At 53.6% G+C, this 141162-nt stretch overlaps 1 protein-coding gene and 1 long non-coding RNA gene across 5 annotated transcripts; one reads left to right on the forward strand and one right to left on the reverse strand.

The window, feature by feature from the left end:
• FOXP4 (forkhead box P4) lies at positions 6727-58030 on the reverse strand. Of its 4 annotated transcripts, none has more exons than XM_018039055.1 (17): positions 57909-58030; positions 40527-40761; positions 27750-27845; positions 21100-21222; positions 20500-20586; positions 18784-18931; positions 18432-18642; positions 18096-18200; positions 17288-17375; positions 16130-16213; positions 15827-15998; positions 15660-15736; positions 14801-14902; positions 11056-11177; positions 9593-9659; positions 9048-9217; positions 6727-8614 (listed from the first exon to the last, which is right to left on the reverse strand). In XM_018039055.1, exons 2-17 carry the CDS (start codon positions 40743-40745, stop codon positions 8467-8469), a joined length of 2019 nt encoding a protein of 672 aa, XP_017894544.1. In that variant the 5' UTR covers positions 40746-40761; positions 57909-58030; the 3' UTR covers positions 6727-8466. The 4 variants fall into 4 exon arrangements, with proteins under 4 accessions (XP_017894544.1, XP_017894542.1, XP_017894543.1 ...); XM_018039053.1 differs by having other exon boundaries at positions 15827-16031; XM_018039054.1 differs by having other exon boundaries at positions 18432-18645.
• Positions 58548-82340, forward strand: LOC106503470. The gene is made up of 2 exons (XR_001297159.1): positions 58548-58694; positions 82010-82340. It is a non-coding gene; the product is annotated as an uncharacterized LOC106503470 (long non-coding RNA).

Raw genomic sequence — 141162 nt, forward strand, 5'->3', positions numbered from 1 at the left:
GAGGCGCCTAGTTTGATGGACAAGGGCGGGTCCTCATGGGAGTATCACGCTGAATCTTGCTGCCCTCTCCTACCCCCACTTAAACATGTATCAAAACCCGCAACATCAATACAGTCAAAAATACGGATAGTAAAACCTTTTCTTGACATTCCAAGGGTATTCCCTTCCCCTCCCGCTCTGGGGTCCTTACTTGCTCTCTCACTTTGCTGCTAAACTAGTGAGAGAGACTTTACACCCCTGCCTCCCTTTCTGCTCCATACACGGACTCCTTAACACGACTCCCTTCTCTCAGAGCAGATGCCATCCTAGGGTGCCAGGGGCTTCCTGCTGCCAAGTCCATAGTGGCGATGGTAGTGGTTGAGGAGGGGTGGTTCTTCCAGGCTTTGTCCTCCCTGAGCGCCTCAGCCCTGCCCTGCAGAACCCCTGCCTTGGCCTCAGGCTGCCCTCTCACCTGGCTCTCCTCCCTGATTGCCTTCTCCATCTCTGCCTTCCTTCACAGCCATGTTTCTTGGCCCACAACCAGATGTGGGCCCAGATATATCAGCATTTCAGCAAGGTTCATCTCTCCAGCCCCTCTGGGCAGGGCCAGCTTTCTTGTCCTGGCCCTCCCTGCAGGCCCAGCTGAATAACAGACCTCTTCCTTGGCTCTGTCTTGAGCCCAGAGGGGCTGAAGGAGTGAGATTTCTTCCTTTGGCCCAGGACCCAAACCTTGGAATCTTTCTTCTTTTGTTTTTAAATGAAATATTCCAGCCACACAAAGGTATCGGGAATAATGGGATGAACCCGTGTTCCTAGCAGATGGCTCAAGAATAAACATTATTGATATACTTGAAGCCCCTTGAGTACCCCTTCTCGTGGCATCTTCCCTTCCCCAGAGAGGCAACCGCCAAACTGAATTTGTTATTTATCACTCCTACAAATTCTTTAAATGTTCATGACATGTATATGTGGCTTACACACGCATGGCTTCAAAGCACTGTGTAACCAGCAGCACTCTGTGTATCTTTCTTCCGTTTTTCCCCCTCAGATGTACCCTGCTTATGACAAGTTACACTGTGGACTCCTTTTCCCCACAGTCTAATATTCCACTGTGACAATGTGCCACACTTGACCTCCTCACTCTCTCATAAATAGGCATTTCAGATACACCAGCTGAGGTCGTTTTGGACCTTTCTTCTCTTGTGCAGCTACCTGGTCCCAGCTTCTATTCTGTTCAAAAAGCTTCCTGATATCATTTCCCAAAGCAATCTCCCTTTTTAGGACTCCATTACCTGTCACCCAAATAGCCCCACTAGCCACCTAACTGGCCCCCACAGCCCCAGCTTAGCCCACTCACCCCACAGCTACTTTTTCCCCACAGCTGATATCGGTTGGGTAGCCTCTGCTCTAAACCCTCTCCTGGGCGCTGCCCCCCGCCCCCAGCTGGGACCCCCCAGCTGGCCCTTGAACTCTCCACAGCCTGACTCCCTCATTTCCCATATCACCTCCCACCACTGCAGCCAGAGCTTTAAATGTTCTAAACTGCCCCGATCCTGCCTTCTCTCTGCTATTGCTCCACTTACCAAGCTCTCCTGCTGAGTCTTAGCTTCCCCTTGAGGCTCCTCCAGTACCACATCTTCTCTGAGAAGCCTGCTCTGAACACCTCTGGAGGCCACAGCCCAGGGTGATGGAACCAGATTTAGCCCCTGCCAAGCTCACTTGAGGCTACAGTCCATGGGGTCGCAGAGAGTTGGACATGACTTGGTGACTGAACAATGATCACAATAAAGCTCACCTGAAGAATCAGACTGTTCCCCTCTGACGCAAACTCAGTGACATGGGTCACAACTCTGAATCTCATCAGCAGTACCAGCAGCATTGCTGCTGATGGGGTACCAGTCAGTATGGGCCCCATGTGCTGGCTTCACGAGTTCATTTAATTCTCCCCAGCTCATTTAATTCTCCCCTCGATCTGAGGAGTCAGGGATTCTTTTTTCTCTGTAAAGATTTGGAGGCGGGGATGTGGACCATTTCTTAAGTTTTCATTGAATGTGTTACAACATTGCTTCTGTTTTTGTTTTTTTGGCCATGAGGCATGTGGGATTTTAGCTCCCTGACTAGGGATCGAACCCATACCCCTGGGTTAGAAGGTGAAGTCTTAATCACTGGACCACCAGGAAATCCCAGAGTCAGGAATTCTTATCATCACTTCATAGATAAGGAATTTGTATAGACAAGGAAAAAATATATATATACAGATAAGGAGACTGCTCCGAAAGTCCCTTGCCCGAGGCCCAGCCTGTGCCAGAAGATGTAAATATCGTTCAGCAATGACAGTGGTGGGCCAGGCTTCTGTCAGCCCAGTCTTCCTCACATCTGCCTCTCCACACAGACCTTTGTTTTCTGCCACATGAACCTTCCTGAAGCTCCATCTAGGCCCCTCTACAAGTCTAGAATGTTTTTTTCTCTCCCTGTTCCCTACCTGTCAGTTTCCCCTTCCCAGCTGTGGCCTCTCTTCCAGGCAGTCCTTCAGGAGCACAGGGGGCCCCTGAGCCCCATGGTAATTGGCAGCCAAGATTACATTTTAGTAACAGCTATTATGGTCTGTGGACCTAATGTGCACCTAATATGCATGACACATTTTTATATGTGTCTCATTAATCTTTTCAACAAGCCAGTCATGATCACCCTATCCCAATTTACAGATGAGGAAACCAAAGCCCAGAGAGGTCAGGAAGACCAAGACCACAGAGCTAGCAAGTAGCAGAGGCAGGATTTGAACCCCTGCAGAGCCTGAGTTTTCTCCCCTGCAGTCCTTGGCCCTGATTGCCATCAGTTTCCCAGCCAGAGAACCAGCTGAGAGCTGAGTCTGGGGCTTCTCTGCTGTCCACCCACTCGTTACTGTGCTTGGCTGCTCTTGACCCCAGGCAGCGGCCGATGGAGACAGTCGGAGTTCCAGTCTGAGAGCAGGAGGGGCCCTGACCCTTAGCGGGGGTGAAAGGTTTCTACACAGGACCAGAACTCCAGCATGCCCACTCCACCCCGTACCACTCCTGTTAATTCAACCCATCTTTCAAAGGTCACCAATGCCCCCTTCCTAGCCCCTCTTGGGTAGGACAGAGGGCCTTTCAGCCTTGGCTGCCACCATGACCACTTTCTTGGGAGGGGTTGTTTTTCTAAACTTTTGAACCTGAGGTGGAGACAGACTGCAGGTGTGCAGGCGACCTGGGCCTGTGTGATGGGATGTCACAGTCACTACCGTGTGGTTTGTGTCCTTGCCCGGGGTGGCCACAGGATAATTGCAGGCTTTCAACATGGAAGGGACCTCTTGGTGTAAATGTAGCTGATGAGCATCACGTGTGTGCCCATGTGTCTGTGCATGTGCTCAGGCGTGTGCCTGTGTGTGGCCCTTGTGAATCCTCTCCACCGCTCTCCTCTGCCCAGCGGCCTCTCTGCCCTCCCAGCTCAGATTCTATTCCAGCAGAAGCCCTCCCCCCCAACTACCTCCTCCTCCCTGTGTGATTATTTTTATAGGGCATTTCAGCCTTCTTTCTCAGGCTCTCTTTGTCCCTCAGTGACATTTCAAGCCTCAACTTACCTGATTCTGCCTAGAGCACTCTGAAGCCAGGGCCTGATTCCTAGCTCTGAGGTACTCTGTACCTCAGTTTCCCCTTTTGGAGTCTCCAAGGAGAAGGGGGGGACAACCTGCTCTCTTCTCTTCCCCCAGATTCAACCAGATTCCTCATTCTTTTAATGCTTCACCTGTTAGTCTCTGATTCCCCGAGTCTCAGTTTCCTCATCTGTGAAATGGGGATAATAATAGTATCTAACTCAGAGTTAGGTGGCATCACTTAATGGACATGAGTTTGAGCAACGTCTGGAGATGGTGGAGGATAGGGAAGCCTGGCGTGCTGCAGTCCATGGGGTCTCAAAGAATCAGACACGATTTAGCGACTGAACAACAACAAACAGAGTTGCGAAGATTAGACAAAATAAAAGGCTTCCATAATAGGATGTGGTATGTGATAAGAGCTCGTTAAATGTTAGTAATTCCTGTTACCATTAAAAATCTTTACTGACCCCTTTACCGTGCCCAGTGTACTAGGCTCCAGAGGCGTCTTCTCTCCAGATTGCTCTCATCTCTCTTACTTCTTCCGTTTCTGTTCAAGGTGCTTCATAGGTCAAAGTTGGATGGGTCTAGAACCCCCCACACAGCAGGAGAAACACTTTTCTGCCCTGGGCTATAGACCGCTCTCTGGGACACGGGGTCACAGGGCTGTAGTTCTCACAGGAGGTTGAGCATTCCCTCCCACACTCCACCTCCCGTCCTTCCCTGGAGGGCAAGTTTGCCCGAAGAGGAGCAGCAGCTCAGCTTTGTCTAAAGCGCCCTCTGCTGGCCACTGGCAAGGCCTTGGTCGAGGGTGGCGAGTAGAGGGAAAGGCGCCTCCTGAGAGTGAGGGGAAGGGACTCTGCCCAGCGCGGAGTCCACAGGCACCGGTGTGCGGGCTCAGTCGTGTCCCACCCTGTGACCGCACAGACTGCCGCCCACCAGACTCCTCTGTGGAATTGTCCAGGCAAGAACACTGGAGCGGGTTGCCATTTCCTATTCCAGGGGATCTTCCCAACCCAGGGACCAAACCGGTGTCTCCTGCATCGGCAGGCGGATTCTTTACCCCTGCGCCACCTCGGAAGCCACTGTTACCTTCTCACCCTCAAAATGTCTGATTTGGAGTATCCCTCTTTTTTTTTTTTTTTGGTTGCCAGCCTGAGAACAGCTTCCAAAGACAGCTTAACCCAGTAAATGCAGAAATATTCAGACCTGGACAAGAAGCCAGCCAGAGCTAACCACCTGCTCCCGATAACAGTAGGAAGGAGAGAAGCTAGACAGCATGCAGAACTTCCTGACAGCAAAACAAGACTGGGGCTGAGGTGGTTCTTATTTAGGAGGTAATGAAATCCCATGGACAGAGGAACGAGCCTGGTGGGCTACAGTCCATGGGGTGGCGAAAAGTTGGACACAACAGCATCTGAACACCAAATAAATGATGGGGGGGGGGTGCTGTCCCACGTGGGATCTGTCAGAACAGTAAGGACATTAATGCCTGAGTTAGACTCAGGAGATGGAGGTGAATGGCAGCCTCCTGTTCCCGACATTTTAAGACCTTCTCTGCCAACACCTGGGAGAGGTCTCACCCCACATCCAAATGTACTGACCAGACATTTGCCATATCCCCGGGGGAAGGAATAAAAAACACTAGTTTGAAGCAGGAGAAACTGAAATTGGACCACTGAAAGGGCTGTCCTGACACTGAGGCTAGGTGTCGTCTTGTCCCTTTAGTCTCCCATCTGGGAAGAATGCTCCTAGGGCCAGGCAACAAACCTTCTCCTGTGGGTGGAGTTGGGAGCTCGCAGGTAGCAGCTAACACCTCTGGATTCTCTGGAAGGCTAATGGGTTCCACGGGAAAGCAGGGGGAAAGGGAAGCAGCCACAGTGAAATTGCGGGTAACTGCTTTGCTACACTGTCAAGAATGCCTGTTGTCCACACAGACTACATGCAGCTAGTCCTACCCTAGTTCATGCAGCTAGTGCAGAACCCTGGCAACCTCCATGGAGGGTGATGGGGGCAGATTACGATTTGAGCAGTGCTATTTCATAGTGCCTGGTGGGCAGAGCTCCCCTGGCCTGCCTGTCCTGAGATGCCCTCCCTAGGCAGGGACAGGGGATTCACCCCGAGCTCTGCACCAGAATCCAGAGGATTAGGGCACGGGAAGGAGGTGGGGTAGACGGGGCTGGACAGGTGGGGGAGGACACAGATGATGGTTGAAAAGAATAGGAAAGGCCTGAGATGGGAAGTCAGTGGAGACTCAGCCTCCAGATCCTGCTGGCTCTACCCACACCCCCCACCCCTCCACTTGCCTCAAGCTTGGCTTTTGGAAAGTTCCAGCATTTTGATGCTTTGTGGGGTTACTGATGCCGGTCCGCTTTCTCAACACCTTCCCTCCCGTGGCCACACTTCCCCTAAGCGCACACACTCCTTCCCGAGCCCTGCTGTGAAGAAGTGCCCATGGTACTGGAAGGGAGCTGGAGTCTGAAGGGGGCGCTCCCCTACTGTGGATGGGTAGTGGGTAGGGAGCCAGGATTTGGTGTGGTCCAGTGTGGTGGTGCTCCCTACCCTGCTCTGCCCTTAACAGCCTGAACCTCTTCCTTACCTCCCCCACCTGTCCGGGGTCCCCTCTCCATGGGCTGCAATAACCCTTTTTCTGACCCAAGTCTACACTTACAAGCGCTTACACTGCACAGTGGAGGCCAAGCATCTCAATGCCACTCCCTCCCCTACGCACACCTATCCAGGTAGCCTCCACCCATGGGTGATGGGCCCAGACTGCTTCCCGGCCACGTGCTTCTGCAGCAAGAACCCTCTGGATCCCAGGAGGGAATGTACTGCCCAGTGAAAACGTCCAGGCAGGAAAACTTGGATTTCAAACCCATGAAGGAGCCAGGCCCAGGAGTTGTGACTTTGGGAGAAAACAGAATGATGGAGACCTGGTTTGAGAGAAAACTCCCTGGATGATGAGTGGAAAAGGGAGCCAGGTGGAGTGGAGAGGAGCTGGAACAAAGCTGTGAATGATCATGGAGGCGGAGACGCTGGTGCTGCGGCTTGGTCCACTGCCGCACTTGCAGCAAGCACCCCTCCAGGAGACCCCGCTGCCCAGAGCGTCCTCCCCTCCCTTGCTGACACACGCAGGGCCCGGTGAAGAGAGGACGTTTAATATTTCTGTGCTGGTCAAACAGAACACAGGTGGGGAGTACATAGGGGAGGGGGCAGAGGGCCCCCTGCCTCTTGGGAGGGGTGGTTTGTAAAGGGGTGTATGTGGGGGTTTCTTGGGAAATAGTCCAAGGAGTCTTCTCAGCAAAGGGGCCTGGCCTGGGGTGTTGTGTAAGCATCAAACACACCCAGTCCTTGGCCTTAAGTTGGGGTCCCCCATAGGGGGTCTGTGGAGAGAGTCTCACTTTTTTTCCAGCTCCTTCGCTGGAATCCACACTCCCAGTGTGATGGGGAACTTGGTCCTGGAGAGGGGGGGTCTGGAGAGCCCCCAGGAAGCAGCCCAGGGTTGGGAGGAGGGCTCCCCGTGCCCATGGCCCAAGGGCATGAGAACCCTGCAGGGGGAGCTGAGGGCAGCAGTCTCCTCCCCTCTGCCTGTGCTCCTTCCCCCAGGCTGGGCCAGAGCAGAGGGGAGGTGAGCAGGGCCCCCAGCTTCTACTGAGTCCCAGGGTCCTCGGGGTTGGGGTGGAGAGAGGGGGTCTTGGCCACCAACAGACACTGTAAACTTTGGTTTAAAACAATAACTTAAGTCGGGGAGGGCTTCCAGCCTGGGGCTGGGGTGGGCAAGAGGAGCAGGGGATGTGGGAGGCGACAAAGGAAAAAGCCAGCGAAAAGTTTTGGTTTTTGCTTCCGGCATAAGGAAGGTCTTTGGTCATCCGAGTAACTGAGGGTGCAGGGTTGGGGTGGGTGAGGGGAGACTGCAACGGGGGACCTGAAGGCTGGGGTGGCAGTGACCGGCTGGGTCACAGCAGCCACCATATTCATCCCGCCCGCTTTCAGCCTGGCCTTTCCCCGGACAGAGGCAGACGCTTTCCTGCAGCCCCAGCACCACCTCGGCCCCACTCCAGCCTCAAGGGTAGCTCGGCTCCACCTCCATGAGTCCACCGGGCACAGGCCTCTTCCTGTGCTTCCTGGCGTGGGGGGCAGCGGCCAGTAAACAGGGGTGGAGGCCTGCTTCAGCCTGGAGCCAGATGCCCTGCTTCCACGGACCCTGCCCTCAATCCGGGTTCTCTCCCCACAACCCCGGGACTTGTCCCCCCACCCCCCAACCCGCACTAGCTGTGGCTTCTGAACAGGCAGAGCTGAGGGGGCTGGTTTCTCCTGGGGCTGCTCTGAGATTTAGCTGCCCTGACCCAGGCCAGGGCAGGGGAAGGAGTCAGGGTGGAGCTATTTCTTCACAGTACGGACAAGATGGTGGAAAGGAGCACAGATGGAGGAGGTGGGGGCCTCTGGCCAGACCACATGGCCAGAGCCAGGGGTGCGGTGCCCTGGGTTTGAGAGGGTGGCTTAGCCCCGCCTGCGGGTCTCCAAGGCGCTGAGGGGCCCTGTAGGGGCGAGCTGGTGGGGGAGGAGGGCCCTGTTGCTGCTGGTGGTTGGGGATAAGGGGCATGGAATTCAGATGTTGGGGGCAGGGGGGTCTGAGGAGGGGTCTGGGCCCTCCGTGTCCTCTGCCGGTCCCAGACCAGGGATTCTGTGTCCCCTCGGGGTGGGGGGCGGACCGTCCCTGCCCCCGAGTGTCGTAGGTCAGTCAGGTCACCTTGGGAGTTGCTGGCCCAGCCCCACCATCTGAGTCCTGGAAGTGCCTTGAGGTTGGGCGGGGCGGGGTATGGGGGTAAGTGGGGCCTGCTCCCGAGGGCGGGGTCTCACCCCTGCCCCCGAGGCCCTTAGGACAGCTCTTCTCCCGGCAGCTCCTCCTCCAGCTCCCTGTCTTCTGGAGGGCCCGCGGTGCTGGGGTTGGGGGGCCCCAGGGGGGGCCCGGGCCGCCTGTCCTCCTCGGCCTCAGCTGGCTCCTCTTTCACCTGTACCTGGTGGCTGTAATGGGAGGGGTGATGTGGACACCCAGGAGGCCTCCCCCTGCCCGCTCCCACCCCAAACGCATCCAGAATCTGGGAGCACGGGGGGTGTCTCCCCAGGAGTCCCTCATTTCTGAGGGACTGAGGGCTGACATCAGTCTGGTCTTCCCCGGGGCTCTCTTCAAAGGAAAGGAGGTGTCGGGATGGGCAGAGATGGTCCTTGGTTGAGAAGGAAAGAGGAAGGGAGATGAGAAAGGGTGGAGGAGGGAAGGAAATAAAAATAAAGGATGGAGGTGGGGAGCCATGAGGAGAGCGTGGGGCCACTGGTCCTGGGAAGAGAGCTGGACCGGAGGCGACAAGATGGGGACCCCAGCTGCAGGGGGACAAGATCCCACCTTCCCAAGGTTTGCGGGGGGTACTGGGGTGGGCTGGGGTCCGCGCCACAGCCTCACCTGTACTGGGGTGGGGAGAGGCGAGGCGGGCTGCTGCTGCCATTGCTGGGCAGCGGCTCCACGGGGGCACCCGCGTCATCGTGGCCGAGGGGCAGGAGGCTGCTGGCGGAGCCAGGGTTCAGCATGCCGGGGCTGTTGAGGAGGGGGAAGCTGCTCTCGGCCAGGGCAGCCTGGAGGGTACAGAAGTGGAGGCCCGTCAGTGGGCTCCACCTGGTCGGGTGATGTCCCTTCCCCAGCCCTCAGGAGCCTCCTGTGCTGCGTGTCTGCGCCCTGGCAGATCTCTGGTGCTCCTGCCTCTGACCCTGACCTGCCTCTCAGCTTTGCTGAGAACCTGGGCTTGACTTATTCCCCTCCAGGGAGACAGAGGACCCCTCCCACACACGAACAAGCCAGGGCAGGGGACTCCATTGCCTATCTATGCCAACCTCCCTGCCCTGTGCGCCATGTCTCTGCCGGAGAGGGTGGGGGAGGCTCTCTTCTGAGGCCAGCGAGCTGGAGGGAAGGTGACGGGGATGGAAGGCGCTGGTCAGGGACCAGTCCACTACCTGGTAGCTGGCATTAAGTGCTCCGTAACTGAGGCCCGAGATCATGTTCTTTACCAAGGTGGGGCTCCTGGAGGAGAGAGAAGGCATGTCTGCTTCATTCATTGGCTTACTCCTCACTCAGGCCTTGACCCTAACTGAGGGCCTGCTTTGTGCCAGGGGAGGTCCCGTTCACTATCCTGGAGGTCATAGTCGGCCGTGCCCATCTTGTTCAGCCCTCCTGCTGACCTGAAACAGCAGGAACCAAGAGCCGCCTTCACAGGAGAGCTGCCCGGGCTCCTAGGGACCCTGGAACACGCCCAGAGTCTCCGAGCTGATGAGTGGGACAGAGATTCCTCCCTGTGTCTTTCTCCACACCAGGCAGCCGAGGAGCTTTTCTCTTCAGTTTAGATTTCCCGCTGTCCGACAAGGTCTGAGTGATAGCCTCCAGAGTCCCCTTTCTGTAAAATCCACTTTCCTGCCATCCTGAATTTTGGGACACCTAGAATGCCATGTGCTCAGCCTGTCCCCACATGCTCTACACCACAGGCTTTTCTATACAAAAAAGTGCTCCAGGATTTGGGTCAGGAAAAGCAACGGCTTAAGGCCATCCTTCCACAGTGACTACCCCCAGTTTAGAGTGTCTCAGAGAGGTTAAGAAACTGGCCCAGTGTCACAGAGCTGAGGAGAAATAGAGGTATAATTAGAGCCTAGATCTTCTTATTACAGGGTGAAAACAGGACATGAAGATTTCAAGTGTTGGGACTGCCATGTGAGGGCACTCAGAAGGGGTGTGGTTCCTTTTTGAGTCCCAACCCTGCCCAAGCCCCCACTGCCGCCTGAAGGTAAGAAGGCTCTTGTCTGGGAGAAGGAATCTTTGAGGGGTACAGGCACCCACAGATATAATCTAACTTGCTTCACACCTCTCCCTGCCTCCTCATAGGCCTCTGGCCCAAGAAGCACAGGCAGGCCCACATGAGATGTCTGGGGTGGAAGGTGGCGGAGCTGGAAGGCAAGCTGAAAGAGGAGGCTCTGACCCTCTCCCAGGTCCCTCAGTCTCCACTCAGAGCACTACGTAGGAGAGATCAGAGACCCAGCTCTGTTAGGGATCTGCTGGGCGACTGCCTCCCAGCCCCTTGCCCTCTCTGGGCCTCCTCTCCCTGTGAAAAATGAAGAAGTGGGGCCCAGGGATCTCACAGGTTTGGCTCAGCCTGTGACAAGACGGGGGAGAGTGGCTCTGGGGATGGCAGCCCCTTCGTCAATGGCCACGCTGGCTGCCACCTGCCCACGCCCTGATGCCCGGTTCCTCTCAGCTCCTCCCTCAGTCAGAAGCAGAAGACTGAAATGTCCCCTCCCTCACCAGTCACTTCCAGACTCTGGGCCCTCCTGGGCCCCTGTGGCCTCCTTTCTCCCCGCCCTCCCCCACCGTGGGAAGGCTCTGGTGCACGGAGGCGCCCTGGGGAGGTATGGGGGGGTCGGCCACGCACCCCGTCATCTTTGGCGGTCTTCGCTTCTGGTACTCCCGCTCGTCCACAGTCCACACGGCACCCTTGACGTTCTCCACACGCACGAAGCACTTGTGCAGGCTGAGGTTGTGTCGCACCGCATTCTGGGGGTACGGGGACAGGAAGCAGATGCTCAGAGGGGGCCCCTCCCCCATGCAGGGGAGCACAGGCAGGAGAGTTCTCAGGTCCCACCTGGTCCCACCTTCCCCGGCCCAGTGACAAGCGGCAGCGGGTGGGCAGGAGATGACGCGGCTGGAGCGGAGGGAAGGCCCCTCTGCGCCCTTGGAGCCGAGGGTCCCGGGGACCCCTCGCCACCGCCAGCCCGCTGTATCGTCTGCTCCCCGCCACATTTTAGAAAACTCTGTCCACCGGGTGACTGGCACCTCGTTAGCAATAGCCCATTTTCCCACCATCATCAGGCAAACACATGCAGTCGTTGGGGCTTCTGAAGAGCACGAGACCCCATTCAGGCCCTGGCCCCTCAGTGAGCCTGGGACGCCATAGCTCAGGCACACACAGTCTCCATTAAGCCTCAAAAGTCTTGGGAATAACTCAGGAAGCCTTGCTACAACTTCCTCTATCCCCTTGGAGCATGGGAGCCTTGACTCTGGGTTGTGGCTTAGACTGTTACTGTTTAGCCGCTCAGTCGTGTGACCCCATGGACTGTTGCCTGCCAGGCTCCTCTGTTCATGGGATTTTCCAGTCAAGAATACTGGAGTGGGTTGCCATTTCCCTTTCCAGTGGATCTTCCCCACCCAGAGATCGAACATGCGTTCTCCTGCATTGGCAGGTGGATTCTTTACCACTGGGGCACCAGGGAAGCTCTCTGGCTCAGAAAACATAGCTTATTGAGAGCACGAAGTATACAGTAGGGGCCTACTGCATGCTTGTTAACATAAGGAAGCTGGGAGAAAGGAGTGTGTGAGTTTAGTGGCTGTACAGCAGGAAGAGGAGGGAAAAGAAGAAAAGTCACCTTGGCAGTCCCACCTCCTCCCAGAAGGATAACTTCAGGAATTGAGGTCATCTGGTTTGTAGGACACTTGGGTGGGGGCAGGGTGCTTGGCCCATATCGCCCCCTGGGAGCCTGGGCTAGGGCCCTAGTCCATCCCCCACCACCCCCCACGTTCCTCACTCCTGTCCCCCCCCTCCTCTTTCAGCTTCACACCCCCAGCTGTCCCTGCCCCTGTTACCTGTCCCCTCCAGCCTCCCCCCACCTCATCTCCATCCTTGTCTCCTCTTTACATTTCTAAACGGGGAGGAAAGCAGGCTGGGCGGGCAGCCCGTGCCCCTGGAGATCCCCTCTCCCTCTCTCCCTTCCAACTCTTGCCACTTGCAACTGGCCCGATTTCATTACCAATTTTAATTTGCCTCTAATTAAATCCTGTGTATTTTTCCAACTCGCTTGCTAATCCACGAGGGAGGCGGGCGGCTGGAGTGGAATCTCTTGGAGCGATAATTACAAAGGGCCTAATCACGCCGGGGCTCCTGCCTCGGAATAAATTTGCCCGCATTACGGGGCTCCGATCCTCCGCTTTGCAAATGAGAATGACCCCAATTTCCGAGGATGGCCTCACCGGGGCTTTTTTCCCTCATTTCGAAGCCTGATTCGTGATGAGAGACTAATTCGTTACGCTGAAACATTAACGGCAATTTAAGGGGTCTGGCGGGGGCTGCGTAAACAAAAGGACGGGCCCACAACACGGGCCCTGGGAGGGGACAGACACAGGGGGAGGGCCGGCAAGGACCGTCAGCTTGGCAGATGGCCGCTCTGTCCCTGGCTGAACGGCAGCTGGCCTGGCCCACGCTGGCTCCCAACCCTTCTGCCCTGGTCTGAAGCGGACAGCATCCCAGGCTGAAGGGCCCGAGGAAGGAAAGGAGGAGGGAGGAGAGGAAGCTGAAATAGTTGAGAAGAAGAGGGACCTCAGGAGCAGACAAACGGACGGAAAGGAAACAGATGAGCCGGGTGTGTACCCAAGGTGCATTTCCCAAGTGACATGAGTGGCAGCTTGATGGCAAAAATCCTGAAAGTCAGAGTGGACCACAAACTGAGATGGTTTCTGCTGTGCCACAGGGAGGGCACAGGTGGTGCGCCTACACGTGGCAGAAGCACCAGCAGAGCACAGCTCAATGGGACGGTCACTCACTGAGTGAGCTTCTTGCTGGGACCTAAATGAGGCGAGGGGAGGTGGGGGTAAAGACCTCCACGGAAGGAGACACACTGCTGAGACGACCAAGGCTGGGCCACCAGTCCAAGGTGGTTGGTATGAAGGCCCAGGGGGTTGAGCTACAGGAGGGGTGGCTTCCTGACGGTCACCGAAAGGTTTAAGGAGTCACCTAAACCAGCTCCTCCTGACCTCAAGAGGGATTGTAGAGGTGATAAGAGAGGACAGCAAAGGAGGATAGGTGGGTGAGAGGCACTTGGCCCCCGAGGAGGCGGCTGTCTGTAGCAGTGAGGCTCCACACTGATTCCCCGAAAGGCAGAGGATTAATATAGTAAAGCAAATGTTACATAACAGCTGTAATGATCCCGACATTTGTATAGGACTCTGTCCTTTATGAAACCTGGTATCCAAACCGGCTTGCAGGTTGGAGACTGAACCAGGTGGCCCCCAGAAGGCCCTGCTGGCTCAGAGAGAGGGTAGGACTGTGGTTGGCAGGAAATGACATCACTCACAGCCAATCAGAGCAGCTGCCCCAGCCTCGCTGCATCTTTGGCAAGCATTGGGAATTGGGCATGGGGATACAGAAGGTCAGGAAGCAGTCTCTCCTGCTGAACTTAGCACTTTCAAGGAAGAGAAGGCTGAGCTCTGTACAGACCCTACCTGTCCTGATCACTGGTGGGGAGGGGGGTCCCTGTGACACTTGTGGAAACCTGGTGGGCCAGGGGAGGTAGGCTGCTTAACTGCAGCTTCTGCTCTGGCCAGCAGAGGGACTCAAGAGCCAGGGATCTGATTCAGGTCCTGCGACACCGGGCCCTGGTAGCCATCCTTTCCCACAGGGCGCGGACACTTCCTTCTTTCCCCTCAGCCGCTCCCACCATGCTGCACAGAATGTAATACTTTCACCCATCAGACAGACAGACAGACGGCACACCCCCCCATGCTGGCTCTAGAAAAATAAACAGCTTAGTGTCCCAGCTCACATCTCTGCACCCCATTTTTCTAGCGTCCCTCCCTTGCCTCTTTCTGGTCCCCCAGGAAAACTCTACAGCTGAAGGTGTTCAAATGACTAATTGGATGAAGACAATTATCTTCCTGCCACTGATGGGCGGAGCTGGGGAGAGTATGAGTGTCTGCGTTTGTGCCCCACAGTACAGTCCAGGATTTCGGTCTACACACACGTCCAGGCCTGCAATCACCCATCCTGCCACCACCACCAGCCCCCCCCAATCCATTCTAGGCTTGAGAGTGTGCACTCTGGCAAGGAGTCTGGACCTTCAAGGACTCCTGTGAATGGGACCCAGGCCTCCCTACCAGGTTTGGGCACTACTGACTCCTGGAGGCCCTACTTCAGGGGGCTGGGGTCTTTGGGGCCAAGGGGGGCCCCTCTAGAGAAGTGGAGGTAGGGGTGGAGGGGCCCAGGGCCCAGGGCCCAGCCTGAGGCCTGCTGAGTCATTTGTATAGAACTGCCTCTCCAACCAGTCTGTTAGCCAGCTTTGGTTTCAAAGGGATGTGGAGATGTCCAAGGTTGCCCAGGGCCCTGGTGAGGAGGAAGGGGCATGCCTTACCTTCCAGGTGGCCGTGTTCCTGCGGAAATAGGCGAACATCCTGGTGAACCAGTTATAGATCTCATTCAGGGTCAGCTGCCTGTCGGGGGTTTCCAGGATGGCCTGTGGACAAGGAAGAAGTACAGGGACCCTCAGTCTGGGCCTCCAAGGGTCACAGGCCTGTGTGCTCTCCCTAGCTCTCCTCTAGGGCCCTTAACTCGTCTGAGGACAGGAGAGACCCACGGAGGAAGCGCGTGGACAAGCCTGGGGGTGCTCTCTGGTCCTCTGAGAGGGGCAGGCTGGTTGCAGCCCAACCAGAGGCTAAAGGGAACACAAGTCTCAAGGGCCATGCACTTGTTGGAGGAGCGTGTGAATTTCTGCTGGAGGGAACATGGCTCAAACAGCCCCTGCCCTCAACTGGGAAGGAAAGCAGCATTCTTGAGAGAAAGTAGAGCAGGCCATTTGGAATTTATCCTGGTTTTGGCAAAGGGCACCCCAAGCATGAGATGGAGTGTGTGTGTGTGTGCGTGAGAGAGACAGAGAAAAGGAGACAGCTACGAGTGATGCTAAATCTACTAAAAAGTAGTCTCACGGGGTAACCTGTATGTGGAAAAGAGAGAATGGACGACACGGTGGGTATGAGCAGCAAAAAACAGCGAGTGTGCTCTCAGAGACAGGTCCACCTGACCAGCAGGCTGGGATCAGCCGAGGTCCCATGGGAGAGGCCATTGGCTGAGGAGGAAACTCGGGTGCGAGCGGGACAGGACTCCCATGATGCTCTCTGCTCCCAGGATCCCCTGGGGGCCCGGACGCTGAGGGAGGTGCGCAGCCAGTGTGCCGCCCCCAACCCACTCCCTCTGCCTCCCCACGGCTGGCTCACCTGGCGGATCAGGGAGGCGTAGGTGAAGGGCGGCCGGACGTCGGCGTTCTTGTAGAACTCATGGTTCTGGGCCAGCTCTGGGGGCAGACAGGCAGGGCATGAGGAGGTAACCGGAAGCGGGGGCTCCGGCTGCGGCGGAAGACGCCCCTCCCCGCGGCGGCCCTTACCTGAGGAGATGGGGGAGCAGAACTTGTCGTTGCTTCTCCGCCGGGCGGGCCCCCCGCTGTGCAGGGAGGCAGCGCCCAGGCCGGGGGGCCTCAGCGGGGTGACGGGGGCGGCGGCCGAGGTCGGGGGGTGCGCGAGGCCGTCTGGGAACGAGTCGGCTGCGGAGACCGTCACCTTGGAGAATGAGGAGCCGGGGACTGGGTTCAGCTGTGAGCAACAGGGCAGGGTGCTGAGCCGGGGGGGCCCCCAGTGAGGGGCGGGGGGCGCGCGGTTCTGAGAGCCGCAGGGAGGGGAGAGTCACTCACTGGCTGGCTGAAGGGCTTGGGCTCCGAGGGCCGCATGTGCAGATGGGTCATCATGGCCTGCAGCCGCTCGCTCTCCTTGGCGAGCTGTGGAGAGGCGGGCGGTGAGCAGGGGCCTGTGCTCGGGGCAGCTGGGCCCTCTTCCCCTTCCACATCCCAAACCTCCATCCCCAGCACCTCTCATCCCTGCCCCCTGGTGTCGCCCTCCGTCTCCTGCTCCGTGAAACCCTCTGCACTTATCCGGACTGTGTCCCCGGCCTGGAGCCCAGCACAGCCGCTGCCCGTCAGTGCCCACTTCTCCCCAACAGCACACGCCTTTTCTCCCCATCAAGGGCAGAGGCTGTGGCTGAAGTTCAGTGGCACTTGTGTGAGGGTGCCCTCACACACTGAATGGGGATACAGGAATGGACGGATGATTCATTCACCCCTATTCATAAATTCAACGGATCTTTCACAACCACCCTCTCACGCCAAGGTGCTCTGCTGGGTACTGGAAGGCAGTGGGTAAACATTGGTTGGCTGCCTCAGGGACTGTCCCGAGTAGCCTCCAAAGTATTCCAGGCTGTAGAGCGTGGACTCTGGAGCCAGACTGCTCTGGTTCTAATCCCAGCTCTGCTACCGACTGGCTGAGTGACCAGAGGCAAGCTACTGCACCTCTGTGTGCCTCTGTTTATGGCTGTAAAGTGGGCATAACATCTTCCCAGGTGGCGCACTGGTAAAGAATCTGCCTGCCAACGCAAAAAACACAAAGGGACACAGGTTCGATCCCTGAGTCAAGAAGATGCCCTGGCGTAGGAAATGGCTACCCACTCCAATTCTTGCCTGGAAAATTCCATGGGCTAGGACTCTGGTGGCAGAGAGTTGGTCATGACTGCACACACACAAAGCAGGCATAATAATAGGACCCACCATATAAGATCATTCAGAGAATCCCTTGAGTCACCTAGGTGTTTAGCATAGCACAAACAGGTACTCAATATGTTAGCTATTCCTGTTTATTTTTGTTGTTTTTATCAGTATGCATCTCTTTGGGACCTCCTAGCAGAGTGGCCCCCAACCCTGGCTCCCCCCTCAGAATCCAACTGTGTTCACAGACCTTGAGAACCTAAGATGGCCCTTCCAGGAGCCCCCCGCGCCCTGCCCCACAGCTTGGGGCCACACCTGGATCTCCAGCTGCTGCACCACCTGCATCTGCACACGGCACTGGGCCGTGCTCCGGTCGTCCAGGGCATGCTCCGTGTTGAGGTGTCTTCCGGTGGGGAGGAGGGGGCAGACGAGAGAAAGTTGGCCCTGGTCGTCTTGCTGTCACCACCCTCCCCTCCCCTCCTCTAATCCCGCCCACGGCCTGGAGAGCAGACAGACCATGACATACAAAGAAGGGAACCAGACAAAAAAAAAAAAAAAAAAACAGGGCCACGGAGGAAGCCCGCCTTCTCGTCAGCCTTCTTTGATGTCTTTGCTAAAATCCCAGCTACAGAGAGATCTAATTGCAAATGAACTAATTAAGTAAACCTCTGACGAAGCGTGAAAACAATTTGTTTGACCCTGATGCTGCAAGGGTCTGGGAGACAGCGGAGTTAATCAGTCAGTGACAGAGCCTGGCACGGCTGTGGCAGCTGGCCGCCTGCTGCCAGCCGCCTGTCCGCCAGGCCCAGAGGCCGTCTCTAGGCCGTCACTCGGGGATGGGCCTGGGGGAAGCTGGGGAGGGCGGTGGGAGAAGGTCTCTCCTCCTCACACCCCCACCCTGCTGGGCTTCAGCTGCCTGGCGACTGGGGACAGGGGACAGGGGACAGGGCGGGGAGGCTGCTGGACCAGGAACACAGATTGGGCAGGGGGGCGGGTAGGTGCGATGAGGGAGTTGATGGTGCAGAGAAGGAACGAGGCCCCGCCCCCTGGGGTGAGGACACAGGACACTTGGGCAAGTTGGGTGGCAGGCTGGGGGACAAAGGAGAGGGGTGGTGACACCTACTTGATAAACTGGCCCAGGTCTTCACACAGGGTCTCACAGCCTGGCCACTTGCACTCTCCATGTCCGTACAGGGGGTGGGAGCCAGGCGTCTCCTCGTGGGAGGAGCTGCAAGGACGGGGGAGACGGGGGTCAGGGACCCTGAACACACCAGCAGCCTGGGTCCTGCGCAGCCCCAGCTTCCCTACGGATGAGGTTTCAGTCCCTAATACAGGTTCCCCAGAGGCCGAGCACAGTTTTGTGTGCCCCGGGAGAAGCTCCCAACTATGGCAGCCCTCGGGGTCAAGGCCAGTCCCCCAAGCAGGTGTGCAGTGCTTCCTCCCGGCCTGAGCCCCATACCTGTCTCTCCGAGGTGTGAGCACAGTGGGCTGTCCGTTGGGCAGGGTGTGGTGGGAGAGGGGAGGTGAGACTTTGGGGGGGGCGGCGAACGAGGTAGCGGTAGTGGCCGTGCCGGTGAGGTCCAGCCCCTCCTGCTTGACGCTGTCCTCGGCGGGCTGCCCGGGGGCACCCTCGCCCTTCCACAGCTGGGGCAGGTCCGTGGGGCACACAGCTGCTGCGGGGCAGAGAGGGGAGGCTGGTGGGGCCCCAGGAACACAGGAGGCCCCCTGCTGCAGCTGGCTCCTGGGAGCCCTTGGGGGCAAGCGAGGGCGGTGGGGCTGGGGCTGGGGCTGGGTGGGGGCTGGGTACTCACCTTGCGGGAGGGTCTGCAGGGGCCCCGAGGCTTGGCTGGGCTGCAGGCTGACCAGCCCCTGTCTCTGCAGGTTGAGCAGGTGCTGCTGCTGCAACTGTTGCATCTGCAGGAGCTGCTGCTGGAAGGCCAGCTGCTTGTTCCCCAGGGCCTGGTGGGGGGCCCGCGGGGGCGGGCAGAGAGGGGTCCCCTCAGCCTCGGGCGTGCCGTCTGGCCCCCATCCCGCAGCCACCCCCTCCCAGGGCCTGTCGGCCCCCGGAGCTGTCGTGGTGGCGTCCGCCGCTGCAGCCTCCCTGCTCCCAGCCCAGCTTCCATAGGGCTGCATGCCGCCTCGCGGTAAACACGCCTGCACGCACGCACGCAGGCGCGCAAACACACACACACAGCCAGACCCAGACACGCAGCACGACGCCCTCCCTGCTCCCGCCTCCCTCCTTCCATGGCTTCAGCTCCCGCACCACAGCTGTGCTCGCCTTGGGGGGGCGGGGGGCTCTCATCACAATGATGGATGAGCCTGTCAGACTCGGGGGGCCACTCCTGCTTGGCGGGCACCCTTCCCACATGCCCGGGGTGCCCCCCTTCTGCTCTGAGGAGGGGGCCTTCTCCCCTCCAGCTCCTCTCCTCTCTTGCTTCTTAGATACAGAGAATCCAGGAGTCTGATGGGACTTTAACAGATCAGCATCGACAGGTCACCAGACAGGGGAACAGACACATCACTGCTGCCCAGGTGCCCGCCAGCCGCCCGCACTTGCTTGTTCTGCTCTTGCTGGCTCTCTCTTCCCTGCCCTGGCCCCTGATCTCCCTACCAGCCCCCCCGCCCCCCCATTCAGTACTTCACGCAAGCACTAGCGAGTCAGTCTGTCAGTAAGTCTCTTCTAAAGGCCCAGAAGCCAAGCAAGTCCTGGGTGCTTAGGAGGCAGGGATGGCTGGGCCCACCCGCCCTGGAGGTGGGAGGATGAGGGGGGGTTGCTTCTCAGTAAACCCACTCTAGAGACAATGCACAGAGTGTAACAAATACAACACCTCTGATGGGGAGGCTGAGGCTGAGGCTGGGAGGGAATGACTGGGTGACAGCAAGGCAGCTCCTGGGAAGAGGCAACTCAGAACATGGCTGTGTGTGGGTGGCAGGAATGGGGCGTGGGGTAGGGGCAGGGGGTTGGGGGTGGTACAGGGCCTGGTGTGGAACCTTAGGAGGCACTGTGGCACAGAGAGGGAGAGTGATGTGGGCTGAGGGGTCCCCTGGAGAGGCAGCACAGGATGCTACAGGATGTGACAGGAGTTGGAATAGAGCTAAAGAGACTGAAAGATTCTCAGGACCAGGCCTGGAGGGCTGAGGTGCTGGGTCACTGAGATGAGGAGGCAGGAAGAGGGCCGGACCACGAGGCAGCCTGTCCTGAACGAGGACACTCACACATCGACACGTGCGTGCTCAGATACCCAGGGCTCAGCGCATCTGCTCTCCTCATCCCACAACACGAAGCAAGGAGAAGAGGACTGAACTGGGTTGAGGGGAGATGGAGGAATGTGCCTCCACCCCCCTCCCCCGCCCCCGGCCGCAACCCCCTCCCCAGCCTCTCCTGATTTTTCTACTGTTCCCACAAAGCAATTCTCTCCCAACCACTCTGGGATGCCCAGCCTCTGGCCAGGACGGGGTTGAAGTGGCGGGGGAAGGGCAGGCGTCCTTTGAAGGGCATGTCCTGCCCTGCCCAAGCCCCTCACCTCTTTGGGTTGCTGTTTCCCGGCCTGCTGTTGGGTGAGGAGTTGGAGGTGGAGCTGCTCTTGCTGCTTCTTGTAATATTCCTGCAGCTGGGGATGGATAGCAGGGCAGGAGGGGGTTAGCGCTGGCCGGACTCCTGACCCCAAGGCAGCACCAGCCCTCTCAGGACTGGGCTGCTGAAAGACAGATGGCCCAGCAGGGAGGGCTGCCCTGCCCTCCCCGGTCTGCAGTCTGCATGGAGAGAGCTTCCCTGAGTAGAGCCAGGACTGAGAGGGGCAAGGGGAGCCTCCCCCACACTCCATGCCCTCCCTCTCCCTTAGGTCAGGAAAAGGTGGGGGATGTTCTCTGTCCCTCCCTTCGGGTTTGGAGATACAGGTGGGGCCAGCAGGCTGTGAGGGTGTAGGGGGTAGGGGGTCTGCTGTGGGAGAGGCCTGACCTCTGACCTCTCCCCAGCTGTCCTGGAGGAAGGCAGGTCAGTCTGGCCTGAGCAGTCTCTCTGGTTTCCGACACTGCTGTGGCCCTTGGTGATGTTGCTAGTAAACAGGGTGGGAGTGGGGAGGCCAGAACACCCTGCCCTTCCCTCAGCCTGGGGGCAGACTCACCTGCTGGATCATGAGTGCTTGCTGCTGCTGGAGCAAGGCCTGCAGCTGGGGGGGTGACAGGATCTGCTGCATCTGCTGGGGGGTGAGCATCTGGGACGACATCATGGCCACTGACACGGGCACCTGCGGGATGGGCCGAGTCAGACCCTCACCTCCACCCCCGCCCCACGGAGGCCCCCACCCAGGGCCCCGCCCCTAGCAGGGCAGAGTGACTGCAGAGTGAGCAGCCTTGGGTTCACATTCTGGCTTTGCCACCTGCTAGCCGTGTCTCCAGACAAGTGACTCACCTCCTTCATTCTTGGTTTTCTTTCTTCTTAGAAAACAAACATTTTTTGGCCATAGAACCTGTGGGATCTTAGTTCCCCAAGCGAGGATAGAACCTGTGCCCCCTGCGTGGAACTGCGGAGTCTTAATCACTGAACCACCAGTGAAGTCCCTATTCTTGGTTTTCTTGTCTCTGAAATAGCGACAGTCTCGGAAGTAGCGACAGTGGCTGCCTCTTAAGGTTATCACAGGGGCTAAGGACCTAATACTTAGAACAAAGCCTGCAGATGTGCTGTGCTTAGTCGCTCAGTTGTGTCCAACTCTTTGCAACCTCATGGACTGTAGCCCGCCAGGGTCCTCTGTCCATGGGGATTCTCCAGGCAATAATACTGGAGTGGGTTGCCATGCCCCTCCTCCAGGGGATCTTTCCAACCCAAGGATTGAACCCAGGTCTCCCGCATTGCAGCTGAATTCTTTACCATCTGAACCACCACAGGGAAGCTCTTATATGCAGTTCCTGGTGTGAGAAGATTAGAACCTAGTGACACTGGTCAGTAGAACCCATGCTTTGCGGGATTTCCCCCACGACCACCAAGTGATGGGGAGGGGCAGTATGTAGCCACTGTCAACTCCTACTCAGTGTGTTCTGACAACAGGACCCACAAGGTGGGCCTGGCTAGGAGGGCAGCCTGCAGCCACAGGAAGGTTTCAAAATGCCCACATGGCACTAGGATCTGGACTTTGGCCCAGCTCACATCCATGTCATGTACTCCAGCCCATCTGCCTAGACGGCCTGGAGCTGATGCCCAGGGAGCACGGTAGTGCCATCCTGGGTGAGTGGATGGAAATCCAGAGGTCCAAGTGGGGTGGAAATACCAGGCAGGGGCACAGGGAGGCAGGCCACTGCTCCTTGCTGGGCACTGAACTTGCCATGTGACCTCTTGGCAAGTCACTGGCCATCTCCAGAATCTCCCATAAAACAGGGATCGGACTGCGAGAGATGCCTCCATCCTGCTGGAACATGCATGGTTTTCAAACAGGGCAGCTTTCTGTCCCCCGCCCTGGGTGAGGCCTCTCTAGGAGGCCCAGAGAATCCAGCTCCAGGCAGAAGATTCAGGGAAAAGCAGTACCATTATTCTTTCCCCCAGTTCCCACCTCCCCTGAAATCCCCAAGCTGGGCATTCGTATCCAGGGTAGTCCAAGTGGCAACACTGTCTTGTTGCCCTGCTTTAGCAGGAGAGGTGTCCTGACCAGCCCATCGGCCACCCCCATCAGTCTTCAAGGCCTACGTGGTCAAGACTCTGATCTCCTGCCTCTCTCCCCGGCCCCAGCACGGCCCCAGCACGGCCCCAGCACGGCCCCAGCACAGCCCCAGCACAGCCCCAGCACAGCCCCAGCAGAGGTGGCACACCACAGGCACTCAGTGTAAGTTTATGCTTCCCTGAGCTGAGTTACCATCCCCTGCAGATCAACTTTGGGGCAGGGAGGGAGGGGAGCTGGCGGCCCAGTCCAGGAGGAGCGTCCTGCAGAGACTTGTCCTGGTCAGGACAGGACAGGTTATGTCCCCAGAGGACTCCTGGGCCCTTTTACCTTTCCGCAGCCTCATGAGTACGGCAGAAGAGGAGGAGGGGGTTCCACTCAGGATCCCTGGCCGGGGCCGGGCTCAGCCTGAAGCCACCAGTGAGGTTATCCCCAGGCAGACGGGGGACATGCAGGGGACTGAGGGACAGCAACAAGTCACCACTCCCACCCCATAGGCAGTGGCGGAGCCACAGCTCTGGGCTCCCCTCCTCTACCTAAGCCATCTCTGTGCAAACATCCCTGGAAGGGGCACCTTGCTTTTTAGCCATGGTCACACCGGGTGAATGAGGGTGCCCCAAGTGCAGGGTTGGAATTCATGCCCAGGTCTGTGCGCTCCATAGTTCCCACTGTGCCCAGGTCCTGCACTGCCTGCCCCATCTGAGCAGCTCTTGAGAAGGGCTGGGAGAATGAGCAGAAATGGAACCATCCAGAGAGCTGAAGGGGTCAAAAAGGTTGGAGATTCCAACGCCCAACCTCCCTCTTTATAGCTGTCACTGGAGAAGACAGGGAAACGTCAGGCTGCAGGGCTGTTCTGGTCCCCATCCCTGGAGGGGCCTGCGGTGGGGGGCAGACCACGGCACAGACCCACCCAGCCTTGCAGAGCCAGCCTGTATATCCTTTGCTGGGTGACCCCAAAAAGGTAGTGATGAGCTCAGAGTCATGGATTTCTGAGTCAGGTGACCCAGGTTCTTGTCCCTGACACTGACTGTCCTTTGAAATCCCTTAAGCTTCCTTTTCTGCATCTGCTAACTGGGGTCGGGCAGGCCTGCCTGCCCTGCTTCACAGGACTACTCAAGAGGAAGTTGTTGGCAACTGATAATGTACCAGGCTAAGCCCTGTATGTGCATCATCTCCCTGAATTTTCATAGCCACCCTGGGAAGAGGGCACCATCACGGTCATCATTTTATAGATGAGAAAACTGAGGCCTAGAGGGACAATGGGAAAAGGGGTAAGTGGAAGTTATTTGTGTGTCATGAAACTCTACACAAACATAAAGACAATTACTTTTGAAAACCCTCTGGCTTTTCCATTTTCCCTCTGTCCCCCCCACTCCTCCACGAGTGCACCCCAGCACTTGGGCCCCAGGAGCATTACACGGTAAGGGTCACTTGAGACCAGAGTTCTGGCCCTCCCATGCTCGTGGTTGTGGGGACTGACCTAGAGCAGATGGCCAGGGCTCCGGCCAGGAACACTGAGCCCAGACACCCGGGAGGTCTTTCCAGGCACCAGGACTGTGAGTCACTGCAAGTGGCCTGCAGGAAAGGATGCGGCATTTCCTTCCTTGGGGCTTTCCTACTTGGAGGCAGGGGAATGGAAGAGATGACCTTGGAAGGCCTCCCCAGCCTCTGCTGTTCCTGCCAACTGGCCGAGCAGCTGGCTGGAGAGGTGGCTGCAGCAATCTGGACGGATTACCTTGTGTGTACTCATCTCTAAGGTGGCCCAGCAGGGTCAAGAAAGGTCAGTGAGGTGGCTGCTGCTTGCCGATCTCCTAGACTGCCTGAACCCATCCCTTCCCTTCGCGCCCCTTGGGGGTTCTGAGAACTGAACTGGAGCTCCCCTGGTGTCCCCAGTGACCCCCCTCACCAGGCTGGGATGTGTCAGGATGGGCATCGTCAGCGAGTCAGCTCGGCAAGGCCAGTGAGTCACCATCTGGAGGGCGGCCAGGGCAGCTAAATGCTTACAAAAGCCCTGGCAGTGTGAGCCCCGGGCAAAATGCCGCCAGCTGCCTCCAGCCCCGCCCTCAGCGACCCTGCTTAGGCTCGGGGCCCTCCAACCACCATGCATGTGGTATGCTGGGCTGGGAGGGGCAGAGATGGCACCTGACACAGAAGAGGCTCATTTGGAGGCTGAAATGGATACAATTTGGTGCCAGAATCAAGGACCCAAACTCAACCTCTTTTAAATGGGTGAGTGGGGAGACTAGGCCAAGGTTGCAAATAACCCTTGAGAATAACCAGAGAGTAGTTCTCAGTCCTGGCTGGAGCTGCAGCAAGAAAGATCGTGGTGAGACACCAAGAAGAACTTCAAGGAATGGCAAGGGGGCTGAGAAGATGAGACAGTGGCTGGCTTAGCTAAGGGGCTGCCCCAACCACCCTTCTGAAGAAACTCCTAGCTACCTGTACTGCCTTCTGTGAGTGACTCTCCCTGCTTTGGGCCCAGACCCAAACCAGGCAATCTCTAGGCTGGAGCTGGAGACCTAACCTGGCATTAGAAACTCTTGTGAAGCTGGCTCTGAGAGAGGGGTGGTGAACACAGCTTGGGGGTGAGCCGGCAGGTGATCCTGCCTTGAGTTGGGGACTACTGGGAAAGCGGCTGCCACTGAGCTGCTTGACTCACCTTATTCAAACTCCAGATTGACATAATGTACTCTCCCGGGTCCTCCCACCAGCCGTGAGATCACAGAAAAGCTGTTTCCAAGCCCTGGACCTCACTTGGGGTCAGAAGCCCCACTTCCTTGAAAACTGAACCTGAGCATGAGGAGGAGAGGCGAGGAGGGTGTCCAGGTTTGGAGGAGGAGGATCATTGGCTGGGACCCCAGGCTCCTGGAGAAGTTCAGACATGGCCCTAAGAACCCCCATCTCCAGCAGCCCAGAGAACCATCAGGCCATGCCTCTGTACCGGGGACTCTGGTTCACTACTGTAGCACGTGACAACATCACAATGCAGGCAGGAAAGTGTGTGTTCTGGAGCTAGTTGTTTGGCTTCAAATCCTGGCTTGGCCCCTTGTTAGCTGTGTGTCTTTGACCATGTTTCTTAACCTCTCTGGGCCTGAGTGGCTTCATCTGCAAAACGGAGCTAATAACAGCATCTGTCTCCTAGGATGGTAAAGATAAAATAGGATGATATTTGTAAACTACCTGTGTCTGCCCCATGGTAAGCACCGTGTAAATGTCATCAGTTTAGGAAGTACTGAGTAAGTGTTTGTTGAGTGACCTCTCTCACTGTTGGCGGTGGGGGTGGTTTCCTAAGGAGGATTCCACAGCATCCCTTCTTTTCTCGGTCCTTCCAACTACCATCCAGCTCCTTCCTCTTACTGGGTCAACAGACCCTCTCTGGATTGGGGAACATTCCAACCATTCCCCAGCTGACTCCTCCCTGATTTTAGAAGGTGGTATTGGCTGGACCAGGGGCTTCCCAGGTGGCACAGCGTAAAGACTCCACTTGCAAATGCAGGAGCCACGGGGGACCTGGGTTCAGATCTATAAATTGGGAAGATCCCCTGGAGGAGGAAACGGCAACCCACTCCAGAATTCTTGCTTGAAAAATCCCTTGGACAGAGGAGCCTGGCGGGCTACAGTCCATGGGGTAGCAAAGAGTCGGACATGACTGAGCATGCAAGCTATTCTAAAAGCAGTAGGCTGGGCCTAGGGGAGAAAACTCAGAACAGACTCAGTACAGTAGCCTGAGGGCTACTTCAGACCCAAGGAATATTATGGGGGTGGGAGGGGGGGTGGAGAATGAAAGTGTTAGTCACTTAGTTGTGTCCAACTCTTTGCAATCCCACGGATTAGAGCCCATGAGGCTTCTCTGTCCGTGGGATTCTCCAGGCAAGAATACTGGAGTGGGTAGCCATTTCCTTCTCCAGGGGATCTTCTTGACCCAGGGATTGAACCCAGGTCTCTTGCATTGCAGGCAGATGGCGGGGGGATGGTGGGGGCGGGGGGGGGGGGGTGCATTCCCTAGTTTAAACAGACCCAGTTTTGACACTACAGGAGACAGGAGACCCTTATACTTCATTCCCATCAGCTCTCCGGATTCTGTCCTCCCCTCCCCCGCCCAGGCCACTACCCCTCTGTGCCCGGCTCCTCCCCCTGAGAGATGTCTCTTTGGATTGGAGGCTTTTAGAAGAGGGCCACTGTCTGGCACCTTTAACTTCTTGACTGCACTTACATAAAACACAGATCTGCGTTCAGAGCCCCAGGACAAAACCTAGGCCTGGGTCCTTGTCCAGGCACCCAGTACCCCATCCCTGCCCTGCCCTTCTTATCCCCCCTTCCTTCCCTCAGCACCCCACCCCCTAAGGCTCCAGCTTTGCTCACCCTTCCTCCCTTAGATAAACTTCCTTTCAAAGCCCCGCTTAATCCTCTCCCCAATTCGGAGTGCCCTCCCCTCCCAGCAAAGAGGGGTGGGGAGAGCGAGGAAGCTTGGTGGCTGGGCCCGGTGATGGGGAGGGGGGTGGGCTGCCCACGGAGCTGTGACCCACCCCGACTCAGACTGCAATTCTCCCAAGTTCTTTGTGACACAAAAGGTAAACAGAAGGCCTGGCTTACCCCCGCCCCCACCCCATCTCCCCTCCCCCAGCCGGCCAGATGGGCCAGCACACTGGGGGGAAGGGAGAGGGGGAAAAAAGGGCAGATTGTGCAAAGGAAAACAAAAGAGACAGAGAGACATCAAGAGACAGGAAACGTGGGGAGACAGAGGGTTGGTGGGTGAGAGACGAGGTAGGGGGAGGGCTGGGCGTGGTGGCCTCAGCGAGTGAGAGAGCTGGGGAGAGGAGGGACAGGCTGAGTGACCCAGAAGTGCTGGGGAGAGACCAGAGGGGGTGGGCAGAGAGGTGCAGAAGAGGAGGGCTGAATCAGACTCTGAGCCGACTGGCTTGGAGGGGGGGGCGGGGGGAAGTCAGGTGCAGATGGGAGGGCAGCGTTTCTCCACCCACCCGGCAGTGACTGTGGCTCCCACTGGGAAGTTGCCCACTCTCTGGCACTGGGGATGGGCCAGAGCACTTCTCCAGCGGGTCCTCCCCTCCCTCGGTGTCCGGTTTACCCCGACCAGCCCCGCCCAGTCCGGTCGGTGTCCTCCTCACCTGCACAGCAGAGGCCGACTGTTTGCTGTCGTTGTTCCCTGGGGAGCTGAGGCCCGAGGCCTGCTGCAGCAGGAACTGCCGGGCCACCTGGAGAGCCTGCAAGACAGGGGTGCATCAGTTTTCCAGCAGCTCTAGGGGACATTCGGAGAGAATGAAGGGGAGGAGATCAGGTTCACGTGGAAGGTCGTGGGAATGAAAGTGAAGAAGGAATTCATAGGGCCTGACTCCATCTTAGGCCTGTTCATGCTGATCATGCTCGGCCACCTTTCCAATGGACTCTGAACTCTTTGTTTAGTGCCTATGAAAACAACAACAGAAGGATAAGACCCCCTCCAGACAGGGGAACCTTGAAGAGCGTATCTAGGTTACTCATCGCCTAAGAGAAACCATACACTAGATCACCCCTTCCTCCAGACAGGCCATAAATTTTTCTGTATCTATCGGAGTGTAACCTCGGGTTTATTGATTATTGGCTAATTGTTTGTTTGAGCACATGAGCACATAGCATGTGAATGATGGGGTTTTGGGGATTGTATTTTCCTTGGTTTATGTAAGTCTCAAGGAATTTGGAGTGGTGGGTTCAGACACATACACATGGGGTATGAAAGATGTTCACAAATGCTGGTCGGGGTCCTTGGCTAAGAGGAGACTCTGCCTTGGGCCTGCCGGTGTAATAAACTGCACTCCACTATCTGCACTGTCCTGAGTGAGTTTATTTCCCAGAACACGTGCCTACAACAAGAGGGTCACGGGGTCCACCTGGGCTTGTGGAGAAAGCTAGGAGTCACTGAGAGAAGCTACCAGGCTTTGGGGATCAGAGCCTGTAGGGACTCACTCTAGAACTGTTGGGACTCAATGAGGGCAGTGGTACAGAATCCGCCTGCCAATGCAGGGAACGTGGATTCAATCCCTGGGTCGTGAAGACCCCCTGGAGTAGGAAATGGTAACCCACTCCAGTATTTTCCAGTATTGCCGGAAAATTCCATGGACAGAAGGGCCTGGAGGGCAGTCCATGGGGTCCCAAAGAGTTGGACATGACCGAGCACATAACACACGTGTCAATGGGGGAGCAAACGGAAGGGTGGGTGGTCAAACAATGATCCAGGAGAAAGTATTAACATTAACAGAGATTATTTGTCGAGCATCTACTACAAACATGTCAGGCACTTTACAGGGACAATCTCATCTGATCCTCTCCTGGGAAGGTGTGAGGTAGGGATTATCAGACCCATTTTACAGATAAGAAAACTGAGTCTCCAGGAAGTTAAGTAATATGCCCAAGATCACATAACTCAGAAGCATCAGAGCTAGGATTTGAGGCCAAGAAGCCTGGCTCCCAAGCCATCTGTCTTACTAGGTGGTCAGTCTGAGGGCTCATGGGAATATCATCCACTTGAAGTCAGAGCACACAGTTGGGTGGATGAGGATCTGAGCACTGCATGGCTTTACAAGTCCAGGGCGGTCTGGGCCCAGGACATCCTGGCACTTGGGGAATTGAACTAAATCCTGAAGGGAGTGTGAACTATCAGTGAGGCCAAGGTGGCTCAGACTGGACTCTGAGGTGGTGGGATCATGGGATCATGGGAATGGGAAGCGCACAGTTTGCAGGAGGAGCATCTCTGGCCAGTCAGTGGGTAAGGGAGGTGGGCAGATGGGCAGTGAGTGGGAGGTTGAGCAGGAGAGGTCTGGTAGGAAGGGAGGGCTCAGGAAGTTCTCTGTAGGGTCTGCCAAGCCCTCCATCCCTGCCCCTCACCCACACCCCCTCCCACTCCAGGTCAGTAGTGGGTACAGAGGCTGGGGGTACAGGACTAGTTTTGAATCCACATTCCAGAAGCAAAAAGCCTGTCTGTCCCCAGGTTCCTTGAAGACCTCCTCGGGGCCTGGAGTGGTCGTGTCCAGGCCATGGACAGCAGGCTCTGGCATCAGGCAGACCTGAGTGTGAAGTCCAGCTGTGCCACCGCCCCCACCACCCCCGTGGGGTGATCATGGGCAAGTTATCCCCTGTCCTTGCATCAAGACCTCCTGCTCTGCAAACCTGGGCCACCACCCAGCTCCGAAACATGTGGGGGATGGGGGTATTAAAGGACCAGTGCTTGGCACACAGCTGGCATTCTCAGGATCTGCTCCTTTCCCTTCTGAATCTCTCCACCTTCCTCTTTGTCACCTCCTCTAGCCTCTCCCCAGCACACCTACTAAATGAATCCACCTGTGGCCCCCTCGCACATATGCCCACACAAACCCTTGTCTACCCTCATGTGGACTTCCACTCCCATGCCCACTGCAAGCTGAGCCCCACCAAGGCGGCTCTGAAAGAGAGGGTACGGATGCATGCATACCTCCCCCGGCCCCCACTGCAAACACTCAGGGAGCCCACTGTGTACCAAGCATAAAGGCACACCCCCTTCGCAGCCCTTTCATTGAACAGCTGAGCCTCCCGGAGGCTTAAATCTATTTCACCTTAGGACAGCATCTAAACACACCCTGGTGTTTATGGGAACGTGTCCCTGGGAAGAACTGGGATCCAGATTAGCATGGCCCTCAGCAGCGCTTCAGATCCTAGACCTCCCCCATGCCCTTCTTTCTGTAGACCTCAGCCTGGAGAAGTGGCCCAGGGGTGCTTTTCTTCAAGACACACATCAGAAAGTAGAAATCTGACCTGAGTCAAGGGCTCCGAGAGGCTGTGGGAGGAGGTGTGGGGTGGGGAGAGGAAAGGAGGTGGCCGAGTTGCCATCAGGAAGGGTCTCTGCTTCTATGTGCCTCATTTCTAGGGACCACCCCCCAGGTCTAGTGAGACAAGCTAGACAGATGCTCTATGTCCTCCAAAGGTAGATATGGGGTAGAAAGGTCAGGGTCAGGAGCTGGCAGCCCAGGTGACCCAGAGAGGACGCTGGTCAGGGTAGGGGGAGGATGCACCCCACATCTCTAGTAAGAACAGAGGAGCCACATGGGAAGGATTTCCAGGGGAAGTTGTGGGGGGCACGCTGATCAGTCTCCTGGCGGGGGGGAGTGGCCTGGGGGGGTTGAATTCACTCCCCACTCTCCTACTTTGTAGGCCCCTGGAGCATGAAATTACAAGACTTACAGGGGAAAAAAATGACAGGGCCTTACAATCTCATTCCTGTGAGAACTCCCTGAGGCAGGCCCTCATCACCGCACCCCCCCCCCCACCCCGCCCCATCTCCACTTCCCCTACTCCTACCACTCTGAGCTTTCCTCCCGTTAGGCCAGGTGAGATTCTAGGCCTGGCCAGCGCGTCACCTCCTCTGACCTCCCAGCCTTCCCCACACTCCTTCTTCTGGTTTCCAGTGTGCCCCGGACTGTGCTAGGTGCTGGGGAAACAAGAGAAACAGAACATGGACTATCCCAGAGCGGCAATGGGCGCCAGAGCCCAGGGGTGGTGGCAGCGCTGACTGGAGTCTGGAAGGGCAGGCTCACCAGGACTCAGCAGGAGGGTGAAGGGAGAAGGGAGAAAGCATAGCGACCCCCACCCAACGGGCAACAGAAATGGACAGCAAGTCTGGGGACCTTGAAACCACTTCCAGGGACAGAAAATCAAGCTGTGTTGGGGGTAAGCAGACAGAGAGGCTGGAGAGCCTTCGGGGTTTGTTCCTCCAGGCACTTCATTCATTCCTCCTTTACTCACTCGTTCACTTTCACGGCCCCTTGCCTCGTTACTGGCTTGGAGAAGATTGAGGGGTGACAGAGGAGATGGGGGAGGCCACAGTGGCCAGCACATGCTCATTTCATGGACTTTGTTTACAGCCCAGCCCCAACACCCGACACAGTGAGGGACCTGGTTCCACCTATAGCTGCCCAGGAGTGGGTGATGATGGGTGGACAGGGGTTTGAGGCCCAAGCTCCCCTCCCCAGATGTCCTGGGTCACTTATGCTTAGTGCACTGTGATACTGCTTCATCCTCACCCCCATCTGGACCCCTAGCCAGGGGTGGTGCTCCAGGAGGAGAAGGGCAGGCCAGGAGAGGCCCTTTGGCCCAGGAAGTCCTCCCCCACGGTGGTCATCCACGGGATCAGGTAGTTCTGAGACTTCCTAAAGCCCTGTCCGATTCACAGTCACCACCCTGGCACTACAGGCGTAAGTCTACCCTGCCTGCCTCAGCTAGGGCCTGATACATCACTGCAGACTGCCCACCTCTGAGACACGTGGGAAATGACACCCGCCCCCCCAACCTTGACAAATGCAGCCCCACCTTCTCCGCTGATGACGACCAGGTCCTGGCCTCCTTGAAAACAGAGACATTGTTAAATGGATCTGTGGGTTCCTGCCCCGGTCACCAGCACCTGGCAGACACCCTTGTGAAAGGCACTTGAGTCTAGGCTGAAGGCAGGCCCAGAATGACACAGAGCTCAGGAGCCAGCATGTGAACAGGGCCTGGCAGTTTTCAAAGCACTTCTACATTTGGGTGAAGCTTCCCAACCTTGAGCTAGACAGGGCAGGTGTCACTGGCTTCATTTGACAGACAAGGAAATTGAGGCCCAGGGTCCCATAGCTAGGAAGTGGAGTTCAGACACCTCCAACTGCCCAGCCGCCCTCAACCCCATGGAGAGATCATTGTGATCTCATGCACAATCCGGTGAGGCCTACAAATGTGCCTTCCCCGAAGTCTTGGGAGCTTGCAGCTGTCTAGATGTGAAGGGGAGGTACAGCTGGATGAAAGGGGGGAAAGACCAAAAAAACAATCTCCCCAGGAGGAAAGTGGGCTCAGTTTCCCCTCCCTGCAGGCCAGAGATACCCAGATACAGCTTTTGGTGGAAAGAGGCATTTAGGATCCCATCAGGGTCGGAAATTCCCTGGAGGTCCAATGGTTAAGACTCTGTTTCCACTGCCGGGGAGCAAGGGTTTGATTCTGGGGCTGGGAACTAAGATCTCACAAGCCACATGGTATAGCCAAAAAAAAAAAAAAAAATCCCACCAGGGAGAAGGCATGGAGGGCTCAGGGAGCAATAGGAAATTGGGAACCATTTGGCCTTTTCAAGCTTATTTTCCGTCTCCCTCCACCCCTCAGACTGAAAACCAAATGCTCAGCTCTATGGTTTGGGAAGTGAGGTCTAGTTTTCCTCTCAAGGAGGCAGCACTGGTCCTTTCAGTGCCTGCACCCTGGTCAAAGGGATCTGGATCTAAATCCTGGCTCTACCATCTACTGAATGACCTTGGCTAAGTCCTGCTCTGAGCCTCAGTTTCTTCCTCTGTAAAATGGGAATAACCCTGTAGTCAGCTCAGAGGTTTGTTGTGAAGAATACATGAGACAGTGTGCATGGAGTACTCTGCACAGTGCGACCCCAGCAGGTCCTGGATGGACGTTAACTCCTGTGATGGTGATTATTAATCTTTTACCTTCCCAGGCAGCTCCTGATCATTTGCCCACTGCCACCAGAAGGACTTGTGAACCAACTCCTCTTCCATCTACACCCACCCCCACTCCCCCCTCAAGCCTAAGAACTCAGTCTCGCTAATGAAGCCGAACTCTCCTCCCCCCACTGCCCATTCAGAAGTCATTAGCAGGATCTCCACAATTAGGAACAAATGGTTTATAACGGATGGCACCCAGGGAGGGCCATGAGGATGGAGGGGAATGAAGCTAGTGCTTGGAGGGCAACTGGGAGCTGCTACGAAAAGAAAAACAAGTCCTGGGGCAGAAGGGTCTCTCATCTACGGGATGAGACCACACCCTCATTTCTGTCTGGGAGAATTCAGGGAAGGACCAGTGACCTCTGTGCAGAGGTCAGGTGCAGGGAAGTTTACCAGTTCTTTCTCCAAGCTAGAGGATTCCAGGTCTGCGTTGGGGTCCCAGCCTTGCTGTGTGCGTGTGCGTGTGCGTGTCCATGTGTGTGTGAGGACGTGGTGCTCAGGAAGACAAGCTTGAAGGACTGAACTTTGAGAACAGAGCAGAATCACACAGATCACAGAACTGGTGAGCTGGAGGGTTAGAGGGTTATCTAGTCTGGTGTTTTCCAAAGTGCTGGCCTGGCCATGATCTAATGGTGGGTCATAGAATATCAATTGAGAAGGTCAAAAACAAGGAAAAAATACACACACACACACACACACGAAAATATCAGAGTTAATACATAAGCATAAGCATTGTTTCATGAAACTGCGCTGCTGCTCCAAACAAAAGGTATTTCTTACAACAGATTCCAGCAAAAATATCTGCAAAACACTGATGTAGTTCACTTTATCGATAAGGAAATGGAAATTCAGAGACAGGCAGTGAAGTGCCCAGAGTCACACAGCAGCTGAAGCAGAACCTGAATCCCCTGGGCCTGACATGGGCTCTGAACAGGGGAAGTGCGGCCAGGAGGTGGGCAGGGAGGATGGAGGACCCCCGGGAATTAAAACTCTGGTTTAATTCCAATGGTGGTGAAGGGCAGCCAAAATAAACAAAACTGAAACTTTTGTTTGCATCTAGCTAATTTTGGCAAAATTGGGATCTCAACTGTCTGGATAGTTTCAACTGAGAGCTGGCTAGATTTAGAGGAAGGGGCCCTAGCAGGGTGTTTAGGGGGCCAGCCCACCCCAAACCTGAAAAGCCCTCCCAGAAAGGCCTATCACCTGATCACCTGTCCCCCTGGAACATGACTTTTGATTCCTTTATCCATAACCCAGGGGGTATTTATGAAGTCCCGCAGGGCACCCACACTGTCCTAGACACTGGGGACACGGTGTGTTTGCTTTAACTGGGCTCACATCCTAATAGAATGAGACAGACGCTGTAACACAATGAAGCGAGCTGTGAGATGGTGGCCATGTTGTGCAGGACGGTGGGATGGTTACTTAGGTTGTACGGCCAGGGAGGACCCCTCCGAGGACACACTGAGGATGAGGGGGCTACTCTTTCAGGGGACGGATATACGACTGGAAGGAGCTGGTACAAGAGTCCAGAAGCAGGTGTAAGGCTGGAGCGTTATGAACCAAAAAGGCCAGTGTGGCCAAGCTTCCAAGGAAGTCTCAGGAATGAGTGGCAGCCAGATCACAGGGATGCTGGTTTTTTATTGCATTCTATATTCGAGGAAAAATTGCTGGAGAATTTTAAGCAAGAACGGCTGTCATCTTTGAGAGCAGATACCTAACCCACTGCTAGTAAACAGTAGGTACCTAATAAGTACTTGTTGACTGGTACAGGAAACCTCTGTCTACTCCTTGAAATACAAGTCCTCTGGGACCAGAGTGTGGAGGGAAAGGGGACAGGGAGAAGGGTCAGCAGTCAGGGGTCCCAACCACCAAGGGTGCTGACCTGGGGAGATCCAGGCTCTCCACCAGCCAGGCTTTATCCTCCAGCAAAGAGACATAAAAATGAAATTACGCTGAGAAGGAGGGGCATGGAGGATGGGGGAGAGGAGACCATAAAACCCCCGAAGTGATTCTACACCTTTTTCCCTTGGAAAAAAAAAAAAAAAAAGCTTTTTGGGTAAGGCTGTAAATTTTTTTTACACCAACCTCGTAAAAATGACATCGGCACATTCTCAAATTAGAACCATTAAAATGAAAACCAGCAACGCAGATACAGGCAGGCCCATGTGGGTGGGAGACACACAGCCCAGTTTCAGGACCCCTTCCCCAACAAGTGTGTTGAGAATGCGACCCCTCCAAGGAAGATGATTAACAAAAGAACCCACCACGGCCCAGAAGGGCAAGGTCCTCCCTAGAGGCTGGCCCTCCCCTCCATTCTTGCCCCAGAGGCATGGGTGCAGCCTCTCGGGGCCAAAACCAGCTCCCCAGGAAGGTCCAACAGTGGCGTCCGGAAGGAACTGAAGCACTGTGGGCTGAGGGTTGCAGGGTGGTGGCGCTTCCCCTCCTAGACATGTCCCAGTAACTGGAGTTCTCTGGAAGTGGGTCTGCTCCCAGGTCTGGGTGCAGGGCCACTGTGAACCCAGCCACTGCCCTCATGCTAGCCACCCTGCAGGGGCCCTAAGAGTGAGGTTTGGAGTGGGGGCTGTGCGGGGCATACGGTTCCCTCCCCACCGACTCCCACTGGGGCTCCCTCAGGAGAACACCTAGCTGACCCACTGAGAGGGGGTCCTGGGATGTGCCCACCTGGCTTCAGTCCTTCACCCTTAGAAGAGGAAACACTCACCTTCTTCCCCCTCAATCCTCCCCAAACTCCTTATCAGTAAGGACAAGAACTCTGGTATAAAAGGGAGATGAAAGAGGCGGGGGTGGGAGGGTGGGAGGAGGGGGGTCTCAGAATTCCACAGCAGAAGGGAAGCCTGAGGGTACAGTGGGCAGTCTCCTTCCTAGTCCCAAGGAAGCAGGGGCCTGGGGACACCCCTCCTCTACCTTTCTCTCCCCGCTTAGGGAAACTTCCTTTCCTGTCGGACCAGGAGGCAGACATGCAAAACAGGGGGGCCTTTGGCTTAGTTACCCAGGAGGGGTATGAGAAGGGGAGTTTGGCCCTCTCAGGACCCTGCCCGTCACCTTACTACCTGGCCCCACCTCCCACTTGGCCCCTGTTCCCAGGCAGGAGGGACGCAGGGAGTTTCTAACACTCCCTGCAGCTGTCCGCAAGTCTGGGACCTCCCTCGCATGAACTTTCTAAGTCTCCCCTCTGAGGAGTGTGGGCCCTGACTCTCCCTTCGGGGGCCCCCAGCACCTCCTGGGAAAGGACTCATTCTACAGAAAGAGAAGGGGAGTCTGGAGGGTGTGGGACCAGAGATGAAAGAACGGGATCTGGGGCGGGAGTGAAGACTTGAAGAAATGGGCCCCAGACCTGCAGACGAAAGGCAACTGCTGACTGCACGCGTGAGGTGTCTGTGCTAATTCACCTCCGAAGACTCCCCCTTTTCCACCCCATCCCCCCAGGAGAGCCAGATGGGAGAGGGAAAGGAAAATCTCTTCCATTCTTCCTTCCCCCAGCTCCCTGACACTGCCCAGCCCCGTCTCTATGGAGGGGGCTGAGGTAAAAGCCCATTAATGTGCAGAGCCCCCCAACCATTCTGAATCTCCTCACAGGATGTGAACAGGGTGGGATTTGGCCTGGTTGCCACAGCAACTGCAGTGGGAGTTCCCAGACGCTAGGCAACCCTCCCGTGACCCTTGCTGACCTGTCACCCCCGCAACCAGAGGACAATAGGAGTGGCGGCTCTGGAGGCCCCGACTCCTTTCAGCCCAGCCGCTCTGCCCGCTGCCCACCCCCCCCACCCCGCCGCCTGCCTGGCCCAGTCCCCCTGGCCCCAAGTCCAGCGAGCATCCCGCCTGGCCCCCGAAACCTCCACAGGCCCTCCACCTCACTTCCCCAGAGCTGCCACACACTTCTCCCAGCCCTGGCTGTGCCCTCATCGGAGAGCCCAAAGGATATTTGTGGAGACCCCGGGGAAAGCCCTATGCAATGGGAACGTGTTCATACAGGTGAAGTCAGATTAGCAGAAAATGCAAGGGCAACCTTCAAAGAAAAAATGCCACCCTAGAGGGGAAATATGGGCCAAGGAAGACTTTGGCTTGATGAGCGAAGGCAGGGGTTGCTGGGCAGCTGGCACGCCTGTTGGGTTCAAGGCATCTCTAACAGGATCACTAACCCCAGCGGGCCAGCAGGGTGCTGGGTGCAAAACAAGCTTCCATGCATGTTTGCTGAGTGAATGCGCGCTCCAAGGCTCACAGTCCTCCCCTGCCTCCTCCTCAGGGGAGACTCGCCAGGAGACTGGAGACCAGGTGAAAGCCCCAAGGACAGAGTGGAGGCAGTGTGGCTCTGCCACTCACCAAAAAGGGGCTGGGAGGAGGGAGCAGGAAGCTGGGGCCTTGGCTGCTGGACCGAGGCAGGGCAGCCAGACCAGACGGGGACCCTCTCTCCAGTCAGACAGGGCTGGGCAGCCCAGCCCTGCCCCCCTACCCCCACCCCCTGGCCGCCTCTGTTTAAACAAGCTCTCGGCCTGCTGTTGCATGGAAACCGGGGCCTCTTGTTCCAGAGTGACGTGGCTGCCCTCTTCAGCACTGTTTGTTTCAGCCTAAAGTCCTGTCACCAGCCTGACTTCTGACTCGCCCTGTTTATCTCTCTCTCTCCTTTGTCAACTCATTACTCCCAAAGGCCAAGACTGCATTTCCAGGGCTTGTTTATCCAGAGCAGAGGGGCAGGGACCAACCGACAGATGGACAGACGGACAGAGGAAGAGGCGCCACGGGGGCACAAGGAGGAGGGACCAGGGCGCCACCCACAGACCCACTCACAACCTCTGGAGTGGCCACTTAGAGCCGGCGGCCAGCGCTGCTTTTTGTTGGTTTGTTTTAAGAGCGCTTTTAGCCTGAGAGTGGAGAGCTCTCATTCACTCACCAACAGTGGTTTATTTAGCACCTAGTAGGCACCAGGCCTCGCTGCCTCAGGGACTGCGAAGTGTGGTAGGAGCTGAGCCCTGCACGAGGAAACACTAGGAGCCAGGAGAACCGAGAACTACCATCCCTGGCACCTGGACAAGTCACTGCTGCCTCTGGCTGCCCCCTTATCTGTGATGTGGGAATAAGAACAACACAAACTTCCCCGAGAAGGTAAGGGGATTAAAGAACCAAAGCATCAAACAGAGGCATGGTTTTTGTTTGTCCTCCAAGGACTTCCTGATTGAGGTTGAGAGGGAGCAGGCACTTGCTGGGCCCAGCCCTCTTCCTCCATTCACTCTCCCAACAAAGAGTCAGAGACATTTGTTGGGGGGGAGGGGGTATCCAGAAATCGTTACCCTGAAGCCCCACCCCCAAAAGCGTCACTAATATATCGGGGGCAGAAGGATGGCCCACAGACTGTTTCCTTTTAATTGACAATTTTGTAATTTTAATTTTGCAGGGTTCTTTTCATAGTTTGGAGCCAAGAAAACCTTTTTTAAGTCTCAAATATTTTCCTTGGCCCTAGGCACTACGCCCGTAGTGAGTGCAAATGGATAAACCAGCCCTCCCTCTGCCTGCCTCCAAATCTCCACCCCAGTTTATTTGTGAAACAGATATAGGATTTTCCAGGACTTTGGGATATTCACCAAAACAAACAGGGATAACTGGAACGTGGAATATAGATGGTAAAACACCGGCCTGAATGCAACAGAAACACAGAAACCTGATCAGTACAGACAGTCCCGTCTCTCCCCACCCCACACCACTCCCCGCGTATCCTGCTGCTCACTGGCGCTCAGTATTCTCTTTAAATAATTTCTTAAAAGAAACTTTCCCCCTAGCCTTCCCTCCACTTTCACAAATTTTCATAGCTCTGTCTGCCTAGAGGTGCGATAGGAGAAGTCTTCACCCACACAAAATGGGTGGCCTTGGAAATCTCTGGCCTGGTGTGTTTTGTTATTGTTTTGATTAAGGGTAGGGTTCTGCCCTTTGACCTTCTGTCCCCCATAGATGGTACAGACTCTGTGGGTCTCTTCCCCAGGGAACCTGCTTAGGCAAGCTTGGGAGATACCAGCGAACTCCCAAGAACCATCTCCCTGGAGAAAGGAGACAGGCCTTTTCTGTTCAAGTTCCCACTGTTTGCAAGAGGAAGGGATTTTTAAAGTCCTCAATTCTGTTCACACCCGTATGGATCAGTCACTGGGGGGAAGGATTTCACACCCAAATTGCATCTGATCCTAACAGTCCCTGTGCTTCAGGTGCCAAGAGGCCAAGGCTCAGGGAAACCCAGGACTGGCCCAGATGGACTGCCGGGAAGGAGAGGTGGAGACGGAACCTGGGTTTGTTCATTCCCTGAGTCAGTCCTGGCTAACCAGCTCTAGAGTCGGCCTTCTGACAGTGCTGCTTCCAATCTGACCTCTGGCTTCAAGTGTGGAGGGAAAGGGCCCCTTAGGGGCTATGAAGTGGGAGAAGGAGCCTCAGGGCAAACCTGGGGGAGAGCAAGAGAGTGATAGGGGCACACACCTGTGCACACAGGGCAGGGAGGGGCACAGGCAGGGAGGCACGTGCAGGACCGGCCCCCAGGGGTAGCACCACCAGCAGTGACTTGAGAACCAAAGTCAAATAAGAGAAGGCGCATCCCAAGGCCAGCCCTCGCTGGGCCGGTTCTCCTGAACTTGTCAAGCATGATTTTCCCTTTTTCCCGGGTGGGGCTGGGAACTGGGGCCCCTGCTCTGTCATAACCCAACCAGGCTCCCCACCCTAAGGCCTCCTTCCTGATCCTCAGAGAGGCTGGTCTTGGACTCCTGAACTCTGCAGTTTAGGGTGGGAATGATGAAGGGGGAAGAGGGAGGAGGATACAGACAGAGGTTTCCAGTCTGGGCACTAAACATGGAGGCCTGCCTCTGCCTGCAGCTCGGAACTCCTCCCAGGTGTGCTGACCCCCGGTGCCTGTGAGTTGACTCACAGCTTGGATCAGGGGCCCCAGGCAGAGGTGCAGGTGGGGAATGCATTACAATACAAACAAAGTAAAGCTCCCAACGTGTGCAGAGCCCCCCAGGCCGAAGAGGAGACACCCAGAGTGGGGTCTCCCTCCCCCAACCCTGTTTGTTAACTTAGCCACAGTGCAGGAGTAGAGCCCAGGTGCCTGCCTGCCTGCCCAAGATGCACCCACCTCGAGCCTGCTGCCCAGCCATCTGTCTGCCCTCGTGGGCATTTCTGAGCCTAAGCCCGGAGATCTCAGGGCCCCCAGCCACCCCACCCTTTCTGGAAGGGCTGCTCTCCCCTGGCCTTAGTGATCACTAGAGGGAGGGGGGGTTGTCTCTGCTGGTTGGACCTTCTCAAGAAGGTTAAGGTAAGACAGCTAGGCTGGGAGGGGAGGCCCCGGGGGGAGCCAGGATGTAGGAGCAGGGGTCCAGTATCCCTCCCAGGTGGCTGGGGAGGCGTGCCGGCTCCTACCTGTTGCTGCTGGAAGTGCAGGAGCTCCGCGGGGCTCATCTCGCCGTTGCTGTCCGCGCCCACGGCCGAGTCCCTGCATGCACCGCCTGCGGCAGGGCCCGCAGCCCCGCCGCCGCTACTGCCGCCACCGCCGCCATCGGCCTGCCCAGAGAGGCTGCCCACGCCGTTCTGACCAGAGGGAGCTGACCTGATTGTCTCCGAGGCGGATTCCACCATCATGTCGCTCTAGCGGGACCTGGAGAGGGAGGAGAGACGTGGGGGAGGGGCTGAGGCACGAAGGCCTGCCAGGCAGGGCCAGCAAGGGATGCCCCCCCAATACCCCCGTCCCCAGACAACACAACCCCACCGAGCCCTGGGGCGGCTTCTCCCTCTCAACTTCCTGGAGGCCGACCCTGGGACCCCTGTTGGGGTGCAGACCCTCCTAATGTCACCCTCCCCCCAGGCCCAGGCAAGGGCAGCTCCAGACTGTAGCTGAGGTGCCCCCATTGCCCCATATTTCCTCGAGGGGGCGATGCCCCACCCTCAAACCAGTTCAGGCCTCTCCCTCCAGGCTAGTGTGTAAGGCAGAGCCAGGACGGGCAGGGGTCTGCAAGGACTGAAAAGCAGCTGAGGTATTCACTGGGAGCCACCATATTGCCTCCCCTCAACACTTGTGATGGCCGTTGTGTTTATTTCCCCCCAGACCCGGAGCTCCCCAAGGACAGGGCCTCCTTTCCCCGCTGCAGCACAGGCAGCCGCCGTCTGCCCAGCACCCACTACTGGATGCCAGTCCCTCAGCTGGGCCTGGAGCTGTGCTCCGGGAGAGGGGGCAGCCAGTGGTCCGACATCCCTGACCTTCCATTCTAAGGCCCTCAGCCCAGCGCCTGGCCCAAAGCTGATTCTCAGTGTTTACTGTCTCCGCAGGCACCCAGACCCCTTCTCACAAGAATTGTGGGAGACCGTTCCTTTCGTCCTGATTTTACAGATGGGAAACCGAGGGTCCAGAGGGTCAGGAGATTTACCCAAGGCTGAGCCAAGGCCTGAATCCAGTGTCTTCTTCCCCCACGTTCCCAAACTGCCTCTCAAGCAATGGCAAAAACATGCTCAGGACAAGAGGGTATGACAGGGATGGTCAAGGCCAGCGAGGAGGGGGCCTGCGGTTCCTTCTGCATCTCATGGACGGTGCACTAGCTCAGATACCTGTTACACAGACCGAAGCAGATGGGGGGCTTCAGTGGGCAGAGCTGTTCTCAAAGGCTAGGGTCTCCAGCTATCGCCAAAGCCACAGTCCCTTGAGAGGAACACTGATTTCAGCCAACAAGACACAGTTGGTATCCACTACTGATCTCTGACAGGAGTCTTAACCTCCCTAAATCTCTCTCAGTTTCTTTGTCTGTAGAAGGAATTTCTCCCAGCCTCAGAGTCCCGTGAGAAGTAAATAAAACAGCACACACAAATCACCCGCAGAGTTAAGGGCCAACAGATGATCGGTCCCTTCTTCACCTGCCCTCTCTCTGTTTGTAAGGGTGGAGGCCCTGGGCTCGGAGAAGTCGAAGACTTGGCCGAGATCACACAGCGATCAAGGGGTGGAAGCCAGTCGGTGATCTTTCCTCCCCTTCTGGATTCCCTTTTGGCCTTTGCAGACCCCACAGACACATGGAGTCCCTGACCCAATAAACGGGTGCGAGTGGGCCTTAATAGACCAACGGCTGGAAGAGACTCATTGCCTTACTTTCTTCTCCAAGGAGGCAGCTCCCAAATTCTCTTTCACCCTGGAAGAATTCTCTCCCGTCACCCTACTGAGCCCCTTGCTGTTTTTGTCCCCAGTGTTGGCAGAATGGGAAGGACAGTGAGGGCGTGGGGGGAGCTGGGGGTACAGAGCACTGCTGAGGGCCCATGGGGAGGCCACAAGTCCATGTGTGCCACGTCACACTTGCTCTTGTGATGACCTGTGCGGCCTCCTGGGTGACCCCGTGCTGCTGGAGTGTCCCTTTTTCTCTGCGTGTTCCCAAGGACTTTTTACAACCACCCCTCTCCCCCTAGCCGTGGCTCCCAATCCTGGGTTCCGAGAGGAGCTGGGCCGGGGGCAAGGGCAAGGTTGGGGGTGATGGTTTGGAAGAGATTGAGCACTCGGTCTCAGGCCTTAATGGCTGTGTCAGCCCGGGGGCCGGCGGCTGCCAAATGATGGATGGTATGGACACCATCCTCACCCACCAGAGCACAGGGCTCCAGTCCCCCCCAGCAGCCTACAGAGCACCTTCCTGCACTCAGGCCTGGGCTCCCCGCTACCCGAGGGGGAGGGGAAGACAGCAGGGCCCCTCTGCTCTCCCTCGGCCTGACCCTGGCCCTGATTCCAAGTCTAGCTGCCCTGAGATCTGAGAACTCCTGGGCCCCTGGGGACAAAGACCAGAGCTTCAGGGCTGTGTGTGTGTGTGTGTGTGTGTGTGTGCACAGGAGAAAGGAGAGGGAATCCAGCAGTTTCATCCTTGGGGTAAGAGAGAGTGCCGCCCTTCCCACACACACCATAAAGTTGACCAGACAGCAAGTTTGGAGAAAAGGAGAAAAAAGGAAGGAGGATGCAAACAGAAGTGTCCTTTTCTTTTCTTTTTTATTGGGGGGGGGGGGCAGGATATAGAGCGACACCCAGTGAACAACATAATTGCTGCAATGTGGCGTGTAATAATAGCTATTCAAGCGCCGATCATTCATATTAAACAGGGTGAAGCAAGCCCTCTCATTTGCATGCTTGAGATTATATGCATTTGAAAAGTCATTTCCGCAGGGTGTATGAATGGCATTAATTCCCACGTGGCGCTCTGCTCTGCCCCCTCCCCGGGGCCTTCAACTCCTTCGAGGGTCCTGCCCGCCCACCAGCAGGCACCCAAACCTGCAGGTGGGTGCTCCCAGGAAATCTCCACACCTTCACCTCTGCCCTGAGACACCTGCCCTCCCGAGGGGAAGCACATGGGCAGAGGGCAGCCTCATGCCTGTCTCTCCGCTGGGTGATGTAACAACACTGGGGTGTTCCCTGCACTGTGGGTGAGCAGGTTCTGGGTGCCTGGGGCCCAGCCAGGTAGGGGTGGGGTGGCTGGGGTGGGGTGCTGGAGGCAGGCCTTGATATCAGTGCCTGGTTCCCATAAGGACAGGGGAGAAAGCCAGTGTCCGTGGGAACCTGAACTCTGGCTGGGGGAGACAGGGGCCTGAGTGTCAAGGCGCCTGAGCTCAGCCACAAGCAGCTGTGAATCCTTTCCCTTCCTCCTCTGGGCCTCCATTTTCCTGTCTCTGCGTGGTGAGGTGGTCCTGAAGGTCTCTTAGGCCTTGGAAGCTTCAGGAGTATAACTCCTCAGTCAGTGTGTGGATAGGAAACCACCAAGTTCTAGAGGCGGCCGAGAGACATGGAGGGTCCACTTGAATCACAGCTGTCCCTTTCCCAAGGGGAAATGCAGGCCTCAAAACTCCCCGTGGAGACCTGGGCTGCCTGCGGTGGTACTGAGGGGGCCCCTCCAAGAACCCCCTCCTCCGTTCACTCCCACCCCTCTGCCTCTTTCCACACACTTCCCCCTCTGCCAAGCCAGCTCCAGCCCTGGGGACCCCTGTCCTCAGCAAAGAACTGCTGACTGACCACCTGCAGGAGCCGAGAAGCGCTCTGGGAAGGAGACCATCTGGTTTCAAGGGCCACCTGGGTGACCTTGAGCCAGTCACTGGTTGCTTTTTCTTTCTTCAAATGGACACGTAAGGAGAGGGAACAAGATCTTTCTAGGATTCCCTAAAATTGATTCGGTCATGGCCAACTCAGCCTTCCCTGAACCCTCCCCTGCCGCAAGCTGGGGGCAGCGTGGAGTCATCCCCTGTGCGCCAGGATTTCTCCGTGGGGTGCTGGTCCTACCCTTGGGCAGGTCCTGGTTTCTGGTCTCTCAGGGCTCCCCTGGGGCGCCAGGGCACCTGAGAGCCTCTGGCCAGTTAAGGAAGGAAGGAAGGAAGCAGGGTCAAAGCCGCAACCGCCTTTTCCGCTCTGGGGGTGTCTGCGGGGCCGCCGGGGGCTCTCCCACCTCCCCTGAGGCTCCTGGCCCTTCGAAGGACGCGGGCTCGAAGCACGGACCGGCTTGGAACGCGCCGGGTCCGCCTCTGTCCCCTCCCTGGCCGGAAGTGACGAGTTCCACCCACCTTGGGGCCAAAGGGAGGACCCAAGGGTTAGGGTGCTTTCTGGGGGGGGGGGGGGTGGAGAGGGGAAAAGGAACAGGGAGCCCCACACGCGGAGAAACCTTTTGTGCCTTTTCCGCGGGCCCATATGGTGTACGGAGTATTAATTACCGTAGCTTTTTAATTAACAATTGCTTAATCTGAGCGATTGCCATGACACCCTATGCCTCGCCGCGAACCCGCACCGCCCGCCCTGCCAACTCATCAATTAATTTTTATTGACGTTTTCTTCCCCAAACAGGCACAATACCAGGGTTTTCCAATTAACACCTCCGCGATCTCTAATTAGTGCAATTAACAGACTGATGGATGCCCGGAGTTTACCCGCAAGCGAGGGAGGGAGCGAGGGAAGGGGCGGGGCAGCCCCCAGCGCGCTCTTGTGTCCGGCAGGACGCACACGTGCATGCGCGCAGCCGGAGAAGCGGCGCACCCCCAGCTCTCAGAGGAAGCCCGGCTGGTGGGGGTGTGACCACAGGTAACCTGTACCCAGAGCAGTGGTGGTGATTTGAGTTGAAATAGCAGACACCGGGGTCCAGCCCTTGGGAAACCTAGAATCTTGTCGGGGGGCAGTTGAAAGCCTGAGACTAGAAGTTGCGAAGCTGGCTTCTAGCCCTACCTCTGTCACCAATTTGCAGTTTAACTTGGGGCAAGTTCTTCCCTTTTCTTCTCTGTAGGATGACGGGGGAAATTGGACTAGATGTAGCTATCTGTTTACAATGTATATACCCCTATCAACTTCCAAGAAAGACTGGGAAGCAGACTGCAATAAAAGACAAAGCTACTTAAAATATAATACCATGGGGTAGTACAAGGGAGAATAAATGGGCCAAGACCTTAAGCCAGAGTATCTCAAAACTTCAGTGCATCAGAATCGCCTTGGGAGGCTTGGTAAAATACAGATTACTGGGCCCCTGGCCTGGAGCTTCTGATGTTAGGCCTGGAATGCCTTGAGAATTCATTTCTTAAAAGTTCCTAGGTGATGCTGATTAGGCAGTTATGAGCTTCCTGGTGGCCAAAACGAGGTGATCTACCTCCAAGACCATTCGTTCATTCAACGTGGATTTTGTGCCAGTTAAGCCAAGCACTGAGTGAGGCCCTATCTACAGGATACTAAAACTTGGTCCTGGCCTCCAACTGGCTTACAAAACTCAAACAAGCCAGCGTAGGTGTCCTGGGTGTTTTGATGGCAACTGGTAATAACGGAGGTACAATTTCACCTCCCTTTTTTCCTGAGTAAATTTGGCATTTGTTTTTTTTCAAAGTTTAGCCAGTAGTGTGAAGTTTTGGCCACAAACAAACTCATTCTTTTCTTTCTTCTGGTGCTGCCCAGGAGAATATTTCACCAGCAATGACCCTTCATCCATTCATTCGTTCAACAAATATTTAAGCACCTACTCACGTGCCAGGCTGTGTGTGTGCAGACCTGAGTAGGCCTTGCACTCCGGGAGCTATGTCCCCACAAGGTGAGGCAGACGATAAATAAAGACACATGTAGATAAGCTCAAATAAAATAAACTCTATAAATATGAGTACAGGGAACAAATAAAAGACTCAATTTATATGGAGGGGCAAAGAAGGCTTCTTTTTAAGAACTGGCATTTATACTTAGAAATGAAGAATAAGCAGGTATCGGTCAGGCAAAGTGTACACCGAACGCAGGGGGAACAGCATCTGCAAAAGGCCTGATTTTACAAGAGCAGTCACTGGTTTTTGAAGACTTCCTTCAGAGCAAAGAGTCTTTGAAATGGATGCATTTCTGGATTATATAAAAAGACATGGGATGTCCCTGGCAATCCAGTGGTTCAGACTTCACCTTCCAAAACAGGGAGACTGGGTTCAATCCTTGGTTGAGGAACTAAGATGCCACATGCCTCATGGCCAAAAAATCAGAAATAAAACAGAAACAATGTTCTAATAAATTCAATAAAAGACTTTATAGTACTACATGGGGGGGGGACTTTCAAAGATAGGTTCTCATAAGGTGTAATTTAGAGAAAAAAAAAAGCCACACATAAGCAGGTACCATATGGAACAGAGCATGGGGCTGCCTTTTATTTCCTTCCTCCTCTTCTTTTCCTCTTCCTCCTCTAGCTGTCCCGCTATCAGATCCCACTTGTGTCAAGGGACGTAAAGCAGAGGGCTCTTCACAACGAGCACTGACATTTCAAGCACCTGAAGGATACTTCCCAATCTGTCATCCCAAGGCCCGGGAATCCCCTTGCCCATCCAGCTCAGGCCCCAAAGGCCCACTGGCTTCGGGTCACCAGGTGAGAGGAGGGCTCCAGCAGGAGCCCTGGGGGCCTCGGCCTATCCTCCCAGCCCCTCATTGCACATCCTACCTGCTGACCCTGCTCTGGTCTCTTATTAGCTCTGTAATTAGAACATGAGCAGTGAGGTCACCATCTGAGCCTTGGTTTCTTTATTTGTCACGTGAAGCTAATACAGCAACCCTTCCTTACAGGGCTGCCGCGGTATCGCTGCCTGAAGGTGTGCAGAGAAGGCTACTTACTACTGTTGTGGGACCCAGCAAGTCCAGATGCCATCCCCTCATCCAGGCCCTGACGCTGGGGCCCCACCCATTCCAGGCTCATCCATTTTTACTCTCTTCAGCACTTTAGGAAAGTGAGACAGAACCCAAGGGTTGGAATGTCTCTGTAGCTCCCAATTGGGTCCTCAAAGCAAGGCAGGGTGATGCGAGCCCCATGACTGCTTGGCGCTTTGATCAGCCTGGGCAGTGTCTCTCCTCAGGCAGAGGGGGGCCATCGGAGCTCCAGAAAAAGAGCTCAGTCCCTCTCCAGGGCCCTCCCTGGACTGTGGGATGCTCTTGTGTGGGTCAGAGTCTGGCACCCTGGGCTCCCTGCTAACTCACTTCAGCCTAAGAGTCTCCCTGAATGACACACTGGGAACTATCTGGTGTCCAACTTCAGGGATCATTTGAGGCCTCTTCTTAGCACAAAACCTCCAAGCCCAAGGAGCTGATGCACATGCCAGGATAAGGACGTGCCTCTGATTTGGAAGGTGAGCCGCCATCCTGGGGTTCTCTGTTCTAGGTTCTCCTCCAAGTTTCAAATAACTTTATCTTCTAATCATAAGAGTAGGACATCTTGGTAGAAGCATGTGAGGAGGAAATAAATGAATAGTACCTGTAAGTTTATCAGCTGGAGAGCTAAACTTTGGGGCCCTACCCCTTTCAGACTTGTCCATTTCATTCTCTTTGGGCATATAAATTTCTAAACCGTGAGCTTGGGTTCATAATCTGTACATGGTTTGAATTTTTTTTCCCACTCACCACGTACTATCATAACCATTTCCACATGACATCAAATATTTTAATCAGCAGGTTTTAGTTGTCACAGAGTTGTCTGAATGACGCTGGGCACAGAGGGTACTGGCATTTGGGCACACAGAAGTGAATAAAACACAGCCCTTGCTGGGGGGAAAGGGGTTATAGTTGGGTGGAGAGAGACAGACGCAGGCAAACACAAGCATTAAAAAATATCCATACCTGTCCTCTGTGCGCCAAGTAGCTTCAGTTGTGTCCAGCTCTTTGCAACCCGATGGACAGCCGATGGACTGTAGCCCACCAGGCTCTACTGTCCATGGGAATCTCCAGACAAGAATACTGCAGTGGGTTGCCATGCCCTCCAAAGAATCTTCCTGACCCAGAGATGGAACGCGTGTCTCTTACGTCTCCTGTATTGGCAGGTGGGTTCTTTAACCACTAGTGCCACCTGGGAAGCCCCCACCTGGGCTCTACCTGGGATCAATTTAACTGGATTCTCTGGGGAGTCAGATCTAGGCATGGATAATTTTAACAGTATTCTAAATTTCTGGTACAACCAGGGTTGAGAACCGACTACACAACACACAACTGTACCCGTGTTATGTTCAGCAGATACTGGAGAAGGGGGCTGGCTATGGACGCCTCCAGGGAGGCATGGATGCCTCGAGGGAGTAGAATGCTCTGGGAAGGTTTCCTGGAGGAGGTGACTTCTGAGCTGAGTCTTCAGTAAGTGAAGCCTGGGCACACAATTTGTGAATATATTCTAGTAACAACTATTCCACTCAGAGTCCTTGAAAGTTCTTTCCCATATCCTGTCACACACAGGCACTCACTATGACAGATGAAGGAACCACTCTTTGAGGAAGTTTAGTGATGTTTCAAGGTTTCTTGGCTGCTAGGAGGTTGAACCAAACAAACCCTACAGCTCCCAAACCAGAGCTCTTCCCTGGAATTCCATCTCAAGGTGGCAAAGCCCGGAGGGCGGTCACTGGAATTTCTGAGGAATCTGAACCTTTCCTCACCACCACACCATGCCCCTGCCCCAGCGCACTTTTCACTGGCTCCGGCCCCAAAATGCTTCCACCAGGCCCTAGCAAGGTGGCCTCCCTCAACACTTCTTCCGAGTACCATGACGGAAAGAAAGAATTAACAGCAAGAAAAAGAGAAAGAGAACCAAAGAGCCCACTCCATCTCATTAAGAAAGTAAACATAAGAGCCATCTAAGTGTCTAATTAAGCTTCTAATTAGTCCCTGCTTGTTACTAATGCAAATTAGATTACTCCGCTTAACTACAGCATGTCCACAACACCCTTGTTAATTGCGGCCTTTTGAAATTAAATTACTCCCTAATTAGCATATCAAAGCCATTGATTCGGAGCTGGGAAAGATGAGGGCAAGAGGAGCCGAATGCCAAGTTTGGTTAATCAGAGATGGCTAATTAAATAGTGCTGTCTTTCGTGGGGGGCCTGCTGGTTAAGGGGTGGGGTACTCACCCAGGGCCTGAGAGGCCATCTGGAGCCTGGTTCTGGTAGTGCCCTTGGCACCAGGGGGCTCCCATGGGCACAGGAAGGGCTCCTGCCAGCCTGGGACAGACCAGTGGTCTGGCCTTCTTTGGGCCCTGGCCCCTCTCTGTCTCCCGATATCTAGGAGTGTCATTTACAGGAATCTTGGGTACCAACTCAGAGGCATCCAAAAAACACATCCATATTCAAATATGCAAGATACAGCATCCTTCCACATCTTTTTCCCTGTTCCAAGATGACTTCCAGAAAGGTTACTGCTGCCCAGCGCTTCTCTAGTACCCACGTGTGGTTACATTCTTGGAAGAAAGTCTCCTCTCCCCCACCAAAAAGTACATTAAGTTTCTGTTGGGGATGGCAGGTAAGAGGGTGATGACTTTCATAGAGGGGTTCACCTCAGAGCCGATGGGCTAACTTCAGCTTAGAACAGATCCCTCAAGACATAAGGCCCTAAAATTCCCTCTGTGGTAGAAAGAAGGGGGGGAAAATTCATCTACCACAATCAGTTCTTAAGCAGCTGTGCAAGAATTAGATGTGGGTCTGGGTGTCCTTAAAGGTCTTCTCTGAGCTTATACAGACCTTGCAAAGCCTCTCAGACACCCGCCCTGCCTAGATCTTCCTAGAATACTGAAGTGAAAGTGAAGTCGCTCAGTCGTGTCTGACTCTTTGCGACCCCATGGACTGTAGCCTACCAGGTTCTTCTGTCCGAGGGATTTTCCAGGCAAGAATACTGGAGTGGGTTGCCATTTCAGCAAAATCTCCATGGCAAAGTTGCTAACAGAAATGCCCTCAGGGTCAGTCCCCAAGGGGGCCAAGTGGGACTCGGAAGATACTCAACTCCAGCCTATCTTTACCCCACAGAAATGCAGGCTCCATGTTTCACAGTGTTTGGGTTTTTCAAAAGAAGCCAAGCAGGGATATTTATGTGAAATTTACCACTGTAATAAACTTTGTGAGAGCCAACAAAGGGGTGAAGTTAGCCCATCTGTGATCTCAGTCCTATGGCCAGCATTCTGGAGGGGCAAGTTCCGGTCAGCTGTGTGACCCTGGACAAGTTAATCACCTCTCTGGGCCAGGGGACCTCACTTGTTAAACAAGAACAAGGAAAGGAGGCATGGGAAATGGCAAATCACAGTCCCTCAGCCAGGGTCTGGTGACCGCCTCGCTCCACTGTACCTGCCATAATCCCTTCCCAGACTTGGGATGTCTTCTAGAACCTTCCTCCTCCATCTTCCATGCAGAAGGCAGAGTCTGACCTTGTAGGTGTCTTTGGCAGGAGGTACACACCTGTGCCCTCTGCTGTACATTTAACAGATTAGCCCTAATGGAGGGCAACAGATCTTAACTGCCTCATCTAAAAAGGACAGAACTTTCACAAGAATAAAATCTTAGTGACTGATGGTCCCTACCCTGGTCCATCAATGTCTCCTCCGCCAACTAGGATGTGTATCTGTGCGTATTCGATTCTGTCCCCAGATCTTCCTACCCCAGTCCTCCTCTCCGAGTTTCTCACCAGCAGACCTCAAAGCACACAGAATCAAGGTCATGGCCAAATTTCCAAAGGGTTTGGTTTTGCTGATGAATGCAGGGATCAACCCAGGCCCAGGGAAGAGGAAGACTGCCCCCCTCCCCATCCGTTCAGAAGGGTGAATCTCAGGTAGGGTCCAGTCCATGGGTAGCCATCCAAGCCAAACTGGGCTAAAGGGCCCATAGCAGTGGTTTTCTTTTAGAAAATAAATTTAAAAGCAGGAAAAGATAAATGGGGAAGGGGTGAGGCTGTCCTGGTGTGAGGGGGAGGGCAGAAAGGCAGCACACACGGGCCAAGCTGCAGCCCGTCTCGCTGAGCTCTCTCTCCCAAGGAGATTCAATTAATTGATAACAAGAGGCATCAAATTAATTTCTGGAGGATGTGAGATTCTGATGAAGGGAAATCTTCGAAGATGGGGATCTGGAGGGAGGGGGGCACGCAGCGGCCCCTCTAATCAGGCTCCGCTGCCTAATTGCGGGGGAGGAGACTTGCCTGGGCCGCAGGGTCGCTGCCCCGTGCTCCACAGCGCCCCTGTCGGGCAGGACCCGCGGAGGCGGTGGAACAAAGGGGACCGGTCTCCTCTCTCACCCAACTTCCAATCCCCCCAGTCCACAGCTGCGGGAAAGTGGGGAGCAGGGAGAGGGGAGTGTGGGTGCTCCCTCCCCAGCGGTACAGTCAGGAAAACTGGGGCTCAGAGAGGGAGCGTCACGGTCCATGGTCAAGGTCGCAGAGGGAACGAGCAAGCGGGTCATGAGCGCTTACCCGAGCCGCTCACCAGGGAGTCTCAGACCCGCGCAACCCAGACCGGCCCCAAGCTCAGGGGGGTCAGCACAAGGCGTGGGAGACCCTCCCTGTACAGCTGAAAGATCTGAGGCCACCCGGCCCCTCTTCCAGAGTTGCCTGGACCTCTCAAAAGCCCCCAGCATCCTTTCGGAGAGGGCCGAAGACACTCGGCGCGCACGTCCCAGCGCTCAGGTCTCAGAGATCGAGGAGCTGCCGGCACCTCGCTCTGATGAGCTCGCGAACACTGGCCGGGCGAGCAGTCCTGAACGAGTGCACTCAGCCAGGGAGCGAGGACCCGGAGCTCGGCCTCTCCTGGGAACACCGGAGGCTTCCGAAGGGAAAGATTCCCCCAAATGGACCGACTACGCACCCTCAACATCCGACCTTCGCAAGTGCCTGCGACTCTGACCCGGCCCGGAGACGACCCGAACTGGAGATGCGGAAGCCTGGAGAAGCACTGCGCCCAGGCACCAGCGGCAGCCGCCCCTCCCTCGGTCTCCTGTAAATCCCGAGTCCCCATCCCTCCCCCAAATGCTCCCTCCCCCAAATGCTCCCCAGCAGCGCGCCCTTTTCTTTCAAGTTGCCATACACTCTGCTCAAAGAACGCCCTGAAGGAGAGAGAGGAGGAAGTATATGCTACCCTCTTTTGGACCAACTTCCTTCGGCCTGGGTCTCCTGGAAGCCTGGGCTCCAGAGATGGGAAACCGAATCTGAAGAAGTCTGCCTGCTGGCCGCCGAACTGAAGACACAACAGAAGCCCCTTCACCAGCCCACTGGGCCGATTTCCCTCCACACAGCTCAGCCTTCCTGCAGGCTCTGCTAGGACCTGGCATCCTGTCCTGGCTGGGGAGTATGGGAACCAGAGCCTGCCCCCCCCCCCACCAGCACCTGTGGGAAAGATCCTCACTGGGGGACTTGCTCCATTTCTGATTTTTCAAGTTGCAAGGGAGCCACCTCTTCTAAAATCTCTTTGCAGAGAGACTCCGGCAGCTCAGCGGTGGAAGGCAACCGCACGCAGTGATGGCTCCACAAGGTTTGTAGAATCCCGGTCTCCAATCCCAGACCCACCCTTCCCTCCAGTCACCATCATCTGTCTCTCCTTCGCTGCCCAAGGAAATTCTGGGTAACTTCCACCCGCTGACCCTGCCTATCTTGAACAAACGCGGGGGGTCACTAATCTAGACACCCTACTCTGTAACCATCTGAGAAAAACCCACCATCTCACCCCCACTCCTTCCCATGTGCACTTGTGGCCCAGGTAGGTATGGTCAGAAACTCCCAGTGGGAGAGCAAAACCCCTTTCCCCACACCCTGCACCACCAATGACCCCACCCAGCTTCTGGTCCCAGCTTGGGAGGCTCCAGTTGGGCAGAGGATGGGGCCTGGGGAGGTAGGCAGAGCTGCTGGGCCCGGGTGAACAGGCTGCAGGGGACAAGGATCAAAGGAAGACCACCAGCCTGGCCGAGGCCAGAATGGCTCACTCCTTGAGGCACTAGAAGCTTTGACTCTATAGCCCAGCACACTGTGGCCTTGTCCAAATGGGTATCTTTTGTGCACGGAGCTCTTGGTTTCTAGCTCAGGCAGGCATGCTCTGAGTCCAGGCTCCTCCCAGGGCCTACCTGAATGCTACTTCAAAAGCCAACTGTATCTGCAAGCCTGGGGCTGGGGGGGTGTTGGAATAGAGGGTTCCTGTGCCCCCCAACAGGACAGCACTGGCTGTGGGTGAAAGTATGCATTTCCATGGAGAATCCAGGAAGGCAACACTGAAAAAGACAGTGACTTCACCCTCAAGGGAAGGAGCTTTTTGCTTCTCCAAGGTGACCCATCCAGAGGTGGGTCCCAGATTGATTTGAGACTGCCAGCCAAATCTATCTTCCATTAGACTGTGTGAGCCAGGGTTCCATACCATAGGAGTCTCACTTTTTTGGAGAAAGATGGTACCATTTTTCCTCCTCTGTGTTCTAAGGTATTATCCTCCCACTTTTGTGTCCATGAGCACCTTAGCATACTGGGGGGAGGTGGACCTTCCAGGGTCTTGTGCAGCTGAGAGATCCAAAGTTCTGAGCCCAGATCCTCCCTTAAAAGAAAGACAGGAAGGGGAAATCCAGCCTTCTCGCTGGAGGGCTGAGAGGGACCCAGGCCTGAGCCCAAGAAAAAGGGAGGGGAAGTGGCAGGCCCTCCCATCCTCTCCTTTCTCCCTTCCCCACAGCAGAGGCTCAAGCCCTAGCGGTTACACTGGTGGGAATTCTAGGAGCCCCACCACTAACTATGTGACCTCAGACAAGCTGCTTCTTCTCTCAAGGCTTTATTTTCCTAACCCTTAAAATGGAGATTAATTTCCAGTCCAGCACGTGGCCTGGCAGTGCTGGGAATCTAATGAAAGCTACCCCTGGGTCAGTACTATGGTGTGCCAGGCACTGTTCTAGGTGCTTGACACCTGCTCTTCCATCCCACTGGCAAACAGGCTCTCAACTGCTATCACTGACCTACTTTATGCATAAGAAAACTGTGGTTCGAAGAGCTTAATTAAGTTCTCCAGAGTCCCATCACCACTGGCAGGTTCCAAAGCCTTTTCCCTTGTGACCCATGTTCTGCGCTGGGGAGGCCTGAGTTCCTTGCCCTGAGTTCCAGAGTCCTGGCACCAAGTCATAGGAAGCCACTTCAGCCACTGGAGCCTCAGCATCCAGTCAAAAACAGTGCCCGTCCTGACCTGGTCTGGGAAGCTGGGAGCTTTTGAAAGGAAACTGTGCCAGAGCTCCTTGGATGGAAGAAAGTATCACTTTGCACTGCTGCTGTTGCTAAGTCACTTCAGTCGTGTCTGACTCTGTTCGACCCCATAGATGGCAGCCCACCAGGCTCCTCTGTCTCTGGGCTTCTCCAGGCAAGAATACAGTTTGGGTTATCAGAAAAGCAAAGGCACTGTGCCTGCTTGGGCTGGGCTGGAGGGGTTTGCATTTCAGCTGGAGAGACAGGAAAGCCACCAGGGCAGTGGGGCAGCGAAGGATTAGGAGGTAGGGAAGAAGGGTGCAGCCACGCCAGGCGGGGCAGATCAGGGAAGCCTTCTTGGGGGGATGACCCTTCCCCTCCTTGCACCTCATACCTCTCTTCTGACAAAGACACCCTTGCACCACCCTCCTCTCTCCTGTCTCGTCTGCCTTTCCTACCCTGACAATGTGCAGACCCCAGCCCTCACAGCTTGGGCACTCCAATGCCCAACCTGGGAGCTGCCCAGACAGTGTAGGGGCTCAGCAAACCCTTGGGGGATTAATGGATTAAAGGACCCTTCCACCACAGCTCCAACTTTCCAGCCTCTAAGGAAGAGGTGTGTTTAGAGTAGGGGCCCAGCAGGATACGCACATTCCTGGCAAGAAGGGACCTACCTGCCAGCAGCCAGAAAGGAAGTTTCTGGCCAAAGGCAGAGGAAAGGGGGTGGGGTAGGGGTGTCCAGGTGTGAGAAGGGACAGGGACAGGTCCTTTTGCAAGTTGGGCCCACACTAGCCCCCCCACCCCACCCCCACATTCCCCCACACTGGTGTCAGGCCTTTCTCTCCCCAGGGCTCAGGGGTTCACCAGCTCCATAACTCCTGCAAAACATGCCCAGGACTGGGAGAGGGAGAGAAAACCCCACTCAGCAATCTAGCACTTAGTGCCAGAAGAAAAGGTTCCCATGGTCTCCCCCAGCGTAGTGCCAAGATTAGGATGGGGGAGGGGTAAGGTAGTGAGGGGGAATCCAGAAGAGATTCAGATCTTACAGGGGTCCCAAGTTGCAGGGGGGCCGGGGGGGGGGGAGCACAGCCACTTCTACCTGATGCCACTTTGCCCCACTGATGACAGTGGGAGTGACACCAGATGGGGCGCCCAGGAGACAGTCATGCTTCTGAGAGGCTCAGATCTAAGGGTGCTAGCGCGGGCAGACTGTCCAGGTGCCCACAGCACAGTCCCAGGGGCCTCCCTCCTGCCTGCCAGGTGACAAAGAGCCCAGAACCCAGGCAAAACAAAGTTCCTCAAGTTAAAACAAAAACAAAACAAGCCTGCAGATTTCCCCTCCCCTGCAGCAGTTTTCTGCCGGGTTGGGCAGGGTTGGCTGAGGCAGGGGCTGTCTGAGGTGGGTGACTCTCCTTAAAGCAGCTGGGCCCTGGCAAGCTTATTGGGCCTTCGCCCCTTCCCCCCCACCCCTGCCCCACCCACTGGCTTACTAGGAAGGTCATCAGCTTGAAATGCCCAGTGCCAGTAGCCTTCAGTCCCGGATTCCTACAAAAAGTGAATTTCTGGGTTCAAATTCTTGGTGTCGAGGTCTCCATTACCCGCTGTGTTCTACAATGGGACTGATCAGACTCTCCCTCGGCTACAGGCTGTATAGATGATCCCACAGCTCCTTCCTTCTGGGTGGGAGAATGGGGCACCCAGGGGAACCTCCAGCTCCAACCCTAGCTGCCTCTCAAACTGTGCTCCTCAAGCCCTCAATCCCAGACCCAACACAGTTAGCTCTGGGACAGCCAAGGCACGTGCGGGATGAAGATGCTCAAGTTCAAGTGAAAACCCGCATTGGCCAAAATGCTCCTGGGCTTTTCTCAGCAACCACTGGGATGACAGCTTCAGACTCCGGTTTTCTCCTGGGGCACCTCACCTCCAACCCCTGCTCCGGTCTCCGAGATCAATCAGCAGGGAGACCCGGCCCAAGGATGTAAGACATGCGGAGATCTCCAGACGGCTTAAACCCAGGCACCGAGGGAGCGAGGAAATCAGCGGGGCGGGGGTTGGCAAGAGAAGCCGGCGACGCACAGGGCCGAGTTGGGGGTTCTCTATCTGGGCTCAGGGTCTCAGCGTTCCCATATCCTCTCCTCCCAAGCAAGAGAGTCCGGATGGGACGCCCAAGTGTTCATGAGGTCGCCCCAGTTGGAGAGAAGGAATCCGCAGCCGTTAGGGCCTCTGACTCAGAATCCGCCTCCCGCGAAAGCACACGCTCCTTTGCTAGGGAGGCCAGGACCCCAGGCAGCTCAAGGCGCCCCGCTTTCTAGCGCCTCGGGCTCTAGCCGGGCTCAGCTCAAGTTAGTTAGGCGTGGATGGGGAGCGCAAGGCTGGAGCGCTGCCGGGGTGACCGCAGCTCGGGGAGAAGTGTTTGCGGGGGGCCTGTCTGGGAAGATGCCACAGTCCTGGGTCTGAGGAGGGGGTCCTACTTGGTTATCCCGGGACACTCTTCCCAGGCGATCTCCGAACCCTGCTGCCGCCTTCTCTCCTCCCCTGTATGGTGAGGCGGGGCTCTCTTCAAATGGGGCGAATAAAGATACCCACAGGGTCAGCCCCTCACCCTCCGGCACCGGCGCACAAAATCATAAGAGGCCGTTTCTAGACGCTCTCAAGTCCCCAAGAAGTTTTCCTCCCGTATCTCCCAGCCGACCCAGGGATGGAGGAAAGGAGACGACTGGCCCCGGAACCTCCGAGATGCGACCCCAGCAAACCGAGTCCCCTCCTCATCCAAGGAGACGCGGCGAGTTGGACTGCGGTCTCCCCCGTCCCCATCTGTCTGCCTCCGGCGCGTCTTGGGGAGTCCTGGACACACTGGGGTTGGGGGAGCCCACTTCACCACTTCCCTCCCCGGCTCAGCAAAGTCTAGGCCGAGAAGTACTCTTTGTCTTACCCGGGGAGTGGGGGGGTGCGCCGGTCGCTCCCCCGGACACCCCATTCCCCGTGGCTAGGCCGGGAGGGGGCCAGTCCTAGATTCTTGGGGGGATGGCGGGCCTTACTAGCCCTTCCAGCCCCCCACCCCCACCCCGGCCGACCTCCGCTGCCCACCCCCCGCCGCCGCGCCGTAGACCCCACCTGTTCCCCAGGCAGCTCCCGGCCGCGGGGGCCTGAGCCGGGGGCGGGGTGTCGCGGCCCCGCGGGGTCAGGGCGCCGCAGCCGGCCCCGGCTGGAACAAAGTGCGCCGGCCTGGGCCCGGCTCCTCCCGGCGCCCGGCGCGTCTCCGGCGGGCAGTTTGCAAACACAAAGTGAGCCAGTGAGCGGGCGAGAGAGTGCGCGAGCGAGGGAGTTGGGCTGGTCGCCGGCCCAGCCCCCACCCGCGTCCCCGGGCTCGGCCGGCCACCTACCTGTCCGGCCCGGCCGCTCCGTGCGGGCTCCGGCCCGTCAGCCCGCGCGGGGCATGGGGCTCGCTCGGGTCGCCGCCCGGGCCCGCCGCCGCCGCCGCCGCCGCCGCCTGCTGGGGCTGCCCCTCCGCGCCGCCCGGCGCCGCGCAGCTCCCGGGCGCCCTCCCTCCGCGCCGCGCCGGCCGGCCGCCCGCCGCGCGCCCTAGCCTCGCCGGGGCATCGCACTTTGGGGGCGGCTCGGCTCGCTCCGGCTCTGCTCCTCCTTCTCGATCCTCCCGCGACGCCTGTCCGCTCGCTTCGCCGCCGGGGCTCCGGGACCCCGGCGTCCCCGCCCCCGGCCCAGCCCTGGTTCCGGCCCGGGCTCCTCCCCGCCGCGCCGCCGCCGCCGCCTGCGCCGCGCCCTCTTCGCGGGGTGGGGGGGTGGGGGGCGCTCCGTCCCGGCCGCCGGCCGCACGCTCCGGTCCGTAGGGGCGGCCGGCTCCCGACTCCGAGGGGCTGCGACTGAGCCCGGGCAGCGAGTGGCTGCGAGCGGGCGGCACGCGGGCGGGGCGGGAGGGGGCGGGGGAGGCGGGGAAGGAGGGAGCGCGCCGAGAGCCAGGGAGGAGGGAGCCGGCGCGCGGCGGAGGGAGGGCAGACCAACTTCTAGCGCTACCATAATTCGCCTAAAGCAGGTGCAGCAACTTTCACCCGGCCCCGCAGCTGGCGGCGAGCGAAAGGAGACCACGTGGGCCAAACTTTAGAGGAAGAAAAAGTGGGGAAGACATAGGGCTGCGAATCTGTAAAAAGGAGGTGGGGGTGGGGGGAAATGGAGGGACTCCAGGGATTCACTCTGGCTTTGCGAATCCCAAGGCGCGCTTCGCAAACCCCAGCCTTTCTCTGGAGTCTGGAGGGACGGCCAAGCCCTTGCTCCCACACGGTTCATTGGTTCCCGGCGGGCTGTGCCCGGCGCAGGGAGTGGCCGGGGGGGGGGCCCAGGGTCTGGAGCCGGTGTCCTTCCTCCCCTCCCTTCTGCGCCCCGCTGCGTAGGGCTGGGGGGCGTGTGCTTTTGAAGCTGGATGGGGTGTGGTGGGGGGGGGGGAGACTCCCCTGGGCTTTGTGAAACGGTCACCCCGGGCGCGCGCCGCCTCCCTCTCCGGAAGGGGAATTTCCCATAAAGTGCTCTACGAACCAGTGAAAAAGGGGCCCAAAGCCGGATCCGCGCGGGCAGAGCGGAGTGCAAAGTAGAAGCAATTATCCGGACAAATTAGATTGTAAACAAAACTCAACGTCTTTTGCCTGAGGGCGGGGAAGTGCGCAAGGAGGAACCCGAGGGATTGTGGCTGGAGCCAAGGTGTGTCTTTGGGTTGGGAGGGGGAAGTCCGGATGAGGAAAGGCCCCAGATCCGAGGGGGAGGGCTGTGCTGGTAGCTGGAGCCCCACGCGCAGAGACTCGTGGAAATCTGAATAAATTCTCTCTCCGCCTTTTAACCCCAAAACATCTCCGATCTGGCTCTGTGTGTTGCAGTGACGAGAGGTGAGGGACACCTCAGAGCCTGTCACGGACTGGCCCGTGACCAAGGGAGGGCCCGGCTGTGACTGGAGCCTAGGAAGGCCTTGGCCCTAGAAGGCTCTTCTGGCCCAAATCCCCCCAGGCAGGTGGAGACTGTCAGACACGGAATGCTCCTGTGGATTGGGAGCTGCGGGTGCCTCAGGGGTGACGGGGCTGTGGCCTGGGGAGAGAGGATTTCTTGGAAGAGAAGCCTTTCCAAGGGGACTTGGAAGAAAAAGAAGAGGTTTCCTCTTGGGTTCTCCTCGCTTTACTCCGTCCCTTTTCTGTGGGTGCAGATGACCAGGTGGAGCTGTCATGTGTGTGCTGCCTGTCCAGGTCCAGATCCTATGGATCTGCTCTGCATGGGGCAGGTGTGACAGGCATATTCAGGTTCTGCTGGAGCTTTTCAGATAGCAAGCTGTGAAATCGCTGGGAAGAGGACCCTGAGCGCCTTGTATGTGGGTACCACAGGTCCTTTCCAGTGTAGCAATAACAGAAGCATTACGAATAAAATAACCACAGCTAATGTTTGAGTTGAACCACATGCCAGGCATAGGACTCACTTCATCTTTGCCATAACCCTATAAGTAGACAGTCCTGTGATCTCCATTTTACAAAAAAGTTAAGTTCACCTATCTACACTTACCTGGCTGGTAAGGGATGAAACAGGATTCCAACCAGAGCTACTCCAGTGAGGCCTTTGAAGCAGTGCTGCCTGCTTGTGGGTTACCTGAGGAGTACAGTGTAGGAGGAAGGAAGTCTTTGGTGGTGTGATTCTATTTATTTTCTGTGGAGGGTCAGCTCTGGTGGGAGTCAGGGCATGTGGACGGGCCTGAGCCTGACCTGGAGTTGACAGGTCCTATGTAAGCCCAGCTGGATGATGACCATGCCCCTCGGGCCTCCCTCCCTCCTCCCTCCTTTTCCTGCAGAGATTTCTTCGGGTGGGGTGAGAACTAAGGACTTCCAATACAGAAGATGCAATGAGGTGACGTCCAGTGGGTTTCTCCAGCTGTTTTCTGTCTGGCTCCCTGGCCCACTGCATCCTTTCCCATCACCTTCCTGCAGCAGCCCTCTGCACCTCATACGTGGATTCACTTGCCCAAAGGGATTTCCCTAAGAAATGATTTTCAGTTTACCATTATCTCCAGGTCAGTTCAGTTCCCAGCACCCCATGAGTCACAGTAGGGAGCCCAAGGGAGGCCAAAGATCCTGTCTGGTCCTCACCTAAAAGGCAATTTAATTAGGAAACAAGGTCTTACCGAATACATATATAGAACACCCCCCCCCCCCCCCCAGATTAAAGCAGCCGGTCCAAAGCCTTTCTGGATGCAGGGGCTCCAGAAAAAGTTTCCAAAGGGTAGCCCTTGGCTCCTAAGCAGAAGCAACTGTGAATAGGTAGGAGGGTCCTCTTTCCATCTGTCTTTGTTTCCTCAAAGGGTCCCAGGGTCAGGGCCTACGATGTGACAAGAACAAGGGCCCATGGCCTGGCCCTACCAGGGAGGCCATGATTAAGAGCACAGAGGCTGGAATGAGGCAGCCTAGGGCTGAACTTCAGCATCTGTCACTTACCAGCTGTGTGATCTGGACAAGTTAGTTACAGGATAGAGCCACAGTTTCCTTATCCATGACCTTGGGAGAATGCCTTCTGGGGTTTGGAGGGTAGCATGAAAAAGCCTGGGCAAAGCATCTAGCTCTGTGCCTATTCATCACATGTTTTCCATAAACACTCACTTTCTGTTTTGTGAGCCCCAGTTTCCTCACCTAAAAACGAGAATACTGACTTCACAAAATCGTAGATCATACGTATGTCTGCAGCTGATACTTGTAAGCGCCTGCTGAGTGCCAGGCACTTGATTCACATGCTGTTCAGCTGCATCACCCCGGGCAAAGTGGCTCTTCTCATTTTACAGTGAGGCACTCAAGCTCAGGGGCTCCCAGGTGGCAAAGTGGTAAAAAAAAAACCAAAAAACAAAAAAAAAAACACCCTGCCAATGCAGGAGACGCAAGAGACACGGTTCGATCCCTGGGTTGGGAAGATCCCCTGGAGGAGGAAATGGCAATCACTCCAGTATTCCTGCTAGGAAAATCCCATGGACAGAGGAGCCTGGTGGGCTACAGTCCACAGGACTGCACAGAGTCGGACACGACTGAACACACACATTACACTACTACTACTCAAGCTCAGAGAAGTCAGGCAACTTACCTCAGGTCACATACCTAGAGGGTGGTGCAGCAAGGATTCACTCTCAGGTCTTCATGCCCTGAAGAGATGCCCTTTCCCAGGGTCAGCTACCTCCCTGTTCTGGGGATGGACTGGGTTCAGTCATGTCCAACTCTTTGTGACCCCATGGACTGCAGCATGCCAGGCCTCCCTGTCCATCACCAACTCCCAGAGTTCACTCAAATTCATGTCCATTGAGTTGGTGATGCCATCCCACCATCTCATCCTCTGTCGTCCCCTTCTCCTCCTGCCTTCAATCTTTCCCAGCATCAGGGTCTTTTCCAATGAGTCAGTTCTTTGCATCAGGTGGCCAAAGTGTTGGAGTTTCAGCTTCAGCATCAGTCCTTCCAATGAATATTCGGGACTGATTTCCTTTAGGATGGACTGGTTGGATCTCCTTGCAGTCCAAGGGACTCTCAAGAGTCTTATCCAACACCGCAGTTCAAAAGCATCAATTCTTTGGTACTCAGCTTTCTTTATAGTCCAACTCTCACATCCATACATGACTACTGGAAAAACCATAGCTTTGACTAGATGGACCTTGTTGGCAAAGTAATGTCTCTGCGTTTTAATATGCTGTCTAGGTTGGTCATAACTTTTCTTCCAAGGAGCAAGCGTCTTTTAATTTCATGGCTGCAATCACCATCTGTAGTGATTTTGGAGCCTCCCCAAAATAAAGTCTGTCACTGTTTCCGCTGTTTCCCCATCTATTTGCCATGAAGTGATGGAACCAGATGAAGTGGGTTAGTGGGTATGTTTTTAGTACCAGGCCCGACATTGGGGGTGGGTGTGCCCTCTATTCCCACAGTCCCAACACATCTAGACTCAGATGTTTCCATTCATCTGATTGCTTGAATCTTACTTCTTTTCCCCCTTCAAAACCTTTTTTTTTTTTTTTTTTAAAGGGAATTCCCTGGTAGTCCAGTGGTTAAGACTAGGCACTTTCACTGCTGTGGGCCTGGGGTTTAAACCCTGGTTGGGGAACAAAGATCCACACAGCATAAGAACAACAACAACAACCCAAACTGTTTTTTAGTTAATTAAGGAATAAAACATTACCAACATAATGTAGCGGCTCAACACCTAAGTATATACTGACAGAAATGCATAATGCGTTCAGCAAAAGACAGATACTAAAATGGTTGAATGGTAGAATAGTGCCATTCAAGATAGCCATTAACAGTGAAATGGGTGAATAAATGCTGATATTCTCATGCATGGGCTAGTACTTGGTAATGAGAATGAACAAGCCATAGGCACACCCAGCAATGAGGAGAAGTCTCACAAACAATGTTGAACATAAAAATCAGTCACGCCTTTGGCTGGAACTCCAGTCTTCCAGTAATTCACCAAAATGTCCAACACAAAGGCAAGGAGGGGCACCCACCCCTTTCTCTCTAGGCCTTTCAGAGAACATGGAGTCAGTCCTTTGACCACGTACATGCGAATCTACAAAAAACAGGTGATATTGTAGATATCAAGGGAATGGACACTGTTGAAAAAGGAATGCCCCCAAATGGTACCATGACAAAACTGGACGAGTCTACCATGTTACCCAGCATGCTTTTGGCATCATTGTAAACAACATAAGGGCAAGACTCTTGTCAAGAGAATTAATGTGCATATAGAGTATATCGGGGCTTCCCAGGCGGTGCTTGTGGAAAAGAACCCACCTGCCAGTACAGGAGTCCTAAGAGATGTGGGTTCGATCCCTGGGGTGGAAAGATCCCCTGGAGGCAGGCATAGCGACCCACTCTTGTCTGGAGAATCCCAAGGACAGAGGATCCTGGCGGGCTATAGTCCATGGAGTCGCAAAGAGTCAGACTCAACGGAAGTGACTTAGCATACACACGCCTAGAACATATTCAGCACTCTAAGAGCTGAGATAGCTTCCTGAAACTTGTGAAGGAAAATGATCAGGAAAAAGAGGGAAGGACTTCCCTGGTGGTCCAGTGGTTAAGGATCCACCTGCCAATGCAGGCGGGGGGATGGGTTCAATCCGTGGCCCGAGAAGATGCCTCATGCCACAGAGCAAGTGAGCCTGGGTGCCACGACTCTGAACCCTTTGAGCCTAGGGCCCGCACACCACAAGAGAGGGTAGCTCCCACTCATCATAGCTAGAGAAAGCTCTCATGCAGCACAAAGACCCAGTGCAGCGAAAAATAAATCAATAAACGCTCCCTCCCTGCAAGAAAAAAGAAGGAAGCTAAAGAGAAAGATGCTTAGGTTCAACTGAATCGCCAGCCTGCTCCACCCAGAGAAGCACACTTCAGGAAAACCAATGGAAAGAAGCCTGAACTGTTGGAGTCCATCCCCTGTGAGTTCATGACATGATGGGTGTAAAGAATCTAAAAGACCTGGAGTGAAAAAAACAGGCCAATCACAGAGATAAATTCTACTTATCTGAAATTCAAAAATCGATTGAGCGAAATTGACAAGATAGAACTCAGGAGAGTGGCAGCTTTAGGTGGGGGAATAGCTTGGGCTTCCTGGGGGATTGGGAATACTTTGTGTTTTTTGAATTTGGGATTTGGTTACAGGGGTGTGCTCACTTTATGACAACTGAGCTGGTGTACACTTATGGTTTGTACATCTTTATGCTTAAAAAAAAAAAGCCTATTAATTGTTACTGATGAAATTGAGATTCTTCAATATCCCTTCTTCCCTTTCTCAAGCCTTCCTTTGCCAGAGGTAGCCAGTTTCCAGAAGCTAGGAGGTAGTCTTCCCAAGTAAGTTTTACACTCTTAGTCACTTAGTGCGGCTTTGGTATCCTAAAATGTTAAATAAAATGTATCCTTCTGCTCCTTGCTTTTACTATTTGTTGGTGGTGGTATTCTTTACTAAATTTCATGTTGCTGAGGTTAATTCAGGTTTGCTACGTGCATCTCTGGGTCATTAATTGAAAAGATTGATGAAGATCGTTCTGTCACATCTGTGTGCTCCCGTTTCTTTACCCAGCCTCCCAGTGACAGTTGGGTTGTTTGGCTGTTGTGGCCACACTGCAGTGGGCTTCCTTTGAGCAGTGTCCCCCCGCCCCAACGCCACCCCCACCCCATCCCCCCCCCCATCAGGGCCTTCTGCTTCTCTCCTTGTTTGCCTCCTGCTCAGTCAAGTTGACCTTCTTTCTCTCTGTGTTTCCTCCACTCACTCTGGAATCTTCTCCCCTCCCCATCTCCCAGCTGTCCCTCCCCACCCTGCTTCCCAATCTTTCTGACTCAGAAAGACCCAGGGTCTGTGCTGGGTAGAGGTGGGGGAGGGATGGAAGGGGGTAGCCTCTTTCTTTGCCACAAAGGCCCCTGTTCCCCAAGATAAATGACGATTTAAACAAAGAAATATTTCATTAAGAGTTGATATCTTAATGAACTGTGCCAGGAACCTCCAAGGCACTCTCCAGACTCTCCCTCTTATTAAGGGGGGCTCCTACCCTGGGGTGGGGGAGGCTTATCAGTTTACCATATTGCCCTGAGTAGAGGACCATGCGGTGTGGGAAGCTGTCCCAGGGGACTGAGGAGGAGCTAGCGGAAGGCACCCAGGCCTGGGGGTGGGGCCAGGTTGCCCTCTTGGTAGGAGACTGGCCCAGTGCTGGGCCCTGGGAGGTGTTTGCAGGGCTCACATTTAGGCTCTCAGAGATGCATGCCTTGTCCATGGGGTGGTGGGAAGGGGACTCTGCGCTCCTTGGTGGAAAATCATTCATTAAGGAACGAGAAATGAACGATAACCTGACAAGCAGTGGACAATTTTTCCATCAATTCGAACACAGTGTCTTTGGGTGAAATGAGACGATCACCGCCCTCCCCCCCCGCCCCCCCCACCCCAATCCCATGGAGGGATTTTCACAGACAGACAGAACAGGACATAGGCAGGGATGGACCTAGAAAAGCTCACTTCCTCTGTCCACGCACCACAGCCAGCCATTCCCCAAGGCAGGGGTGGTGGGGAATGCCCCAGAGACAAAGAAAGGCCAGGGAGGAGTGCCCAGATGAGAATTCCTTCTCTTTTCCTGCAGCTCATCCTTTAAGAGCTACCCCACTTCTTCCTTCCTCAGAAAGATGCTTCTGACTGGGACCTCTCTGACGGTCCAGTGGCTAAGACTCCAGGCTTCCAATGCAGGGGGCCCCGGGATTCAATCCTTGGTCAGGGAACTAGATCCCACATGCCACAGCTAAGAGTTCGCAGGCCACAACTAACGAGCACAGATGCTGCGTGCTGCAGTTGAGACCCAGCACAACCAAATAATTAAAATATTAAGAAAGAAGGAAAGAAAACCCCATAGATTTAAATCCCAATTCTGTCACTTCCTAGCCTGAAATCCTGAAGCAGCAGGGCTTAATCTCAGTTTCTTCAACTCCAGAAAAGGGAGAAAGAGGGCCTGGCAGAGGTGGTGAGAGAGTGTAACACCTATAGGGTCCTCTGTGGAGGCAGCCTGTAGATCGAAGCCACGATCCGATCGGTCTCTCTTGATCACCCCAGCCCACTTCCATCTCTTTCCCTCTCCTCCTTAGCTGCTTGTGTTGGTGTGACAATGTGTTGTTGGATAATTATTATTTCATAAGCACCAAGTAACTTCGAATACATTGTTTTCTTCCTTCACTGGTTAACCGAGTATGCCTCATCTCTCTAACTAGATAATAAACTGAGGTCAGAGCCCATGATTTTAGTCATTTTGGGATTTCCTCTTACGCCCAGCCTAGTGTGTTTTGCACAGTAAACGCTTGTTGATTTGGTTTGATTATTATTCTATAGTTAAAAAAAAACATAGTCTGACACCTCAGGGCAAGTCGGGGCACTGCAGGTAATACTGAAGGAGCTGTAGAACCTCTGCCGTTCCGTGTCTTCAGTGATTGGAGGGAAAGAGCTGGGGGTCGAAGTGAGGACTTGGATTGAAAATGGGACATGACAGAACTTCCCCGGTGGTCCAGTGGTTAAGAGTCTGCCTGGCAATGCAGGGGACAGGGGTTCGATCCCTGGTCCGGGAGGATCCCGCGTGTGAGCCCACTCTCTGGAGTCTGTGCTCTGGAACGAGAGGAGCCACTGGGGTGAGAAGGCCCACACGCTGCAACTAGAGTGTGGGCCCTACTCTCTGCCGCTGGAGAAAGCCCACACACAGCAACGAACACCCAGCAGAGCCAAAAATAAAACAAGTAAAATTTTGAAAATGGGACAAGACGGCATCCTCACTCCCTCGGGGCTGTTGCTGCCTCCGTGTGCCTCCAGCTCTTTCCATCGCCGCTTGCTGCGCCCTTTCTGCGTGTCTACTGTTGGAGATGCCTTCAGAACTCTGTACTCAGAAAGGGAAACATTCTTTCCCTGAGGAAACTGGAGGGCCTGGGGTTTGGGGTCTCGGTCACTGGAGGGTGAGGTGGGATATGAAGGAGGAAAGTCAAAACCAAGATGGCCTCACACTGGAAATAGCCATTACCTATTGAGTATCTGTTTACCAGGCATTTTTCATATGTATTGCTGATCCTCACAGTAGTCCTAGTGTTGAATTTTATTTCATTTGTTTTTAAAGAGGAAGCAGTTCCCCAAGTGGCAGAGGCAATCGATATAGGGTGGGTAGAGGGGAAAGAAGTGACAGTCTTATTTTATTTATGTATTTACTTGGCTGCCCTGGGTCCTAGTTGTGGCGCTCAGGATCTTCCATCTTCATTACGGCATGCTGGATCTTTAGTTGCGGTGTGCAAACTCTTAATTGCATCATGTGGGATCTAATTCCCTGACCAGGGATCGAACCCAGCCCCCCTGCATTGGGAGTGCAGAGTCTTAGCCACTGGAGCCCCCTGCATTGGGAGAGTGGAATCTTAGCTACTGGACTGCTGGGGAAGTCCCAAGAGCGTCTTCGTAAGTCACTGATTGTGTGTGGCACCTGGCAGGGCCCGTGGAGTGGGGCTCACACACTTTCCTGGGCTTCCTCACTCTGGTTGGAGTCCACTCCATGCCGGGCCAGGACTCCAGGGCCCTCCTCCTTCCCAGTTCTCCTGCATCCCCTCTTCTTTCTGGTCTTCTCTCTTCCAGATTCTTTTGCTCTTGACCCCTGGCCCTCCAGTCCTCAAGACCTCGCTCATGGTTGCTGGGCAGCAGGAATTCCCCAGAGCCAGGCATCCAGAGGCTGGAGTGAGGCCGAATCTTCTTCAGAGAAGATCCAACTGTGCACCGGTCACTGTGTAAAGCGTTCTTTATCGGTGACGTCATTTCACCTCCCGACCACCCTCTGGGATGATATAGCAGATGCTGTGGGTGCCCTGTCTGTGTGCCCTCACCCTGCTCTCATCACTTATACCCCTAAGGCTTCCAGTCGCCTACCTGCCTAACTTTGCCTGAGGGCTTCCTCTGGGCTTTGGATCATTCTTTGCCTGTATGTGGGAGACCAGAAGTGCTGGGGATTTAACACCATCCAAGAGAGCCCTGAACCCATGATGGAAGGGCTGCGGCTGCTGCTGCTAAGTCGCTTCAGTCGTGTCCGACTCTGAGACCCTATAGATGGCAGCCCACCAGGCTCCCCCCTCCCTGGGATTCTCCAGGCCAGAACACTGGAGTGGGTTGCTATTTCCTTCTCCAATGCATGAAACTGAAAAGTGAAAGTGAAGTCGCTCAGTTGTGTCCAACTCTTAGCGACCCCATGGACCGCAGCCCACCAGGCTCCTCCGCCCATGGGATTTTCCAGGCAAGAGTACTGGAGTGGGGTGCCATTGCCTTCTCCGGATGGAAGGGCAGTGGTGTATAAATAACCCTCCTCCTTCACCTCTGTGCTGGGGTCACCTAGGTGTGAAATCTACACACACTTCCAGGGTTTCCCAGCAGGAACCCACCTGAGGAGCTGTCCTGATGACCAACCTGATTGTGTTTCTTCCTCTCTTTATCTTACTCCCCTACTTCTCTACTCTTGTTTCCTTTACCACCTAAATCACTCACGTACACTGGAATAGTGGTCTTAGGATACCTGCTTCTGGGGTCTTAGGATACCTGCCTAAGTCAGGTGGGTACCGTCATCCTCGTTTTACAAATGAGAAGACTCAAAGCTTTGAGAGGTTGAAACTCACAACCAGTTTCACAGTTATGTAAGGGAAGTGCCTACATTCATACCCTGGCTTGTTAGATGCCAGAATATCTACTCCACTTCATTGCTCTACCATATGCCTTCTTTTAAAAAAATTTTTTAATTAAAAAAATTTTGGAGTATAATTGCTTTATCATGTTGTGTTAGTTTCTGCTGTACAACAACGTGAATCAGCTATTTGTATATATATATCTCCTCCCTCTTGAGCCTCCCTCCTAACCCACCCCATCCCACCCTCTAGGTCATCACAGAGCTCCCTGTGACATGTAGCAGCTTCCCACTAGCTCTCTGTTTTACACATGGTAGCCTATATATGTCAGAGCTACTCTCTCAATTCATCCCACCCTCCCCTTTATTGTTCAACTGTATGCCTTCTTGAGGGCCCTGCCGCTCTGCCCCCAAAGTCTGGGGAGCAGGGTGGATAGGCTGTGCACTGGCTGGAAACGGAGGGTGTTTCCAGGTCACCCAGCCCTCCCTGCTTCCCTGTGGGCCCCTGGCCAGGAATCGGAGCCAGTTCCTGGATCATGGACAGAAAGAGAAGCGAACACCCACAAGACTGCCTACAGGATGAATGGGGAAAAGTGAATGCCACTTGGAGTGCTAGAAAAGAAGAGAGAGCCAGACGTATGAAGGCTGATGGACTCGGGACTGAGGACTCCTCTGAGTCTTTGCCTGGGATCAGACTTCCCTACATGCAGCAGCCCCTGTAAAGAGGAGGAATCGGGGTGAGAGGTGGGAAGAGATGTCTTGATAGTGGAGTTTGCTCAGCCTCAGACTCTGAAAAGTCCCTTTCTGGGAACCTCAGGCCCCAGGGAGAAATTGGCCAGTGTCTTCCTTGAGTATGAAGGTGGGCACTTTGTGAGGGTGACCTGAGCCCCGCAAAGACAAAATTTCATGGACAGAACATCATGCAATTTTTTACTTGGTTGGGTTTCATGACACCTTTGTCTTAGTTTACGTTCTAGAAGCAGACTCTGACGCAAGAGTTAGAGCTCGAGTTGAGAGTGGAAAAGTGGGGGACTGGGGAGACAGGAGGCCCACATCGGGAGTGTTAGCATGTACTGTGAGTGAGAGGGGCATGGTCCCACTGGGGAACCGCAGAAGACATTTGAGACATGCTTCTAGTTGTCCATATGATAAGGCAAGAAAGTTGGGGTATTTATCCACCAACTCCCTCTTTGCCATAGTTGGAAGACTGCTTCCAGATACAATAATTCTCCAGCACTTCGGGATTGTCCTAGGCTTGAGCCAAGGGTGTTTCCATGGCCAGAAAGAGGGAAAAAAATAAACCTCAGGCAAAGGGCAGGTGTTGGCAGTAACCAACCTTCTTCATTTGGAGGTAAGGGCCGAGAGACATTGCAGAAAGCCAGCGCTGGCCACACTCTGCCCTCCTCGACATCTCCTCTTCATGTGCCTTTGTGGGTTTGCGTCATCTCCTTGAATGATTGGGGTTCTCAAGGCTTCTGACCCATGGCTCTCCTCAAGCTACATGTCCCCTTGGACAATTCCGTGTACTCTCATGTGTTTAACTACCGTCTGAGTTGGTCCAAGTTGTCTTGGACTTCCCTCCACCCCTACCCGACGTCTGTGACCCTCCAGTGCTGGCGTTCCCAACGTGTCCCAGACCCAAATTATCATCTGTATCCAAAGACATGCCCTCCCTCTGCATCTTCTCCTCCGTGGTGGCATCAGAACCCACTCAGTCACTTTAGAAACTATTATTAGAAATCATCCCTTGATTCTCCCCAGCCCTTCCTTTTCACATCCAGTCACCAAGTCTTGTGGGTGTGGCTTCCAAAATGATTCTGAGAGTCATTCCCTCTGCTCCATCCTCACTCCTACTGCTGGACCCTCATCATCTTCTGCTTGGGGTGTTCCAGTAGCCTCCTAACTGACTCCCGTTTCCAACCTTATCCCCACCCTACACCTCCTTCTAGCTCCTCTTCCACACTGGTCAAAGAGTTCGGTCTACAATGCCAACCTGAACTTTCGATATCTTGTTCAAGACCCATTCCTGAAGGGCCAACCAGTTTCAAGCATGTTGGTCTGGTGCACAGGGCACAAGGTATCTTTCTTGAACCTTCTATTCCTTCCCTGGCCTCTCCCAGCTCTGCTACTTTGGTCTTGTGGTGTGTGTGCCGTGCTCTTTCCTCTCAGGCTGTGCCCTCTGCTTGGAATACTTTTTTTTTTTTTTTTTCAACTTGCTTTCATTGCTGACTCTATGACCCAGCTTAGACGCTACCTTCTCTCAGAAGTTCTCCTTGAATGCTCCAAGCTGGATTAGACGCTCTTCTTTTGTGCTCTTACATTGGTGCAAGCATCAGAAAATTCACTGCAAATGGGCTTAAATAAATAGACTGACTTGTGTAATTGCATCAAGGGGTAGGGCTTGCTGCAGGTGATGTGTGATCCAGGGGCTTAAGAAACGATGCTGCAGTAGTCTCCGTATTGCTAATTTTGCCTTATCCTGGGTGGGCTTCATTCTTAGAGTCCTTGGAGGGAGTCCCATAACTTCAGACTCACATCCTGCCCAGTTCAGTGCAGTGAACTGTTCAAGCAAATGCTGACTTGTTGAGACCTGTCTCAGAAGTTACTTGTTCCTCCCCAAATCAATCAAAATGTCCGAGGGCTTAGCACGTTCTACTTCAGCAGTTGGTAAACTATGGCCAGCTTGTTCTGTAGTGGCAGAGTTCAGTAATGGAGGAAGAAAGGAGCAAACTTTTTCTATAAAAAGATAGATAGCAAATATTTTAGGTTTGGTGGGCTGAAGCAAAAATCAAGGATATTATGTAGCGACCAATGTAATAAGACAGAAAACAAATTTCCACAAAATTTTTATGGATGGAATTACAATAATAATCAAGTACAATTTTTGGTAATAAATGATCTGCTAGTGAGGAAAAAGGAATTTTTTTGGTTGAGGGGTGGGATAACATTTTGCTTAGTTGGAGTTCAAAGTTAAAGCTCCTTACCATCAGGTCGACGGCAAACGTTCATCTGTAAAAATTACTCTTAGTTCACAGACCGAGGCCTGTGAACAACCTCCCACAAACTCAGGCAGGGGTCTTTCCTGGTGGTCCAGTGGTTAAGACTCTGCGATTCTACTGCAAGGGGCGTGGGTTTGATCCCTGGTCGGGGAACTAAGATTCTGGATGCCTCGTGGTTCGGCCAAAAAATTAAAAAGAACAAACAACAACAACAAAAACAACAGGCAGGATTTGGTCCGGGGGCCAAAGTTTGCAGACCCCTCCCCTGGATGAAATCAAACTATTATCAAGCTAAAGGAAGAGACCTGGGAAGGTGGAGAAGGAGAATGCAAACCACCTTGATGGTGGAGATGACATCAGTGCCACAGGGCCTCAAGTGTGGGGCTACCTTTGTGACTCGCCATTCACAAAGTCAGGCTATAGGACATTTTATCAGACATTTCTTTTAAGACTAGTTCAAGTCCACTAAGCCCCAGGAACCTGATGCCATCCCTAAAACACAGGCAGGGCAAAGGTGGTTGTACCCTTTCAATAGAAGGGAATTGATGCTCAGAGAAAAGTGACTCATCTGAGGTTTCCCAGCAAGGCCTCTCTGAGATACCTTTGAGGATTCCAAGACGTGAGCCTTGGGACGGATGCTTTGCTGAGTGAGTAACTGAACAGTTATGGTATGCCCTAGTTAGAGGGCAGAAGCTGGGCCAGCAGCAGTACAGGCTAGTCTAGACATGTCCTGGGAGGCTAGGTCTCTGGAGTGCTCTGTGACATCCAAGGGTCAGTGTCCTGGGATGGGCATGGTCAACACATTTTCTCAGGAACCCAGCTCTATTTCAAGAGTCTCTGGGCTTAGGCCTGTCTCCCAAGGAGGACAGGTGATATCAGCCTGGTAGTCCTGAGCTGGAGGGAAATTAGGCTGCAGGCAAGAATGCCCAGGACACCGACAACAAATTTGACCCCTCGCCTGTTGCCTCCAGCCTCCGGGCCTGGCCCCATCTGTCCCCGAAGAGCACTCTGGTGACTGCAGGCTAGGGTGTGGTTTAAACATTGATTTGGGGATGACCCCAAGGTGGGGACAGGCTGTGGGCCGCCCTCCTCCAGGGCTGACCTGGCCTCAGGCAGGGCTGTCCACGGCCAGGAAAGGGCCTGCAGGAGGGCAGAGGCAGCCAGAAATGAAGGATGGTTCCTGGGGTCCTTTCCAGGATATATGCACAATGATATATGGATACCGATTGTGTGGGCACCGGTACCAACACATATACACTCACTGGCCTCATACGTGTATTTACACACTCCCATAGGCAGACACTCACTGGCCTCACACGTGTATTTACACACTCCCATAGGCAGACACTCACTGGCCTCACACGTGTATTTACACACTCCCATAGGCAGACACTCACTGGCCTCACACTTCCATAGGCAGACACTCACTGGCCTCACGCGTGTATTTACACACTCCCATAGGCAGATGGCCACACCCTGCCCATCTTCACTACCAGGATCTCACACTCACACCCTCACATACTCCTATGGTTTCCCACACTTATATACACACCCCCATGCTCACACACACCAGTATTAGTTTCCTAGCTCTGCCATCACAGAGCACCACACAGTGGATGACTGCAAACAGCAGGATTTGGTTCTTGTCTCACGGTTTTGGAGGCTAGACACCAAAACCACGGTTCTGGCTGAGATCCGCAGGGTGGCTCCTTCTCTGATTCTTGCTAGTTTCTGTCAGCCTCAGGCATCCCTTGGCTTGCAGCTGCCTCGCTCCAACGTCTGCCTCCGGTGCCACGCAGACGTGGGTTTCTGTGTTTCCACATGGACACCTCTGTTTCGGGGCACTCATCATTGCCTGAGGGGCCACTTGACTCCGGTGTAACCTCGTCTGAACGGATTATATCTGCCCTGGCCCTGTTTCCAAGTGTAAAGTCATATTCTGAGGTGCTGGGGGTTAGGACTTCAGTATATCTCTTTTGAGGGGGACACATTTGACCCATGACAACATCTTACAGCCATACAAATCTCACATGTACATATTATATCCCCACAGTGGCACACAGATGTATATGCTCAAAGTCACGCAGACACATGTTCACACGTTCTCATGGTCACAGGATGACACATACCCACATACGCCACCAGGATCACACACACACACACACACCCCTACATACACTCACACACACACTCTGCTTCAGTCTCCTGGTGTTACACACCCCTCACAGTTGCTCCTTCATGCGCCTGCATGCCCGGCCTCCCTCTGACACATTCCTCACCCCACCCCAGGGCCACACTCGGAGGCCACCCCGCGGGGGTCATGCTCTGAGACCCACACTTGGCTTGTACCTCTCACATCCTCTCCCACCCACACAGTCTCTCCGGTTCTGACTCCTCCTCCAGCCAGCGCGCTCAATCCCCAAGCAACCCTCAGGGTCCGGGAGGCAGCAGCCAGCCAGGGCGGGGTTGGGGGGGTCCCCCTGCCCTGCTGCAGCCGGGCACCAGGTGGAGAGGCCCCTGCCGGCTGGGACCTGGAGCCCCCCGAGCAAGCCTTCTCCATCTTGGACTCCCACTCTTCCCTCTCTGGGGCAGACAGACAGACAGACACACGGACGCATGTACGTACGCTCTCACGCTCAGCCCCGTGCCCCTCCGGCAGCCCCACGGCAGCAGTCTGTTCCTCATTATGGGCCAATGCGCCTGTTTACTCACCCAGCTGGAGATGGTTAGAGAGTGATAAATAATGAAAGAGAAAACAGGCTTTTCCCCTCTGCGGCTTCTATTTATGTAACATGTGTCACAGCTCACTCACAGACTTTGTTTCGGAGCTGGTTGCAGGAAATAGTTTATTTTTTCCGGACGGTGGCTTGGGGGGCGGGGTGGGGGGGCTCGGGGTTTGGGTTTCTGGTCTCACGCCCATGGGAGTTTCGGGATCTGGTTCCCAGAGTCGTCTTCCCCTGGTGCCGCCCCTCCCCGCCTCCCCCTTCCCCCACAGCTCCGAGGCCGACGTCATGGCTCAAGGCTGCCTCAGAACTGGGTTTTCTGATTCCACTGATTTGCAAGGAGGTAGGGTGGTTGGGGGCCCCTCCCAGCTGCCTGTGAAACCCCTCAAACAGATGGGTTTAAGAGCCACACAGCTTGAGGCTAGGACTCCCTGAAAGGAGTAGGTGTGACAGGGGGTTTCCCAGGTAGCTTGCACCTGTTAGGGAGGAGGGTACACAAGAATCCTGTCTGTTAGATATCAATAATAGGGACTTCCTTGGTGGTCCAGTGGTTGAGAATCTGCCTTGCAATGCAGGGGACGTGGGTTCGATCCATGATTTGGGAACTAAGATCCCACCTGCTCGGAGCAGCTAAGCCTGAGTGCAGCAACGACTGAGCCCAAGCACCACAATCAGAGAGTCCAATCGCGGCAACCAAAGATCTCACGTGCTGCAGTTGACACTCGGCGCAGCCAAGTAAATGACATTTTAGAACACGGATCATAGATCCATGCCCTGTGTCCACTTAGCCCTTTCGTGTCCATGGTCTATCTGAGGCTTCGTCACTTTCAGCGGCTCCTTCCCAGGTGAGAGAGATTGAGGAACGGGAACCCAGAGGGACTGACTGGTGCCTTGGTCTGCTCACCTGGTTGTGAAGAGCCAGGACTTCAAACTCACCCCACTCACCATCTCCCCTCTCCCAGCGCATGTGGGAGTGTTTACTATCGTGTGGGGGCTTGGAATGTAGTGGACGTGAGCTGTCAGAGGTCTGAGAGTGGGCTGCCTCCCCATCCTTCCCCTAGGACCAAGGCGGGCATCCTTTGAGAGATGCTCTGGGGAGGGAAGAAGTGGCAGGAAGTGGTACTGCTTCTTGACCCCCCAGTGCAGAGAGGGCTTTGGGAGGTTTAAAGACAACCTGCCCCCTTGCAGCCTGTCTCTTTTGCCAGGGCAGGGAGCCCATGCCTTATTTGACATGGAGCCTCATTGTGGGGGTGGTCCCAGGCCACTTGTTGGGGGAACCCCAGAAGGTACCGACCTCTGAGGAATGCAGGGTCTCCTTAGAAGATGGGCTTAGAGGCCCCAACCCCAGCAGACTTGGTGTGTGAATGCGAGTGTGTGTGTGCGTGCACAGATGACACAGGGTCAGTCCTAGTGGCCTCAGGGATCTTTTCGGGAACCGCTCCACAGGGAATCTCCTAGGGAGAAGAGGCCACATTCCCAAGACAAGGATTTTTGAACGGGTGTCTGACAAGCATAAGAACACACAGTGAGGACTCAGTGAAAAAGAGAAAAAGCGTGATGGAGGTGGTTTTCAAATTTACTGGGTGTCAGGATCCCAAGAGAGTTAGTTCAATGCTGATGCCCAGGCTCGCACCTGGGTGTTAGTTCAGAAGGTGGAGAGTGTCCAGCAGTCAACATGGCTGACAAGGTCCTGGGAGTTCTGAGATGGGTGGTTTCCCAGAGGCTTGGAGACAGCACCGTCGTCCTCAGTGGGCTCAGGAGGCACCCCCCTCCAGCCCCCTCTCCCAGTGAGAAGGAAGCTTTACAGTCAGGAGAAAATCTGACTTTCCTCAAAGAATGGCAATGAATCGGTCAGAAGAATAATGAAATTGATTTGGTTGGAAAGAAGGGAGAGGGGAAGGGAGGGAGGGTAGAGGAATGGAAGGAAGGAAAATGAGCTTGGTACACTCAGGCACCAGGCTCAGTTATACGGCATTTGGATCTGTCTGCTCTGACTTTGAGACACCCATACCCACTTCTGGAACCTGCAACGCTGTCAACATTTTATTCTTATTACCAGCTAATTCTTATACAGGCACACCCACCTCACCCCGAGTCCAGACTTTTTATATCAGCTGAGCGATTAGCACACCTTCGAGCTCATACTGCATTCCAGGCACTGTTCTAAGTACTCTATAGGATTCCCTGGTGGTCCAGTGGTTTAAGAGCTCCTGGCCTCAGAGCTCTCCGACTGCAGGCAAACGCCCAAGACAAGAGGCTGGGCACCCGGGGTCTCTGGTTTTTTATCCTGGGAGCACTCACGGCTCTGAGAGGGTCCCAGGAGAGAGGCACCACATGAAGGGGGCTCCAGGAGCACCCCCTGCCTAGGTTTTCAGGAGACCCCTGCATCCTTGTCCCCTTGGCAGGATGGATGCGTCACAACCTGGAGCTCAACAGTGTCGGGGAGGGGCAGGGCTGAACAGAGGCCCCACCCTGGATGTTTGTCGAGGCTGCAGTTCAGTTTAGTTCTGTCTCAGTCGTGTCCGAATCTTTGCGACCCCACACACTGCAGCGCGACAAGCTTCCCTGTCCATCACCAACTCCCGGAGTTTACTCATACTCATCGAGTAGGTGATGCCATCCAGCCATCTCATCCTCTGTCGTCTGCTTCTCCTCCTGCTGCAAACGTAGCTTAGTTTCCCAAGTATGGTGGGTCCTGCCCACAAACATTCACCTGTATACACACATACTCTCAGGAGCCTCCCCTGCATTCAGGGCCCCCTTTCATGAAGAAACCTCTGGTTTCTAATGTCCCCTGTGGATGGTGACACGTATAGGGAGTTGGTGATGGACAGGGAGGCCTGGCGTGCTGCAATTCATGGGGTCGCAAACAGTCGGACACGACTGAGCGACTGAACTAAACTGATAGTAAAAATCATCCTAGACATTACATGCTCTGCACACCTTGTCTCTAAGCTTCACATTGGTCTTGCAAGAAGGTTTTTAACAGAATCACCCGCTATCCTTAGAGATGAGAATAACGGGGCTCAGAAAAGCCAAGTACTTGTCCTGAGGCCACACAGCCCGTGCGTGACAGGGCTGGATTGGGGTCCAGACGCTTTATCCCTGTCGCCAGGCTGCCACTCCCATTTCTCTCCCCGCGTCCAGCGCCCAGCGCAGCACCCAGGATGTGTTCAGGAAGTCCACCGAGCCTTGTGTATGTGTGGGTCTTCTTTCATACACAATCAGCACAGTCTCCAGTCACCCCTTTCTCCAAACCCACCCTAAGCCGTGATCGCGAGGCAGACTCAGAATTGCAGAGCCCTCTGCTTTCTCTGCAGCCAGAACTAGCACCATCCTGAACTCCCTGAGGGCCCTAGCCTCAGTTTCCCTCTGTCTCTCAGGTCCACACACCTGAACAAGGCTTTGAGGAGATGGATAGCCCCTAGTCGGGCTCCTGCCCCAGGTCTGACCCTCACTCTGGAAGCCGCTGCCCGCCTCCGTCCCCCCTCTTCCTATGAAACATCAGGCCTGGCACTGCCCCCCCCCCAACCCGCCCCGCTGCATTCCCCTCTCCTGGCAGCCCCCTGGGAGCCCGGGCTTTGCTTGAGGGCAGCGAGTGAAGCCGGCTGTAACAGAGAAACCTCGGGCTCCTCTTTAGAAGTCCCTGGAGGAGGCAGATCTGAGGAAAGGCTGCCGAGAAGGCGCCTGCAGCAATGTCAGCTTGAGAACAACCTGGCTGACAGGATGCTGAGCGGGGATTAAGGTCGGGATCAGGGAAGCCAGGGAGACAACGCAAGTTCCCTGCTCCCCTTGTTGCTGCCACCGCAGCCTCCTCCCAGGCTTCTGGGTTTGTCTTCTTGTTTGTTCTCTGGGAAAGTGGGTGGAAAGGGATGTGGGCAAGGGTGAGGCGGGGAAGTGGGGGGAAGGACAGGGGAGAGGTGGAGACAGGCAGGCCTGGGATGGAAAGCGATGGGTTCTCCTCTGGTCCTCAGGACTTGGTGAAGGACGGGCAGTGGCACGGTGGTCCTCGTTGGGGACCCTTCCCCCGCAACTGTCCCCAGTTGGCCATGGGGCAATGATCACCTACCCTGTTAACTGTCCTCCATGTGCAGAGCCTGTCCCGGTGGCAGGACTCGTGAGGACAGAGCTGTTCTTGCTCTGAGAGAGGCTCCCAGCCAATGAGACAGGTGCAGTACATCTCCCAGAAAGGGGACAAGCTGGTTTCCACCTGCCCACAAATGCAAGCTCGCAGCAGAAGGGCCTTCACTTCGACCTGCCTCCTCACTGAAACATCACAAGAGCCCAGCCAGGTGGGCAGCGGAGCGTCAGTAGCAGCTGATGGAGCCCCAGACGCATTGCCCCTGGTGGGTGGCTAAAAGCGTGGCCTCTGGTCTCACGCTGCATGGGTTTGAATTCTGGCTCTGCTGCTGACTTACTGTGGGGCTATCGACTAAACTCTCTACTCCTCCGCTGAGGGAAATGTAGCACCCCCTCCTGAGGCTGTTAAGATGAAGGGAGTAAGCACAAGAGCCGTGCCTGGGATAGGGCGGGACACAGGTGATGGGTGCGCTGAGGGCAGTTGCATTTACCATGAAGCAGAGGGAAGGAATAAGAGTGGGAATCTGCAGTGAATCACCCGAAAGCTTCAGAGAGAAAGGAGTCTGGAGTCTGACTTTGGAAGCCGAGGCTTGACGGAACGAAAGAGTGAATTGGGGGGTGAGAGACAAAGCCCCTTGTTTGTCGGGAGAGTGGAGGGCCTGAGAGGGGCGGAGATTTAAGGATATGTCTGGGGAGAGGGACAAGTATTCATTTTCTGGGAACTGCAGTCTTTCCGGGGCCATCCTTTCTCCAAGGTTCTAGCTCTAACTAGGGCTAACATGACTACTGTCTCCTAGTCTTGCCAAGGATGAGCCTGGGGTGCAAAGGACATGAAAAGATCCTGTTGATCACTGTGACCTTCGAAGACTGGGGCTTGGTCCAGAAATCCAAGCCATTCAGAGAAGCTTCCAGTGGCGCCTGCATTCTCTGGACCTGATGAGGGACAAGGCAAGCAGATAAACATGCTGAGACTGCAAACGTGGAGGCATATGGTCCCTGGGGTTGGGTTCCAGCTTTACCACTGACCAGCTGTTTGGAGCAGGTCAATCAGCTTCTCTGGGTCTTCGTCGCCTGGTCTGTGACATAGCGGAAAGATTCACACAGAAACAGAGGACAGCTCGTTCTTGGCTTCCTCGGGGAGAGCCGCCACAGGGCCTGCTCACCCTGGCCCACACTGAAGCTCCTCTTGGGGTTCTTCAGCCCCTCACGCCATCTCTGGGCACCCTGACTGCAGGCTGGAAGTAGAGAAGGGTCTGAGTGGGAGTGAGAGCCCAGTGTGGGTTCCAGTAATTGAGGAAAGGATCCGGATCCGCTGCACAAGAGTGCTGGGGGGAAGCACTGGGCCAGGGGGCCTGGTCTCTGTGGGGGTGAGTGGGGCACCCTGAGCTGGGGACTGTATCTCTAGGGGACTGGTTTCGGGAGATGCTAATTTCAAAAGCTTCTTTTAAAGAAACCTGTCAATACAATTTATGTGTATATTTATTGTAGGAAATTTGGAAAATGCAGAAAAGTGTAGAAAAAGAGCTAAAGCTGAAGCTCTAGTACTTTGGCTACTTGATGCAGAGAGTTGACTCATTGGAAAATATCTTGATGCTGGGAAAGACTGAAGGGAAAAGGAGAAGGGGCCAGCAGAGGACGAGATGGTTGGATGGTATCACGGACTCAGTGGACTTGAATGTGAGCAGACTCCAGGAGATGGTGAAGAACAGGCGAGCCTGGTGTGCTGCAGTCCATGAGGTCTCAAAGAGTCGACATGACTTAGGGGCTGAACAACAACAACACACTTGATGTACGTATAACTCAAAAAATGTAGAAACAGTGTCATGGAATAATGAATACAGTTTCATAAAACTAGTTTCTTCATTAAGTAAAACATCAGGAATTTTTCCTCCAGATCATTAAATATTCTCCTCCAGCGTCATTTAAAATGGCCACACAGGGGACTTCCTGATGGCCCAGTGGCCAAGACTTCTCCTTCCAGTGCAAGGATGTGGGTGTAACCCTCAGTCAGGAAGCCAAGATCCCACATGTTAGTCAGGGCCGACTCAGTCGCTCAGTCATGTCCGACTCTTTGCCACCCCACGGACTGTAGGCCATCAGGCCCCTCTGCCCATGGAAATCTCCAAGCAAGAAAACTGGAGCGGGTTGCTATTCTCTTCTCCAGGGGATCTTTTGGACTCAGGGGTCGAACCCAAGACTCCCATAATGCAGTCAGATTCTTTACCGTCTGAGCCACCCATGCCTCGTGGCCAAAAACCCAAAACATAAAACAGAAGCAATTTTGTAACAAATTCAATAAAGACTTTAAAAATAGTCCACATCAAAAAAAAAGAAAACTTAAAAAAAATAAAAAATAAAATGACTGCACAGTGCCCCATCTTCTGAGTGTGTTGTAAGGCATACACTTTTATCAGTCCTCAATTGTTGGGCATCCAGAATGTTTCTAGATTTTTGCTGTTATAAGCAGTGCTGTGACAAACATCACTGTAGAGAAATCTTTGAAGGGGCGGCTAACTTTATGGTTGTTTATTTGTCTGTCTACCCCAGCCTGGAGTGTGAGATTTTCCAGGGCCGGCCCTGCATCCGAAGCAAGAGCTTGGCTCCTGGTTCTCTGTAGACCTCCAGTAATTGTTGAATTGCATTTTCTGGGGCTTGTGCTCCAGGCTGAGGAACTAGGATGATGGGCTGATCAAGAGGAAACCCACCTTCCCTGCTAGGACACTCAGGGGTCCCCAGTGCTCTCTGTAGGGTCTGCCAACTTCTGGGGGGAAAAAAAAAACATTTCCAAGCCCAGAGCTACCACCGTCGCAGAGGCTTGCTGAACTGCTTCCCTTTATCTCTTATCTTTTCCTGGGCAAACTTTCCGTGGCCTCCCCCTGCCAGGACCCTCCCCCCTGCACCACCATCCCCACCTCTGACTCATTTGAGTCCTTTTGTTATGTCTGCAGGCTGAAGGCCTAGCCGACAGAGCCCTTTCACCTGCTCATTACTGTTGTGGCAGCAGCCGGGCTCCCCCTGAAGCAGCCCCTTCTCTGCCCCCCCACCCCCGTTTCTGACAGCACAGCCCCTAGGCCCTGGGAAGTGCCCACAGGGCACCCTCAGCCCTGCCCCCTGCTCTGCCCGCCGCCTGCTTCCCATGGTACCAAGGAGCTTGGTCTCTTCCTCCCTCGGGGGCTCTGGGTGGATGCTGTCATTCTTCCTTAGACAGTTTTGTAGAATCAGGGGTTTTTGGAGCTGAGACCCAGCTCCTCATTTTTCAATGGGCCTTTAACACGGTTGAGAGGTAAGGGACAAAAATGAGAGGTAAAACTTACTAATTTAATCTCCCCCTCAAGCATCCATGCCCTCCCTCCTCTTTTCCGTCTTCTCCTCCCCCATCTCCTTTTTCTTTCTCTTCCCCCTTTTTCTCTTCTCTCTTTCAGCTCTGACACACTCTCCCACCCTCCTGTCCTCATTTCCCCTCCTCTCCCCTTCTTTTTTAAGTTTTTTTTTTTCTTTTAACTTTCAAGGTCATTCCGGACTCCTGACGCTGCCAGTCCCTTGGTGAGACGTGAGCGCCATTGGCGTCCGTGGCCTCTGTTTCCGTGGCAACCCAGTAACCATTAATTTTCAATTAAAGGAGACAAAAAGCTCGATGACAGCTCCAGGTCTGCTGAAGATGTCAAGAATCTGTATTAATATACAGCAAGAGAGCATAATTGTGTGTCCATCTTCCAGAGCAGCGAAAAATGGAGGGATAATTACCAGCTCGAAAGCCACTCTGTAATTTAGTTCTTACTGTCACCACAGCCCTACACATTAGCATAAATTAAAAGCAGAGTTTATTGTTATCAAAGTGCATTGATATCGCCAGACCTGGTTTCTTCCTTTTAACTGTTTGTCGTGGGTGAGTGACTCCCCAGCTCTCTCGGGGTCTCCCTGGGGTGGCGAGAAGTTCAGGCGCGGGGTGATGCCTAGGCACGGATGCTGGATCAAGAAGGTCTTGGCCATTTCTGCCATCCTCCCTTGGGGTGGATGGAGACCAGGGTCAGGGTGTAGCCCCTCTGAAGGGGTCTGGGGATGCTGGTAATGGGGAACTTGGATATTAATTCGCCTTCCAAGTGTTAGTGCTTTGTTTTGCCTGAGGCCCCTCCAGCTCCCTCTGGAGGGGGGCTGTTGCCCATTTAGGGGACCTTTTCAGAGCCCAGTGCAGCACAGGGCAGGTGTGCATGCTAAGTCGCTTCAGTCCTGTCTGATTCTTTGCAACCCCATGGACTGTAGCCCATGAGGGTCCTCCATCCATGGCATTTCCCAGGCAAGAACACTGGAGTGGATTGCCATTCCCTTCTCCAGGGGATCCTCCCCACCCAGGGATCAAACCTGTATCTCTTACGTCTCCTGCATTGGCAGGCAGGTTCTTTACCACTGTGCTGCCTGGGAAGCCCAGTGAGAGTGCTCAAATCCAGCCTGGAAAACAGTGAATGCCAAGCGGTTTCCTCTCCTGGGGTGGATGTCAGCGGGGGCCCTTCTTGCTTCCCCAGTTCAGAGTGTGAGTTTCCCCTCTTGGTGTGGAGATGATCCTGGCTCTGGCCCGGTTCCCGCTGGCCACTCAGGGTCCCAGGTCCCCGGTGTGGCCTCTCTGGATGTCCCTCTGCTTGCTGCTCGACTATGCATCGCCACCTCCTCCCCTCCCCTGGGTCCTGCCACCCTACAGCCTCACCTCCAAGTAGTCGCAGCGCCTGGAAGTGTCTCGCTGCCACGGTGCCCGTGACAACCACAGAAATCATGAATTTCCATGAATGGGGGACGCGGAGTTTTCTTGTATTCTATCCAGAGAGAGCTGTCCTTCAGAGGGGAGTTTAGTGTAATTACCCTTAAGGGAGCGATCCTTACACAGTCAGTCACAACACTGGCCTCCTGGCTGAGATCTGGCAGCAAAATTGCAGGCTGTGTGCTCAACAGAAGTAGGGGGGGGGCGCGGTAGGCGGGAAGGAAGGAGGAGGAGGGGAAGGAGATGCAGAGGCTGTGAAAAGAAAAGTGCTGGCTTCCAGCTGCCAGGCAAGGGTTCTCCGAGGCGTCCGTGGGGCAGGGAGACTTGCCCACAGGTCCCCATGAACAACGTCTGCTGGTTCTGAGGAGGGGTCGAAGTGGGTAGTCCAGCCTCTTCAGCCTTGAACTGTGGTCTGTGATCTTTGCTAAAGTCGATCTTATGGTAGGTTAGGGTTTGAAGGATATTAGAAATTATTTGATAAACCACCCACACGTGTTTCCCCAAACACATCTATCTGTCCCTTGGTCTCTCTTCCAGGGCTTGAATTTCCACTGTTCCTCCTGCGTTTGAGTTAATACATCCTATATCCTGTTAGGGGCTTTCAAGGTGGCTCAGTAGTAAAGAATCTGCCTGCCAATGCAGGAGATGCAGGTTCAGTCCCCGGGTCGCGAAGATCTCCTGGAGGAGGAAATGGCAACCCACTCCAGGATTCTTGCCTGGCAAATTCTATGGGCAGAGAAGGCTCAAGGGCTACAGTCCATGGGGTCACAAAGAGTTGGGCACAACTGAGTGACTGAGCATGCGCGCACACACACACACACATGCCCTGTTAAACCTCCCCTGGTTTATTTACCTGGCAGGACTAACTTGCTAATCTGTGACCATTTCAAATTTAGCATGAACTTATCAGTCGCACGTGCTGGCCTGTCACTTGGCAGAAGCCTAAGGACACGCAGACCAGGCAAGTTTTCACAATGTGATGGAGAAAGTCCGCAGTGTGGACAGATCGCTGTGGACTGTAAAGCCAGGGAAGGAATGGAAGTAGATCCCCAAATCTCCCAGCAGGGAGGGGCCCCCAAACCAGTATGTCCAAACACTTCCCAATGCAGGGGACCCCTCTCCCAAAACTCAGCTGCTTCCTCTCCTGGGACTCCTACCAGTAGGAGCTCACCAGCTTGAAAGAGGTGCATTTCCCACTAAACAGCACTGACTCCTGGAAAATTCGTCTTGAGTGGAAACGGTTTCTTACCTTCCCTTTGGAGCCCAGGGACTAATCTAAACTTTCTCCCATGGGACAGCCTTTTAGCTTCACGGAGACCATGCTCAGCTGTCTAACATCCTCTCCTTCAGTTCTGGGGCCCAGTGGGCCCATCGCCACCTAGCTCACCCTCCCGTGGAAGAGCCGAAAAAGAACCTGAAAGGATGAGGGAGGTGTTTCAACACTAATCCAGTGTTTACTGAGCACCTACTTTGCTCCCAACACAAATACCCACCACCCATCCCATCCAGTGAGGCGAGGATATACTATTACAATGTCACCGTAGAAGAAAAAAAGACCCAGGAAGCTGTAAGTCACTTGCCCCAGATGACCCAGTGGCCGAGGGGTAGAGTGAGATTGGAACCCAGACTCCGATCCTTGTGAGGCTTGCTTTGAGCACCCAACTGCCTTTGCCCCCAGGCCCAGCAAGCATCCTGTACTCTGTCAATGCTCTGCCTGTCTCCTCCCCTCCAGGACGCTTTGCTCCAGGGACCCAATGCCTTCTCTCCTCTCTCCTCTCTCCTCAGCAGGGAGAAGGATTTCCAGGGGAAACCCAGCTCGAGTCCTGCTTCCTCCCTGAAAGGTCCCCTGCTTTAATGACAACATCAGCAATTATTTCCGACCATAGGTCTAGCTCCAGAGCTTGTCATGTGCTTAAAGTAAGGCATTTTACTCGATTCCCTGGGCATTTTCCCTGGCTGAGGGTTCTGCCTGGACCCCTGTCCCCTCTGAGATCTGTTTCTCCTTCAAGGCCACCTTCTCAGTAATCCCAGTCCTAACCATCTTTTCCCACTTCCTGGTACCCCTGTTTCTCCCCACAGTTCCAATCACTTTATAACATCATATAGGATATTCTCATTATTAGGCTCACTGTCTGTTTTCCTCCACTTTAGCCTCCAGAAGGGCAGGGACTTGTTCGTTTTGTTTACTATTGCGTCCCCACTGAGAACCATGCCTAGCATAAAGCAGGTGCCTAATGCATAATTGTCAAATGGAGGAATACTTAAAACCAAGAAGTGTTAATTTCACAACAGAGAGGAACTAGGGCCCTAGTTATGGGTTAGGTGGCTTGGCCAAGGTCACAGAGCTGGCGATACCCAGACTCAAGTCCTCATTCATTTGGAGCTACTGAGTATAGGGGCTCTGAGTGGGGCCTGCTCTGAGCTTTGGAGGGGCAGGTTGGCTAGCTGGCTTGCTGGGGGATTTCTGTCTGCACACCCCCCAACAGGTCTTTCTGGGTCCCCCTCCCCTTCCTCTTCCTGCAGCTCCTTTCAACAGCCCTGCCCTCCTCCCAGCCGGGGAGGGGCCTGCAGGTGTAGTTTGACTGGCTTCCCTCCCCCCCCAGGACTGGTCTCTGCCTGGCCTGGAGTCCACACCCAGGGGCCCTGGGCACCCCTGGGAGGCCCCCACCCTGATCTCTGAGTGGCTCCTCTCCCTGGATGTGAATCCGGGCCCCAGAGTGGCCACACAGAACATACATCTTAAACAAACACTTCTCCTTGCTGTTTATCTCCCTGGCCTTTAAACAAACTCTTTCAAAGGTTTCTGCTGATAGGAGAGATTTACTGAAAACCATTCCTTGCTTAAAAGCTCTGGGTTTATGTTGCCGGGGTGGGGGCAGCGGGGCTTGGAGCCTGGGGTTTCTCTGCCTCCGGACCACATGTTTATCCTCCAGGCCTTGATAGAGGAGCAACACAGACTAATCTTTATGGAAAAGAAAATAGGAAACGCAGGAAAGGGGAGGGGTGCAGACTGGGGGAGAAGTTTGGCTCTTGTCTTTGACTCCAGGAGGCCAGTGGCAGGTCTGGTGAGGCTGCGCCCACCAAGCTGCTGCCCGAGGGAGTGGGTGCCGTGCCTTGCAGGGTGGGGCTCCCTTGAACTTTGGACAGAAGGCCTTAGGGCAGGTGAGCCTCTTCTAGGGCCCCCACCCCTGGACAGAGGCCAGGGTGGGCCTCTCCTACTTGGCCGGGGGCCAGGGCAGGGATGCGGGGCAGCAGTCACGTGACAATGTTTACTCTTGTATTCGACCAACGTTTAGTAAGCACCTAGCTGTGTGCAAGAACCTGGACTACAGAGTTGAATAGGTGTTAACTCTGACTTCAGCGTTTCTGGCAGCCTGGTGCTCACATGGATTAGCTCATGTATTACAGCAGCCATAGAGGTGGATTCTGGCTTCCCTGGTGGCTCAGACGGTAAAGCATCTGCCTACAATGTGGGACACAGGGCTCAATCCCTGGGTCAGAAAGATCCCCTGGAGAAGGAAATGGCAACCCACTCCAGTACTCTTGCCTGGAAAATTCCATGGATGGCTACAGTCCAAAGGATCCCGAAGAGTCAGACACAACTGAGCAACTTCACTGGAGAGGTAGATTCTATAATTACCCTAGTTTTGCAGGCAGGGAAACCAAGGCACAGAGAGATTGAGACCTACCCCTGAGGTTTTGGTTTAGCTGGGAGGCAGTCTGGGCATTATATTCTAAAGTGTATCCTGAGGGGACTGCCCTGGCGGTCCAATGGTTAAGACTCCAGACTTCCAATGCAGGGAGTACGGTTAGACCCCTAACTGGGGAACTAACATCCCTCCCGCAGCTATAGAGCAACTAAACCCGAGGGCTCCGGAGCCCTTGAGCCACAGCTAGAGAGCCTGTGTGCCACAAGGAAAGATCCCGGGTGTTGCAACGAAGACCTGAGGCAGCCAACTAAGTAAATAAATGAAATTTAAAAAAAAAAAAAAAGAGGAATGAATCTTTACCACTTGTGGGCCTGGGCCAGGTGGGTTGCATACATTTTCTCATTACTCTGCCTCCCAAAGCTTTGAGATACATCCCGTGACCACCTCTGATGAGAAGACAGGAGCACTGGGATCTTAGTAACTTGCCTAAGGCCAAATTCAAATTGTGGATTTAAATCCACAATTAAATGGCCTAGTATTTATTCCTGACCCTTGAAGATTGCTTTATACTTTTAAAGCTGTCTTCAGGTTTATTTTGTCCACTGAGGAGAAAAGACTGAGTGGCCTGTTGTAAGTTACACACCTGATTTCTCAGCCTAGGAAAGACCCATAGAAGGTTATGTTGTTTTTGTTTTGAAACCTACTTGGGCTTTTGTAGATAGAAGCTGCTCCTAAGAGGAGAATGGGGCCAGGGAAGTGGGCCAGGGCAGAGGCCCTGGGCAAGGGCGGATGTCATTGCAAAGACTCTGCTGACTTCCGTCTGTGCTTTGTTTGTGAAGTGAAGGGGCTGTCGTGGCAGGTGGGGAAGGGACGGGAAGGCAGGTAGGAATTTCCACTCCTTCCTGGCCCGGAAGCCACTGCCCCTCCTCTGTGTTTACACTTGACAGGCCACACCCCTCAGGATGGCACAGACTGACACCCCTTCCCTCAACCCCTCTGCTCTGAGCCAAATACCTTTCCCAGTGCCCAGAAAGCAATTTTCAGCACCTGGGACCTGGGTGGGCCCAGCTTCCAGGGAAGAAAGGGGGAGATATGATGAGGAGGCTGGGCATGGGTATAGGAAAGTTGGGGAGGTAGGCGGTAGCCCAGGCTAGGACAAAATTATGTGATTGCCTCGTACTTGTCACCTTTCTCTTTGTATTATTTTTTTATATCATGACACCAAGTTTCTAAAACCTTTCATCCCCTCCTAGCAACTCTTGCTCTAAAATATTTCATTCACACAAAGGTAAACATGACTGATGAAAAGTGAAAGTCACTCAGTTGTGTCCGGCTCTTTGTGACCCCATGGACTGTAGGCTGCCAGGCTCTTCTGTCCATGGAATTCTCCAGGCAAGAATACTGGAGTGGGTAGCCATTCCCTTCTCCAGGGGATCTTCCAAACCCAGGAACCTGGATCTCCTGTGTTACGGGCAGGTTCTTTACCATCTGAACCACCACAGATAGCAGCTTCTTAAGCCATCCTTTCAAGAGAGAAGTGCATTTTGGCAATGGTCCCTTTGTTCGTCCATTCATCCTTTGATTTATTCAGCAATTTCCTTGGGCATTCCTGGGGACCCTCCATCCCATCTGAAAGCCTTATCTAGCTGGCTCTGAATTGTTTGATGGGCTGCTGTCCAAGCTTTGGCTTTGCCAAAATGACACCCTTACCCTATTGTACAACATCTAGGTATACTGGCAGCAACACAAACTCTCTTTTTCACAATTCAGTGAAAGAAAAGGTAATTCATTCTCCTGGAAAAAAGTTTGGGAGACTTTGCTTTAAGTAAAAAAGGGTGGTGATTTTATCCCAGTGCTCACTGCAGCGTTAGCCACAATAGCCAAGATGTGAAAGCAACCTAAATGTCCACTGACAGATGAATGGATAAAGAAGATGTGAAAGATATACATAATGGAATATTACTCAGCCATAAAAAGAAATGAAATAATGCCACTTGCCATAACAATGGCACCCCACTCCAGCACTCTTGCCTGGAAAACCCCACGGACAGAGGAGCCTGGTGGGCCACAGTCCATGGGGTCTCTAACAGTCGGACACAACTGAGCGACTTCACTTTCACTTTTCACTTTGGTGCATTGGAGAAGGAAATGGCAACCCACTCCAGTGTTCTTGCCTGGAGAATCCCAGGGACGGGGAGCCTGGCGGGCTGCCGTCTATGGGGTCGCATAGAGTCAGACACGACTGAAGCGACTTAGCAGCAGCAGCAGCAGCCACAACATGGATGGACCTAGAGATTATCATACTAAGTGAAGCAAGTCAGAAAGACAAATATCATACAATATCACTTATACGTGGAAACTAAAGAAAAAGACACAAATGAACTTTTTTACAAAATAGAAATAGACCCAGACATAGGAAACACCAAAAGGGAAAGGGAAGAAAGGGATAAATTAGGAGTTTGGGATTAGCATAGACACACTGCTGCTGTTGCTAAGTCGCTTCAGTCATGTCCGATTCTGTGTGACCCCAGAGACGGCAGCCCACCAGGCTCCCCCGTCCCTGGGACTCTCCAGGCAAGAACACTGGAGTGGGTTGCCATTTCCTTCTCCAATGCATCAAAGTGAAAAGTGAAAGTGAAGTCTCTCAGTCGTGTCCGACTCTTAGCGACCCCATGGACTGCAGCCTACTCAGCTCCTCAGTCCATGGGATTTTCCAGGCAAGAGTACTGGAGTGGGGTGCCATCGCCTTCTCTGATAGACACACTACTATATATAAAATAGATAACCAACAAAATTACCTGTGTAGCACGGGAAATTGTACTCAATACTTTATAATAACCTCTAAGGGAAAAGAATCTGAAAAAGTATATATATATAAATATTCTTTCCCCAGGGCTTAGTTGCCCCGAGGCGTGTAGATCTTAGTTCCCCAACCAGGGATGGACCCCACCTTCCCTGTATTGGAAGGTGGATTCTTAACCACTGGACCGCCAGTGAAGTCCCCAATCAATTTATTCTCGTCTGGCCATCAGGCTGAGTTCCTTAGGGCAGTTGAGCAGGAGCCCATTCAGAATATCAGAGCTTGGAGGGAATTTCCAAAGGGGGCCACTGTGAATCAAAGTTCTGGATTCATTTCCCTCTGTTCTCTTCCATAGAGAAAGAGCTGACTTGTGAGCTGTTAGAAGACTCTGAGCTCAGAGCTGGAAGGGACTCAAAGAATCCTCTAGTCTGGTTTACAGAGGCTAGAGGGGCTTAAAAGTAGTACAACCTTTTAATAAACTTAATTTACACTGTAACCCTGAATATAAAGCAACTAAGAGTCATACCTCCCTTCTAAGTTGGAGAGGCTGGACCCTGCATGCTCTGCTCTCCCAATTACCCCTTGAGTGGTCCGGAGCTCCCTGCGGAGCTCCAAAACTTGAAGTGTGCACATAGAATCCACAAAGCTCGTTCAGTGATTCACCTTTCAGACAGGTGAAGAGCATGATGGGGAGGATGGGGGCCCCTAATTAGGGTCCTCCACCCTCCATGGTCTGCTCTGGGTTCACATTCCTTCCCTAAACACATGATGTGTTTTCCTTTCCAACCTGACCTCTGAAATCCTACCTACCTCAGGCTCAGCCCAAATGTCACCTTTCCAGGGTCCCCAATTCTCTCATGCGATTGATTCTGGCCCCACGCCAGCTGCGGTCGGTGCTCGCAGAGCTAGCTGATTTTGCACCTCTCTTGGGATCGACTTCTCTTGCATTTCTGCTCACGAAGCAGGCCTTTTCTCCCTCATCAGACTGTTGGGTTCTCTGAAGTCAGGGGCACTTTTTTCATCTCAAGCATCCAGCCTGTGCAAGGTGTGCAGTCACAGTGAAGCTGTTGACATTTTTTTCTGGGGTGAAGGTGAGATGCTTTGCCTGTGGTTGTGGGAGGGTCTGCCTACTGGACAGTCCTAGTTGATGAGCACTTAAGGGCCTTGAGTTTAATCAGCTGGGTACTTGGAGAAATGAATGAGAATGGGGGAGGGACACGGTCTTTAGGGCTTGGGGGAGGGTCCTTACTGCCCTGAACTGGATCCTCCTCCACCACCACCCCTGAAAATGCGGAGCAGAAAAGGGGGTAAGGGAAGAGAAGTCAGGGCCAATACACCTCGCACCACCACCGGTTTCCCTCTCCTCTGGCATTTTAAGAGCTCAGACTCAAACCTTTCAAGGGCTTTTGAAACAATGAGATTTGCAAGTGCCCTGAGCTCAGTCTAATTGCTTAAAAGCCACTTCAGGCTCCAACTGACCCAGGATAAAGCCTGGGGGGTGGGCAGGGGGGAGGGGAGACCCAAGACACTCTGTCACTCTGCTCCCCAGGCCTTTCTTGGTGACCAAGAACTGCACTAGGGGTAATGCTGAAAGGAATAATATTCGATTGTCTCCAGCTAGCAGAGTCACTGAGACTTCCCCGAATTTTCCCCAGCCTTTGCCTCCAGGGAACCCCTCACACCTAAACCTGCTCTCACACACCTTCTCACGCAAAGCCCAGCATCTCCAGGAGCGGTCGGGGCAGGTGTGTTCACAACCAGTTTTCAGAGATCAGACTAACCTAAGGTCCAGAAGGGTCAGATGGCAAGTCTGGAGGTATTTGACTCAAAGATGCTGCTGCTCTGTTCCGCCGGGATCTTCTGCTATAGAGGCACGGGGGGGTTTTGCAATCTCTAAGTCAGTTTCACCTCTCCATGCCTTACTGATTACTCATCCTCCAAGTTCTGGTTCCTTTTCCTTTTTAGTATTTATTTATTTGTTTGGCTGTTCTGGGTCTTAGTTGTGGCATGCAGGATGCTTAGTTGCAGCATGCTATCTCTTAGTTGCGGCACGTGGGATCTAGTTCCCTGACCAGGAATCAAACCTGGGTACCCTGCATGGAGAACGTGGAGTCTTCTTAGCCCCTGGACGACTGGATTTCTATACAGAATTCTTTTCTCTGGCCGAGGACCGTACAAGGCCCCGTATTACATAGGATCAAAAGTGCTGTATAGCCTTTGAGTCCCCCCTTAATTCGGCCCCACCTTCCCTTAGCTCCATCCCTCCCCGCCCCCAACGCGCCTTTTCACACGCTGCGCTCTTGCCCTCCACTCCCCATCATCCAGTGCAGACATCTATTTATGTGCCTGGCATCAGGCTCAGCAGGGGGGACACTGAGATGACTAATTCATCCTGCTTTCAGAATGACACGTTTTGGGTGGAACATAGAAATATAAACAAATGAATTTCTCTGCTGCAAATTTGTTGAGCACCTACTATGTGTCAGATGCTGCCCTAGGCTCTAGGGACATTGAGGTAAACAAAACAGATAAAGTTCCCACCTTTGTGGAGCTTATAAGGTGGAAGAAGAAACGGGCAGCAACACCTAAGCAGAGAGATACGTAATCTGCCAGATAGAGCCGGTTGAAGGGAAACAGAGCAGGGGAAGGAGAAGGGCCTTGGAGGTGGGGCCATCTGAAGGGAGACCTGAGTGGAGAGCGAGAACAGCTTGTGCAAAGGTCCTGAGGCAGAGCTGCCTGTGTGTTCAAGGAGGAGCAAGAGGCCAGAAACGCTGATGCTGGGAAAGATTGAGGTCAGGAAGAGAAGCAGTCAACAGAGGATGAGATGGTTGGATGCCATCACTGACTCAATGGACATGAGTTTGAGCAATCTCTGGGAGAGAGTGAAGGACAGGGGAGCCTGGCATGCTGCAATCTATGGGGTTGCAAAGAGTTAGACATGACTGAGTGACTGAACAACAACAAGAGGCCAGTATAACTGGAGAAGAATAACTAAGGGAAAGACAGGAGATGAGTCAGAAGAAACTGGGGCCAGATCATGATGGGGGCTCTAGACTCAGCAAGGGCATTGGGTTCTAGAATGAGATGGGGCCATTGGGGATATTGAGTGGGGATATTGAGAAATATGAACAAATATATGTTTTGAAAGGCTCACTTTGGCTGCTGATGGGGAACAGCCTGGAATGGAGGCAATAGGAGAAGGAGGGAAACTAATTAGGAGGCTACTATAATAGTCTAGCAAGAGCTGGGGATGGTTGGGGCACTGGGAAGTAGTCAGATTAGAGATCATTACGATACATTCAATACATTAGATCTCGATAGAGATCAATACGATACATTACGATACATAACTGAGTAGACACTCAATTATGAGAACACAAGTCCAGGACCCCTGAGGGACCAGGAGGTGGTGGGCTGGACTGTTGACAAGAGAGGATTGCTAGAGGTTTGATCACTGAGCTGAATTTTAAATGAGGAGGAATCGGTCCAGACAGGAGATGGGAGATTGGCCAGAGGGACCAGCAAGTGTTGAGGTGTGAGCCTCATGTACTGTGGAGAGCTGGGAGCTGGGAGCAGGTAGCAGGTCAAAGCATCATTTAGCAGCAGGGAGTGGTGTAATGGGTGATGGGGACAAACACCGAGGCGGGGCCCTGTTCAAGAGTTTGGGGTTCCTTTAGTAGGCAGCAGAAAGCCACAAAGGGTGTCAAGCCTGACCGCTTCCCCATCCAATCTATGTGGGACAAAGGTCACTCCGGATGGGGAGAAGGGGGAAGGGCAGGACTGGGGTTTGGGAGGCCAGTTAGGAGGCTGACTTGGTTACAGACAGCAGTGGCCTGGACCACAGGAACCCTGATGGAAAGTTGTCAGGATGCTTAGTAGATGGCTGATTGGAGAAAAGGGCTTAGAAAACCAAGAAGGAAGAGTGACCCCTGTTCGGCTCCAGGGCCCTTAGACTGGAATGAGGCCCCCCGCTTAGGACCCTTCTCACAGGGCAAAGGAGTCTGCAGAGCCCACCAGGACCACCCTCCTTCCAGATCATTCTTCAGATACCCAGGGCTCTGAAACTCTCATGTGCAGGGTCTATGTGGGCCGCCTCCCCAGGTTCACCCTCCAGGGTGAAGCCTGTCTGGGTTGCAGGCTGAGTGTGGGGGATTACATGGAACTGGGATGGCCATGTGGTACTCTTAAAGCCCCTCTCAGCCCAGGTGAAGCTGGGGATGGGAAGGGAGGGGAGGCTGGCAGGGGTTGGGGGGTGCAGGTAGGGGAGCTCAGAGGCCCAGCTTCCCTGCACTGCCCTGTGCAGAACTCCAGGAAGCCTGAGAACTCTCAATTTGAACCTGGCTTTCCAGATCCTTAGAAGGTGTATGTGTCAGCCTGGGAGAATAGAACATATTTTATTTAACAGTTTGTTAACTTGATTTATAACTTTTAAATATTTAGACATATGGAATGTGGGCCTCCATTTGTACTTTTGCCCAGTCCAGGAGGGGTGAGTGGAAAACTCCCCAGAGCCGGGATTGTATCTTATTTGCCTTGCTCACCCTCTCTCCTCCACCCCATCTCAGGGCCCCTGGGCCTTGGTAATTTCCATCCAGCTGGACAGAGAGTCAGATCCCAGCCCGGTAGAGAGAAATGTGGACTTGCTCTGGCCCCAGGGAGAAGGTTCATCAGGCAACTGACTGCAGAGGCCTTTGGATGGTGCAGCCTGGGCAGGGGGTGGGGAGGACATGGGCTGGGGCCTAGACGGTGAGGACTTGGGACCCCAGGCACAGACAGCCCCATTCACAGCCCACCTCTGTCTGCTCTTTAAGACTGTGTGGTTCTTGTAGGACAGGATAATGAAAATAATCCCTAATTATCCCTACCTAGCAGAGCACTGGGGGGGAAGAGGCAGTGAGTATTGGCATGTAGTTACTGCTGCTATTATCACATAAAATGGTCCCTTTGAGGGAACTTTTAAGCCAAGTTAAAGGGCAGCTCCTGGCAAATGAAAGGAGCTGAAGTTGGTTTTGGTGACAGAGCTTTCTCTTCCACTTTATTTTTTTTTAAACTATATATATACATTGTATATATAATATATATATCTGCCTGCAATGCAGGAGACCCCTGTTCTATTCCTGGGTCAGGAAGATCCCCTGGAGAAGGGATAGGCTACCCACTCCAGTATTCTTGGGCTTCCCTTGCGGCTCAGCTGGTAAAGAATCCGCCTGCAATGTAGGAGACCTGGGTTCAATCCCTGGGTTGGGAAGATCCTCTGGAGATGGGAAAGGCTACCTACTCTGGTATTCTGGCCTGGAGAATTCCATGGGCAAAGAGTCGGACACAGCTGAGTGACTTTCATTATAATATATATATAAACTTAAGTAAATGTATTTCATTTTATCTTAGTTTTTAGTATTTATTTAACTGTGCTGGAATCTAGTTGTGGCATGTGAGACCTTCAATCTTTTTGCAGCATGTGGGATATTTAGTTGTAGCATGCAAACTCTTAGTTGCAGCATGTGGGATCCAGTTCCCTGACCAGGGATTGAACCTGGGTCAGCTCCATTGGGAATGTGGAGTCTTAGCCACTGGACTACCAGGGCAGTCCCTCTTCCCGCTTTCCAAGTTCCCCATGAGGAGTTACTCAGTGATCAAGCTGTCCCTCCCCCTGACCCCCTCTAACCCCCCACCCCCATCCACCACCAAAGCTACCTGTTATTTCTTCATGCTTCACCTTCTCCATCCTTCCTTTCCCTGGAAGCCTGGCCAAGCAATTCACTTGCACAGGACTTGTGGGATCTTAGCCCAGGATCCTAACCACCAGGCCACCAGGGAACTCCACACTCCCAAATTCTTGAGGGCCCTGTTCACAGGAAGATGTCAATGGGTGAGAATGAGCCCAGCACTGTGCTCACTGCCTGAAACACACCGTCTCATTCAATCCTTTTAAATAATCCAATGAACTTGGTTCCAGATGCTGGGGTCCCTGTTTTATACAGGAGGAGACTGGGGCAGAGAGAGGTTAAAAAAACTGGGCCAGGATTTCTCAGCAGATAAGTTACAAAGCCAGAACCAGCACCCAAGAATGAGTGGCTGGAGTCCACTCTCTTTCCCAGGAGGACTCCAGCCATATTTGGAGCTCCTGTGACACTCCCGTGGAATAGCGTTTAGACCTGCTGGAGACAAGGCCCTATTCTGATGGAGACACTTTGATGGGAGGATAGCAGGCACTTTAGCTGGCTGATGGCAGGCTGAAGATCTGGTTTGTCTGGGAGAGGAAGTTCTTTTGTTTTCCTTCAGATTATAGCTGAGGACCTTCCAGGCAAAAAACAAGCAAACAAAACAACGCTCTCTTTTTGAGGGAGGAGGGCTGTGAGTGGGTCTGGAAAGGAAGATACTTTGTGTTTTTGAAGAGGCTTTTGGGGGACAGCACAGGTTCCCGTTGGAGGTGATTCTATGAGGACAAGGAGCTGCTCCTTCCCCACCACAACCCTGGTGACATGGGCTCCTTGGAACGCTGCCCAGCATGGGGAGCAAAGGCCCATGAAGTGACACGTAGCCATCATTTGCTTGTTGAGTGGAGACCGACATTTGATTCTGGCCCCTGCCTTCAAGAGCTTACAGTCTCAAAGGATGATGGATACACACCCTGGAGGAGCTTCTCATGGAAAGAGCACCTGCTGAGGCCTGCCTTCTGGCCCCGTTGTGAGCCCACTGTGTGACCTTGGGGAAGTCACTTGCCTTCTCTGATCTTGTTTTTCATCCATACAGTGAGGAAGTTAGAACTGATCACTGGATGAAGCCTTGTTTTTCCTTTTAACAATGAGACCTGGAATTCTAATGCCATTCAACACAGGACTCTTCTGCAAACAGCTGAGCTGCTCTGCTTCTGAGAGGTAGGGAACCCATACTCTATCTTCTTCCTCTTCTTTTTAGATAATTTTCCAGGGCAGCTCTAAGTGTCTCTATGGTAAGGCCAGAACCACATGGAGAAAGCGCAGGAACGACATGGAGGAAGCTGGATGGTCTTGAAAGCTAGAGGGATTGTGATGGGAGGAGGTGTGGGAAGGGCACACCAGGCCGGAGACAGTATTGAGAAAAGATGTAGAGACAGGGAAGGGCATGGTTGACACCTGTGCACAGCCAGCCTGGCCCAGATGGAGGAGTTCTACACTAGAGGTGGGGAAAAACAGCAAGAAAGAGGTTCCCAGGTGGCATCCATGTGGCTGTCATAGGGGCACTAAGAAGTAAAGATGATTACCACCACAACTGGGAACGTTTCCAGGCTCCTTCGTACAGAGGGGCAGGGTATGCCCTGCAGTGAGGTTGGCGGGGTGGGGGTGGGGGGCTGGGGCAAGAACCAGAATCTAGGAAATAGTAATAATACCGGTGTCTACCTCAGAGTGTTGTCTGGAGGGTGGAATGAGTTAGCATATGGAAAGCCTGGAAATGCAGCTGGCACATGGCGAAATTTGCATAAGCTTTCGGTAAAGTCAGACCAGAGAGGACCCTGAGGTTGCCAGAGCTGTGCATCCTTTCTACCCGCTGGACTTGCATTGGCCAGTCAGTCAGTTCAGTCACTCAGTCATGTCCAACTCTGCCACCCCACGGACTGCAGCACACCAGGCCTCCCTGTCCATCACCATCTCCTGGAGCTTACTCAAACTGATGTCCATTGAGTCAGTGATGTCATCCAACCATCTCATCCTCAGTCGTCCCCTTCTCCTTCCACCTTCAATCTTTCCCAGCATCAGGGTCTTTTCCAATGAGTCAGTTCTTCACATCAGGTGGCCAAAGTATTGGAGCTTCAGCTTCAGCATCAGTCCTTCCAATGAAGATTCAGGACTGATTGCCTTTAGGATTAGTGATGGTTTTGGATTTCTCCAGCTTCTATGCTCGCCCATGCTGGTGATTCTGTGATGTGTGTGTGTGCATGTGTGCGTGCAGGCATGCATGCGCATGCATGGGAAGGGGCTGTAAATGCAGGTGTCTTTCTGGGCCACTCCCTGACACACGCACACACGTTCCCTCCCTCATTTCTCTGTTGCTGGTTTGCTCCCAGCCATCCCACCCTCCAGAGCCCCTGACTTCCTTCCTACCCCTGCTCCAAGCCCACACCTCACCCCAGCCTCCTCCCTCGCCTCTCCCAGAGCCCATGGCCCTCCCACTCACCATAAATCTGTAACTCTGGAGCGTGTGTGTTGGGGTGGTAGAGGGGGTGCTGCGGTGGAAAGGCAGCAAACCAAACCAACCCCAGCTAATGAAAAGGGTGATAAATCTCCATCCATCAGGTTTGTTGTGAGCACAAACATTGCCAAACAAGGGCCCAGATGGCCTGTGGGCCCTCCTCCCCATGGTTTGTAGAGCTTTAAATGGAAACGGTTGCTTTATACATCTATTCACTATGTGGAAATGGGGGTGGAGAAATGACAGTATCCAGGGGTGCTGGGCCACAGAATAGGATTGGGCCAGGTGGGAACCCTTTATGCCCCACCCCCAAGCAGGGTTCCTCTGGCCAGTCCTTAACTCCCCTGCCCGATTCCTGGAGAGAACCCAGGGTGAGCCCTGTCTGACATGGGCCAACTGGGGGAGGAGGGAGAAGGAAGAGGCTGCATCCACAGCCTGGACTCAATCTGTTCCAATCCCCAGACACATCCTGGGGCAGCCAGACCCAGCTCCTCTCTGTTGTTTCCAAAGTTCTTCATCCCTTGCCCAGAACTTTCCTTCCTTTCCATCTGGTCAGTTTGAAGCCTACTCTATCTTTCAAGCTCAAGCCAAGCCCCACCTCCTCCAGGAAGTCTCCCTGCCCCCAATCCTCCTGGACCTGTCCTGGCTCATTCCTACAGCCTGGCCCACTGGGAGTCCAACTCAGTCATTACCAGAGGTGGAAAGGCCTAGGTGCACAGCTGGGCTTTACCGCTGAACAGAGGGACCTGGAGCAGGTTAATATGTCAGCCTCAATTTCTTACTCTGTAAAATAGGTATAATCACGGCACAGTCTGGCTTCCCAGGAGGCTTACTGCTGCTGCTAAGTCGCTTCAGTCATGTCTGACTCTGTGCGACCCCACAGACGGCAGCCCACCAGGCTCCCCCGTCCCTGGGATTCTCCAGGCAAGAACACTGGAGTGGGTTGCCTTTGCCTTCTCCAATGCATCAAAGTGAAAAGTGAAAGTGAAGTCGCTCAGTCATGTCTGACTCTTAGCGACCCCATGGACTGCAGCCTACCAGGCTCCTCCGTCCATGGGATTTTCCAGGCAAGAGTGCTGGAGTGGAGTGCCATCACCTTCTCCGAGGAGGCTTGGTGGGTAAGCAATCCGCCTGCAATGCAGTAGACTCGGAAGACATGGGGTCAATCCCTGGGTTGGGAAGATCCCCTGGAGTAGGGCATGGCAACCCACTCCAGTATTCTTGCCTGGAGAACCCCAAGGACAGAGGAGCATGAGGGCCACGGTCCATGGGGTTGCAGAGTCAGATACGACTGAAACGACTTCGTAAGAAGGTACACCATAATTATTTACGGACCAAAAAGGATGTTTGGGCTAAGGGATGGGAAAACCTGGACTCTCCCTACTGTTCAGTCTAATATTATTAATGTTTATGTATTTATTTTGTGGTTTCACTTCCCATAATTCTTTTTTTTTAATTTACTTTTTAATTGCACTGTTCAGTTTTAAGTCAGTGTGCAATGCTGAGCAAGACACATGACCTCTCTGGGCCTCATCTGCTCCTTCTGTAATATCAGGACTCTGCCACCTTCTCTATCCTATAGTCCTGCTGGGATGACATGGAATGGTCTTTGGAGGCTGCTCAGAACAGGGAAGGTGTGGCTTGTGATGACGCTGATGTCAGGGATGGAGTTGGGGGGAGGTTCTCCAAGTCAAGTCAGAGGCACCCTGTGGCACATAATTCATACACGCTCTATGGTCAAAAAACACAGGCGTGTTCCCCTACCCCTAATGGGGTGCCTCCTATCTCTTCCTATCCCGTGACAACTCCAGACATAAAGGACCAAGAAAAAATGCCAGAGGCTTTGAATTCCTGATCCTTTGTGGGAAAACCCCCAAAGGGAGCCAAGGGGGTCCAAACGGATGCTCTATGGTTCCTTATTTCTAGGTCACCAGGGGGGTTTACCAATGGCTGGTGAGTGAAGAAACCATTTAGGATAAAAATACTTCACTTGAGAGTCTTGGAATCCCTAAGATGCCCATGGATAGGCTTTGCTGCTGCTGCTGCTGCTAAGTTGCTTCAGTGGTGTCTGACTCTGTGCAACCCCATAGACGGCAGCCCACCAGGCTCCCCCGTCCCTGGGATTCTCCAGGCAAGAACACTGGCATGGGTTGCCATTGCCTTCTCCAATGCATGAAAGTGAAAAGTGAAAGTGAAGTCGCTCAGTCGTGTCTGGCTCTTAGTGACCTCATGGACTGCAGCCTACCAGGCTCCTCAGTCCATGGGATTTTCCAGGCAAGAGTACTGGAGTGGGGTGCCATTGCCTTCTCCGTGGATAGGCTTTAGGAGTTGCTAAATCACTTGAAAATACTTGTAAAATTATGTATGTGAATATATGTGTGCTTATGAACTGCTCCATGTTGGTGATGTGGAACTTCCAGTAAATTCTCAAAGGAGTCCATGACTCAACAAAAGTAGACTTGCTCTATCCCTGATCCCTCATGTCAAAGGTGGAGGAAGCTGAGGCCAAGAGAGGGAATATGAACTGCTGAGTGACCCATACAGAGCCAGATGAAGCCTAAGGTCCCTAACCCTGTGGGGCTGTGTGGATGGGTTAGGGCTGCACAACCAGAAATGCAGGTGCGGCCCCCCAGGAGGCTGTGCAACAGCCCACAGTGCAGTGCAGTCTCTCCTTGCTCCTGGGGAAACATGAACAGGAGGGTGGGTGCCGATATCTGTTTCCATGGAAACCAAACATGGAAAGAAAAGGAACTCCCTATTACCAAGAAGCCTGGGCACACCGGTGGGCCTCAGTTTCTAGGTCCACCTCCTATGAATGAGTGTGGCCTTGGACAAATCACTTAACCTCATTGGGGTCAGACTGTCCATCTGTAAAGTGGGGACACACACTTACCTGATGAGGATATTATGAGGATGTGATGAGTCAGTGTCAATGAAAATACCAGTAACGGCGAGTGGCACTTAGTAAGTGTTCAATAAACAGCAATTTTGTTCCTGTTGTTTGATAGTTGGCAACTTTGCAGATTCTTTGTTCACTACAAAGTCTCTGACTCTGTGTCCCTTGCATCTTCTCCACTCAGTTGTAAATTCTGCAGCTTAATCAACTGTCTTGTTTAGAGTTGTATCTCCCCAAGCCTGGCACGCGGCGTGCAACAGGTATTTATTAAATGAATGAATGGAAGTACCAAAGCACATTCTTAAGGATGAGAAGGAGCTCTGACAACGTGAGAACACTCATCAGTCTGGATCAGCCCCAAGATCAGCCCCAGAGCTGTGCCAAGAGCCGTATTAAGGATCAAGAGAGTTGGCTTCCGGTCCCAGTTCTGCCACTTAACTGCTGAGCCACCTCAGCCAAGTTGCCAGACCTCTCTGGGCCTCTGTGCTTCCTCCAAACCGTGGGAGCCCTGAGATTCCCCGGCTTCCCCCTTCGAGGCTGGCCTCCGACCAGCTGGGGAGTGTGGGAATGTGGGATCTGGGGATAATTCAGTCACTTCATTAATGACAATGAAGCAGAAATGGGAGAGGATGTTAGGGCGGGGGAGGGGGGTGGGGGAGCAGAGTAGCAATCTTGGAAGAAAAATCAAGAGCCTGAGCAGCTGCGGGTGGGGGTATGTTTGGGGACAACCACGCTGGTCCAAAGCGCCAGGGGTTGTGCGCCCCGGGAGCGTGTCTCCTCCACGGCGTGTGCCCCCGGGGCTCGGCCTGCCCCTCCCTTCCTTGTGCGCCTCGCCAGTTCCCGCCGCCACTGACTTTCTGACTTCTTAACTTGTCAGCAAATCCCAGAGTTAAAAATGCACACGCACGCCGGCCAGCCGCCAGCAGGGCCGTCTGGCCGCGGCTCCAGATGTGGGGCCACCGCGCAGGCCGCCCGCCCCGCCGCGCAGACTAAACAATCAGCCTTGGCCGTGAGCGCAGCGCAATTCCAGATGCCGCGTCCCTCGCGCCGTGCGCTAATTGGGCCGCGGGCGCGAGGCTCTGTCAGCGCCGGCCAGGCCCTGCCGGGGGCGGCCTTGGCCCCGGGCCGGTCCGCTTAACAACTTAGGGCGGCGGCGGGGTGGGGGGTAGAGGGCGGAGGAAGGAGGGAGAAAGACAGGGACTCAGAGACAGACAGACAGCCAGACACACGGAGGCAGACAGCAAGGGACAGAGACATTCTCAAAAAGAGACAGAGCTAGACAATGAGAGAGCCAGGCTCAGATTTAGGGAACAGAAGAAAGGCAGAGACACAGAGCGGGAGAGACCGAGAGCAGACCAACTCCACAGCGAAATCGAGAGGCAGGAACGCGTGGAAGGCCGAGAGAGACCTACGCGTTTGCCGCGAGTCTACGCAAGGGTGTCCACCCTCCTGTTTTAAAGAACCTCCTTCTCACATTCTCACTTTTTATAATTCTTCCTAGACCCCGGCGAAGCTGGGGACTGGGCCCGCCGCCTGGCCACCTAGCCCTGGCTGCGAGGAGCCTGGGGGACTGCGCAGAGGAAGAGTCCTCGCCCCAAAGGAACCTGAGCCGTCGAGGGGTCACCACCAATCCTGGCTGGGAGATTTAGAAGTTGCGGGCGGGAGCAGGAGGGGGGCTCAGCGGGAGTTTGCCTGGAGGCTGGGGGATGCCCGGAATGACTCCAGCAGTGTCCCTCCTGTAACCAGGCAGGCACTTCGGCGACGGCGGCGGCACCCTCCTTCCCCTGGCGCCCTGGGGCCTCCGGGGGGGGGTTGAGGGGGCAGAGACGGGGGATGGCAGGTTAAGCCGAGGCCCAGGGCAGGGAAGCCCACTGGGGACCACCCGGGGGAGCCCCCCCAGCCTCTTGTTCCGCCCCCGCCGGGAGGCCCGGGCGCCCCGGGGGTGAGCGCGGAGGGCAGTGCGGCGGCCCGGCGGCTCTTGGCGGCCCCTCTCTGACAATCTTTCCTTTGTTTGTTTTCTTAAATCTGGGAGGCCCGAATTCCTGCCGGATTCCGTAGGTTTCTCTCAGGAAGGAGGCGCCCCCACCCCCACCTCCTCTCACGTCGGGCCCGGCTGCTGGGGGAAAGGCAGGTTCTTCCCGGAGGCCCGCGGCGCGTAGCCCCGCGGCCCCGGGCACAGCGAGCGGGCGCCGGGCGCGGCGGAGAGTCCCGGGCGCCCTGCCCGCGCGCGCCACCACGCAGCCCCGCCGCAGGGCCACCGGCGGCCTCCGCCGAGAACCTTAAAAAAAAAAAAATCAAACCAGGAGAGTTTAAAAAGATACAAAGAGCAGCTCTCCCCACTGCACCCCAGCCCCATTCCACACCCCTCCACCTCTCACACTCCCCCCGCCCCATTTTTTTATTTTGGTCTCCAAACTTGAGCCTCATTAATTTCCAAAAAAAATTTCCCCCAATAAAAGGCAAACATGGAAAGAAAAACAAACTATTAGAAAATAGAGGAGGGAGGAAATGTTATTTAAAAGGTTAGCAGACCGCATCATTTTCCAATGATATTATATACTCCCAGTAGTATCCAAAATATATATGGGCCCTGGGCCAAGAATGTAAAAAAAAAAAAAGAAAAAAGAAAAAAATTAGAAAAAACCCTCTCTTAGACACAACATCTGGAGCTGGGAGCGAACAAACCCCCCATTTATCACACTTAATCCTCCAATGAAGCAATCGACAGTTGACTTCTGTTTTGCTAATTTAGCTGCTTTCAAGCGCCGGCCCTGTCCAGACCGGGAATTAAGTGTCACTTGTGGAGGGCCTGCCCCACCCCCGCCGGTCTTTGCTCCCTCCCCGCGCCCGCCGGCCCTCGGATAGGGAAGAAAGACCATTAAAGAAGAAAGAAACTTTTTATGAATTCCCTTTATGACTGCCCACTCGGGTCAGTGAAAAACTCCACTCTGACCTTCTTCTGCCCCCTGGGCCCAGCACCCTGACATCCACTTCCTTGGTGACACACCCCTACCAACCAGCTAGCTGCCTCCCCCTTCAGACTGGCGTATCAATGCCAGCAGCTGGCACCAACGCCAGCAGGCTCCAGGCGGTCACCCCCGCTCGCTCACCGGTTGCTCCTCGGGTTGGCTAGGTGCTGCCAGCCTCCTGTCTGGCATCTCGACCCTCAGGCTGGGACAGCAGAGGGAGGCCCCTGGTGCTTGGGTGGTAGGGGCCTCTAATGGAGACTGGAGGCTCCGAGGTGGAGGCCCAGGGCCAGCAGCATTTGGAGACTTTAGGATCTGGGGAGAGAAGCGGGAGGGAGAATGAATCAGGGAGAGTGTATCATTTGAGGATTAGTCAATAAATCCCTGGGACCCTGGCCCAGTGGGGCTGGTGCCAGGGAGCCTGGCTGGCCGGGAGCGCAGACTTCCCTCCTCAGGAACCTTCTTTACCTCCCACCCCCAAAGGCCTCAGTGGGTCTCTCCTCATCCCTCTCTGTCTGTCTCTTAGTCTCTAAGCCTCCTCTCCTAGACTTCGGAGCACAGGGCACAGCCATTTGCTGTTCCCGTCCCCTGTTGCTGGGGACAGCTGTGCAAGGGAGCAGTGAAGGTTATAGGCTTAGGGGACTGTCCTCAGGGATCTGCAAACAGCAGAGCCTGGAGCATGTGCCCCAGTGCAGCCTGCCCAGTGTTCTTCACTCAGCCCACCCTGGCCCCCAGCTCCTGTGTCCTGGCAGAGCCCCCAGGAACAGCCTGCACTCCTGAAAGAGGCCCCCAGAACCCTGAATTCCAGTCTTCTGCAGGCTCTCGTGGTGGCCTGGCAGGGCCTCAGACTTAGTTCTGGCCCTTATCTGGATGTAATCCCACCTCCTGACCCTGCCCTCCAAGGCGCACAAAAGTATCCTGCGTATGGACTCTATCGTTCCGGTAGGCATCTAAGAACACCTACTGCAGGCCAGGCAATGTGCTAGTGTCAGGGTATGGAGCTGCAGGATGATCCTTGCCCCTGGGGGCTGAAGCCTCTACTGGGCCCTGTTTTCTGTTCCGAAGAGGATATTACCCAACTGTCTTCATTCAAAAAGCAGTCACTGAGCACATGCTAAGCCCCGGGGATCTGGAGATGTGTGTGTGCTTAGTTGCTCAGTCGTGTCTGACTCTTTGCGACCCCGTGGGTTGTAGCCCGTCAGGCTCCTCTGTCCATGGGATTCTCCAGGCAAGAATACTGGAGTGGGTTGCCAAGCCCTTCTCCAGGGGATCTTCCCAACCCAGGGATCGAACCCAGGTCTCCTGCATTCCAGGTGGATAATTTACCGCCTGAGCCACCAGGGGTAAAGCCAGCTATCTGGAGATGACGGAAGACCATTTGTGTCTTTAAACTTGCCAGAGAAACGGACATGCCAACAGTTAATTCTAAGACAAGGCAGAAAAAACTAAGAGCCCAAGTAAGACATTTATAAAAGATTCAGGGTGTGCCCAGTGGAGAGACTGACTCATGCATGGTGGGCTGGAAGGAGGGTATGATGGACCCTGGCTGGTGGGGAGGCCTCATTGCATTTGTTCTTGCAGCTCAGCCTAGGGGTAGTACACCTAGTGGTTATGAGCAAGCCGTCAGAAGCCAGGTGGGTGGTTCAGCTTCCTGCTCCGCCACACCACCTGTGGGATCTAGGACTTCTTAGTTTCTTTGAGCCTTGGTTTCATCATCTGTAAAGTGGGACTAACAGTAGCAATTGTTTTGGGAGGATCCAGTGGGATAACGCAGAGCAAGCAGCTGGCATATGGTGAGGTCTGAGTGAATGTCCACTTTAGTTTTCTTTCTTCCAGGGGATATGGATGGACACCTCGTAGCCTCCCTGCCATATTCCCTGCAGCCTCTCCCTCCTGCCTAAGGAACCGGCACAGTATGCTGGGTACACAGAGTAAATAGAAAACCTGTCAACTCTTGGCTCAAGTGACAGCAGGTGGACAATGCTGTGCGCAGTTGGATGGTAGACTTGGATGTGCCCTCTCCTCCCTCTGATACCTGGCCACGGACTGGGTGAGCCATAATGGCTGTTTTCCTTGCCCTCATGTCTCTGGAAGCCGCTCAGAGGAGGACCCTCTGAAGCTCTCTTTCCCTGCTCAGCAGAAAGTCAAGAAATGTCTTTTTGGCCTAGAGTCACTATTTTGTGACTCTGATTTGAGCTGAGACCTCACTTGCTATGTGTCCTGGGGTAAGACATGTCCCCTCTCTGGGACTCAGACTCCTCGTGGGTAAAATGGGTGAATGTTCTCAAGCAGCTTTGTAACTCTGCTTCTCCTTTGAGCTGGGGGTGCCTTCTCGTCTTTTCTGGAAGCTGCCCCTTCCATCTGAGGGTGTGGTTTCTACGCCTCCATTTCTCGCCTGCCTCTTGGCTTTTCTCTGTGATATCCCCTCTTTCTCCCTTCTTCTTCCCCTTGGGCCTCCTCTGCTTCTCTTTTTTAAAAAATTGCTTTAATTAACTTTTGACTGCGTTGGGTCTTCCTTGCTGCACGGGCTTTCTCTAGTTGTGGTGTGTGGGCTTCTTGTTGTGATGACTCCCCTTGCTGTGGCTCTAGAGTGCAGGCTCAGTAGCTGTGGCACACGGGCTTAGTTGCCCCGCAGCATGTGGAATCTTCCTGGACCAGAGTTGGAACCCATGTCCTCTGCACTGGCAGTTGGATTCTTAACCACTGGACCGCCAGGGAAGTCTGGCTCTCTTCTTTTTCTCTCTCTCTTTCTCTTCCTCTGCCATAGTCCTGAGACCTAGAGAGTGTGTGGATGAACTGATTTCTTCTCTAGGTTTCCTCCTCCCAACTCCACCCAGCTTTTTGATCCCCAAACAGAATCTGGGCCCAAGAAGCCAGGCCTCTCCACCTGTCCTCCTGGCTGGGGCTCTGTCCCTCCTGGCTTGGGTGGTACCCTGACCTTTGACCTCTGACTTCTGAGAGAGTGGGGCATTAGCATCCCAGCTGGACCAAGAGAGTGCCTAATATGGGTCTTCTGTCCCCAGAGACTGGCAGGCTCTGTCTTCCCACGCTGCCTCCCCCCCAGAATCCCAGGCTTGGGGAAGGGGGGCAGGAAAGGAAGCCTTTTCTAAGCTTGCTGATGCTCAGCCCCCCACCCAGCTCCTCCACAATGCCATCTCCCACCTCTGAGGCTAGGAGGAGCCCGTCATGGAGGCCCATGTGCCTGGAGGTTATTAGTGTCCCCAAGGAACTGACTCGTTATTGTCAGGGACCATTTCCAGAGAGCCTACTGCAGGCCATGTACTGTGCCCTGAGCTCGGAGGAGGCGTCTCTGTTGGAAGCGGGTAGGACAAAAGACTAGGGGGTGTGCTGCTTGCCAAACCAGGCTCGTGGGCAGAGGGTTTGGCAGTGCCTGTGCGTGGGCCGAGTTGGAGTGGCACCTGAGATGGAGCCAGGTCCCGGAGGCAGGTAAACAGGATGCTGTGTGCTTTGTGTGGGGGAGGAGGAGGGGGACAGGGAGGGGCACAATGGGCTATTGTGTGCTCCACTCACTGTCACTCCTGGACTCTGGGCTTCCCCTTCCTCTCTGTCACCCTCCCGCTGGGCTTTACAAACATCAAGATACGTGGAAGATGAATTCAGAGTCTTCCACTTTTGGGATCCCCCCCACCCCGTTCTTACCTAGATCACAGGGGACCACGATGGTGTGGTAGATGCTGCATGGCCCCAGCCCTGTTCCGTTTTTCCCCTTTTTCTCCCAGCTAAGGAGGGAACAAGGAGGGAACATCTGGTCAGGTGGTTGACAGAAGTGAGGTCTAGCCAAGTCTGGTGACCGGGCTCTGGCCTCAGCTGAGTCCCAATGTCTGTCCTTGGGAAAGTCACACAACTGCTCTAAACCTCAGTTTACTCATCAGTAAAATGGGCTAAGGATGACCTTCACTCTGTCTGCCTCAGAGCATGGTGTGGTGTTGTGACAGCCTCTGGACACTGGCAAGGGCCGGACACAGGGAAGAGCTGAGCTTGCCGCTGTTATTTCTCTGCTGCAAGACCCCTTCTACCTGCCAAAGCTTCCCTTCTGGGGGCAGGAGTAGGGAGAATTGATGACTGCCCATCCCACGATTATAGAAAGACCTAAGAACAGGAATGAGAATTCAGATTCTCAAGGTATTCAGCCAGCCAATCTTCATCCGTTCACCATTCTGTCAACTTTTTTTTTTTTTTTTTTTTTAGTTTCTTCTCTAAGCCAAGTACTTTGAAATTCTAGGTCTTCAAAGATGAACAAGGCATACCTTCTGCTGTTCTGCTATTGGGGAACTAACTCCTAGTCAGATGGGAGAGGCTGAAAACACACATACATGCACATGAGACTTGAATGTATAATAACAACAGCTAATATTTATTGAGCACTTACTGTGTGCCGGGAATGGGTTGAGCACTTTACATACATTAATTCATACAATCATAACCATTCTGAAGATGAAGCAGTTGAGGCCCAGAGAAGGTAAGCAACTTGCCCAAAGTCACATAGCTAGTAAGTAACAGCCAAGATTAGATTCAGGCACTCTTTTTAGAGTCTGGACTCTTAGCCAGTACACAGTACACACAACATACATGAACCTATACAAACAAGGGGGGAAGAAGAGTTAAGAGAAGATTGGGTTGAGCCTCTGAAGGAAGAGAAAAGGGGGGGAAAAATTGACCACTGTTCACTTCCACTGGGGCAGGGCAAGGTGAACCAGCCTTGACTTACAGCTGAAAAGACTTGGAGTAGGGGCTCTTGGGATGTGTTTTTAGGGCAAGAGGCTGAGCCGGTCTTTCTTGAAGATAGCAGAAGCTTTTTTAAAAAAATTATTTATTTATTTGGCTGTAGTGGGTGTTAGTTGTGGCACGTGGGATCTTTGATCTTTGTTGCAACATGTGGAATGTGGGTTCTTTCAGCTGGGGCATGTGGGATCTAGTTCCTCGACCAGGGACTGAAGCCGGGCCCCCTGCACTGGGAGGGCAGAGGCTTAGCCACAGGAACACCAGGCACATCCTGAGAGCTTTCTTATTGTGATAATGCCCTGTCAGCCCTCTGCTTATGGTCCTTTCCAGCACAAAACTGGGAGGGAGGGTTCTCAAGAGGTTCTCAAGAAGGTAACTTCTATGTATGAATGGAGGGTGCCCCCCAAAGCCTGCTGGGCCCCTTGCTCTTTCTCGTGCCTGCAGATGCTGGTGAGCTGTGAGGAATTAAGTAGGACTGAATGTTACAGAAGGTATTTCTTTGGGAACAAATGATGGAAACCCACCTCCGACGAGTTTAAGCAGAAGGCAAGGATTCATCGACATAAATAAGCATAAGCAGGAAGGGCTGGAGTGGTGTATGCACACGTCCAAACATGTGGGGTGGCCCCAATTTAGACAGTCCCAAGCCACATAAAGATACCATCAACTTTCTCTCTTTCTTTTTTGAGTTCATCCATATCTTGGCTGTGTTGTTTGTTGTGTGAGAGTGTCTTTTTCCCCGTCCGCCCCCCACCCCCACTGCGGATGGGGAAAAAGGGAGGTCAGGGCTTCTCCTCTGTTAGAGGACAGGGAGAGGTCAGTAAAAGACCATGGCAACAATTTCATACTCACATCTCAGAGAAAAGAGAGCATCTGTCACTCTCAACACCCTCTGTCTATAAAATCCTAGGGGAGGGCTTCTATTGGCCTAGCTTGGGTCATGTGCCCACTTCCGGGAAAATGGTGTGCAGTGATTGGCTAGACCTGGCACATGCCCGCCCTAAGTCAGGAGGGGTGGGGAATTATGATTGGCAGCCCCGTGGATTGGGGAAGCAGGCCTTTTGTAAAGGAAAGAGGTGTAGTCACCAACGTGGACGAGGCTCCCAGGCAGACACAAACAACAGGTGCCCCCAGTACAAGGGATAGAGGAAGGGATAGAATAGGCTTAGCACGTGTTCTTGGAGCTTCACGATTTGGGGGGAAAAGCTTTTATGACATTTTAAGGATGATTTTTATTTATAACACACATAGCTATGATCTGGAATAAAATTTAAAGTTCATATAAACTTCTAAGATAAAACAGAAGATATCAAAAAAAGGGGGGCTTGTAGCAGGCTGTTTTCCTTACCTAACCCCCTCCTACTCATTTTTTCAAGCTTCTGTGATATTAAGGATGGAGATAGGATGGAAATGGGGTAGGAAATTTGAGTTTCACGTGGATCTTGGAGACAGAGAGATGTGATTTAAAATCTTGCTCTGTCATTTTCCTAGTGAGTCTGTTTGCTTCCCTGTAAAATGGGTACATCGCTGCCTGCTTGGGGGAAGGGTTACCATTAGAAGTAAATGACCTAATAATGAAACACCTAGCTTGGAAAATCCCATGGATGGAGGAGCCTGGTAGGCTGCAGTCCATGGGGTCGCTAAGAGTCGGACACGACTGAGTGACTTCGCTTTCACTTTTCACTTTCATGCATTGGGGAAGGAAATGGCAACCCACTCCAGTGTTCTTGCCTGGAGAATCCCAGGGACGGGAGAGCCTGGTGGGCTGCCGTCTATGGGGTCGCAGAGTCGGACACGACTGAAGCGACTTAGCGGCAGCAGCAGCAGCAGCCCCGTGTCTGGCTTGAAGGGAAGACACTTTGTGAATGTCAGCTCTTACTTCTGTCCTTCCTGTGTCTGCAGGCTCCTGAAGCCAGCTCTGGCAATCTAGGGCCATGAGAGCAGAGAAGGAAGTCCCACTCAAGGCCCTGAGCTAACCTCCTGCTGCTCCTGGCAGAAGCCTTGTGGCTGTCTCCTCTAGGGAGCTATAATCATAGACATGAGCGCAGTGATAACTGGCTTTGCCACCTGGTAGATACTGAATAGGCAATTAATCCTTTACTAGTGTAGACAAAACATCACCCTCCAAGGGGGAATTCACTGACCCACGTTCCCAAAGCTCCTTGTACTAACTTCTCTTGTGGTTCATATAGCTGAGCACTGCAATGATGCGTTTACCTGTTTATATGACTTGTGAATTCTAAGAGAGAGGAATTGTTTTCTCCATCCCTGTACCTCCCTTCAGTGCTCAACACAGAAGTTGGCATGGAGTAAGGACCCACTGACTGTTTGATGGCTTAATGAAGGAATAAATGGATGGACCTGCTGCCTTGGGTTGCTTTTTGTCCAAGGACTGAGTTACCATCACTGCTTGCTGCTGCTAAATTGCTTCAGTCGTGTCCGACTCTGTGCGACCCCATGGACAGCAGCCCACCAGGCTCCCTCGTCCCTGGGATTCTCCAGGCAAGAACACTGAAGTGGGTTGCCATTTCCTTCTTTGCTTACTGAGCCACTAAAATGTATTTGGCATATATTAGAGCTCTTCCATTGTTCTTTCACATAATTCCCAAGACAACCCTGGGTCACAGAGGTTGTAACTTGCCCCCATTCAATTCAATTAATTAATTATTTTTTTCCACATCATGAGGCATAGGGGATCTTAGTTCCTTGACCAGGGATCAAACCTGTGCCCCTTGCTTTGGGAGCACAGAGTCTTCACCACTGGAACGCCAGGGAAGTCCTCTTGCCCCCATTTAAGAGATGAGAAACTGAGGCTCAGAAGGTTAAATTATTTAACCAGGGTCACCCAGTCTATTCATGGTGGCATTGAAATGCAAACCCAGTTCTGTCAGATGTCAAAGTCAGGGAATAAACCTCTACATGCTTCTGTCTTCCATCTCAGGTTGTACTGAGGGGTCCAGAGAAGAGGGCTAAGGTAGAGAGAGCCCCCCTAGAAATGAAGCTGAAATGGGAGCTCTTTTAGAAAGAGGCAAGGGTTGGTGATCAGAGAGGCCACTGGCTTTGGTTGGGGGGAGGGGAGGGGAGAGGGGGGCTCTTGGGGGCTGGAGGTCATGGTAAAGTTCAAGGGGACTTGGGTCTGGGGAGAGGGAGGAGGTGGTCAAGTCCTGGCAGGCGGTGTCAGAGCAGGGTCTCCCTCTCGGAACTGGCTGGGGCTGAGAGTCAGCCCTTTCAGGTCGTTTTCTAGCTGGATTGGGGGGTGTTTAATATTAATAGTAATGACTGTGGCGGGAAGATAATAGGCCTCAGTCAGATTAGAAGGGGGTAAGCGCTTATCTCTGGCTGCTGAAGACACATGTCTTTCACCTGCTCCTTTAATATCCCCCCTCTTTCATTCCACCGCCCACCCCCTCCCACCAGCCTAGAACAAAAGGGGTATTATGGGCCGGGTGTTTTCAGGCTGCAGCCAAGGAGACCTCCCCTTCCCCCTCTGCTCCCCCTGCATACCCGCCTGCCACCCCCCCCCCAACCAAGTCTGAATGAAGCTTTTTCCTCCCGTAAGAGATTAGCTCCATTTGACAAGGCAGTGAACTTTGGGAGGGGTGAGTGGGGGGTCTCCTCCGGGAGCCTCCAAAGTGCAGCCCTAACGGATGCTGCTGGAGAGAGAGCCCAAGAAACAGCCCTGAAGACAGACAGACAGACACAGAGCAGGAAAAGCATCGAGGTAGGGTCAGATACTGAGACCCAAGAACACAGCATATGCTTACACACTTACACACACACACACAGACACACACGTTCCAGGGTGTTGGAGAAAAAGAGCAGAGATGCGGGTCAGGGGAGAGACAGAGAGAGAAAGACAGACACACAGACATCCACAAAGAATGAGGAGACAGAGAAACATGCACACACTTGTCACCAGACAGACCCAGAGAGGGACAAAGGTAGAAAGATGGGGGGCTGGAGACATAAAGCCAGAGACACCAAAGACGCAAACGAGGATGGGGAGAAGACGACAAACGGAGGAGATGAGGTGAAGTTGGCAAGAAGCCGGGGGAGCATGGAGACCCAGAAGAGACTTGCACAGGGGCCTGCTGGACCTTTGACCTTTCCTGGCGCTGGCTCTGTTGACCCTGGTCTTGGATCAGGGCCAGTCTGGAGCGGGTATTTTTATAGCTTGGGAGGAATGGGGTGGAGATGGAGCATGGGCTGGATAAAGGGAGTGAATTGGAAAAGCCGTGGATAGACAATGCCTGAGGGAAATGTGAATTTCCTTGATAAGGTAGCCCCCAGTCTCTGATGGGTGCCATCAGGTGTGGGAGTGATGGGCTGGGGGACACAGCTCTGAGGAGGCTTCTTTGGGGGTCATGTAGGAGGAGGATCCATCCCTCCTGCTGGTGGCAAGATGGAGACAGAAGGAAAACCAGGGGCCACTTCCACCACAATTAAGACTCCTGGACCCACTGCCTTCCATGTCGGAGAGTTCTGATGGCTTAGCAGTGAGAAAGCTGGGCTGTTGGACCACAAGAGTCCTGGGTCCTAATCTGTGCTCTGCCTCTACGTGACTTTAGGCAAGGGACAAAAACATCTTAGCTTCCCTTTCCCTATTTACAGAGGACTTCCCAGGTGGCGCTAGTGGTAAAGAACCCGCCTGCCAATGCAGGAGACATAAGAGGTGGGGGTTGGATTCCTGGGTGGGGAAGATCCCCTGGAGGAGGAAATGGCAGCCCACTCCAGTATTCTTGCCTGGAGAATCCCATGGACAGAGAAACCTGGCGGGTTATAGTCCATAGGGTCACAGAGTCAGATACAAATGAAGTGGCTTAGCACACTCCATGTGCAGAATGGTAATAACAACAGTATCTCCCTCAACAGTGGTTGTAAGGTTCAAATTAGGACAAGGTCTTGGCATCATTGAGACCCAGAGTAAAGACTGATGTCTATTTGCTACTTTGTATTTGCAGCCTCTGTTCTAAACAATCTTTCCAGTGTTATCTCATTTAAATCTGAGACGAGCCCCTTCAAGACCTGACTGGAGACCACTGTGAAATCACAATCAATCCGTTCCATGGTGGAGCCGTGATTTGGTCCTAGCCGGCTGGGGACTGTCCACTACTGCTTCCTACATCCCCATTCTTATTAAGAAGAGACACATGGTCCCCATCCCCACTGTCCAGAAGGAGCTCCACTGCCTTTTCCGGAGGAGAAGCTGATTTTTATATAACCAAAGGGGCTTGCAGTTCTTGCTGGTGGAAGGGCAGGCGAGGCAGAGGTTCTCCAGGAGGAAAAAAAGAGTGCTTGCCAATTTCCATGGTGTAAATACTCCCACCATGGCCGGCTCCCCGCTACCAGGGTGACCTTGACTGGACAGGAATCCAGAAGAGATGCCTGCAATCTGCTCCGAAGCCTGGGTAGGCTGGGTAAGTGGGGCCCAGGTTGCCTGTGCAGAGAGAAGGTGACTTTCGTGTACCTGCTTTCACCCCTGGGAGCTTCCTGGCTCATTCAGGAGAGTAGAGGCACCTGGTACCCACACTCAGTGCCCATGCCAGGGGCTGAACCGAAGATTCTAAACCAAAGGCACATGCTATCGAATTTGTAGATGTTTAGAAGTGGGAAGGGAGCATGGTGTGGGGGGCGGTGGTGCTGTCTTGTGTAGCCCTCTGTCCTCCGTGGCTGGAACTCCTAAAGGTCAGGACCGCCTCTTCCCCTCCCCACCACCCTTGGTCACTTCAGCACCCCTTTCCCTCCTGAGTGCCCAGAACACCCCTCTAGGTGCTGTGAACCAGTGTGGGGTAACAACAGTGCCAGGGGTGGGGTGGCACCAGAGGCCTGTGTTCCCCCTCTTCTGGGCCCCCCCAGTGCCTTCTGTGAAACCAAACACTCCCCAGTGGCCCACCCGGACACCTGACTCCCTCCTGGGGCCCACTCAGGGTGCAAGCCATTTCCTGTCTGGGTCTTGGTAACCCCCTGAAATCCCAGCCTCCCTCCCCCGATCCCTTCCAAATGCTTATTAAGCCGTTTGCAAATCCAGGGCTGAACTGAGCGGCGTGAGTTTAATAAAGCAGAAGACAGATGCCATCCATCACGGGGGCCCCGGGTGGGGTGCGGTGAGCTGATGGACGCACACCCTTCTGGCTGCTTCTAGGTCAGCCAGCTACACATCCAAACAGACCTTCTTCTTGCCTACCCTGGCTGTGGTCCCCATCAGGACCACCTCCTGGCTGCATGTGGCTACTCTTAAGGTCACATGCCTGCCATGGATCCTGTTGGGAGGACCATGGCTCACTCTGGACAGAGAGAGTGTGGGAATCAGGTGAGGGGGCAGCCCAAGCCTGCATTCCACGTGAATATCTGTAACAGGCAGGGTCCAGAATAGGATACAAATTTAAGTGGGGGCCCTACACCTCAGTAATCAAGATAAATATTTTGGTGTAATTTTTTAAAAGTCAAAAGCAATGCTAAAACATTCCATGAATGAATGAAATGGCATAATTTTGAATAAAGATGGTCCATTTTACTGATTGCCCTGTTGCTTTGGTCTCCGGTATGAATCATTGTGGTCTGATAGCAGACACCTCAAATGCAGAGGGTTCAGAAGCAAATTCCTGAGCTGCCCCTAGATCTACTCCTTCAAGCATCTTCCCGTCTCAGAAGACTCTGTCTGGCCAGTTGCTCAGGCCAAAAAAAATTGGAGTTATCCTTGACTGCTTTCTTTCTCTGATATCTCGCACCCAACTTTTAGGCTGTGATTTCAAAATACATCCAGAATCTGATGACTTCTCAGCACCTCCACTGCTGTGTTTCTGGGCCCGTGTCACCCCTCTGCTTAGCACCCCCCACGGCTCACACTGCACTGGAGTAAAAGCCCTTCCAGTAACCATGGGGCCCTGTGCGGCCCGCCCCCTTCCCTTCTCTGACATGCCTCCCTCGCTCCCTGCACTCTGGGAGGGAGAGTGCACACTCTTGCCTCAGGTCCTTTGCACGTGCTATTCCTCTGCCTGAAACACTCTTACCCGGATATCCACCTGGCTCCTTCCCTCATCTGAGGTCTGTCCAAACATCACCTTACCACGAATCTACTGCTGCATGCTGCTGCCCACCGTGGTCCTCCCTATCCCACGTGCCCTGCTTTTATTTTTCCCTCTCTCTCTTTTTTTTGAGGGCAGAGTTTGTCTCTAAGTCCCCGTTGTGACCACAGTGCCTGGCAGTTGGACACAGTTAATGCTGTCTGCCAGCCCCACCTTTGAACAGAAGGCTGTGCACTGAAAGTGTTTCCTTTTGCCTATCTGCCAGTTTTTGATCCTTGTCTTGTTCCAAGTCCTACAAAAGGCACCTCCTCCAGGAAGCCTGGCTCTTGGCCAAGGGTGTGCAAACCCGAGTCAGAACTAAGGGCTCTGAACAGGGCCAGGAGCACTGAGATTCAATCCTGCTCAGGATCCAGCTCCCTGTGCCTCCTTGAGCAAGCCACCTCTCCTCTCTGGACCTCCATTCCTCCTTTAAAAAGGGTTTAGACCAGGTTCCTTCTATCTCTGACCTTTGAAGATTTTAAAGTCTTTCAAGAGAGCCTAATGTGGTTTCTGGAGTCAGACTGTCTGGGCTCAAATCCTGGTACCACCACTTCCTGAAAAATGAAAGTGTTAGTTGCTGAGCCGTGTTCGACTCTTTGTGACCCTATGGACTGTAGCCCTCCAGGCTCCTCTGTCCGTAGGGTTCTCTGGCAAAAATATTGGAGCAGGTAGTCATTCCCTTCTCCAGGGAATCTTCCCAATCCTAGGATGGAATTTGGGTCTCCCGCATTGCAGGTGGATTCTTTACTACTTCCTAGCTGGGCCTAGTAGATGTTCCAGGCATCTTTGGTTGCATCTGTAAAATAGGGACAATTATGGGCCCCACTTCACAGGATTGTTGTGAAAACGAAATGAGAGGATGAGAGTGTTTGTGGTCAATGACTGAGAAAGCACCTAAAATGCTCCAGAAATATTTACTAGTTTCAGTACCAAGGGTAGTAGAAGAATCCTGAAGAACTCTAGAGTTTCCTAATTGGTTTTTTTTACCAATTTACACATATTTATAAAGAGCAGGAACAACAAGCTTTTCATCCCCAGGAAATAGAAAGGCTGACAAGGGGCCGAGGGGAGCTGCTCTCACGTCCTGCCCCTGGACAGTCCTGGCTTCGCTCATCCCAACCAAGGTGTAGTCAGTGGCCTACGTCTTCCTCCACCCCCTACCCTCTGCTCCCAGCCTCCTCCCTGTGGCAGCCCAGGGTCCCAGCCTGTCGCACCGGGCATCCCCTGAGCTGGCTCCATAGCCCCCTGAGAACTCAGGCTGGGCTGCGGCTCGCCTTTCACACCCAGATGCAGGAGGCGGCGCAGGAGCCCTGCCTGGGGCTGGGCCAGGGGCCAGCTCGACATCTGGCATCAATTACCAACGGTGGCTGCGGAGTGGACTCCTCTGCCTGCCACTCACCTATCTGCCGGGGTGACAGAGGAGATGGGAAAAAGGTTTTCACAGCTGGAATAAATTGAGGGGAAGTGGAGGGGGAGGGTTGCAAAGAGACAAAAAACAACATTGAACTCAAGATGGAAGAAAGACAGTGTTAGGGGAGGTAATGAAGAAAATATGTGTGAGCGTGGCCTGCGTGTGTGTGTATGTGTGTGTGTGTATGTGTGTGTGTGTGGTGTTGGCAAGTCAGCCAGGGTATTCTATTTAGTGTTATTTAGTATTTTGTTTATTTGGGGGAGGGGCCGCCTACTTCTACTGAAGACTGGGTAGAATTTCTATTTGAGGTCTCCCAGTAATAAGAGGTGAGGTGGGTGAGAAGCGGGAAGCGGGGGGAGGGAAGCAGGGAAGAGGCCCCAGTGAGGACAGACCAGGAGGTACTTACTGAGGGGGCAAGAAAGGGAACAACAAAAAAATAAGGCCCTTGGAAGAGGAGAAGAGGATAAAGCCAAGTGGCCCGTCAGACGCCAGAGCCTGGCCTCTAGCTCAGCGCCTGGCACCCTGGGTTGGGCCCGGGAGCCTGTGCGCCTCTGTGCTGATGGAAGCTGGGGAGGGAAGCCCTCCCCTCCCCCACCTGCTGACCCCACACAGCTCACTCATCCCTCCCTCCCAGCCACCCACACCTCTGAGTTCAGGCCACAGGAATTCCCCTCTTTCTCCATCTGCTCCCCACTGACACGAAGGCACTTTCAATTGCCTGCTCATTAGTCATCAAGATCCTTCCCCTGGACACACCGGTCCGGTTTCCATCTAGAGCCAGGGCCACAGGGGCCCCCACCCCACACTAGGCCCCTATCGCAGAGAACTGGGCTGTAATAACCTCATCAGAAGGCGGTGGAGAGGGCCCCTCCAGAGGCCCTCGAAGTGTTATGTGAGGGGCTGGGGGGGTGTGGCCCACTGTGAACAGCCCGCTTGAGGCGGCTAACGCCCCTTCATATTATTATCCCTGTTGAGTCCATAAAAGCCCCCTCTAGCGTTACAGCATTTGAGAGACTATTAAGTTTTAAGGCCTTGGACCTCCGGGGAGGAGGCAGGTTGACAGGGGCGTTTTGTGGGCTCTGGGTTTCCGTGGCAGCCGGGAGGCTGACAGGGGCTGAGGATGCGGGCACAGGCCTTAGGAAGTGGTGGGCAGGGGGCAGGCCCAGGGGCAGGGCAGAGGGTAAGGGGCACACAGGGCTTGCAGGGGTGCTCTCCCCTTCACTCCGGGCCTGGTCAGTGGCTCCCACATTCTTGAGGGAGGTGAGCGGGGAGAAGACAGGGCTTTGCCTTAATGGAAGAGGAGGGCTGAGGGGCTCGGGGCCTTGGCGAGAGACCCTCGGTCTCCCACCCTCCGCTGGGCCAGCTCTTAGCCCCGCGTCCTCGCCCCGCTCTGGTCTCCTTCCCGGGTATGTGGCAGCCGTGCTTCGGAATCTCCCACCTCCCTCCTCTGGAGGCTGGGACAGGGGCCCCAACACCCCAGTGCCCTCTCCACCCACACTTGTTCTGGGCCCTCTGTGCCCTCAGGCCAGCCCTGAGGCAGTCCTGGCAGGTGGAGAGGCCCACTTGGGAGCAACAAATCTGTGTTTGAATCCAGGCCCTGACACTTAGGAGCCCTGGGACCTTGGTGCTGTTCTTGGGACCTCACTTTTCTTGCCTGTCGCCAGAGGGGTTGGACTGGGTCATTCCTGCCCTTAGCATACCAGTCCTCTGCGTCTAACGAGGTGGCTTTGTGTGAGGAGTGAATATTAGCCTCAAGTGAAAACTCAAGCACGTTTAGAATAATAGCTGATGTACTTGAGCGCTCACAATGCGCTAGGGGCTTTACAGGTAGCCTGTCGTGACAACGACCCTCTGAGTGGCACTCTTCAGTCCCTCTTTGCCAGTGAGAACACCAAGGTCCTGGGGGATAAAGTGCCCGGCTCTAGGCTGACCGGATGGAGGGCCCATGGCTCCATACTAGCCAGCCCACCGCAGGGCCTCTACCACCTGTAAACCCATCAGGTGCTAGTGTTGTGTAGGAGGACTGGTCTCTGGATGTGGAGAAAGGACTGCCTCAGGCCTCTATCTGTTCTCAATACCCACCCATGAACACATTCTCGGGGCTAACCCGTCTAAGCCTCACTTTCCCCCTCTGCACCTTGAGGATGATAGCGAGATGAACAGTGCCCATCTCCTGGACTGCTGGGAAAGAGGAACAGACCCTGAGCCCAGGGCCAGACCACACGGAGGGTTCCACTCTTGTTAGTTACCCTCGTCATTGTCACCACCATCCTCACAGGTTGCAAGAACCCCCTCTCCAGCCAGCTCTGGAGGCCAACCAGCCAGAGAGAGTCCACGTGGTGGCGGGGGGGTGGGCAGTCAGCCCAGTGTGGTCTGGAGGCCAAAGAACCAACTCCCTACCTGTCTCTCTTCTCCTAAAGCCTGCAATTTGGAGATAATAGTAATAATAACACCGCACATTTGGAGAGCCCTCTCTTTAGCATTTCAATTCAATTCTGCAAATATTTACTGTGTGCTGACCATGTGAGGAGCCTTCACATCGATTACCTTCTCCTAATGGGCCAACCCCTCCCCTCGGCTCTGGCATCCACACACAAACCCATGTATGTGTGTGCATACACGCACAAGCACGCGGATGTGAGCACAGGCACACAGGGACACATGCTGACACACGAGCACACGCCCGGGGCTGTTGTTTGCCCTCTCTCACCTCTCAGACTCCATATATGTTTTAGCCCTAATTTGGGACATTCGCCTTAAACTCTAAGATGCTCAGAAGGCTGGGACCCTGACCTCCTAAATCACCCTGCAGAGGATATTTGGGCAGGGTCATAGGAAGGCTCAGAGCTAGCTGGGTGACTCGCACATGGACTTGGGAGTCAGCCAGCCCCCGTTCAGATCCCTGTTCTGCTGTTTAGTAGTTCCGTGTCCCTGGACAAGTTGTTACATCTTTTTGTGCTTCAGCTTCCTTATCTGTAAGATAGGGATGACAATAGCAGCCACCTCGTAGGCTCAGGGAGAATTAACAGGACAACACACCTGGCCAGGGTACGACCAGGGATGGTGGTGATGGTATGATGACGGGTATGCCGACTGCTTTCCTGCAGATAACTCTTCACACAATAACACTGAGTGTCACTGTGAGGGATCCCAGCTAAAATATATTTTCCCTTATCAGTTTGTGATCAATGCCACAATCAGTATTTTGGGTTAAGCTATTTATTCTTTAAAAAAAAAAAAAACTATGCCTGAAATTCACTGGCTTATCATCATCACGGGAATGAGTTTAGCAGATCCTTTATAATTTGACCCTAGTTATGGGATGGTCCCCTTCCCCTTCTTCAGAAAACATCTGTTGTTCACTTCCTATTTGCTGAGCGTCAAAGACACAAAAGTGAATCAGACACAGAACCTGCTCCCAAGAAGCTCTCTGACTGGAGGTGGATCCCACCGTGGAGACCAGTGAGAAGAGCTCTGACGGCTGTCAATGCAGGAGTTGAGAACGGGATGGGGGAATTCCAGAAGATGGAGGGATTGAGTCTGGGAGGAAATGAGCATTTGGTCTCCCTAGAGCAGGTGATGGTGGGCAGGCTGAAGGGCAGTGGGGTTTTGCAGACAGGGCCATGCTGGTGGTGTGGGGCACAAAAGGGCTGGACACAGCGCCGAGGGCTCGACTGTGGTGGGAGCAGATTGCATCTACTGCGACGTTCTCCAGAGGCCTCCCTGCTGCCCTGCATTTGCCCTCCTCCACTGCTAGTGCCTCCACTCCTGGACGAGGCAACCAAGAAGCAGCTGGTTTCCTTTCAGGGCCCTCGCTTATTGAAAAATCAGTCTCAGACTTTCCTGCTGGTCCAGTGGTTAAGAATCTGCCTGCCAACGCAGAGGACATAGATTCGATCCCTGGTCCCAGAAGGCGCCGCATGCTGTAGGACAGCTGTTCCCGGGCACCACAGCTGTTGAAGCCCACGCGCCTGAAGCCTGTGGTCCACAAGAGAAGCCCCCTCTCACTGTAACCAGAGAACACCTGTGTGCTGCAGCAAAGATCCAGCACAGCCAAACATAAATACATACATAAATTAAAAAAAAAAATTCTCTTTTAAACATGAGCCTCTTCATGGACAGTGAGATGTTCGGGCCCTGGGAGGTGTGCTGGGCTGATGGGGAAGAGCGGATGGCTGTCGGATGACGCCCTGTTTCCCAGCTCACTGGGGCACACCCCACCTCCAGGCTATAATTGTGTGTCTCTTTTCCTGCCCTGTGGAGTAAAAGGGACTCCCCTGTCGCTCCCATTGGTGCGGCCCTCACCAGTTGGCGCCAGTGGCACTCCTTGCCACGCACCAGGGTAGCGTCCTCTTTATGTTTCCCTGAGGCTCAGAGACATGACATGCTTTCTGGGAACAGCAGAGCTGCTCCGTGACCGTGTTCCTCTTTGTATTTCCATTACGTACATCTCAGCCCCAGAATCCAAGAATAGCTGCAATACCCGAGGAGAAAGAACCAGATTTTATAAGAGAGGCAAGTCCAGAAGCCCTCTCTATCATTCTACCCCGTGCCACCCTCCCCCTCTGGGTTACTTGCCTTCATTGCTCTAGTTTTCCCCAGTCTAACCCTTCTTCTGTAAACTAATCCTCTTACTGATGTACAATATACATAGAGCGGTGCCTAAGTCATAAATGTACAGCTTGAAGAAATTTTGCAAAACCAATACAACCGTGTAACCGACACTCAGAGGAAGAACAGAACATTTACTAGTACCTTGGAATACTGCCTGGTGCCCCTTGCCAGTTACTGCCCACTCACTGCCCACCAAAAGTCACCGCTCTTCTGTATTAACTTTTAATACCATAGATTTGTTTTGCCTGCTTTCGAATTTTATATACATGGACTCATTCAACATGTAGGCATTTTGCATCTTCTTCCTTTCGCTGGATATTCTGTTGACAAGATTCATTTGCAGTGTTGCATACTGCCATTGTATATACTTTGTTGTCTATCAATAGCATGTTCTTTCTCATTCTTTTCTAGTATTCCATAGCTTCAATATTATCTCCATTTATTGCTGCATTCTACTGTTGAGTTTTTCCAGATTTTTTTCCTACCGCATATAAGGTTGCCATGAACATTTGTCGACAAATAGAATTTCTGGGTCACTGACCATGCATGCCTTCAGTTTTATTAGATAACGCCAATGGTTCTCAGTGACCGATGAACCAATTTATATTCCCAACAGCAATGCAACTGAATTCTGATGCTGCCACATCCTCATCAACACTTGATGTTCTCTGTCTTTTTATTTTAACCACTTTGCTCCATGTACGGCAGAGTTGCATTGTGGTTTTAGTTTTGTATTTCTCTGATTCATGAAATTGTTTCTTATGTATAGTGGCTATTTGGATATCATCTTTCTGTGGGATGAATATCAAGCGTTTGGCCCATTTTTCTTTCCTTGTTTTTGTTTTTATTTTCTTACTGATCTATAGGAGACATTTATCTTCTGGATATAAGTCATTTGGTGGATATATATTTCACAAATAGCTTTGTGTCCTTTCTTTAAGAACTCTATGGGGACTTCCCTGGTGGTCCAGCGTTTGAGAATCCACCTTGCAGTGCAGGGGACACGGGTTCAATCCCTGCTCAAGGAACCAGAATCCCACATGCTGTGGAGCAACTGAGCCTGGCGCCACAACTAAGACATGATGCAGCCAAACAAACATTTTTAAGAAAGAACTTTTTGCCTACCCTAAGGTCATGAAGATATTCTCTGTTTTCTTCTAGACGCTTTATTGTCTTGCCTTCCACACTTGTATCTCTAGCCCATCTAGAGTTGATTTTTGTGTATACTCTGAGATAATGGGTCAAGATCCATTTTTGTTTTTTTAAGATTCATTTTTAAAACATGGGCTAGCATCATCTTGACCTTGGGCCTACCTCATCCACTTCCAAATGAAAGATCTATTTTAATCAAGAAAGGCTTTTGTGTCCAAATGTGCCCTTCCACAGTCAAATTCAGAAGCAGCCCTCTGGGTCCCCATGTAGGGTCCAAGGCAGAACTCTCAACCCATGTGGTCCTGAACTGTGCCTGGCTCACCTCTTTCTGGGAAGTGCCCTGGCACAGGAGGAAATCCGGGGAGAAAGATGAAGCACACTCCCACCTCTCAGCTGGGACTCTACCACCCACTGGACTCCCGTGACCAGATTTAAAGATGCCCTGTGGAGCTTCCCTGGTGGCTCAGTGGTAAAGAATCTGCCTGCCAATGCAGGAGACACGGGTTCCATCCCTGATCCGGGAGGATTCCACGTGCTGAGAAGCAACTAAGCCTGTGTACGTCCCACAGCTACAGAGCCTGTGAGCTGCAACGACTGAAGCCCATGAGCCCACGAGCCTGTGCTCTGCAACAAGAGAAGCCACTGCACTGAGAAGCGGAGCCCCGCAGCTTGAGAGTAGCCCCCGCCGGCCGCAACTAGAGAAAAGCCTGCAGGCAGCAACAAAGACCCAGTGCGGCCAAAAATAAACCAGCAAACAAATAGATACAATTAGAAAAGAAAAAAGAAGAGATGCCTTGTGGAGTTCTGACTCTGGGATTCCTTGCAGAATTTGGGGACTTTCTGCTTTCTCTACCGATATTTATTCACTCAACAAGGGCTTGGTTGCCTACTCTGATCACTGGTCAGTAGACCTACAGCCAGAAAGAAAACAGACAGCAAATCACGCCCTCGTGGACCTTGTATTCTGATGGAGGGAGAAAGGCAATTAGAATAGAAATAAGTAAAACACATAAAGAAGAGTATGAAGGAAGATGACAATATAGAGAAATACATATAAAAAAGCAAGACAGAGGGGTAGGATGCTGCGAGGTTAATTTTAAGTTGGATGGTGATAGGAGGGAGGCATTATTGAGATGGAGACATCTGAGCAAACACCGGCAGAGCCGAGTTGATATCTGTGGGGAGGAGAGGGAGAGCATTCTAAATGGAAGGAACAGCAAATACAAGATCCCAGAGGCAAGAAATGGTTACACAGCCTACGTTGTACACCTGAAATTAATATAAAATTGCAACTCAACTATACTTCAATAAAAAGAAAAGAAACAGTTACACAGGTGAAGGAAGAGCTGAGAAGACAAAGAGGCATCGGGGAAACAAGTGGATGGATGCCACTGTCAACAGAGACAAAAGGAAGAATTGTTCTTAGATCCCGCAGATGGGAGTCATTCAGCAGAAGCGGCAACCATGGCGAGGTGTAAGCTGGGGGCTGGATTCGTGGAGACGTGGCCGGAGACACAGGTTGAAGGGAAAAGGAGAAGCAGGAGGCAGAGGATGAAATGGTTGGCATCATCGACTAGTGCTCATTGAATTAGAGCAAATTCCAGGAGACAGTGAAGGACAGGGAAGCCTGGCATGTTGCAGTTCATGGGTCACAAAGAGTTAGCGACTAAATGACAACACAGGGCAGTCTAGGGGACCAGATGCCCGAGACTGAGAAAAGAGCAAGGGAGAGGAGAACCGGACTTGAAAATGGACTGAACCACAAGGAGACACCTCCTCACACTCACTAGATGGCTAAAGTGAAAAAGATGGATTCTGCCAAATGTCGACAAGGAGGGGGAGCATCTGAAACTCTCCCACCTTGCAGATGGTGTGCAAGATGGTAAAAGCCACTTCAGAAAATTGTTTGTCAATCTCTATGGAAGTTATTTATACACCTACCCTCAGGCCTAGCAATTCTACTCTAGTGATAAACCCAGAGAAGTGAGAATCTTTCTTCACAAGGATTTGCACTAGAATTTCATCCCAGCACTGATAGTAACTGCCCAAACATCCACCAACAAGAAAGAGGCCTCCCCGAAAAACAAACAGAAAAACTGAAAAAAAGGAAAGAACCCTAAATGTCCACCAACAAGAAAATGGATTAAATTGTAAATGCATCCCATGGAATAGGCATTATAATAAGAATAAAACTAACTGCTGCTACATGCAACAACATGGATGAATCTTCAAGACACTACACTGAGTGAAGAAAGCCAGACACAAAATACATGTAACCCAGAATTCCATTTATAAAGTACACAGGCGGACAAAACTAATCCAGGGTGATAAGCGATCCAAAAAAAAAAAAAAAAGGTTGCCTGGGGGGAAGGAGGATTGGCTGGAAAGGGCCACAAGGGAAACTTTCTGGGATTATGGAAATGTTTTCTACCTTGATCTGGGGTACTGATAACACATTTACATTTGACAAAACTCGTCAACTGTACACTTAAGATCTATGTGTTTATCACTCTATGAAAATTATACCTCAATAAAGGAAATGCAAAAATAAACCAAAAAACACTTAGATCACCATCTCCCCTCCTCTGCCCCCAGCCTAGCTTGGGCTCCTCACAGGGCGGGGACGGCCGTTTCATCTCTCAGCTGTCAGCCATCTGCAGCCTCTCCCCAGCCTGCACACAGCAGCAGATGCATCCTTCTAAATCAGCTGTTGGGGAAACGGTGGGGAAGAGGTCGGGGAGGAGCAGGCTTGGAGCCCAAAGATCCCAGTTTCAATCTCAGTTCCATGTCTTGCCAGCTGTGTCATCTAGTTGAGCCACATTGCTTCTCTAGATCTTTCTTTGTCATCTGTAAAATGGGACAACTCCTCCTTCAGAGGATTGTTGGGAAGATGAAAAAATGGGGTAGTGTCTGGAAAAGAGCTTCAGAGACTGAGGAATCTGGAAGCCATAGGGTGTCACACCAGTCCACTGCTTAGGCACTTTCGATGGCTGTTGCATAGCAGATGAGGTTGGATCATTGTCTCAATCCTTCACTCCCAGCAAAGGGATCCTGTGGCCACATCCCTTGTCACATGACTCGACTTTCCCACTGCAGTCTGCGTGGCTTGGTCATGAGACTTGCTTTGGCCAATGACTTGGCTGTGGATGTGGCCAGGGCACAGGGATGTGAGGTTCGGCTTGGTCTCCTGAGCTCCTGCTGGTCCAAGGAGAACATAGAGCTGTCTGGAGCCCCACCCACAGTCTGTGAACGAAACAAAGACTTGTTGTTGTAAATCATGAGTGTTTGTGTTCATGTGATTTGCTGGCCAGCATTACTGTGGTGCTGGCTGACTAACATAGCCTCAAGGTCATCTCCAAGCGGGTCTCCCTTCACTTACCTCTCCAGTCCCATTTCCAGCAACTCAGGTCCAGCCAAACCAGTCCACCCAACATCCCATGAGACTTAGCACTCCCTTTCGCTCCCAGTTGCCTAACTCAATGTTTTCTTTTCCATCTCAATCCTTCCTCTTTCCTGAGGGCCGAAGTTTTTCTCCCTTCATTATACTAGTCTATACCAGTTTGTTCCAGCCGTACCAATCCCCAAAAGACAACAGCAGTACCACTTCTTTCCAGAAGCTTTCCTTTACTGCCCATCCCCAGCCCACCTCGGCACAACTGCCCTCTTTTGAGCTCCTGCAGCCCTCCCCTTCGTGGGATGCTGAGCACACTCTGACCAGCATCGCCATTGGCTAAAGCTTTCCTTCATCTGTGGTTTAGGAGTCTTTTGTTAAACTGTGCTTGGGAAATACCTGTTGAATGAATCAACAATAGCCTGTGTAACCTGCTGCAGAACACCCCACTTCCCAGAAACTGTGATTTGCAAGTCTAGCTTCAGGCTCAATCTAGCAGTTATAGTTGAGGTGGAGAAAAAGGCAATGAACGTCAGCCACCTAGCAAGAGAGAGAAGTACCCCTTAGGGTCAAGGGGAAGAGAAGGGCCCGGCCTAACTCTCCTCTTGTCCCTTCCCCATCCCCGGCCCGTCCTTTTTCTTGTCTCTGTCTCACCGAATGGCTGTACTGACTTCCTATTCCTAGACGGTAAGCCATCAACACACAGATGGAATCTAGATTGTCTTACTTATCTTAGTTTTGATCTTGGTGTGGGTGCCCAGTGCTTTGAATGTGTTGCTCAATAAATGTTTAATGTCTGAAAGTATGAATGACATGCCCTTTTCAAGCCTGATTGGAAAATGATTTTATATTTGGCAGTTTGGGACCCAAACTGCCCTAGTCTCCCTGAGTTTAGAAACATTTAAAAACTCTCCAATGCCAGCTATTTTGGGTTTGGGGTGATGATGACAGAGAGCGCATTCTTTGCAAAGTTAAGGGGCCAACTGGCAAATGTCTGCTATTTGAAGGGGTCGTCCAAGACCAGGGACCATCCATTAGAAAGTCCCTCTCCAGAAATATCCCCCATCCTCAAACACCCACCTAATGACAAAATCTCTAGGTGAAAAAGCCCCTCTTTTAAAATTCAGACCTAACCCTTTGAGATCAATCTGTTTGCTCAAGGTCAAGCTCCCAGTGTGGCAGAGTGGGAGCCTCAGGCCAGGCCTAGAGAAGGGTAATCAAAGGGCGTAGGTTTCAAGACAAACATTCCGCATTCTGCACTGTTATCTAAGACCCTGGGGCAAAGAGAGGCCCAGGTGGAAGGGTAGATTATCTTGAGCCTCCCTGTGGATTCCTAGATGCAGGTGTAATCTTAGGTGGAAGAGTCTGGCTTCCAGGGCTTGGCTGTGAATGTTCTGTAGGGTGGGAAAAGGGGAGAAGGGAGTCCTGAACGGGAGTCCAGGAGAGGTGCGTGGGGGAGACGGGGCCCAAGAGGGAGTCTTGACATCACTGGACTTCCAGCCCATTCTGTAAGCCTCCTAGGGCACCAAGCAGAGGTTCTCTGTGGGACACCACTGGGCAGAAATAAAGGAGGAGGAGGAGGCAAGAGTTGAATTAAGGCACCATAACTCCCAGGGACTGACCTGAGTGCTCTGCGGGGCCCACCTGAGCCCCACATCTTCAGGATTTACGCAGCTGCTAGGCCTCCTTGGAGCCCTGACTCCTAATTCAAGTCATGGGATTATTTATTCCTGCTAGTGTCAGCTGAGAGGGTTGAAGTCAACTCTGGCTCACTCAGAACCCTCAGGGAGCAAGCCGGGGGCTGGGGACAAGGCAGAAGCACAGTGCGCCCGTGCAGACAGACAGACACACAGGCCCGAACGACCCAGAGCCCTACCCTCCTCAGCCAGGCTGCAGGCCCCAAGCTAGACCCCTGTGCCCAGTCCCCATGGGTGCTTAGGGAATTGTGGAGGTTATTTTAAGTTTGTTTCCATGTCCTTATCTCCCCACTCCCCATCCAACAAACAGTCAGACAGAAAAACAAACAGGCCAGGGCCTGGGCTGTTCTCACGGAGAAGCAGACCCATCCTCCCTTCCCCCAGCCCCAGACTCTCCCCAACTAAATTCCTCCAGGCAGGGCCCCTGCGCTTCCGTTCAGCACATCAGCTCATCAAAGGGGAGAAGCCTGCTGTCCATGCCCAGAAGCTGTTTCCCCCAGCTGCTTTTCTTTTCAATTTATTTCAATTTTATTGGAGTATCCCAGTTGCTTCTCCTGCCCCATTTTCCAGGGATGCCCTGCTGGGGCCTTGGACAGGGTGGGTTGGGGGCACTTTGCTGGCCAAGGGAGCCCCAGCGATTCCTGGCTGTTTGGGTCAGATGCCCTAAGTGGAGGGTTTTCTTTTGGCAGGGGGTAATTTGGGGCCCCTGTACAACAACCTCCCAGAAACACTCAATTCCAGGCTTTGCAAAGAAGGAAATATTATATAAAAAACGTAGGAAGAGCTAAAGCCAGACATTAGGGTCCATAAAGGGAGAGGCCTTCTGTGTGTGCCAGGGGTGGGGGAGGCTTTCAGAAACAGAACTGTGAGATTGATTTAATCAACCAACGATGATTACTCAGTGGTTACCACGGGCCAGGCACCATTCTAAGGCTCTGCAGATGAGTGATTCTGACAGCCTGGTCTGGGCATCAGGGAGCTTAAATTCTAGTTAAGACAGAAAGCTGGGAGGTATGGCTGGAGGAGAGTGAGAGGGGACCAGGAAGACGAGACTTAAGTGGAGAAAGAGGGCCGAGGCACAGCTTATAAGCCTTATAAGAGGTCTTATAAGTCCCCACCCCTTCGGATTTTATTCTAATCAGAACAAGAAGGGTAGGAGAGAGGTGCCCAGAGGCCCACAGTCTTGTAGAGGGAGGAAGGGATCACCTGACATGGAGGTACCACAAGAGGTCTCCTATGAGCTGGGGTTTGTGAGGGATGTTGCCCACGTAGGGAGTGGGGGCAGGTGCTCTCCCTGTCTGTCTCAATGAAGGGGCTAAAGGAAGCCTGTGGGCCTGGTCAAGTTTTCCTCCTCCCCTCCTCTCTGTTCACGAACCCCTAATCCCCCCTGCTTGCCTCATTTTCCACCTTCTTTCTGCACTCCACATCTGGCCTTCTGGGTGCCAGGCAACCTCCACCTCCCTCCCCATCTGACTCTGATTAGGGTCAAAGAAAATGGCAACCCACTCCAGTATTCTTTGCCTGGGAAATCCCATGGACAGAGGAGCCTGGTGGGCTACAGTCCATGGGGTCGCAAAAGAGACATGACGTGGTGACTGGATTTGGGCTGTGGAGCCCTTAGGTCAGCCACACAGCAGTGGCAGCCCAGGGCACGGTCAAGACATGACCCCAAGCCTCCTGGGCCAGCTGGAGCCCTGGTCTAAGGAGAGGACCCTCCATCTGGAACCCCTGCCCCTCTGCCTGGTCCCATTCCCAGCTCAGGCCGCAGCTCCCCCTTCACCCCCAGGACAGCATGGACATTCTCAGAGCAGAGGTCAGAGCTGCAAGAGAGCTCAAAGATACCCATTAGACTATCAATCATTCCATCCATCAATTAAGCAGGTAGGCAGGGACAAAACTCCAATTGAGAGGTTCACTAATTTGGAGAATTTGTGGATGTCTAATCAAAATGGAAACTCTGCCTTGCTCTGTGGGGTAAAATTGTCCTGCATGAGTGCTAAGTTGATTCAGTCTTGTCTGACTCTTTGCGACCCTATAGATTGCAGCCTGCCAGGCTCCTCTGTCCATGGGATTCTCCAGGCAAGAATACTGGAGTGGGTTGCCGTGCCCTCCTCCAGGGGAGCTTCCCAACTGAGGGATAAAACCCACATCTCTTATGTCTCCCTCATTGGAGGCTGGTTCTTTACCATTAGTACCACCTGGGAAGCCCCAGAATGTCCTGTGATGTGTTAAGTAGCTTCAGTTGAGTCTGACTCTTTGCCATCCCATGGACTGTAGCCCACCAAGCTTCTCTGTCCATGAGATTCTCCACACATGTGTACTGGAGTGGGTTGCCATGCCCTCCTCCAGGGGAGCTTCCCAACCCAGGGATTGAATCCATGTCCTACAGTTGACCATTTGATGCTTTTTGTATTTGCCCTAGGGGTGGGGCAGGAGGCAGGGTCCCATCACTTGACAATCTAGGGTGGGGGCTAGTGAATGATGGGAAGCTGTGAGGTGTCTCTGTTTTCCTTCTCATCCTTCCTGTCTCTTCTTCCAACCTAGATGGTAGCGAGAGGGAGAAGTGCAATTTAGGCCAGATTTTAAAAGTTGGTGGCTTATATATACACTTATGTGTAAAGCAGATAGCTGACGAGGTCACAGGGAGCTCTATTCAGTGCTGCAGCAACCTAAATGTGAAGGAAATATAAAAAAGAGATATATGTATACGAAGAGTTGCTGCACAGCAGAAACTGACACAATAACGTCAATAAAAAGTTTAAAAAAGAAAAGAAAGAAAAGAAAAAAAAGTTGGTGGCTTGGCTTCAGCCCAATGCCTGGAGGACCCAGGAGCCCTTTGGAGCCTAAGGGAAGTCCTACCCTGCCTCACGTGTGCGACTCCATCCCTTCTAGAGCAAGAGGGGACAGTGAGGTCACCACGGTCCCCCAGGGCCCAGGAAGCAGTGACCGGCATCTGAAGGCAGAGCGGTGACCCGGTGTCCCAGGGCCGCGCCCGGGGCCTTTCTTGGACCCGAAAGGAAGCAGCTCCTACCCCTTCCACCGTCCAGAACAAAGCCGGCAGCAACCGTATCTAGGCGCTCGGCAAAAGCCCCGCGGGCCCTCACTCTCGGGTCCACGCTGGCCTGGGCGGCATCGCCAGTCCCTCCTCCTCCGCCCTCCAGGCCCTTCTGTCCCCTCCCCCTGCACGGAAGCGCCTGTTCGCAGTTTTCCGACGGTGACTAATCCGGCTGGTTGAGCAACTAGCCGGCCCCGGCGCCCTGGAGACCGCGGCTGCGTCCGCCACCGCGCGGCGCAGTGCCCCGGCCTTGAACTTCGCCGGCCCAGGGCCGACCCCGCTCGCTCACGCGGTCCTGCCGGGCTCTAGACCCCGCAGCCCGACCTCGGCCCGAGCACGCGGGGCCCGGCCCTGCTCGTCTTCCAGGACGCGCGGGCGGTGCGTGGCGCTCGGATCCCCTAGGCTCTCCAGGTTAGGAAGGGGGTATCTCCTCTCGACCGAGCGCTGGTGGCGAGACTGCGGGGAGAGGGGCGCCCCGCGAGGGCCTGGGCGAAGTGAAATATTTGGCCCACTTTGCATTTTGAAAGCTGGGTGTCTTTGCAAAATTCTCCAAGGTCGAGATGTATTCGTGGAATGCGGTCGGAGGTGAAGGTGCTCAGAGGCACTCGCCCCAGAACCCGCATGTGAACACACACACACCCTCCCCAGGCCACTCCAACTCTTGGCGATCCCACGTTTCTCTGCCTCACCTGACTCCCAGTTTTGCCCCGTTGGCAACCCTCTCCCCAGTCCTTACCCGCACCCCCACCAGCCCCGGCTGTCAGCACCTACTGTCTTTCTGTCTGTCTGTCTGTCTGTCACCGTCTATCTCCCTCACTCGGGGTGTTTATGTCATTGTTTTCCTGACTTCCCCGCGCCAGGCTCTCCTGCCATCAAAGTCCGCCATCCCCACTCGGCCTGTGTAATTTAAAGCCATAGTTAAATTATGACTTCTCCGGACCTGTTGTGGCACCTACGCCTGAGCCTAATTAAATGATCACATCCATTCTGAAGGCAGCTCTCTTCTCCCCTCCAACGTTAATTACAACATAAGAGGCTTTAATGGCCCGCCTCACCTCCAGCTCCTGGAAAGAAAGGTCAGGCGATTAATTTTCGTCATTAATCTTTTCCCAATGTGGACACTGTGCTGTCACCGGAGCCTATTAAACCCCCTTTGTCCCCCCTTCCAGCCTCCCTCACCCCTCACGCCCTCCTCCCTGAGTGACTGCAGAGAAGGAAAATATTTAAGAATCACTTTGTCTCTCTGGCTTTTTTTTTTTTTTCCTTTTCCTGGAGACAGCTTCTCCTTGGGGGGCTCAGGGTGAGATACAGGGAGGGGGGCACCAAGTTTGTTACCCTGCAGCTTCAGACTGCAGGCCCTTCATGTCTGGAATGTTACAAGTCCAGGAATCAGGCTGGGGAGCAGAAAGGGGAGCAGGCTGGGGAGCAGGCTGGGTCTGTGGCATTCTGTCACTCCAGGGTGGAGTTGGGGGGCAGGGGGAGGGGGTGGGAAAGGCCAGGCCCTGCCATGCTTGTGTGGAGGGAGAGACAGGAGCCTCCTGTCCCTGGTTCATCCTCCACTTGGATCCTCACAATAGAAAACAATAATGGGAGGACTTCCCTGGTGGTCCAGTGGCTAAGATTCTGCACTCCCAACGCAGGGGGCCAGAGTTCTATCCCTGGTCAAGGAACTAGATCCCACATGCCGCAACTAAAGATCTCCCATGCTGCAAGGAAGATCAGATCTACGATCCTATGTGCGGCAATGTAGATCCAGCTCAGGCAAATAATCAAATATTGAAAAAAACATGGACAAAAGCCAATAAAAAATGTATTGACACGGTTTTCCAGTCTGGTATAGACTGGAAGTTCATTCTGTGGTGATCTAGATTTCTTTCCCATCACCTCCCCTTGTTCCTTTACCCCTTCCTCTCTCTCCCTGCAACTTTAGCCCCATTAAATTGGGGATAATCTAGATTTCTGTAGTTGCAGAGGGCTGGGCAATGGCCACCCATCTGAGGAAGCTGATCCTAGACCCATCCTTCAGAAACTGGGTGTCTGCCAGCCTCGATGGTGGTCCTGGACTCTCAGTGAGGGGTGGGGTGAGTGGAGGTGGGGCAGCCTGGTGGACTAGCAGATAGGGCAGGGCTGGGGGGCTGTGTTGGGGCCAAGGGGATGGAGGCAGCCCTGGGGGTGTGCCTTCCCGGCACCCTGAATTCCAAAAGCAGGCCCAAAAGAGGAAGAAGCAGGAGGCTGAATAAGTTCTCTGCAGATGACTTTTATTCCAATCCTAGAATTTATTTGATTTAAAGTTCTAATCCAGAAGAGAGTCCCCGGGAAATGGAGGGGGTGAGGATGGGCCAGGCAGGAACCAGAGAAATGAAGGTATGAGCAGCTCCCAGGCTGGCTGTGTCTGCGGGGGCTGAGCTCTCTGGGGGGCCCAGCTCTGTCCCCCGAGGGAGCATACTAGGGGCTCAGGCCAGTGAGGGTGATGATTAGAAAGTGACAAAACTGAAGAGGTGGGGTTTGCAGAGAGGGTAGGGTACTCATTACCAAAACTCATGAGCCTAGACTGGCCATACTCCTCAGCCCTTGAGACACAGATCCATTGCCTCAACAAAAGCTGAATTAGCCCTCCCTCAAACCTCAGGGCTGCAGTGATTTCTAGAACTTATGTCCCCCTAGGTAGAAAGATGCTAAGTGTATGTGTCTGTTGCAGGGGGGTGGGGGGGGGGAGGCAGGGTGATGGTATCATGGGAACCTGAGACTCCCCAGTGAGAGGAAAGGGTAGCTTGGCCCTAGCATTCCTTGACCCTAATGGTGGACTTAGGAGAGCTCCTTTTTGGGAATCAGTCAAACATGTGCAAGGACTCAGTTCTGGACTGGGGCAAACAGGAAAGGCGGGGGCAAGGTGTGGGGGAGTGCGGAATTCAGCTTGTAAAAGGGACTTGGAAGACCCCACCAGTGACCAAAATTGTTTCATGTCCAGCAAGGCTGGTGGTGTCCAAGTCCTTGGCTTTTAGAAAGAAGAAACTTCTAGGAAACTCAAGAGTTGGCGGTGACCCAGGAAACTTAGATTCCTCAGACAGAGGCCTTCTTTCCAGGAAAGTGTCCCCTCTCCCCTCCACCTCCCCAAACCTGGCTCCTCCTGGCATCGGCCACAAGGTGGGCACAGGCATCTTCCAGTGGCCCAGGAGCACATCCCCCCATTCGGAGTCAGTCCCTCCCCTGACCCCCCCCCCAACCCACTCCAAGGACACTGGGGACATCACGTCCACAGAACCCTGCACAGCCGGAGAATAATAATTAATAACCATTAGGAACAATAAGGAATACCAGTGCCCAGTCAGCCCAATGTGCAGCCTCGGCTTTTTTCCTTCTTCCTTTTTTTTTTTTTTTTCCTTTTTACTTTAATGAAAACAATGATTTGACTTTGAAGAAAGTGACTTTTTTAAAGTGAAAACTAGATTGAGTTCCTCACCCGCCCCCTCCCCCTTGCCATCCCTCTTCCCTTCTGAGCTCCTCCTCCCATCTTGCCCCCTCCCATTTTTCTCTCTCCCTTTTTTCTTTTTCTTTTAATACTCTGCGTTCTATCATGCAAATCCCCTTTCAAATTATGAGAGTATTAGAGCCATCAACGGTAATGTCACCGCCACAAAATGAGAGTGGGGACTTAAGCACCTAACGAACAATGAAATGTGCGAGCCCTGGGACAGGACAATTAAGAACTGGGCTTAGCCAGCCAGGGAAATTTATTGCTATCAAATCCATATTTCTATTTTCCCCCTGAACAGTAACCTATTTGAATATGATTAAAGGGTTTCATTACGGCAGAGAGAAAGGCCCGTGTCCCGCGGTTCCTGGTGAGCTCACAAACACAGGCTTGGAGCCGGGGTGTCCCTGTGAGGAGATGGGTGGGGGGGGGGGCGGGGGAGGAAAGACTGTGGGGGATCAGGGGTCCAGAAAGTGAACATGAGGGGGCTGGTTCCCCGCAGAGATGGGGCTAGCAGAGGACGTGGGGGGCAAGAAAGGAGGTCTGAGAGTCTCTGGTTCTCTGACTCTTTGCAGAAGGTGCTGGAAAGTGCATGAGCAGATAGGGAGACTGAGGCACTGAGAGGCTGAGCTGCTTGGTGGTGGCCACTCAAATTAGTGAGAGTAGGGGGAGCCAGGATTTGATCCAAAACCAGGGCTGGTCTCCCTCTTCTTCCTACCCCGCCCCCCCCGCCCCCCCCACCCCCCGCATTCCCCTCCTTCCTTTCCATCTACCTTCTTCCCCACCCCCCAAGTGATAAATGCTATAAAGATATACTAACAGCCATCCTGGCCAGGGAAGATTTACAGTCCGTCCAGGTGAGGAGACGAGACCAGTCAGAGGAGGCTGAAAGCAGCTGGAGACAGGGGACAGCTTGCTGTTAGGATAAGCAGTGCTGGTGCCGAGTCCTGAAGGGGCTCAGGGTTGGTTCAGAGGGGCCGGTGTGGGCTGGAGCAGCAGCTAAAGGCTGTGCTCTAACACAAACAGATGGCAAAGAATTCTTCTCCCCAAGAAGTCTGCACATTATCACTCTGCTCCACGGCAGAGCCTTAATAAGATCCGGCCATCGCTCTTTCCTGCTTTCTCAGCTGCACCCAAACCGGTGATGACCGTCACAATGATACCAATCACAGCGGCATGGCTCCTGGGCATTTGCGAATCGTTTTAGTTATAGGGAGCTTTCATATCCCTCCTCGCCTTAAATCCTCAAGACAGCCCTTTAAAGTGGGGCATGGTGGGTGAGGGAGATTCAGAGGGGTTAAGTAACTTGTCTATAGTCACCCAGGTGATAAATGACAGATCTGGAAGTTGAACCCAGGACTCTAACATCCATGCTCACATACATGTGATTTCTGGCAGGGGGGCAGCCAGGAACACACTGCGGTCCAGCCAGCTGCTGCTCACCACGCCCCCCTGCCCAACTTGTGGCAGCTTCGATCTTGCTGGAATTCCTGATGGAGAGGATAGTGGTTTGCCCAGACAGATTAGCTGTATCAGCCCAGACAGTTGAGGGTGATGGATGTCCTGGGAGACTGCCCTCATGGGCAGTCCAGACTCACACTGGCAAATCGGGAATTACTCCAGATGGGAAAGAATTAAATGCTGAACTTTTCTGGTGGTCCAGTGGTTAAGACCCTGAGCTTCCAATGCAGGGGATGCGGGTTCGATCCCTAGTCGGGGAACTAAGATCCCACACACCATGTGGTGCAGCAACCCTCCCCCGCCAACAAAAAAAAGAGAAAGTAATAGTAAGGACTTGATAATTGGTAGACATTGTTAGTTAAGTGATGCATTGTGTGGTCCTGAGCTGGGGGGTGGCATATGGCAGGGTGGGCCAAAGGTGAGAGATAATCTCTTCTGATAACTGGCAGCACCATCCCAGGGCCTCCTTCCCCCCTTTCCTTATCTATTTCCTAATAGCTTCCCCCATTTGTAACCCCCTTCCCATTATACTCCCTCGGTGGCTCAAATGGTGAAGCGTCTGCCTACAATGTGGGAGACCTGAGTTCAATCCCTGGGTTGGGAAGATCTCCTGGAGAAGAAAATAGCAACCCACTCCAGTATTCTAGCCTGGAAAGTCCCATCGACAGAGGAACCTGGTAGGCTCCTAGGATCTTGTCCATGGGGTTGCAAATAGTCAGACACGACTGAGCGACTTCACTTTCACTTTCCCATTATACTCTTCAGAGTCTGCACTCATTTCTCCATTACTCATCTATCCATCCATTCAACAAACATTTACCAAGCATGTGCTGGGATATAGAGATGTTGGCCCCAGCATCCCTGTTTTCAAGGAGCTCATCGGCTATTAGAGAAACGGGGAGGCATATGGCAAAGAATAATGAGCAGAGGCCCGAGGGGGAGCTTCCAACTGGGCACGCACATACTCCAAGGAAGGGAAGGCAGACGTCATCCCCACTCAAGAGGTGAGCAAGCTGAGGCTCAGAGAACTCAAGTGAAGAGCCCAAGGTGGTGGCTGGTGTGAGAACCAAAACCTGGCCACCTGACAAGCTATTTGCCATTTCTGTCCCACCCTATTTCCTTCCCATTCTGCCTTCCCTAAGACCATCTAATCTCTTCAGTCTTGGCCTCTGTTCATCTACCCACCCAAGGGTGTGGGTTAAAATAATAAGCCCATACACTGGCCCATTGGGATGGACACTGATCATACCAATGGAGCAGGGTCCTGAGGCCCCCTGCTGGGCTGGGTGCTAATGTTTAGCTGTTGAATCTTGGGGAAGTCCAATAAATTCCAGGGCAATGGCTAGGCTGGTAGGGGCAGTGAATTGGGCTGGGGCAGTGATTATTTACTAACTGGTATGGAAATGTTAACCACCAGTACAGGCACACCAGTATATACCACCCAACTCTCAGCATTACATCATCCAGCTGTGCACCCATCAATCATCCCATTCTCATTCCACCTCATAAACCCAGTCCACCTCAGCCCCACCCACTGTGTACAGGCTTGAGCACTTGTATGGGAGCATCTTGAAGCAGAAGAACTTCCTTCTCTCTAGGAGCTGACACCTGAGTTGGGGAGCCAGGATGTGTGAGTATGTGTTAGTCAACTAGTCGTGTCTGACTCTTTGCAACCCCAAAGACTGTAGCCCACCAGGCTCCTCTCTGTCCATGGGATTTCCCAGGCAAGAATGCTGGAGTGGGTTGCTATGCCCTTCTCCAGGGGATCTTCCCGACTCAGGGATAGAACCTGGGTCTCCTGCACTGCAGGTGGATTCTTTACTGTCTGAGCCATCTGGGAAGCCTGGGGAGGCAGGCTAGACCCACTCAGATGCTCAGCAACAGCCCAAGAGGTGTCTTTCGGCAGCCCAGGATGAGTTGCCCAGCGCCTGGTACATGCCAAAATGGCTCAGAGAAGATGAAGAACATCTGTGTAGAAGAGGCTAGGGAGGCTGTTACAGCATGAGCTGGAGCTTTCGGTAAATGCGGTTAACTCTCTCAGCTTCTCCTTGGCTCAGCCTCTTGGGGACATCTCATGCTCCGTTCTCCATCCCCAACGTCCACATCTGGTTTGCTGTGAGTCTGCCCTCACTCTGCCTCAGAAACTGGAGAGTGGGGACCAAGATGTGGCTTGCTCCCACTTTGACCTCTCTCTCCAGCTGATACGTTACCTCCTGCGGGGAAGGAGTCAGGCTGTGCTTGGATTACCAGCTAGTCCTCCCCACCACCTCCCTTTTCTCCCCTTCTGTTTCCTTCCCAGGGCTGTCAGTTTAACGGACAGGTGTTTAATTCCAGCCTGTCGGGTGCCTGGCAATGCCAGCATCACTGCACATCAGTTTGTGGAGCTTGCTCTTACAAGAACAGTGAGAAGTTGAACTCTGCTCTCTGTAGCTCAGCTCTCTGTGTCTTTGTCTCCATCTCATCGGGCAAACGTAGTTGCACCTTGCTCACTGGCGTTTTCCTCTGGGGCAGCTGGGCTCAGAGAGCCAGGCAAAAGAGGCCAAAAGCTTTTCCAAGTGCCTCCAGTGGAGAACGAGTTACCGAGCCCTAGGTGTCATCAGTTACATCCCTGGCACGTGCTGGGCCTGCTTTTTAACTATTAAAATCATGTAATAGCTAAAGCACACTGCTTCTGCAGCCCCAGGGCAGAGAGGCAGCTGTCAGTTGTGCTAGCCAGCACATAAGCTGCTTCTCTCCTCTGCACCAGTGCTGCTCAGGCATGAGCCAGGAACGGCATAAACCCAGGAAATACATGGAGGCAGCCCCAGGAATCTGCCCAGAAGCTTAGACATTGGTGTCAGTGCATAATCTGGGATTCACTGTGTCATGCTACCCCCAGCAAGACTTGCCATGCAGCCATCTATCAGTCTTTGGGAAAGTCTCCATGCTGGGGGCTACGGACAGATCAGAGGTCAGAAAGGAGGACCCATCTTTGATGGTTAGGGATGAAGCTTAAGGAACTGGGTCAGAACTGGGCACCTCTGGGACATGTTAACTGTGGCCAGAGGACAGAGCTGGACAGCCCAGCTCAGGTGTTGAAAGCACCTGAATGGCGTCTCTGAGGGTTGTTGGGCTCACCCTGGCACACAGCTTCCCCTCTTCTATTCCTGCCCACCCATACCCACTCCCTTCCTCGCTTATCTATTTCTTTCTGCTTTGACACCTCCTACCTGTCCCCCCACCAGACCTCCACCCACCCACATACACCAACGAGGCATCACGGTTCCTAACGAAACGGAACCACTGCCAGATGAAATATATTACTATTAAATACTTAATTCTTCTAGTGAGCAGAGAGCAGGCAGTATGAATACGATTATTAAAGAAAATTACTTTGGCTGATCAGATATTTCTGCATACTAATTTCTGACCCCTCTTCCCTCACTCCCGCTTCGCGTCCCTCAGAGACCAGGACAGATAAAATTCCATCACAAATAGCTGATTACCGAGGCTTGCATTAAAAATCACATTTCCCCTGCCTCTCTCTCTCTCCCTCTCCCCTGTGCCTTCTCTAGGCTGATGTCCTTGCTGGAGAAGGGGTGTCCCTAGACAACAGCAGCCACTGGACAACACATAGGGAGACCCTAGTCCCTCCCTCTCTTCTTCTCTTTCTCTCCATTTGCTCCAATGTCAGCAGATCTACTAATCCAACCAGTTCCCTAAACGGGCAGAAGATCCTGTAAGCCTGAGAGTCCCTGCCTTTAGCGTCTTAAACATCTTATCACAGCCTCAAGCTTCAGTGTTCTGCGCTTAAGGACATAGAGGGGCCATCCACCAACAAAAATGGCCGACTTTACGCTGAGTGGGGATCTCTCGCTCTCAGGAACAGGAAACGTGTTCAGAGGCCCCACCCCAAAGGGTAGGGACTTCCTAACTTCAGAGCTTTCTGATTGGCTGAGCTGTAGGTTTCTTTGTAAACATCCGAGGAATACAGAGTGAAGGAATTCATTCATTCACCACTGAAGTGAGCATACGTTGGCATGTGTGTAAGACGTGTGTATCTATCTCCAATGTCTGACTCAAAATCACACTCGAACCTTCAATACCTTGGTTTTCTCATCTGCAGAATGGGGGTAATAGCAGTACCTACGTTCGTGAGGATTAACAGAAAGCACTTAGAACACTATCTGGCACTTAATATGTACCATATAAGGGTTACACCCAACCCATTCATGAATGACTCATCCCATAATTCCCTCCCCCAGAGGAGTTTCTCCAGGCTTCTTTCCTAGACTCTCACTTGGCTTAACTAGGTTCTCAGTGCCTCCCAGATCCCCTTCGCAAGGATCCCTCAACCCCACACTGAGCATTGGCACCGGAGCAATTATCAGAGTTCTGGCAATCAGGGGCGGTGAAGGGAGCATGCTAAAAATATACCCATTCCCCACAATCCCATAAGCCTTCAATTTACCTGCTTTTATAAAAAGATGCTTCCTTAGGTGTCACCCGTGGAAGATATAATTACAGCTTGGGAATGTTAATTCCTCTGCTCCTGATACGTGGATCACTGCTCTGCAGGGCTCCTGCCCTCCCCAGAGCGTTGGGTGGGGGCGGGGGAGATGGGCAGGTGGCCTGGAGAGAATCAGGTAATGCCAGGCCTGGAGACCTGCAGGGATGTGCCCGTAAACCAGAGCACCTTGGCGGGACCTAGGGTGATGAACGAGGTCTGCAGCGGGTGTCTTCTCATCCCAGATTATCTTCAGGAAACCCCTGGGGAGCTGGGGCAGGATGGGGAGGACACCCTGGACAGAGCCCTTGCCAGCCTTGTGAGGAAGAGGGAATCCTGCTCCATCCCCCTCCACCCCACCCTCTCTTCAGCCCTTTCTCAATACAACAGCCAGAGGGATCTCCCTAAAACCTGAGAACTATTCCCTCCTCTCACTCAGAATCATCACAGTGGCCTCTAGCTCCGACCCACCCCTTCCCCGCAGCACTCTGCAGCACCCACTCTTGTACATAGTGTCCTTCTGTTTTGTTGTAATGCAGATCCTTCACTAAGATATAATTCCATGAGGACAAGGATTGCTGTTTTCTTCACTGTTTTGTTCCCAAGGCTCAGGACAGCACCAGGCACACATAGGTGCTCATTGAGAGTTTGTGGATGAAGGTGACTCTTCAGAAAGGATTTCCAAGCAGGAGGAAGCATGAGGGCAAAGCACAAAGGCACAGGAGGGACCCACGCATTTGGCAAGCATGAGTGTTTCTCCATGTTTGGTGCACAAGCACAAATGCTAATGGAAAAGAGGAAGAGACGCAGAGCTGGCGTGGCCTCCGTCTATCTGGAGCTGGGAAGTAGGAGGGTGGCAACATGAGTAGATTTGGGTTTCTGGGG

The sequence above is a fragment of the Capra hircus genome, chromosome 23 (assembly GCF_001704415.2).
Source record: "Capra hircus breed San Clemente chromosome 23, ASM170441v1, whole genome shotgun sequence".
Classification (NCBI taxonomy): domain Eukaryota; kingdom Metazoa; phylum Chordata; class Mammalia; order Artiodactyla; family Bovidae; genus Capra; species Capra hircus.

What these genes read in the sequence shown, in the direction of transcription:
- FOXP4 (XM_018039052.1), bottom strand. Translation starts at nt 40,745, where the DNA reads ATGATGGTGGAATCCGCCTCGGAGACAATCAGGTCAGCTCCCTCTGGT. An exon ending in GGAAACAGCAACCCAAAGAG is followed by an intron (nt 18,932 to 20,499) that starts GTGAGGGGCTTG and finishes GCCCCCCACCAG; the next exon opens with GCCCTGGGGAACAAGCAGCT. An exon ending in GACCTGGGCCAGTTTATCAA is followed by an intron (nt 17,376 to 18,095) that starts GTAGGTGTCACC and finishes CCCCACCGGAAG; the next exon opens with ACACCTCAACACGGAGCATG.